Raw genomic sequence first — 142,913 nt, forward strand, 5'->3', positions numbered from 1 at the left:
TCCTGAGTGACACCCCCTCCTCTCCTGAGGCCCTCAGCACCCTCCTACCCTCACCAACTCTCCCCCTAGTGATCAAAGAGGCTTCTGAGCAAGGGGGCAGTAGCTTTGCAGAGATGTCCCAGGGCAGTAGAGCCCTCTTGGGTTGCAGTTGATCATAAATACACAGATTGAGGCTAGGGAAGGCCCCAAAACACTAGACTTGGGGTCAGATAGGTCTGGATTTCAATTCCTGCTTCTTTTCTCACGGGGCAAATGGTCTTCAACAAGTGATGCCGGCTCCCTGAAGCCTAGCAAAGGAGCAGGTACTTGGTAGTCAACACAAGACCTGATGGGTGCTCAGAGACTCAGGGAGAGCTTCCCTCCAGACTCCTGGGACAGCGAGACTGGCTGGGCTCAACCAGGGCCGCAGCTCCTATGGCTCCCCCAGTTCACAGCAGCTCACTGCCCTCCTTCCTCCTGAACAGATGAGCACCTCAGCATGGCAGGGCTCCCTCCTACGGAGGAAATGGCTCCATGAGAAAGGGCTCCCTGGGGAAACACAAAGTGCATGGTATCCCCAGAATGCTTTAAGACTCGCCATGGGAGACATGGATGTGATGGGCAGTCATTTTCCTCATCCACAAGCTTTGATCACAGGACCTCTCAGGCAACTGACCAATTGGCGCTCCCCAGAAAGCTGAGCGGCTGGGCCTTGGGGCCACCCCACCCACATTCTCTGATGCAACGGGCAGCACTCAGGGCGTGAAGTCCTGGGAGGCGGGGTTCTAGTCTTCCATCTGTCGAGAGAAAGATCACTCCCAGGCAGGATGGTGTGGCTCATTGCACAGGTTCATGAGTCAGGAACCTGCATCTGAACTTCAGCTCCCGCCATTTCTAGCTCTGTGACCCTGTTTCTCTCTCTGCGCCTTCATTTCTTCATCTGTAGAATGGGGATGATAATACCTGCTACTTTAAAGGGCTGTTGTGAGGATTAAACGAGGTACTGTTAATTCAAACAAGGATTAGCTGAGCCCTCAGCTAAGTGCTTTCGGGGGAGCCCTGAGCAGACAGACATGGCCGTGGCCTCACAGGGCTTACAGTCTGGTAGGTGAGTTGATGATCAAAATGGAAAATAAAACAAAATGTAAAGATCTTGGCTTGAAAATAGTTCTTATTATCCTGCTTTGAGTGTGGCTATGCTTAGGTAATAAGAATGTTTTGAAGCATTACTGTGTATCAGTATTTATTATTCATTTGTGGGTTATTATGAGACCTATGTAAATAGAGAGATTTTATGTAAATAAACATAATGTAATCATGCATATGTATAGATGCATAGCTGCCATGGACCCTCATGAAGATTCTGTGTAGCAGGTATGAGCCTCATTCCTCAGGTAAGGAGAACAAGGCTTAGGGAGGTGAAGCGATTCTCCCACGGCTGCACAGCAAGGAAGAAGTGGAAGAGACTTGACCCTGAGTTGGTGTGCCCCAGGGACCCACGTTCTTACCCTCAGGATCACCTCCCCCTGTTAGCTCAGAGGCCATGCGCTAGGTGAAATGGCTCCCTGCAGATTACAAAGGCCAGGCAAGGATAGTGGATTATTATGGCTCCATTCCGTGCATCACATCTGGTCCCTTGAACATGGGCAGAAGAGCCCAGGATAGGAGCCAGAGAGACAAGGACATGGGGATTCCAGAAGAGGAATTGGCTCCCCTTGCCATGTGGGGGACACTTGGTGAGTAGAGGTGGCATCCCCCGGTTGATGCTTCTTTGGGGTTTCTTAGAGCTGCTCAGTCCAAAGGGAATCATCTCGAGAGAGCTTATATTGTCCTTGGGAGGGCCGTTAGCGGTCACTCTCTCCACTGTACAAGGCCAGCTCCATTCCAAAGAATCCCCTGGGAGGCCTGGGCTTTAGTGACAGACACACTTGTTCCTGAATCCCAGCTCAACGTTTCCCAATTGTGTGACCTCAGGCAAGCCATCCAAACTCTCAGAGGCTCCACTTCCTTATCTGCAAGGTGGGGAAAAAGTCCTGTCTGTAGAGCTGTCTTTGCAATTGAAGATGATGTCTGCAGAGCACCTGGGATGGGGCTGGCTCGGAGTTGACCCCCCACTGATGGCAAGTGATGAACAAGAGGGGCCCAGGTGGGCACCAGCAGCGAGAAGGCAGGCCTTTTAATGCCTATCCGTGGTGCAGACTTGAAATAAACAGGAATGACATTGAATTGAGCCAATTAAAAGAATTTCCCATAAAAATTTAATTCTTCAATAAAATAACAGTGCAAAATGAAATATGTGAAGCATTTTTAAACTGTAAATTAATGATCTATAGTTATAGCCATAATAATAGTAATAGCTACCAATTACAGAATATGGAAGGCCAAATCTGGGCCAGGAGCTAAACGCTTTGCAGACTCCCCGCTTTCTGAGATAAAGATGTTTTGTTGCATTTTGCAGGCCGGGAGACTGGGGTTCGGGGGGCCAGTGGTGTGCCCAGCACCCCAGAGATACTGGGTGGCCAAGCTACAGTTTCTCACTCCTGTGTCATCCTGTCCAGGCCTTTTAAAATACACTTAGAGCAAACATAAAAAAACAGAAACAGAGCCACCTCTGTTTCAGTGTAACTGTCTGCAATCCTAGATCACATGGAATTTCATCTTCCCCCTCCAGACTTCTGTTTCCGGGTGCCAGCTCTGCTTCCAGGCCAGAAACACCTTATGAGCCAGGCACCCCCTCAGCCTCCTGTCTGCAGCTCCCTGAGAAAGGCAGTTAAAGCCTTGCAGGTTTTTTTCCTGCATCTTCATGTGATAGGAAATTGATAACTCAGACTTTGCATCTGTTCCCCTCAAGACCTTCCTGTCCTTAGGGCCTTCCCTCTCAGGGAACACTTTGGAGTCTTTTTTTTTTTTTTTTTTTAACAGAGTCTTGCTCTGTCGCCCAGGCTGGAGGGCAGTGGCGTGATCTTGGCTCACTGCAACCTCTGCCTCCCGGGTTCAAGCAATTCTCCTGCCTCAGCCTCCTGAGTAGCTGGGATTACAGGTGCCTGTCACCATGCCCAGGTAATTTTGTGTTTTTAGTAGAAATGGGGTTTCACCATCTTGGCTTGGTTGGTCTTGAACTCCTGAACTCGTGATCTACCCGCCTCAGCCTCCCAAAGTGCTGGGATTACAGATGTGAGCCACCACACCTGGCCCTTTGGAGCCTTCTCTAAAGTCACCCCCACTGCTACTCACTCCTTTTCAGGGTTGGAAACAGACAGGGTGCTGCAATCCGGGGTATAGTTGAATTTCTGAGCACTGGAGTTAGGCTACCAGGTTCAAACCCTGACTTGGCAGTTACTGTGTGGCCTTGGGAGAGGAACTCAACCTCTCAATTATAAAACGAGGTTGATAATACTATTACCTACCTTCCAGGGTGTTTGTGGGATTAAACAAATGAATACACGCGACACACTTAGAGCACGCTCCATCACTAAGTAAGTACTCAAGAGCTATTAGCTGCTACTCTTATTTTCTACGCCCTAAATGTTCATTTCCCATCCATGGCCATAACGATTTCTGCTCAATCATAAAGATAAGAAGCAGGAAAGCTCCCATTTAGAAAGCTGTACACAGCACTCAACTCTTTCAATGCACCAGCTCCTAAAAGTGCAAAGCGCAGTGAATGGCACATAGTAGGTGCTCAGTAAATGTCAGGATCCCTAAGCACCCAAATCATCCAAATTGCTTTCTTAGTTCACTCTTACCTCCTCATAGATATATAAACAAATATATATGACTTACACACACACACACACACACACACACACACACATATATGTGGGGTTAAAAGTGAACCGAGTCACTTTGGGTCTCACTATGTTGCCCAGGCTGACCTCGAATTCCTAGGTTCAAGTGACCCTCCCACCTCAACCTCCCAATATGCTGGGATTACTGGCTTGAGTCACCTTTCCCAGACTAATTGTAATTTGAATTGCCCTCAACAGTGTGTTTCTCAAAGAAAGCAAAATGTTTTCTGTCTTTTAAAATGGACAGAAGCACTGTGCAGGTTGCCCAATGATGGGCTCCCATCTTCCAGGGTTGCCCTTCTTTGTGGTGCCTCCCGCCATTATTCCAAACCTCAACGCTCACATGCCCTATATCCAGCCAGCCCCCAAATCCTGTTGGTTTTGCTTACCTGGCCTCTTCCTCCGGCCTTGCTCATGGTTCCTGTTCAGCATTTTCCTTACTCCTGACCTGTGACAGCTCCCCCTAGATCCCCCCTTCCCAGTCAATCCCATGTCATAAATCTCCCCTTTCTAGGGACCCATCGTGGGAGGCCCCTCTGCTGCCCACCCTGCTCCTGGCCCTGTCAGGCTGTCTTTCCAACACAGTGTCATTCTGGGCAGTCTTTCTTGCTTGCCCAGCTCAGCTGAAAACTCTTGAAGGACATGTCACATTTTAGGTGCCGAATGGACTTTGCAGGACACTCGCATCTAACATAGGGTGAGCACAGAAAGAGAACTGCAACACCCACTTCCCGGTGACCAGTGGAGCTGTGAGAGCCACACTTTCCAATCCAGCTGAGCTGGCCCTGTTTTGAGTTTGAGAAATGTTCTGGGGCCTGATTTGCCAGTCTGAGTAACTAGGTGTGGCACCAAGAGTCGGCAGCTAATTACTTTTAACCATTATTAATAGGTCTGCACTAATTATCTCTCACACATAGGCAAGATTTTACAGATGAGAGAGGGAGGGAGAGGAGGAGTCAAGGGATGTGCTCAAGGCTACAAGGTGAGGGGATCCTTGGCGTGGGGGCTGGAACCCAGGGAGTTGGGGTCCTAGGTCAGTGGATGCCCCCTGCCTCCAGGTAGGGTTGGGGTGGAAGGGGGTGGTTGGGGGCTGCAGGGCCAGGATCACGGAGAACAGCTCTGCACGGACTGGGGAAGCTACCTACCATCTTGCCTTCCTCTCCTCCCACCCCCGGAATGCAATCTACTGAAACCTCTTATTAAAAGTATTCTGGGGGTGATAAAAGCGTCACTAAAGATTTGCTCATTTTCTAAACTGTCATTAAAAAGAAATTTATGGTCAGGGGAAATATAGGCAGTGGAGGATGGAGGGTGGGCAGGGAGAGAGGGAGGATGATTTAAAATCAGTCCCTTAATAAATTAAAGATGCTCACTTGCAAGAGGGGCTTGGAAAAGGAAATTGCTAAAAAGTCATGGCTTTCTCCCTTCCAGCTGGCTGGTGTCCTTCTCTTGCACCCTTCATCTCTGCCATGCTCCCATTCCAGTCCACCCGTTCCCTCCTGACAAACCTGCAGGGCAAATTCTTCCTCCCTGCAGGCCCACCCCATCCCCTGTCCTCCTCTTGGAAGGCTCCAGCTCCCCTCCCCAAGGCTCACGCAGCCCCCTCATCTGAACATTCAATAGACTATCTCTCCCCCGCCCCTCTATATTGTAAGATCTTTGAAGGCAGGAGTCCTGCCTCGAACTATCGCGTGAATCGTAATCGAGGGAGGTGGGGGTGATCTCATTCCCTTCAATTAGGAAATGTCAACTGAGAAAAGGGAATGAAGAACCCAAGGAGTTCCGTCCTCATCTCACACACAAGGAGCCTGAAGCCCAGAGGGGAAATGGACCTCGCCCCAGGTCACAGGGGAGCTGCCAGAACCTGCCTCTCTTGGGGTCCAGCAGTGTGCCCGAGAGCTTACACTCAGAGTCTAACCGTGCCCTCCCCACTCACTAGCTTGGGAGACCTTGAGAAAGTCACCAAGTCTCCTATGCCTCGGGCACCAGAGTTGTTGTGGGTATCCACCGTGACACTGTTGGTGCTTTGCTCAGTGATATGTTTATTTTTCATCACCTTGTCATTGTCACCATGATGGCAGGAAGGAAGGCAATGCAGCTCGAAGCTGTCAGGGCTTCGGCCTTTCACTTGGGCCCTCTTCGCCTGCTCAGCGATTGTCCAAGCATCCACTATGTGCCGGGTCCTGGGCTAGGCTTGGAGGTACAGAGATCAGCAGGCGTGCCCCAGCCCTAGAGACACTCCAGCCTGGTGGGAAAACTACTGCCGTGAATGTGGGAGTCCCTGATGGCCCAGCTCTCACTCCTTCTGGACGGGTGGCCAGCTCACCTTCCTCCACCCACCGGACTTGAAGTGGCTCTGCCTCTGGTTTTGGCCAAGCAGCACCAGCCCAGGAGGCCTGTGGGGAAAGGAAGAGGGTGTGCCTGGCAGTGGTGGGAGCAAGGGCGTGGGGAGCTCAGCAGCTGCTGACCACTAAGAAAGGGAAGTGAGAGAGCAGGTTGGGGCCAGGTTGCAAGCCGGGCCCATGGGGATGAGGCTTTCAGGTCTGAACCAGGCCAGCAAGGTGGCATAACCCCGCCTCCCCTAACGCAGGTGCTCAGCTCTTGTCCTGAGTGAGGTTCAGGAAGAAAGGCTGGAGGCAGGGGGTGGCCCGTGGCAAAAGCCTGAGGGCTGAGTATGCCTCAGACTGGCTCTGCTAGCTCCATGAACTAGTGGGCACGATGTTGCCCTCTGCTTCCTACCCTCCAAACTGAAGATCGGCTGAAGGCAGTCAAGGAATGAGTGCTCTCTGAATGAAAATAGCACCTTTCAGAACCTCATGGAAGCCTTTTAGTGCACATGCCAAGAGGCCTGGGTGGGGTGGGGAGGGAAGAGGAAAGGGAAGAGGGTTTGACATCTAGATGAGAAGAGGGAACAGAGGACTTTTGTGTAGGGCATTTAGAACACGAACAGGCTGAGGCGTGGTGGCTCATGCCTGTAATCCCAACACTTTGGGAGGCCGAGGCGGGTGGATCACCTGAGGTCAAGAGTTCAAGACCAGCCTGGTGAAACCACATAGTGAAACCCTGTCTCTACTAAAAATACAAAAATTAGCCAGGTGTGGTGGTGCTCACCTGTAATCCCAGCTACTCAGGAGGCTGAGGCAGGAGAATTGTTTGAACCCGGGATGTGGAGGTTGCAGTGAGCAGAGATTATGCCACTGCACTCCAGCCTGGGAGACAGAACAGGACTCCATCTCAGAAAAAAAAAAAAAAAAAAAAAAAAAAAACCCACAAACACTGCATCACTGAACCATAAGGCTGCAATGCAGACAAAAGCAGCCTAGAGAAATCCCTGGGGTCCAGAGTCCCAGTGGGCTGCTTGGCGGATGGTTTGGGATTCTTAGGTTTGTACACACAGGTAGAGGGGAGAAAGGAAGGCACAGGCCACAGGGGGAGGGCTTGGGACCATGGGGGCCCTGCAGGCCTGGCCAGGCCATGAGCAGAGTGGGGTTACGGAGCTTCTAGCCTCTCAGGGGGCTGAGGATCCAGGTCCCCACAGCACTCCTGACCCCAGGGAACCCCTCCAGCCTGTTTGGTGGGTTGTTTGCCCGAGAGCCTCGGCCTTCCATCTAGACACCATGTCAGCCTCCACGTGGAGGCAAAGGACAGCAGATCAGGGATGAGCTGAGTTCTGTCTACACAGCACACTGATACCTCTGGGGCCAGCCTTGTCCTGCTGCACTCAGGCTTTCTCCCAGCCTGGCTCGGCCTCTGCTTCACTCTGACACTCTGCTTTTATGCCTCGATACCTCACTTTGCATCTGTGGCTTTCTGTTTTGCTTTCTCTCTCTCTCTCTCTCTCTCTCTCTCTCTCTCTCTCGATACCTCACTTTGCATCTGTGGCTTTCTGTTTTGCTTTCTCTCTCTCTCTCTTTGTGTTTCTCGCTCTCTTTCTGTTTCTTCTCTGCCTCGCTCTGAGCATCTCTGTTCAGCTCGCTGTGTCTTGCTTCCCCTGTGTGTCTCTCTCCAGTTCTGTCCCTCTCTCTCTGTCTCTCTCTCTCTCTCTCTCTCTCTCTCTCTCTGGACTCCCTGACCTGCTCTGTGTGACTCTGTCCATCTGTGACCCACCCTCTGTACCACAGCACTAGCTGGCAGATGCTGAGATTCCAGGCTGGAGAAGTTTTTCAGGTTCCAGGCAGGCCTCCTAGAGACTTCAGCCTGCAGGGAGTGCGGCTCCTTTTGCTTTAATCTGGGAGGGATCTGATGTTGGCTTCTTTGACCTCCTCTGCCTTTGATCTTTATCTTTGCAAGCCTGTGTTGTTAGAATGTGATTGACTTCAGATGTTCTCATCCTGCCCAGGACGCTGAGGGAACACAGGGCAGGGGTCTGGCTGGATGAACCCCCAGCATCGCATGGGCAAAGATCCTTCAAGGGCTCCAGGCTCCAGGCTGGACACCTCCAGCAGCTAAGTGAGAGGCTGTTCATGAAGCCTGCAAGCCCTCACACAGTGAAGGGCCACGTGGTACATGGGAACATCTGGGGCATCAGGAGACAGACCTTCCTGGGTCCTAGCCCCAGCCCTCCCATTGCTGCCTGAGTGACTCTGGACAGGTCGTAACTCTGAGTTTCTGTTTTCTCTTCTGGGGTTTCCATTCCCTTATCTCACGGGCGTAAAACCAAGCATAAGACCTTGATGCCCTGATACATGAAAGTGCCCCGGGGATTCCTTAGTGTGTAACCAGTGCTCAAAATTATTCTGTTTCCTCTGCCTTTCTCTTCCCCTTCTCCAAGACTTCATTCAAGTCCAGGCTTCATGGGAGCAAAAGGACACCCCTAGAATAATGGCAGGGCCTTGCTCTTCATCCCTGCTTAGCAGGGCACACAGACATTGACAGACACACTCTCTCACCCCACACCTTGTGCATGACCTGCATGTGGCTATTTTTACAGCATCTCTAGCGCTTCTCAGCCCTCCAGCTCTCCACCTGTGTTCATTCACTGAGGCACCAGGTCCTAGCAGGACCCACAGAGTGTAAATGACAAGCACAAAACCAACAATAACAATAAAGTAACCAATTTATACAGCACTTCCATGTCTGCAAAGTCTTTCTCCAGACAGACTTTGTTGCTTTTCATGAGACACCCCAGGAGGTGACAGATAAGAGGCCAGAACTACCGACAGTGACCTAGCAAGTCCGGGCTGGAGCTGCAACTCAGCCCCTGGGCTTCTGACTCTCAGACTAGCCCAGTGTGTATCACAAGGAGGCCCCAAATACAGCCCTTAGACACTGGGACTCAGATGGTGTGTGCCGGGGCCTTAGTCAGCTCTCAAGAATTCTCATGCAGGTGGTCTCCTACAGTCTGACAAGCATCCCTCCTCAACACGTGGACGAAAGAAACTGATTCTTGCTCAGCTCTCTCCCAAAGTAGCAGGAGAGGTTTGGCTGGCGGTGATGCAACTTTGCCACTTGCTGGGGGCAATTAGAGTCAACAGTTGATTAGACAAGCTGGGCCTGGAAACATGAGGTCTGTATCTGGTGCTGGGGTGCCTTTCCGTAATTCGCTCTGTGGGGCTCCTTTCTGGGTGAGGAAATAAGTTGGGGGGTCACTCGTTCTCAATCTTGGTTTCATATTGAAGTCACCTAGGGGATTTAAAAAATACTGATGTCTGGAACCAGTAGAGATTGTGATGGGTCTGGGGTGCGGTCTGAGCATATGGGATTTTTAAAGGCTCCCAGAGGATTCTAACGTGGAGTCACGTTTGAGGATCATTGAACTGGGACACTGAGGTCACTTCTCCAAAATTTAAGCCTGTGACTGAGAGCAGACGTGGCATGAGAAATGTTGTCTTCAGGGCCTGGTGGGGTGGCTCACCTGTAATCCCAGCACTTTGGGAGGCAAGGCGGGCGGATCATGAGGTCAAGAGATCGAGACCATCCTGGATAACATGGTGAAATCCTGTCTCTACTAAAAATACAAAAAAATAAATAAACAAATACAAATAGCCAGGCGTGGTGGCACATGCCTGTAGTCCCAGCTACTCGGGAGGCTGAGGCAGGAGAATCGCTTGAACCCGGCAGGCAGAGGTTGCTGTGAGCCAAGATCGTGCCATTGCACTCCAGCCTGGGCAATAGAGCGAGACTCCATCTCAAAAAAAAAAAAAAAAAAATGTTGTCTTTGGATGTCTGATGTCTATGTGTCTGTGGGTTTGCATATAAGTGTGTCCCTGCCTGTATCTGTGAATATGCCTGTTTGTGCCTGTGTGCGCCTGTTTGTGCCTGTGTGCATCTGCTTGTGTGTGAGTCTGCATGTGTTGTCTGTGTGTGCTTCTGTGAATGCACCTGTATGTGTGAGTCAGTCTGTGTATGCGACAGAGAGACCTGGAGGGCAGGCAGACGGGATGGGAGGGACTGTAAAGTTGAGGAAGGGCCCTCTGGGGACACAAGTACCCTCTTTTTACAGATATAGCCCAGAGAGGGTAAAGGACCAAGGCTGGACCCTAGGCCCCCGCAGCACCATATCCACAACCCAAGGCCTAAGACAGGAGGCAGAAAACGAAGGTCGGAGCTGGCGTATGGCTCCACATCTTGTGTGGCTGACATAAATGTCTTGTTTGTTTTTTTGTTTGTCTGTTTGTTTCTGAGATGGAGTCTCACTCTGTCACCCAGGCTGGAGTGCCGCGGTGTGATCTCGGCTCACTGCAACCTCTGCCTCCCAGGTTCAAGCGATTCTCCTGCCTCAGCCTCCTGTAAAGGTGAGGAAGGGTCCTCTGGGGACGCAAATTGGGAGGATCCAGTCTTGCGAGCGGTTATGTCCAGGCATGACCTGACGACTGCCCCAGCCGCTCTCCGGCCCAGATACATCTTCCTCACCTACCTGCTGATCCCTGCCATTCTTATCCTTTAGATCTAGCCTCTGGGTTAAGGATATTCAGAAGATCCTGCTGATTTACAGCAAAAGTTTCTGACGGGAGTAAAGGCAGCGGTGTTGACACACTCCGCACCATTCATGACGCGAGTGTGACTTATAAGCGGCTCACAGTCGGGATGTGGCACAAGCTAGGAGGGAGGAGGCCCCTGTTGGGACAGACCCAGAGGGCCTTCCCAGGAAAGGCCAAGGGAGAGAGCAGCTGGTTACTCTGAGGCTTCCTGGACAGAGAGGGTGGGGTGCTGGCCTAAGTGCCCTGGGAACCTGGGAGTGACTGGTGGGGAAAAGAGGTTTGGGAAACCAGAGGGGACCCAGGAAGGCCACAACCAGCGTGACTTCCTGCAGCCTGGGCCTGCATCAAGGACTTGGGACCTGGAACCTGACAGATCAAGGACTCAGCACAACTACGTGGCATATTCCTGAACCTCTCTGAACATCATTTTGTCATTTACAAAATGGAGATAAGAATAATTCCTTTGGGGAGTCATACGTATACACATAAACAGACTAGCTGTTGTTATGATTTGCAATTTTGCTGAGTCCTTAGCACAGGCAGCCTGTGGGGTGTGTGTGTGTGTGTGTGTGTGTGTGTGTGTGTGTGTGTGTTCCGCCCCCCCCCATCTGAGTGTTCACCCCATGCTTGCTGTGTTATCTCTCGGGGCTGAAATGGAGTGCAGGAGAAGGAAGAGTCAGGAGTCAGAAGACCTGGATTCTAATTCTGCCTTGTACTGGATGAGGGACTGTAGACAAGTCCTCATCGTCACTCAGAACCTCACGTATAAGGTCAACAGATGGGCTGATCATCGCTAAACCATGAGGTTGCTACGAGAACAACATAAAATAATATATCAACAATAATAGCCCAGTTTGTCCAGCACTCACCAGCGTGCCAGGCGTCATTAAGGGCTTCGCAGGGATTATTTCACCCACTACAACCTCTTCATTATCCTACTCATGTAGATGTCCCTACTTCTATAGATGAGAAAACTAAGGCTCAGAGGGGTCAAGCAACGTAGCCATGGTCACACAGCTTGTAAGTGGCAGAGCATAAATCCGAATCCAAGTGGTGACTACTTTACTACTTTTCTGGGTACAGGATCCCAGCACATCCAAGCTGGATGATATCTTAAAGCACGCCAGGTCCAGCCTGCTGCGGACTGCTGAGGAACCTGAGAGCCCACTCTCAAGCCGTGTTACAAATCAAACCTCCTTTTCACCCTGACCTGCATTGTAACTTCCCAGATGATTCTCTGCATCTGAAGGACTGCACCAGCCACATGGCGTCCACAGAGCAAGTATGATTCCCTTCAGAGGAAGACATCGAGATCCAAAGAAGCTAAGTAGTCTGCCCAGGACCACACAGCAGGTCTGAGGCTAAGCTGAAAGTCCAGCCTCCTCCTGCAGGCTCTTTGCTGCAAAGCCTTGTGTTACATGTTCTTGGTGGGGTTGGGGGCATTTGATGCTGGAGAGAGGGTAGCGTTTCTGAGACCTCTGTGTGTCTCTGAAAGCATCTGGGTATCGATGCTTTGTGATCTAGGTTCTGATGAGATGTGGGCAACAGTTTCTTCTCCCCTCCCTGAGACCCAGCCCAATGTGGAGCTTTGTATCCAGTATGGCTGCATTCCTGCTGTGCCCATCCAGTGCCAGCTACAGCCCGGGTGGCACATGGAGTGGCTCACACTGCTGGTTGCCTATTCATTATTCACTCAGATTTTTGTATCAACATGACATCAGCATGCTCGGCCTGAAGTGATGAAATATGATGGGTCTAAACCCATCATGGTAATCCTTTTCCTCTTTGCCAGCACATCCTAGATGTGCTGGGATCCTGTGCCCAGAAAAGTAGTAAAGTAGTCACCACTTGGATTCAGATTTATGCTCTGCCACTTACAAGCTGTGTGACCTTTGGCTACATTGCTTAACCTCTCTGAGCCTTAGTTTTCTCATCTATAGAAGTAGAGTCATCTACATGAGTAGGATAATGAAAAGGTTGTAGTGGCTGAAATAATCCCTGCGAAGCCCTTAGTGACGGCTTGTGAGTTGCCGAATGACACAGTTCCAACAAGGTGGGAAGGAAGTAAATGGAAACCTCCAGGAAAGATTTTCTTCCCTGAATGAAGACACACATGAGAAAAAAGCCCTGGGCCCTCCCTCTCCCTCTCCTGCTCCACCTTTCTTCCTGCTGGTGATGCTTTTAAGAAGGATATGATGCCTGGGACCACGGTGACTGCCTTGTGACCATGGGGCAACATCTGCTGAGGAAGTCACAGCAGGAGGATGGAGAGAGCCTGGCCCCTCCTGACATTGTTGAGTTGCTGCACCATCCTTGAAACCACCGGCCTTGTCAACTGAGATCGCATGTGTATGTACTGGTTATGCCGTTATCTGTTTGCTGTTATGTGACTTGCAGCCAGTATGTTCTAACCAACAAAAGGGATAACAGTAATAAAGGGCCTGGGCGTGGTGGCTCATGCCTGTAATCCCAGCATGGGGGCTGAGGCGGGTAGATCACTTGAGGTCAGGAGTTCTAGACCACCCTGGCCAACATGACAAAACTGTATCTCTACTAAAAATATAAAAATTAGCCAGGCATGGTGGCGGGCACCTGTCATCTCAGCTGCTTAAGAGGCTGAGGCAGGAGAATCACTTGAATCCAGGAGGTGGAGGTGGGAGCGAGCTGGAATTGCACCACTGCACTCCACCCTGGGTGACAGAGAAAGACTCTGTCTCAATAATAATAATGGTAATAAAGGGATCTACTTTATGAAGCTGATACTCTGATAGCTGTTTTACATAAAAGAAAGGTAAGGTTTGGAGAGGACACTGTGACTCAGGGCAGGAAGAGCAGACCAACTCTGGGCACACTACCAATGGGTAACCCTACTCTGAGAGGAACAGCACCTCTGCTGCTGCTGTGCACTGATGCTGTCTAACACACCAGCTCGCCTTTGAATTCTTTCCTGGGCCAAGCCAAGAACCCTCCTGGGCTAAGCCCCAATTTGGGGGCTCATCCACTCTGCATCAACTGAACTTTCCCACTTTATTCACCTCTCCATAGCAAGTAGAGAAAAAGGGATTTAGGCCTGTTTCCATCTGATTCTCAGGTCTGTGCGCCAAATTGCCACGCAGAGAGGGCTGGCTCCCACAGTAAGGATATCAGATAAAAAGCTGATTTCTCCTCTTCTCCAAGATCTCACTCTAAATTACCCTATTTCCAAAAATCCCATGAACATCCATGTTGGAAAATGTCCTGTCAGACAGATGATGTGATTTGGAGTTGAGAAAAAAAAGGAGCAATGAAGGGACTGGGTCTGTGAAGGATGGAATGAGTCCCGCCCATCAAAGCCTTGTGCTATCTTTAGGGACCCAGGACGGTACCTGGGGAGAAGCAGGGGAAAAAACGCTAAGAAGAACACATCTTCTACTCTCTCTTGTCTGGTTCTTTCAAGGTTAGTTCAAGTGACCTTTCTTCCAGGAAGTCTGCCCTGACTGTGCCAAACAGAACTGGGCTCCCAGGTCATATGTCTGCACACTTGTTATAATAGGCAGATTGTTAAAGTTACTTATGTGCATATGTACCCCTTCTCATAACTGAGTGTGAGCTCCTGGAAGGCCCGACTCTCTCAGGGCCAGCACAGTTCTGAGTATCAAGTAGGAGTAATGTAGGGAAGGCCAGCCCCACATTGGGGCTTAGCCCGTGAGGGTTCTAGTCTTCACCCAGGAAAGAATTCAAGGGCAAGTGGGTGGTAACATAGAAGAAAACAGCTTTCTTGAAGCAGCAGTGTTACAGCTCGCATAGGCTGGGAGCAGCAGCTCACGGCGGCTCTGCGGTCATGTTCATACCTACTTTTAATTGCATGCAGATTAAGGGGTGGTTGATGCAGAAATTTCTAGGAAAGGTACTTCTGGGTCATTGGGTCATTGCCATGGGAAGGGGTGGGAACTCCTGGGTGTTGCCATGGCAATGGTAAATTGATATGGCCCACTGGTGGGCATGCCTTATGAAAGTTGCTTCTGCCTGGTCTCTGTCTTAGCTAGTCCTCAGTTTGGTCCAGTGTCTAAGCCCTGCTTCTGGAGTCCAGTCCCACCTCCTACCTCAGGAGTGCAGGAAATGCTTTCTTGATTTAATGTGACTTCATTTAGTGCCCACCATGCACTCTGTCCGGACGGCTCCTCAAGGTTGGGTTCATCCCCTATTGTGACACACACCCCCCCAGGGCTCAATACAAATCCTTGTCCACCGAAGGGAGCTTCTTCCACCAAAATGTGGGGTGTTTGTTATGGGGCATGATGAAAAGCACAGTGGTCATGTTAGCTTCGGGAACCCAAGACATCAAACAGTCATCACAAAAGACAGCTGAGAAGCTTGGTCTTGGTTGAGATCTGGGCAAGAGTGAGAGGCAGAAGGAGTGGGGGTCTGGGGGGTGGCGATTCCCTGAGAGGATCCCAGCAGTGACCAAATGTGGGGACCTACGGGACAGCTGGGGTTGGCTTCAGAGGGCACCGGGCACCATAGAAATGGCAGCTTCACAGCTTCCTTCCTTGCCCTAGCCAGGCACTGCCACCTTAACCCAGGCCTGTGGAATGTTATAGAGGCTGGCAATGCCCTTTGCCCAGGGTCTTACCCTTCCCTGGAACACAATGGCTTGTGGTTGAACAGCTCGGGGTTTGTGATTCCTCAAGTAAGCCAAAGAGTCAGCAGCTTCCGGGGGCTGCCCCTCAGCGGCTCCTCTCCACGGCTATTTTTAGTCGCATTTAATTTGGCAGCGAGGAGCACTTTTGATTTCACAATGATTAGTTAGAGCTTGTGTGTGCGCTGTTTTTCTTCTTACCACCCGCCTGTCTCCCCCAAGGGGACTGGGTGTTGTTTTGACTTTTATGTGCTACAATAAAAACTTTCATTGTAGCAAAATGTTTGCTCGTCAAAATTAGCTTGGTTAATTCCAAAGAATTGTTTCATCTTGGCTCCACAGACACCGGGGATCTTTTTTACAAGAGGAATTGGCCACCAGCCAGCTATCTCCGGGACAATTCCTCTGTAGCGTTCATCCCCCTGGAATTTACCTTCAAAGAGGAAAGACCTGCCTGTGCTTTCCAAAGCCGAATGCGTCCCCGGGTTCGTGTGCTCCGCAGCAGGGCAGGGAAAGCTGGCCGGGAGTGTGGATTTGGTTGTGTTGATTTTAGAATCACAGACCTGAAAGAAGGCCCCACAAAGAGAAAGACACACGTGGGGCTGTACACAGACAGAGCTCACACAAGCACACACCCACAGGTGTCACACTCATGGCACGAATAGACACATGCTCACAAACACACGGGCCCACCAGGGCAGGGCAGCTGGCTCTGCACACCCAGGAAGAGACAGACGCAGACGCGTGAGCCTCACACCAGTCCAGGTGGGAATGCTTGAGCCACCTCACCTGCATTTGCAGGGCTCAGCAGGCAAGCTCAGCCTCACCCCGCTGAGACACACCCACGTCGGCAAGAGTGGAGGGCACCACCTCCACACAGTCTCTGTTCTCCCGGGGCCTGGGCTCAATGCTCTTCGCATGACCACTGCTCTAGGAAACTGGCACTCCTGAGTCAGGCCAAGCTGACCCCTCTGCCAGCTCGACTCCCTGCCACCACCCCTCCCCCGCCACAAGCTGCGATCATTGTTAAACAAGGAGGACCTGCTCATCTTGAGGATGCAAGGAGAATGAGACCACGTCTCTGCCTTCAAGAAGGCAAGCTGGACCTGGCCTCAGGACCCAGCTGGGTAGAGGGCCGAAAGCAAGCTGTGGACAGAGTGCTGTGTATGGCTTCCTTTGCCCGGCTACGTGGCCTTGAGTAACTCACTTGCCCTCTCTGAGCCTCAGATTCCATCATTGTCAAATAGAGATGCTCCACTACAGAGCCACGAGGGTCAAATGAGCAGCGGACGTCATTGTGAGATGTGAGAATCCGGCACATCTGTAAGTTTTTACTTTAAAATTGTTTCTCCCCTGCAGACTCAGGGTGGGATGCTGGCTGCCATGGAGGGAAAGCAGAAGGCTTCTCTGGTGAGGGACCCATGCCTCCCTCCCCTGCCCCATTCTCCCTGCTTTACAGCCAGGTGGCTTCAACTAAAGGCTGAGTTCCACTTCGAGGCTATGCACAGCCCTCTGGTATCCCACTTGTCACCGTGATTTCTGCCCAGGTGTGGGTTTCTTGCTCCTTCAGGCCCAGAGCCGTAGCCCGAAGAGCAAACCAGCTGCGCTTGCTGAGAGGCAGGTGAAAGAGGCCCGAGGGTCCCAGCCCATGGTCAGGATTCCGAATGGGAGGATGCGGCCACCAGGGTTCTTCCCATGTCCCCCAGTCGCCCAGAGCCTGACTGGGTCAGGCTTCCTCTTTGCATTCCTTAGTTACTTTTTAAAAAAGTCAATGATTCTTAGAATTGATGACGCTACATCACCTCCTTTTTAGATCCTAAGGATGTGTATCAATGGGTAAAATACAAGAAAACATGAGGAGAAGCTGAGGGAATAACTAATAAAGAGAACCAAGGAATTCTGCAGACCTAAAATGTATCACCCTTTGAGAGACGTGTCTGGAGAGTGAGCGAGAGTGTAGGGACAGTAACACCTGGTGGTAGCTGGGCACGTGAGCAGGGAAATCTGCTGCCAGAGAGAGCCGGGGAGTGGGGCAGGAGCCCTCCAGGCCCTGGGCGCCCAACCTGTTACCTTTCAGTCTCCTGCCTCCACTCTGGCCCCACCTGAGCTCCAGCTGGTGCTTCTCCCCTCATCACAACTCCACCAGCCTTTCCTGGAAGCACTGGCCGCTCAGGGGGGGCAGCAAGGTTCGGGGAAGGCAAGGCAACACAAAACAGTGGATCGGCCTGCCACCCCCCCGCCGCCCCGGGTAGGCATGAGCCCCCCACTGAGTGAACTCAGTACACTGAGAAGCCAAATCCCTGCCAGAGAGCAGCAGTCCTCACCTTCCTGTCCCTGCTCAGCCAGTGTCCCCAGACCCTGCACCAGGCACTGAAGGTACAAGATGAAGGGGACCCCATCTCTGCTTTCAAGAAGGTCAGTGTCCCTCTCTGAAAACCGAGGGTCTGGGCCCCAGTGGCTGAAGAAAGAGGACTGCATCATGACAGAAGTAGGCTGGCGTTCCCAGTCCCTGAAGGATTCGAGGTTCTTATAACCAGGAGGTCCTTCAGGGCTCTGTGGATGAGCCTCAGATAAAGCACCTGCCTCCGTGTTTTCTCCTCTTAATTATTTACTGAGCAGTTATGTGCCAGACAGTGTGCCAAATGCTTTTTTTTTTTTTTTTGAGACGGAGTTTCGCTCTTGTTACCCAGACTGGAGTGCAACAGCGCGATCTCGGCTCACCGCAACCTCCGCCTCCCGGGTTCAAGCAATTTTCCCACCTCAGCCTCCCAAGTAGCTGGAACTATAGGCGCGCGCCACCATGCCCAGCTAATTTTTGTATTTTTAGTAGAGACGGAGTTTCACCATGTTGGCCAGGATGGTCTTGATCTCTTGACCTCATGATCCACCCACCTCAGCCTCCCAAAGTGCTGGGATTACAGGCGTGAGCCACCGCGCCCGGCCACCAAGTGCTTTATACATATTAATTCATTTAATTCTCCCAATAATTCTGTGAGATAGGCATTATCATGTATCTATCTCTGTTGGACAGGTGAGGGAGATGGAACACAGAGAGGTGAAGTAATCGGTTCAAGGTCACACAGCTATTAGATACTAGAACCACACTAGGCACAGCAGTCAGGGTGAGAGGCTGCACTCTCACCACCGTGGTAGTGGCTTCTCTAGCAGGGATGACATAGATCGGACAGGTCACCACAAAGTGTCAGCACTGGGAACCCTCCTAACATGCCTAGTGCTCTATTTTACACGTGAGAAGTTAAGCTGCTAGCACGATGATCATTAATATTCATCAATTAATTTGTAGGTGCCAAGAACTGTTCAAAACACTTTATGTACTTTCACTAACTCGATCCTCACAACAATTCCATGGGGCAGACACTATTATTACCTCTGTTTTACAAAGGAAGAAACTGAGGCACAGAGAGGCTAAGCATCTTTATTAGTCAGAGATTTCCAGAGAAACACACAACCAACAGGATAGACAGATTGATTAATAAGTGATTGACTGATTGCCTCTAGGAGCTGGCTTACGCAATTACAGAAGCCAAGAAGTCCCACGATCTGCCACCTGCAAGCCAGAGAAGCAGAAGGCTGGCGGTATAATTCAGTCTGAGTCAAGTCCAAAGGCCTAAGAGCGGGTGGGTGGGGTGGGGATGGGGCTAAGTACTTTTCCGAGGCCCAAGGCCTGAGAGCCAGGAGTGCCAATGTCCATGGGCAGGAGAAGACGAATGTCCCAACTTGAGCAGACATTCTCCCTTTTCTCTGCCTTTTCATTCTTTCCTGGCCCTCACTGGACTGGATGATGCCCACCTGCGCGGATGCCCACCTCACTTGATTGATTCAAATGCCGATCTCTACCAGAAACACCCTCCCAGATACACGTGGAAGTAGTTTTACCAGCGATCTGAGCATTCCTTCGCCCAGTCAAGCTGACACATAAAATCAACCATCACAGGACCTGGGTGATTCCCCAGGTGATCACTGGCCAAGCTGCCGTTTGAACCCAGGCAGTCTGGCTGGAGAAGCTGTGTTCACGGCCACTGCACTCCACTGGCCGTTTGAACCCAGGCAGTCTGGCTGGAGAAGCTGTGTTCACGGCCACTGCACCCCACTGGCCGTTTGAACCCAGGCAGTCTGGCTGGAGAAGCTGTGTTCACGGCCCCTGCACTCCACTGGCCGTTTGAACCCAGGCAGTCTGGCTGGAGAAGCTGTGTTCACAGCCACTGCACCCCACTGCCTTTAAACGTGGAAAGTTAGGGAAGAGAAAAGCCACAGCCCAAAGCCACATCTGTAGACCACCTGTACCTGAGCTTAGCCATTGTGCCCTGGTAGCTGCTCTGCCCTATCTGTGACACTTTTCCAGGTTAGGGATTCCGAGCAGAACCCCAAGCCTCTAGCTCCTCACCTGCCAAGGTGGGGAGTCCATTCTTCCTGGCCTTCTCTTCCTCCAAGCAGGCTAGACGCCTTTCAGGGTTTCTCCCGCCTGCCTTGCTTACCTGGGCCTGCCCTGCCCTGGAGCTCACCTGCCCTCCCAGCCTTCTGATCAGATGTGAGCTCCTGCTAGACCCCTCTGGGTTGTAAATCTCTGACCATGCAGCCATCCATACTTTATTCTGGGGAGTTCTGGAACCAGAACACAGGTTTGTTTCCGTAGACAGAATCCAAGCTCTCTTTTCTTGGTCTGGTTTTGCACTCAGCTTTCCTAAAATCAGGAGCCCTTGTCTACTGACGAGGGTCTGGCTCTCCTTCTCTGTGGAAGCTTCTTGGTCACTTCTTCCTCTGCACCATCCGTGCCTCACTTCACCCACCAGTTTCTCCTATGGTCACATAATCGTGCTGAACTATGGTGCCCTGGTCACTCCCCACCCTCCTGAGCGAAGCTGTGGGTGGCCCCAAGTCCACCGGGAGAGAGGCCATGTTAAATGGAAGCAGCTGTCGCAGCTGCCGCCTGCCCATCATCCTGTACAGCTGGACCCAGGTCGGCCTGACCCAGAGTGGCACTGTGGCTTAGGTAAGCACTTGATGACCAAGGGTATCCTGGCAGAGCCAGACAAGAAGAGACTCCCAAGCATCCTCTAGAGGCAGCACGAAAGAGGGGTCAAACGGATGGCACTCTCCAGGCCTCCTTCGGGTCCACGACCTTGGGCAGCTGACCTAATAATTCACATTCCAGCTTTGCCCTCTGAAAAATGAGGGACGTGGTAAACACCTCCAGCGCAGCTGTGAAGAGTAGGCCCCAACTGCAAAGGTCTCTTGGAGGTCTCTTTCAGCTCCACCAGCTAAGGATGCTGTGAACACCAGGGAGGGAGTCTGTACTCAGGCTGCATCATGTGGGCATCACGTTTCCTGAAAAAACAAAAGACAAGCGGTCACTTTGTCATGTGCAGCACTCTTAAAGAGGAAGCTCTAGCTTCATCCAAAAATACCTTCTGTGCAGGAGTGGGGTGCCACTGCAGGGCCCTCCCTGGAGTGAAGCACTGTCCTGTCCAGGCATCTCATTTGAAAAGAAATGTGTCCTGTCTTAGGAAAGGCAGAAACACAGCCTGGTGGCACCTACGTGGGAGGGAGGCCTGGGACTGAGAGTCAGGATAAAGCACAGAGGGAGGCTGAGCTCAGCCTGAAAGACAAACCTCAGCAACTCCCACGGTGGCTGAGGGTCCGCTTGGGGTGGCCACACGCCTTGGCAGACTAACAGTTTCTCATCCTTCATATGGGCAGTACTTGACTGTTCGCAAAGCCCCTTTTGACCTATGTACTCCTCAGACCTCACGACCCTGGGAGATGGCTTTATTTCAGCCCACTTCATAGGTGAATCAACTCAGGACCAGACAAACTGACTCCCCTGATGTCAACAGTGTGTTAGGGGCAGATCCAGGCTTTGGATCCAGCTCTGACTCCGAGCCCAGTGCTCTGCCCCCTGCACTGCTCACTACCTGGACCCACCAGCTGCCCATCCCAGTGCCACCGCATCGCCTATGGGGAAAACTTGAGGGAGTTCAAAGGCTGTAGGCCAGTAACCACATGTCTACGCCACGAGTAGTGAGGATTCTCCAGGTCCAGTTAAAAGCCTACATCTCTGGGAAAATTCTGGGTGCATCAAGAGAAATAAAGAATGCAGCGAGTGGTCCAGCTTCCGCTGCCTCCTTCTCCCTCTGTCTTTCCCTTAGGGAGACCTCAGATAGTTTCCAAGAAAAAAGGAATGAATGAACACCTTCTAAGACGGTAGATTACCCCAGCCTGTCAGGAACACACTGGCAGAACCCGTAATGAAGTAAGCCAAGTCACTAGAAAGGAGACAGGGACACGGAAGACTGCCAGCCTCACCCCAATCAGGGGTCCTCCTGGGCTCACGGGAACGGCCACCTCCGTCCTCCTCCCTCCTTTCTGTATCTCTGGCCTATGCTGAACCTCCTACAGCAGAACCTGCACCCCACACCCCATCTATTCCTGACACCCTACAGCAAAAGCCCCAGAGGCTGAGGGCCAGCACACTGTGTCTAGGGAATGGGGACTGAAGGACAGGTAAGCCCACCACAGAGTGACCTGCTCCCTAGTCCTGGAGAAAGCAGTAGCGGCTCCAGAGGGCAGGCCTGATGTTGGGACAGAAGGAGGTGACTGGCCAAGCACTATGACCTGACATCTTCCGAGCGACAGTGCCTCCTATGAGTTCCCTGCATTGCGGGTCTGTCTGTGGCACCCATCTGTAAGAGGAGGGTATTAGTCTCTAGGAGCTGCACAGCTTCGGGATCCATGTGATCTTTCTAAGGCAAGAGAGGAGAATCCCTCTCCTTAAGGTCAAAGGCCGTGCCTTGCCAGTGAAACTCAGATGAACAAGTCCAGTACCAGGCAGCACACAGCGGAGAGGGCAGCCGCTGTGCTGCAGGGGTTAGTGATGTCGTGTGTATGCCCACACATGTGTGGGGTGTGTCTGCAGGGGTGACGCATGGGGATAGGTCAGCTGTCCAGGAAGCCCTGAAGTGTGTCAAGGAATGGGGCTGTGTGTGTCTCGTTCCTCCCCCAGTGCTTACTACAGTGCATGGGAAGAATTAGGCTGCACCATCGCCTAGCTGTGTGACCCTAGGCAAGTTGCTTACCCTCTCTGTGCTTCAAATCCCTCTTCTGTAGAATGGAGCTGGTGCTGGGTTTGTGGGGAGGATTTGATGAGCCAGTGAGATGGCCCAGTATGCTTTCCTTACCAATGTCCCTGTGCCCACAGAGCATCGGGAAACACAAAGCCTGGCACCTGGGGTCCCCCTGGGAGAGAAGGGACTTTTAATCCTAGAAACCAGAACTATCATCAAAAGAGAAGGCTAAAGGCATGGGAAACCTGAAACCTGGAGAATGCTGTTTACTGAGAACACTTCACCAAAGTCATCATTGTTTTCTCTGAGAAGCAGTTCTCTAAAGGGCCCTTGAAATTCCTTACCAAGAAATACTCCAAGAAGAACAATCACTGCAGCTTCCTTGGAGAGGTGCCTCAAACCAGGAGATGACAAGCCACTTTCCATCTAATGCGGAGAGGTGAAGGTGGGTCTGAGGCGGAGGACTGAGCTGAGTCCTACTGAAGAGGTTGGCTTTGAAAACGCAGCATTGAAGGCCCTGAAACATCTACGTATAAACGGCTTTTACCTTGTGGGTGTAGAAAAGTACTGTTCTCTGTCACAAAAGAAAATAGACTTAGCACAGAAGTATTTTACCTAACACATACTAAGTGTTCAATAAATGTCATGTATAATCATAATTATTTGTGCATTTAAAATATGACTATTATTTATAGATGTATACATATTTATATATAATATAAATAATGTGTGTATTTATAACAACAATGCTGTTGTCACTCAATAAAAAATAAATGCTGCTATCTGTAAGAGTGGGAGAAACACTCAGGCGACCTTGATGTATTATTTTAGATCAGAGAGTCGGTGCTCAGAGGAGAAATTGGGCAAGATGAGACTGACGAAGGTGAGACAGTCAGGCCGGAGCTGGGAGAAGGCCTGTCTGCTGTCCACCGTACTCCAGCCCTGCCCCAGGACCACAGCCTGCAAAGGGATCAGCACCCTCAACACCCGCGCGGTGGTGATTCCGGGCCAGAGCGACTGCTGCTGGCCTCACTAGCACCTTCTTCTGCTCTTACTCAGGGAGACTCTGCAGGTTAATCTGTGTCAGCTCGGCCCTGCAGCCACACCAGCTGCTGCCCCACCCTCCTGGGACCCCACCATCACCAGAGCTGGCAGACCACCCCAGAAGGCTCCCCTTACCCTTCACTTACAGATGGGGCAGGGTTTTGCCTAGGGCCCCCCAACTTATAAGGGGCAGCAGCCCAAAGGGCCATGGGATCCAGGGACAGTCCTATCCAAAGATGCCACAGGGGACTTGGTGGCTACTCTCCTGAAATAGGCAAACCTAGTGCCAACACTCCCTCTCCCTGGACGGACACGATCAAGTTGTAATGAAAAAGAACATTACGGTTTCAGAGACCATTTTGCTCTTCTCCTGGGCACCAGGGGACTGGGGAAAGCACAGACAGGAGTGTTCAAAATCTATTTTATTTGCATTCTTAGCAGTGGGAGAACAGACCCAGCCCCCACCGGGTTTGAAGCAGGGCAGCCCACTCGCTGGCTGCTTGTGTTTGGGAGGTCCACCAAGCTCTCCCCACCTCAGTCACCTCCTCTGTAAAATGGGAGCAATTGGGAGCCACTTCCTGCATCAGCCTGTGGAGGTCAAGTGAGGCTAGGCTTGTAACAAGGCACTGGGCACAGACCACAGGGATGGCTGCAGGCAGCAGCCACTGTGACTCCATTGAGGTGGAGAAGCGCCAGAAAGAATATTCACCAAAATGTAAAGGAGGGACAGGGAGGCTATCGCCCAGGGACAGGATTTCAGTGACTGTCAGTCCTCATTCCTTTCCTTTTCTTTTGGCTTATCTGAATTTCCCAAATATTCCACAATGTTCCTGAATTCATTGTGTCATTTGAAAATGATAATAAGGGAAAAACAAGCGCTAAGCCCTGCTGTGCTGTGTGGCCGCCTCCAGGCTGGGGGAAGGGAGCCCAGGGCAGTGGCACAGCCCAGGACCAGCGCCCCAGGCGCGGGGGAAGGCGATGCCCCCTCCCCGGGGCCGGGAGGACCCCCTACCCCAGCGGGCGGGCGAGCCGGCCCAGCGCTCACTCGCTCCGGCTGTGCCTAGCTCAGACAATGCGAACACACAATCATTCATTATAACTCAATTACAGTGATTAAAGCTGGTGGCATGCAGAGGCAGGAGGGAGTGTTGCCAACAAAATTTACACTCCGTGTCACCAGCAAGAGATAACAGCAGCTGACGCGGCCGATCGCCTCCCCTGCCATCTGCTCAGTTCGGGGGCCGCCCGAGGGGCGAGGGCTGCTGCGCGCTGATGGTGGACGGCGCAGCAGAGAGCTGCGGAGATGGGCTGCCTCGGGCTGGGACTGGGATGGCAGCCGCGACCCCTCCCTGCAGACTTGGCCTTTCCCAAGACTCGACATCTGGAATGGGGGTGTGGGGAGGCCAAGGTGCTACTGATCTGGGTTGGGCCCACCAAGGCAGAGGTTGGGATTCTGACGTCTGGTTTTCATCTCCCTGTTTCAGATGAGGAAACTGAGGCATGGATGCACAAAGGATCACACCCAGTAAGCCTGGGGCACAGCCAAAACACAGGCCTGCTCTGGCTCTCCTGGGAATGGTGCAGAGAAGGAGGCAGGGAGCTGAGGCCACCCTGGACTACAGGGAGAGGACAGGGGCCAGAGTGAGGCCTGAGACCCTGGGGGCCCAGAAGGCATCAAGGCTGGTGACAAGAGGGCCCACAGGGCAATGCAAGGAGCCCTAGGCACAGAGCAGGGCTGCTGGGGAACGTCGTGGGTGGGGGAGGGACGGCTGGCAACAGACCTGATGCAGGTGGGCTCTGGCCACAGTGACCAAGAGAGACTCAGGGGATGGGTCGAGGCAGAAGCCCACAGCTGACGTCTGTGCTACCACAAGGTAGAGGGCTGGGGAGGGTGGGCTGCCTTTCAAGGGACAGCAATAACGCAGGCCATCCCAGAACACTACGCTTCCAGTTTTGCCAGCCACAGGAAACGGGGCACCTGTGCAAGGGACCTGCAGATGTAGTTGCTCCCCCATCTGGGAGCGTTTCCCTTCTAAGGCCTGTTGAGCAGCAGTGGGGGTGGGAAGGATAGGATATGGGAGGTGAAGGATGGGTTCAGGCCCCTCTTCCCCTGGTTATGCACTGGGTACATTTTTCTGGCTGTGCCATCCTCTGAGGCCACTGTCACCATGCTAGTCTCCATGCTGCAGGCTGCCTGACACCCTCCTGTCTGCCTCGCCCTGTCTGATGCCACAGTAGAGCTTGTTTTCCAGGGGCGGATTTTCACCCCGAGTCTCCTTGTTAAACTCTTGGAGGCTCTTTGGTTTCTCCAGAGTCCCTCTCAGCCTCAGCGTTCTCCTGTCACCCTCCCCCTCCTTTGGGACCCTTTGCATATGCCACATTGCCCCTACTCCATGGCCTTCCTCATCCCCCCTCGTCCTTCAGAGCCCAGCTCACCTCTTCCAGGAAGCCATCCTGGCCCTGAGGTCCAGTGGGTGACTGATCTTTGGGTTCCCATGCCCCTGTGCCAGTTAGTGCCCTGGGAGCACTGGTCATGGAATATTGGGGTTCTCTGGGGATGAGGCCATTCCCCACACCCAACCTTGGCAGTAGCTTGGGGGCAGGGGCTGGGTCCTGTTCATCTCTGAAGTCCAGGGCCCAAACTGAGTGGGTCTCTGGAAATGTTTGTTGACCGGATAGAGGCTGAATGAGTGTGTGCCACGGTGGCCAGACAGGACCTAACACACACAATGACTGTCTCGTGAGGACTAGCTCAGAAGAGTGCAGAACACAGCCCACAGTTGGGAGCAGAGATCAGTGTCGTTAGAGTGAAGAGCAAGGGCAGGAAGCTCAAGGGACAGGAGCCACCTTCCTGCCTCCGGCCCCTCCCCACATCCATTCGGAGCCCCTCAGTTCCTGCCCACATGACCCTAGTGTGTGCTCACCAGCTCTCCCTCCCCAGGTGACAGGGCAGGGTTGATGCTCAGAATGGGTGTTGGGAACTGCTGACTGTGGAGGCCAGAGGAAAAAGGGAAGGTGACGGGGATGGGGGGCTGTTGCCTCCTCTCTCCCCCTGCAATCCCAGGTCAGGTCACCTAGAGACTAGGGTATAACCAGCTGGCGACATTTGGATACTGCACAGAAAGAATGAGATCCAGGCAGGACCACGCGGCTCTGCCCAAGACACACAATCCCCGGAATTCCCCGAGAAGAACTGAAAGAGGAAGCTGAGGAGGGAGGCTGGGGATGTGGTGGGGAGCTCTGCAACACAGAAACACTCAAAAGTGAAGAATCTGGGTTTTTGTTTCAGTCCTGACTCGAGGTTGTGAGAAGTTACCCATTTCTTCATTCTGCACGTGGTACAAGGCACTGGGGATACCAGGGGAAGTGAGCCTGACAGGGGTCCTGCTTCCGTGGAACTTTGTATTCCAAGTCACTGTGCCCTCTGGGCCTCAGCTTCACCATCTGTAACAAAGATACTGGACTAGATCTGGCTTTCCCAAGCTGTGGCATGGAGGAGGGTTTTGTAAGAAAGATGACAAGGCATTGAAAACCATGGGCTGCAGAGAAGGAAATGATTCTTTTCCCAATTCTCATTTGATCATTTCTGATTTGGACAAGGAGCAAGTTTCAGCTGGGAGTGAATGGGACCAACACAAGTCTCAAACACTGGGCCATCTCCCTTCTTAACAAGGAAGGGCTGAGAAGAACTTGAGGCACAACTACTTAGAATTATTTTCATTGCATTTACAAGTATGCAGACTTTTAAATTTAAGGTAAGGAATATTGGTTTTTTATTTAGGGTAATATATAAAGTTTCCTTTTACAATACTTAGTTTTAGACTTTAAAAAGTGAACTTTTTTTTTTTTTTTAACCTATCAGGTAAATCACAGGCTGGTGGGTTCTAGACCAAGGTAAATATCATTAGATGACTGTGATTCTTTGATTGAGTAGATCTAAATAGCTCTGCCCATGTTGGTGGGAAGGCTTAGAGGCCTGAACACCTGCGCCTCCTGGAACTGAGCCAGCAGGGCCAGAGGAGGGTGCTCACACTGATAGAAAGGTGATGGTGAGTCAAGTAGCAGTCTTGGGTAACATCTGTCCTTAGGGCTTCCCGGGGACTAGGGAGTATGTCCCCAAAGAAGTTTGAATGCAAATTACTTTTGTTGACAAACAAGCTGACCTACATAGTGCATGCACAGCAGCTGGCAGCAGCTTTCAAAGAGAGCCCTGCACAGAGGGATGGCCTCTCTGTGCAGTGTTCAGCAAAGTGATTCAGTACTGAGGGCTTTCTCCCTCCTCCCTTCCTCCCTTCCTCCACCTGCTGATCCTCCTGGAAGGCACTAGAGGTTCTCTAAGGAGTAACTCCAGCCCTAGCACAAGGAATGTACAAACTCTTCAGGCCCGTCTTAGGACAAATTGGCTCAAGCAGTTCAGGGACTGGCATGTCTGAAATGTCCTTTCCTCTCTAAACCTACGACTCTGATGCACCCTTAAACAGCTAGTCAAATGTGATCTCCTCTGGAAAGCCTTCATGAATACTTCCCCTTGTTGACCCTTCTGAGAGTTGCCTCTTTCCGCCTAATGAGGACCCCTGCAACAGGCTGTCCAGACCACTAATTATTAATTAGTAGAATTTGTTTTCCCCGCTAACAACTGCATTATGTGTGGGTATAGATCACTTATCTCTATATTCCATGCCCCTAACCTCCAACACTGGATCTGTTCTGTCTATATTTATCAAATTAATGCATGGGTGTGTGGGTCGATATGCTTGGCTTGCAATCCTGAACTAATTTTCAGATTTTATTCACTCTACTTCTCCTTTTAAGGAAAGGAAACTTTTCATTGAAAGCATTGTTTTGGGCATTCAGTAACTATTTGCCACACACCTATCAGATGACAGGTACTCCATTGGGAACTGGGAATAGAAAAGTGAACCAAGCTTGATCTCTGCCCTCAAGAAATTCACTGTTGGGTGGTTGGAAAAATGAGGCAAGCAGCAAATGAATAACAATAAGGGAAGGATTTGAAATTCATCTTCACTTAGATGTAAACCACTCAGAATTTAATCTACTTAGAAAGAAGATACAGATAGAAGATCAATGAGGCTAAGTAAAAAACCTTTAACTCTAAATTTGAATTAGAAGCCTCAGTAGACTTCATGATGTTAACAAATATATAAAAATATACAAATACACACACACACACACACACACACACACACACACACTTCTTAGTTCTGCTACTGAAAAGGCCTAGAAACAATGATCATTCCATTAGTATTAAGCACCCCAAGCACCCAGATTATGGTCTCTAAATACTACTTTCCACTAATGGGAACCAAGGTTCATTGGAAAAATGGCCAACTCCACATCTAGGACGGAAAATATACAAGATGGGCCAGGGACATTATCTTTTACTAGAAAGCATGAAAGCTCTTAAAGACGAGTATGGTCGGTCATATTAAAAAGACTCAGGAGGCATCTTCAAGAGGATTCTCAAAGAGGATGATTTCTGAAGTGATAAGGAGAACTCCACTTGACTCAAACATATCAGATACATTTAAATTCATACATTCATAATGTTTTAAAAAGAATATCTCATTGGACAAATGTTGAGGATACTAAAGAATTAACTTATTATATTGAAAATTGGCAAATAAAGCAAATGAACCAAGCATTCATCTTGCCTTTCCTATACAAACTGTTCTTCAAGGTAACCAAATGGTTGATGAGGGGCAGTTTCTCTTTATAGCAATATTCAAGGGAATGATGTAATTGGAATATCACCCTTTTGAAGGCCCTAATGAATTGATGACTCTACACAATGATCATCAGTGACTGCTAACATACAAAAGGAGAAACATCTAGCTACTATCTGTTTCCTAATGAATCGATGACGTATTCTTGCCTCCCTCTAAAATTAAGCCTGGATCTAATCAAGTTCCAAGATCTAACTACAATTTAGCAATCAGCAAAATTCAGGCTGTGTGAAGCTCTAAGGACAATTTTTTTTTCCCCAGTAAATAAATGTGTGTGTGTATGCATGTGTATGAGAGAGAGAATGAAATATGAAGGAGGAATCTAAAAGACATATCAATTGTACTTGCTCTGTGCGGATCTTATTTGGATTCTAATTCAAATAAATATGCTTTGTAAAAAAAAAACTTATGAGACAATTGGGGATCATTGAATACAGGTTGGATATTTGATGATATGAGAAGTTATTTTTTAGTTTTAGTGGTATGTGGGTTATATTTTGGATACAGGTCTTACCTTTTGGAAATAGTAAAATGTGTACTAATTTAATGATGAAATATCTGGAATTTGCTATATAATACTCCAGTGGTGGTGACAGATGGAGATGGGTGGGGTGTAGATAAAAATAGATTATTCCTGATTTGATAACTGTTGAAACTGGTTGATGGGTACATGGAGATTCATTATTCTGTTCTCTCTACTTCTGTAACTGTTTGGCATTTTTCATAATGAAAACCTAAACAAGTCTAATCCATGCTGCCTCTGAATGAGAGCACTGCCCCTGTCCACTCGTAAGATCATTAGAACTCCAAGCTGGAGAGAGCCAAGGGATTGATTATTCACCTGCCTTCAAGCATCACATAAAGGATGTAAAGACCAAGGACTGGAGAGATCCCGTGATATGACTAAGGTGATACAGTGAGCCCAAGGCTTTGCTCTCTGCCACTGGGCATGAGCACCCCCACCCCAAGCCCCCTTTGATTCACCAGAATCTATAATGGGGGCAAGTTCTTAAGTCTTGACCTTTCTGGCTTAAAAAAAAAAACTTTAATTATAAAATATTTCAAACATTTCACAAAGAACAGAAAAAAACACAACACTTCTAAAGCCACCATACAGATTTTTAAAATGTGAACATTTTAACATTCTCTGCAGAGTTTCTAAAAAGTAATAAAACGTGATAGGTATAGCTGAACTCCCACTGACCCTTACCTTCCTTCTCTCCCCACAGATAACCATTATCATGGTGGTGTAAGCTGTTCTTTCTACTCATATATATATATATATATATATATATATATATATATATATGCTTAAATATAGAATTGTTTTGTGGATTTCTATTTTATATAAATAGTATAATATCATGTATTTCCTTCCACAACTTGCTCTTTTCACACAACATTGTGTTTTTGAGATTTTCCCAAACTGATATGAAAGATCTAGCTTATGCATTTTAATGTCTGTGTACAATTTCATTATAGGAAAATGCATAGATTTTTAAAAATCTATTCCCCCATTAATGGGCAGGTTGTTCCAATTATTTTTGCTCAAACAAGGAGGCAGTGAAGATTCTGTACATATCTCTTCATGGAGTTAATGAAGAATTTCTCCAGGGTACATACCTGGAAGTAGATTTACTGGGTCACAGGGTTGTGCTGCTTCTCCTTCATGATTGCCAAATTGCTTGGCAAGAGTAACTTATTAGTAATGATAATAGTTGTTTGGCAATCACAGAGTGGTTAAACCAATTTATGCTCCCATAGTGTTTGACAATACTAGTCATTCACCATCCTGTGGAAGCTTCATATGATCAAACTCAAAAACTAGCCAATCTAATGGGAATGGGTCGTTCCATTTCATTTTGTTTCGTAAATTTGCATTTCCCTGATAGCTGGTGAGATGAGGCATTTTCACGTGTTTATTGACCATTCCTGCTTCCTCTTCTGTGAATCACCTGTTTCTGTCCTCTACCTTTTCCTCTTGGGTTGTTGGCTTTCAATGTACTGATTTAGAATAATTCATTATATATTCCAGATACCCTTTTTGTCGGTCAGTTATAGGTATTGTGCTTATGTTTTTTCATGTTTTGTTACTTTATAGTGTCTCTTGTTGTATAGCTATTTTAAAATTTAATGTCATCAAATTGATCTCTCTTTATTTCACTATAGTTTTTGCTTATTGTCTTGTTCAATAATTTTTTCCCCTTATGGGTCCTAAGATTGTTCTCCAATATTCTGTACTAAAAGCTTAAAAACTTTAATCTTTCGAGAATTTATTTTTGTGTACTGTGTGAGGTAGGGATCCATTTTCCCACCATGAAGATGGCCTGTTGTTCGAGAACATTTTGCTGAATAGTGCTTTTCTCTACTGATGCATAATGCTATCTATGTGATAGTCACATTATAGCATACATAGAGTTCTACTTATGGACTCTCTATTCAGTTCCATTGGTCTATTTGTCTACACATGCAGCAAGAGCACACTTTCCTGCTTACTGTAGATATAAAGTAGTCTTGATATCTGGCAGGCCACGTCTTCCTCCCTTATTTCTTTTCAAAATTATATTTGCTATTCTCGGTCCCTTACTCTTCATATAAATTTTAGTATCAGATGATCAAATTACACAGGAAACATTTCACTTGGATTTGTTTAACATTATATTTATAAAGAGTTGTAAAAGACACCTTCTTAAATTAAAAAGCTCATAAATGACTTTCTTAAATGACTGGTATAGTTTGTGATCTACAGAGGTCTTTTTAAATTTAAATCTTCAATAAAATTTTGTATTTTTATCTTTAAAGATCTTACGTAGTTTTACTTGGATGGACTCACAGGTAGCTTTGATTGCTATTATAAATGAATTTTTCTTTACATTTTCCAATTGGTTACTGCATATGAATGGGAATGCTATTGAAATGAGTTTTGATCTTGGATCCAGCAACTTGACTAACTCCTCTTATTAAACATTTTTATATTCTCTATATATCTAGTCATATTATCTGTAAATAATTACAACTTTGTTTCTTTTACTGCAATCATGACACTTTTATTTATCCTTTTATTTTTTATTTTGTCTTATTACATTGGCTAGTATTCCTGTGGATTTTTTTAAGAGATAGGATCTTGTTCCATTGCCCAGGCTAGTCTCAAACTCCTGGGCTCAGGTGATCCTCCTGCCTCAGACTCCCAAGTAGCTAAGACAACAGGTACACATCACTGTCCTGGTTTATTTATTTATTTTTTTTCTGGCTTTAATATGATGCTTCTGAAACTTTACTATTATTTATTATTTAGCTGCAGGTCTGATATAGCTCTCCATTGTCAGATTAAAGTTTTCTTTGATTCCTGGTTTGCAACTTAAAGAAAGTCATGAATAGGTGTTAAATTTTGTAAAATGCTCTATCTGCTTCTTTTTATTGGTAAAACTTTCTAAGAAAATAATTTGTGCTCTCCAGTAGTTGCTTGTAGGGTTCTATGTCTCAAGCTTGTTAATTATGTTGTTCATTATCTTTTATAACCTTATACATTTCTCTCAGCTTGATCTACCAGTTCCTCTTCATGGTATGATATGGTTTCCCATTCCTCCTTATAATTCTGTCCATTTTTCCCTTATGTAGTTTTTGGGTATAATTCTGAGCTAGGGATCCCCATTCTGCCTTCAAAATCTTTTATTTATCACATTAGAGGATTCCTCTTTCTTTCATGTAGGCTAGCAAAATTGTTTTAATTGTGTACAATATGTCTGTGTTCACATGGTCAAAGGGAATCCTTACCAGCTTGTGGTTTCACTTGCCTGAGTTTGAAATTCTAGGCCTGATCTTTTCCTCTTCTAATCTGTTGCCACCAAGCACTGGTACAGGGCAGCTTCCATCTGTGATACCCAGGAGAGGCAAGGCCACAGCCCCACCCTCACTCCCTTTCTTGCCTCAGCAGTCCAGGAGCTCTCAAGGGCCCACTTCTGACCTATCTGAGAGGGGCACTGAGGCTGGGTCAGGTTGAGCATATTGTGGGGTTTTCTAGGCATTCATAGAGTTACCCAAATGGATGTAAGGAAGGTCTGATCTGGCCAGGAGAGCTTCTGTCTCTTGGCTTTTCTTCCCATACTGTTCCACATAAGTAAGATCACTGATCTCCTCTACCCGTGGGATCAGTTCTGTCCAAGCTTCTACGCCAGTCCTCATGAGGCAGGCGGTCCATCATCCATCCTTCACTCACCCACCAATCCTCTCATCCATCCACCTATCCATCCATCCATCTATCCCTCCATTCATCTATCCATCCATCCATCTATTCATCCATCCATCCAACCACTCATTCATCTATCCATCCATCCCTCCATTCCTCCATCCATCCATCCATCCATCTACCCACCTATCTATCCACCCATTTATCCATCTACCCAACCACTCATTCATCTATCCATCCATCCCTCCATTCATCTATCCATCCATCCCTCCATTCATCTATCCATCCATCCCGCTATCCATCCATCCATTCATCCATGCCTCTATCCATTCATCCAGGCATCCATCCACTCATTCATCCATTCATCTAACCATCCATCCATCCATCCATCAATTCATCCATCCATCCATCTGTCCATCCATCCAGCAGCAGTGTCATACAAACCTTACAAGTTGTGTGACCTTGGGCAACTTGAACTTCGGTTCTCTCATCCATAAAATGAGTATAATAATGGAAATGACCTTATAGGTCAGTTATGAGTATCAAATTAAACAATATTTATGAAGCACTGATTGACATGCACTAGCACTCTGGAAATATTAGCGTATTATCTTCATCACACACTCATTGATTCCTTCAACTAACATTTTCCTGGGTACCTACTATGCACTAAGCACTGGAGATACGAGACAAAGTCGCTGTTCTCTGAGAGCCCACTGTGTGGCGGGAGGGTCAGGTGGGCATCAGGAGAGAGAATATCATTAAACTAATACAGATGGTCCTTGACTTACAATGGGGTTATGTCCCAGTAAAACCATTGTAATTTGGAAAAATTCTAAGTCAGAAATGCCCAATAAACCCATCGTAAAGGCAAAAGTCCTAAATAGAACCATCTGTAGTCATACTAACATTGTGCTTGGTATGTACTACCTGATGTTGGGAGAGAACACTTTGAGAGCACCAAGGAGTGGGGAATTGGGGAGTCAGGGAAGGCTTCCTGGAAGAAGTGGCATTAGGGCCTACTCCTGAAGAATGAGCAGAAATTCGAGGGAGGCACCGCATTCCAAGCTGACAGAGAAGCACAGGCAAAACTCCTGACCTCAGGTGATCTGCCCTCCTTGGCCTCTCAAACTGTTGGGATTACAGTCGTGAGCCACCGTGCCCGGCCCATTTGTTTATAATTTGATGGGAACTAAAACCATTAAACCTGGCCTCTGACAACTATGCCCCTCCATTTTTTTTTTCTTTAACAAAACACATCTTGCTTTAAGCAAAAACAGCAAAATAGAATTGAAAAAACTCCAGACATCATTTCACTTCTCTGGGCTCGGGTTACTGAGCATCCGATGTCCTGGGTATCAGGCCAGACACTGAATTAGGATAATCTCAAGCTGGTGAAAGCTCATCGTTCACTAGATGGCCCTGGGCTGATGACGTCCTGCGCACTGCCCCCCAGGGAAACTAGTCTCAGTGGGAAGAGACAAGCAAATAGGTGCAGGGATGTGCTGTAAACGTGAGGTTGCTACGAGCGTGGATTTCTGAGTAAGAGGAAGGGAACACTTAGAGGGTGACAAAGAAAGGCTTGAAAAATGGCATCAAGGCTTTCTGTCACCCTGTGAAGTAAAAAGAGGGGACAACCTGGGGGGTTAAGGATGAGAATAGGATTGTTTACCATGGAGTGGGCCCCTCCTCTTAGACTGGAATGCTTTACTAACACTGATGTGCACAGGAATCACTGCAGCATGTTAAAATGTGGATTCTGCTTCAGTAGGACTGAGCGAGGGGCTCAGATTCTAGATTTCTAACAAGCTCCCAGATGTGGTTCGTGCTGTCAGCCAGGGTTGGGTGGAAAGCGATGGAGGCGGCGGTGAGTGGGGAGAGGCAGCAGGAGGAAGCAGGTGCAGTGAGGCTCAGTGCGCTGGCATTCAGGACAGCACAGTGGACACAGGTGAAATGCAGGAAGGGGCTGTGCCGTCTCCCCCATTTTGAACTGTGAGCGCCTATGGCAGGGACTGACTCTTGACCATCTCTCTGTCCTTGACTGTGCCCAGGAAATCTCAGTGAACACTCCAGAGGTTCAGTCTCTCCTCAGACAGTAACACTGGCCTTCCAGGACAAGCCTGGAGGGTGAATCTTCCCTGATAGACATTCTCCTCTTCCACCAAACTGGGGCCTACAGGCCCCAATTCCACCCTGACCTTGGCACCCATGGGAAACTCCATGTTCTGGACAAACACACAATCTTATTCTGGCCAGAGCTTGCTCCCAGCCCCCCAGCCCTCTGTTGCTTTGTCCAGAGATAGACACACGAGAGAGGCGTGGTCCAAGGAGTGCTGTTTTACTCACAGCCCTGCAACCAGTGGAGGCAGAGCTGTTACCCACTGCTGCCCGTCGGTGCCTCCTACCTGCTGGCATTGTCTCCTCTGTAAGCCTGAGAGGACCTCCCTCTCCGGCTAAACGACACTTCTGTGCGGAGAGGCCAGCTGTCCTTTCTAGTCATAAAGACTGTGCTTTATGCTGAGACCGTCATTCCTTTTTTTTTAAGATGTTAGATCCCCTTTCTTGTATGAAATGACAGCAGACAATTGTTTGTGCTGATTGAGAATGACTTTGACAAAATAAGGAGTTGGAAACCATGTTAATCTCCAGTGCCCTGAGAACTTTCGCTAATGGGTGCATGAAATCCAAGCGCCAGAGGATAGCCCCTGGGAATGGGCTCCAGCATTCTCCTCTTCCCTCCCGGCCCCCACTGCCTTCCTGGGGACAATGACCGGCATTTCTGGGTCTGCCCCTTCTGCAAATCTTTCCTTCTGAATCATCCAAAAACACACCTTTGTGACACAGAGATTGAAGATCTCCTCAACCCATTTAAACGTGTTAAGCTCAAAATAAAATGGTGCAGGTTTTCAGGGTCCAGATGTTCACACACACTTTGCAGTTTCGCTTCAAGTTCATTACATTTAATTTTTTTTCCAAAAAGTTTTGCATTGACAGCTGTACAATACTTTGGTGTTAACCTGTGGTCTTCCTTCCACTCAGTGAACTCTGCCCTGCCCACCTGTCCAGTCCCACCCCTCACCCTTCCTGGCGCTTGGATGGGAGGTGAGGCAGTATGGAACTGTGAAAAACCCCTCCACTGTTGGGTATCTCGGGGGAAGAGGGTGGTCGGGAGCAGCGCAGGGAATGCTGTGAGATGAGCAGAACTTACGTCGATGGACATGGACCCTGGGAAATGGCCCAGGCTCCAGAATGTGAGAGCGACAGCGACCTGGCTGTTTACCTGGGGAGCGGAATGATAAACTGGGAGGAGAGGCAATTAAGACGCAACAATCAAACCAACCTTTAAATAGTAACTTTTAAAAATATAAAAACAGTTCATTACAATGACTTTTCATTCTTTTTTTCTTCAGGAATAACTTTCTTCTACCCTCACCCTCCCTTCTGGCTAGAGCCTTAACAAGAGGTGGGAGGTGGACATCTGAGACCCAGAGACTCCAGACGCCCCACGTGCCCAGCCTCGGAGAGCCACAGGGTGTGGCGCCAGCCTCCACGTCCCATGCCGGTGTGCTCAGCTGGGGACAACCTCACTGAAGGTGGGCGGCTTTCCCTGGAGCCCCTCCCTCCTCCTCAGCAGACGGAATCACACATTACAAAATAATCCATAAAAATGCAGTATAAAAATTATCTTCGATATGCTACATCCATGGAGAGCTCGCCACCAGGACTCACAGTGGCCTTTAGTTTTTCTTTAAAAGAAAAAAAAAAAAAAAAACAAAAACAAATCCTAACACCTCAGAACATGTTGGTACTAAAACGTGGCACCTGCCAGAGGCGATATTCTACCTGCAACGTGTTTGGGCTCATGAGAAACTGAAATCTGCAAGAAATATCCACAGTGTGCCAGGATCTGTGTCTCCCTCTCCACTCCCCACCCCCCACTGCTCCGCCCAGGGTGGGGGTGAGGGGGATCCTTTTTCCAGACTCACAACCCTGTAGGTTAATTCACTTTCCCCCGCTTCTAAGGGGAGAGGAAAAGGCTGTAGGCAGGAAGGCATTTTATAAAAGGATGTCACTTCTAATTCCTTTTATTCAATTTAAAAAAAAAAAGCACCCACATTAGTTGCTATTTTTCTCTGGTAGCTCCCTGAGCTGAGTTGCTATGCTGTCTGTCCTCTTTCTGTCCTTTTTAGGCCACGGCCCAAGATTCAGAAGGGCTGGAGGGGGAGTTCCTTCGAACTTCCATTGCTCATAATAACTAAGTGTGCACCCAAGAGAAAAACCAGGCTGAGGAGGAAAGGGAGAGACCAGGAAAGAGACGCAGAGAGGGCAAGAGGAGGCCACAGAAAGCTCGGTTTCTGCGGGTATCTGCGGGACGGGCGCCCAGCGGAGTGCCTTCCACTTCTTGGTCTGGCCGCTGGTGCTCAGTCCAGATGCCCAAGCCCCTGTGGAGGCAGATGAAGGAACCTTACGGCCAGCCCGGCTGCCTTTCCCACACTGTAAGACTTTCCTCCCCATTCTTCAATTGGCTCTCCTCCCTGTCTTCTCTTCCCAGGTGAGAATATGTTTATTTTAAAAAAAAAAAAAAAAAAAAAAAAAAGCCACCACCACGAGTGGATTACAAATACAGCAGGCGAAATACACGGTCAGAGTTTCCGGTGGGAAGGGGCCTCCTCTCCCACTGATCAGTCCGCAATAGGAGTCTGTTATTTACACTTTTCACAAATCTTGTGCACTGCACAATCAGCAAAAAGAGATTCCCCCCTCCCCCAGCACAACAATGTGGTCCACTCCAGCATCCCCGACCCAAGGTGGGGGACAGGGCAAAAGAAAGGGGAAGAACAGAGACTCATGAGTGGGTCTGTGGGGAACCAGAGCCATAAGCCTCCAATAAATCTATGTAGCAATTGCCAGCATTGTTCAGGGGGAGGAGGAGGAGCAGAACCCATCCGAGTCTGTGAGACACATCAATCCAGGCCCAGGAGTCCAGACCGTGACGGGGCACGCGCCCTCTCAGCCGGCCGGAGCGCAGCCCCGAACGCTCGGCTGCCTGCCGCCCATCCTCCGCCATCCTCGGGGCCCCTGGCCCGGGGGTCTCCCTGTCAGAACCGAGTCGGTTTCTCCCAGAGTCTGACAGCCCTGCTGGAGTTCTTGTTTAGTAGATGACCTCATAAACTGTGGCCTTCTTGTCACCAGAGCCTGTTACAATGTATTTGTCATCCGCTGAAATGTCACAACTCAAGACAGACGAGGATTCTTTAGACTGGAGGAGGAAGACGAAGACGAGGAGAAGCAGCAGGAAGGCGTGGGGTGAGGGGAGAAAAAAGACAGGAATTCGTTTTCCAGTGCTCTTGGAAACAATCGCCCTCCTCCGCCCCTCTCTGACACTCCCACCCGGAGCACAGTGCAGGAGGTCAGGAGACTTTAAACCACCCAGGAAGCATTTTCAGGTAAAAATCCCCTCCCACCTGCTTTTCCATAAGGAAAAGCTCAGCAACAGTCTCCCACGTGATCTTTACAGTCAGTCATAATGGTCAGGACGGGATGCTTTAGCATGAGCCTCTCCTGAGTTTACAAATAGAGAGAGGCATTTCTGAGCTAGGAGCTGGCATCAACAGCCCAGGCCTGCAGCCTGATGAGTTAGGAAAGGATTGGCACCTGCTGTTTGAAGCTTGTGCTCTCACTAGAGACCCTAACAATGAGCTTTGACACGCTGGACACCAGACACTTCCGCCTGGGTCCAGAAAGCCACGTGTTGGCTGAGGGAATGAGAGAGACCGCAAGTGTGTGTGTGTGTGTGTGTGTGCACATGTGCATGCGTGCACACGTGTGGGGGAGACGGAGTGTGCATGAGTAAATGAGTGTGAATGTAAGAACGCACTCGTGTGTGCGCTTATGAGAGTGCAATATGGCAGGCCTCCGATCCTGGTAGATTATAAAAGGCCTCTTCCTTCCCTCCTCTTTTTCCTGCCCACATCCCTGCTCGTGCTGAATGGAGGTGGAAACACTCACTCACTCGAGGAGGGAACGCTGCTCTGAGCAAGGCTGCCGGTGTGCGCAGCTGCCCAGCGCACCTCCTGCAAGGGCTCAGCATCCCGCCCAGAACAAAAACAATTAATGTTACTCCTCGCTCTCCAAATCCTATGAGAGCCCCTGCTTAAAAATCCTTGCCCTCAGGGGTCAGAAGCCATTGTGACCTACTGAAGTCCCCAAGTCCTCAGGAGAACCCAGCTTGATCCCCCATCAGTTAGGGGCGGGGAAGGTCCAGGGCAGGTCTGATCCTGGCTCCAGGCTCCTCCTGTCCTTCCTCCTGCTATCGTTGCTCCCATCTCCACCACCAAGTTTCAACTCCGGGTGGAACCCAGAGGAGGACTCGGATGGTGGGCAGTACCTGGAATATGCTGGCTCCATAAGGCGTCCTCCAGGCGTTGAGAAGGTTATCTTTCCCAGTGCTCACGAACCACTTGCCTGCAGGTGGGAGGCAAAGGGATAGTCAAGTTGTAGCTCACTGCCCGCTAAAGCAAGACCTGCCCCAGACACGGTGGCTGGCGTAGAAAAGCAGTGAGAACTCCTAACTAGTATGACTCCAATTTCGAGGGGCGTTTTACAAACAGGACACATGGGTACCTGGAGAGAGCCTTTCTCTGCAATCCAAGGGGAGGGCTGGGAGTGGTTGGGATGGAAAGAGGTAGGATTTGAGGTTAATTGCAGTGATCACACTGCCCCAAAATGTTCTTGTTAAAGCCGCTAAGGTTGACTGGCCCTTCTAAATTCTGCTACTGAAAGGCGGCAGGAAATACTGAAAATATCCAAGCCCCGGGAGTCTGGAGACTTGACAGGAGTCAGTGGGTGCCCATCCTCCAAGCAGACGCTCTGCCAGGGCTCCACCTGAGTTAAAGCCCCGATGCTCCCCCAAAGCCACCAGCACCATGCTCTTTCTGACCAGAGAGGAAAATCCTCCAGGGTTCAGAGAGGGTGAGATGTTCAGACTGCGCAGCTTGTCAGTGGAGGAGCAGACATTCCCGTGAGGCTATCAGATGTCAACCATGGTGGTTGTAACCTCAGTGAGGGGCTGCCTGCACTGCTCCTGTCCTGTTCCTTTGCCCCAAGCCTGCAAGAACTGGCTTTTGGCCTAATGTCCCGAGTTCAGTAACTCAAAACAAGGATGGGGGACAAGATCACCAGAAGGTGTTGAAGGGGCACCAAGCCAGGGGTCAGGAGGCCTGGTTCCGGGGCCTGGATCATTCTAGAAGCTTTGGGCCCCTCTTCTGTCCTACTGGGCCGGGCTGCCCTGGGTTCCCCGCCCTGCCCCGTCAGGCCTGGGCCTGCCGCAGACTCACCGCAGTAGGCAAACTTGAGGGAGAGCACACAGCTCTCGTGCAGGTGCAGCTGGTACTTGTCGGGCTTGGTGTGGTGCAGCACCTCCACGTTGCTGCTCTCCATGCCCACGGCCAGCCACTCCCCAGTGGGGCAGTAGCCCAGCGAGAAGATCTGCAGTGGGAGGAGGGGAGACAGACCAAGCTCAGCATTCTCCGCCCTCAAGAGCAGGCAGCTCCCAAAGCTGCTGCTCCCGTCCTCTGAGGCTCAGAGTCCCTCCCCACCCACCCAATAAACCAGGACTACGGGAGGTCATTTTCCATCCCCATTTTATAGGTGAGGAAGCACAGACATTTTGCACTCAGAATTACTCTGTCTCTGTGACTTCTGTCTTTCCTTAAGAAAAGAGTGAGCAAAAAAAAAACACCCCACTAAAATATTAAATTTTTGAGATTAAAATATTAAAGTGAAGAGTGCAAATAAGGAATAATAATCCCTGGCATTTACTGAATGCTTTCTGTGAGTCAGGTTTATGGCTACCGCTTTTAGAGGGATCATTTCAGGTGCTCACATCAGACCTAGGAGGGAGGTACTATTATTTCCAGTTTGTGAATGAGGATGCCAAGGATGATGTGCTCAACAGGAGTGGACAAAGAATCAGATTCCCACAATTGGGTCAAATGTGTCCAAGCCCAAGGTCACCTCCCGTTTCATTGCTGCTTCCTCCAGGAAGCCTTCCCAGATGACTCAGGTTGGTCCCAAGTCTCTTGGCAATGACTACCCTGTGAGGGTCCCTTTGTCCCTGACCCAGCCACGGGGGCCATGGAGGGAAGGGAAACACGCTGCTCTTTGGGAAGGGTGGAGTCTTGGGCTGCACACCTGGGAAGTGAAGTCATGCTGCTGCAGCTGCCGGCCCTCCCGCAGGTCCCAGGAGCGCACGGTGTTGTCCAGGCCCCCTGTCCACAGTTTGGTGCCATCATGGGAGATGTCTATGCAGCTGGCCCCGTCCGTGTGGCCCTGGAACTGCCTACAAAAGCAAACAGGGAGGAAGGTGAGCCCTGGGAACCACAGATTGCCAGGTGGCAGCCATTCCAGGGGCACTCTGGGCAAAAGAGTAAACTGAGGCCCAGGAGAGTGCACTACGTACACGGTGCCTTAGCGAGCTTGCAGCAAAGGTAGCCCCAGCCTCTTTCCAGCTGAACGGAAGGGTCTTACTCAGGGACAAGTCCCCTGGGAAATACGGGGTGAAAAGAGGACCTCCCACCAGGCTTCCGAGACTCAGTCCCTTCAGGGTGGGCCTCTGGGGGAGGTGGAGCTGGAGGCTCAGGAAGGTAAGGAAGGCAGGAGGACCCAGGGGAAGCTACTCGTGAGATGACTGATAAAGGGAATGCAGGCCCCACTGCCTTTAGGACACAGCTCCTCAGCCCGCACCGGACGCACCCTCAATTTGCCCTCTTAATCTATCTCTTCACCCTGCATGAACTACGGGGCTAAGGCCATGAACACGCTGACTGACAGCATGAGTAACGCACACAGCCTGTGTGTACAAGAGAAAACCGGGCTAGGCACCCCATCTGCCTTTGCATGGCGGCGCAGTCAGAGGAAGGTGCTCCCCTGACACTGTTTCACACAGGGAGAAACTGAGGCGCAGGAGTTTATAGTCCACTAGGTCATAGCGGAGGCAGGACGCAAACCCAGCAGTTTTATCCGGAGGCTTGTTTAGCCCCCCCGTGACGTGGCTTCCCAATCTGGTCTCCCCCAACTGGTCTCCAGGACTCTGCTCCCAGACTCTCTGCTTGCTCCACCAATGTGGCCCCCACTTTCTTCCCAGAGCCTCTCCAAGCTCCTGGGCCCAATGGCCTCCATCCTCTGTCCCTCGCACAAGGCAGGTACAGCAGTCTTTTCACCTGTGCAGCCCTCATCCCAATGGTTCTGGTCACCCCACAGCGTCTCAGACAGGGCCAAGGTCACAGCAAACAAGACCAGGCAGGATGGGTAAGAACAGCCCCAGGACCAAACACGAACGCTCCCTCCTGCCGGCCTCACCTGACCAGCGTCTGGTTGTGCAGGTCCCAGACGGCAATGTTCCCATCGCTGCAGCAGGAGAAGCAGACTTTGGCGTCGGGGCTGATGGCCAGGGCGTAACAGGCGGGGGCTGAGGACGTCAGCTCGGCCTTGATGCGGGGTGTGGGCGAGGCCAGGTCCCAGATGGTGAGCGTGCTGGCCTCGCCGCCCACAATGAGCGTGCGCCCGTCAGGGAGCAGCTTGCAGGAGCGGATGTAGTTGTCCCTGTTCTGGAGGGAGAAGTGGCAGGGCTGAGTGCTACCTACTTCCCCTGCCGGGCACCAGGAGAGTCCTGACCAGCAACACCGGGCACCCTGACCAGCCTTGCTTACAGCTTCCCTTCCACCCAGCAGCTGCCAGGCTGTCCCCATTCCTCAGATTCACAACTCTTTGATCTTTCATGAATACCAGGTCATTCTCAACCCCACACACAGAAGGCACAACTGGGGCTCAGAGAGGTTAGTCAGCTTGCCTGAAGTTGCTCAGCCAATATGATACTGAGCCGGGCCCTGGGGCTCTCCCCTATGGCCCAGGCTGCCCCATCCTCCGACACCAGCTGGAGGAGGTGCAGTGGCCCTGGGATTCTCACCAGGCAGTCCAGCTGGGAGATGGGGCTCTTGCTGCCCGGCTGGCTGATGTCCCAGATCTTCACGCAGCCCTTGCCACCTGTGTAGACGTGCCTCGTGGGGTTGCTGATGGTCACGGCACACACCACCTCCCCGTGGCTGAGTGTGTTGATCTGCCGGGCGTGCCTCGGAATGCCAGGGCCTGCCAGGGCGTCGTGGGGGAAGGGCACGGGCTGCATCTGCCCATCAGCGCTCACATGGAATGAGTACGCCCTGAAAAGGCGAGAACTGTCACTGCTGCCATCCACCCCTGGCCCCTTAGAGTTCCCACAGGCCGGCCCAGGTCACCTGCACGGCCCCCATCTGGCTGAGACCACACCATTGCACTGAACCCAGTAACCCCATGTACTAGGATGGCTCCACCACGGTGGAGAGCGCTTAACAGGCCCGCTTTGATTTTCACACCCGGTTATATATGCTTGCTCCAAATCAGACCGGAAACCCACAGGTGTCCTGGGATGCCCTTTCCCACCGTCCACACATTCCCCCAGCATGCCAGCCCTGGAAAGGGCCTGGCCGAAATGCCACCTCTTGCTTTAGGAGCCAGAGGTATTAGGGAAGGGGTCTCCCTGCCCCTCCAATAGCGAATGGACAAGTCTATGCGGGAAGCCGGCCTGGCCTGCCTGCTGGTTGCTGCCCTCTCAATCAGCGTGATTCTCGTGGACAATGAGAGCACTGTGTCAGGCAGTGTCTCAGCATTATCTGCACGCTCCATCTTTTCGTTTCCTAGCAACCCAAGGAGGTGAAGGGCCGGCAGAGTGTGCCCTCCACTGCTGACAGGGAAGGGCCTGCGAGCAGCAGCAATGGGCCTTCCCAGCAGGTAGATCCCAGGGGAGCCGGGGAGGTCCACGGCAGCTCCGGGTGACTCAGTGAGGGGTGTTCCTTCTCCACCAGCCCAGTGGCCATGCACTTAGCACGCCTGTAGCTCCTCTGCTTGGGGAGTGTCTGTAGGTGCTCAGAAGTGTGGCCTGGCTACAGTTTCCTGGGGTTGCAACCGGGCCTTGGTGCCTCCAGAGGGATAGACACCTTCACAAAGGGACATGCACCAGGGCAAACCCGTGGTGGGGGTATGGGGGGCGTTGTTGGAAGCGGGGGTAAAGTGCTCTCTCCTGCCCACCCTACAAAGCATACAGTAAGTACAGCCAAAGCTTACGGTTTTCCTCCGGGAATGGAGGCCAGGCTTGAGGGGAGGCCTGTGGCCCGCATCGGGGGGTGAGGGTCAAAGCCAACCTGTAAAGCAAGGCAAGACAGCCCTCTGTCAGCCACGCCACCACGCACCCCCACCCCTGCCTCCTCCACCACCCACCCAGGTCCTGCCTGCACCGCTCTGCCACTTCATAACCCAGGAGACGAGCTGAGCAGAGCAGGGCCCACTGACCGAGAGAAACACAGGCCCAGGAGGGCTCGTGGCAGGGAGGGGCTGACAGTGTAGACCCCTACTTTGAACCAGCATCCTCCCTGTTCTGCCAGGCAGAGCTGGCCCCCACCCTGCTTCTTTCCTCTCCTGGGGTCCCAGTGGGGCCTGCCAGTGGAGAGGAGGCTGCCCCGGGCCCAGGAGGTAAAAGGAAAACTGTCTCCTGAAAAAGAGCCCCTCTCCCCGCCAACCCTCATTTTTCCTTTTTTTTTTTTTTTGAGATGGAGTCTCACTGTGTCGCCCAGGCTGGAGTGCAGTGGCACGATCTCAGATCACTGCAACCTCTGCCTCTCGAGTTCAAGTGATTCTCCTGCCTCAACCTCCCAAGTAGCTGGGATTACATATGCCTACCTGCACACCCTGCTAATTTTTGTATTTTTAGTAGCAGGGTTTCATCATGTTGGCCAGGCTGGTCTTGAACTCCCGACCTCAGATGATCCAGCTGCCTTGGTCTCTCAAAGTGCTGGGATTACAGGCCTGAGCCACCGCGCCCACCCCCTAATTCTTGTTATTCATTCGCCACAATATAAAGTCTTGTTATAACGACTGGTCCCATCTACGAGACCCCTGGTCCATAGATATCACCTGACTCACCTTGAGATTTCCACCCCCCCCAGAACCGGGAAAGGCAGGTGTCAAGCCCTGTTTCTCAGACTGAAAGGGGCGGCTGCCTTAGGTGAGGTCACAGGGCAGCTCGCAGGCCAGTGGGGTAGAACCCCAGGTCTGATGGCCCCAAAACGTGTGCCCTTCCAGCCAGGTCTCAATTGTTTCCGATATACATTCTCCCCACAGGGGCAGCTGCCTGGCCTCGAGTCTAAGGTGCCCCTTACTGTGTGGGGAGCACCCCTCCAACTCCCACCAGCTCCCAGTACCATGCCCAGTCCCCAAGAAAGGAGCCAAAAGGTCTACGTACAGCTCCAAAGCTCACCATTGGCGATCGGCCATAGGCAGCAGCTGCGGCGGCGGCGGCGGCGCTCATCTGGGGCGGGATGTTGTGGAGGCCGGCGTAGGCGCCAGGGCTGGTGAGGGACCCGTTCATCTCGTGGTGGCTCATCATGGCGAAGGGCGCCGCGTAGGAGCTGGTGATGGAGATGGGCGTGCGCAGAGCCGAGGCTGCGAGGGGGTGGGCGTCAGGGAAGCGGGCCTTAGGGGGATCGGGACACGGCCATGGCCGCCTCACCCAGCAATAGCTCTCCCGGCATTCTTAAGCTGCCTGCTCCAGGCAGTCCTCTTAGACTGAACCCACCCAACTGGGATCCCTGCCTGCAGGGCCAAAGCAGCTTCAAGCTGGACAGATGCACCCATTTTTTTTTTTACAGAGCAGGATATGGAGGCCCAAACGGGCTTGCTCAGAGCCTCACAGGACTGACAGTGGTGGGAACAGATCTTGGGAGCCCTGACCTGTCCCACGCTGCTTTCATATGCCTGGCCCAGAAGGGGCCCCAGACACTTTGGCGTTACCTCCTCCTCAAACCTGACCGTGAAGTCCCCAAGGGCAGGCCCTGGGAGACACTGCCTGGGCTCTGTCCCATAGGTGTGCGCGGCTCCCGCCCTGGCCAGGGCCAGACCCCCCTCCCCCCAATCAGATCAACTTGGCCCATGGTGCCTACCCATTATACCTATCGGGTCCATGCCCGGAGGTTTGCCCGGCATCGACCGGAGCCCCGGGGTTGTGCTGGTGCCTGGAGTTGGGGCATCGTTCCTCGGGGTTGGTGTGTTGGACTTGAGCCCAGGGGTGGAGGATTTGTCGTTCTGAAGAGGGGACATGCAGAGATGAGGGAGGCCATGAGGCTTCCATTCTCCCAGCAGCCGGGCACAGCTGTTACAGGTCCAAGCACGAAGCCCAGAGCCAGCCCCTTATGAAGCTTCTGCCAAATAGCCTCTCAATCCTTCCCCAACCTTGTTTGGCAGGGATTGGGGTGATCATTCCCATTTTACAGACACAAAAACCAAGGCTCAGAAATGTGAACCCATTAGTGCAGGCCCAGCAGGCACAGGAGGTAAACCAGGGCCAATCCTCCACACAGTTTTTTCCACTCCACCCCTCTGCCCTTGAATCAGCACCCCCCCACCACTGGTCCCTGCTGCTCCCTTTCCACTCCCATCTACCCAGACTCCACATACATGACCAAGGTCTTTGGTCTTGGAGGAAGGTGTGCTGCTGGAAGAAGCCACTGAGGCAGGGCTGGTGGGGGCATCCTTTTTCAGGCTACGGGCCTTGTCCAGCCCATTTTCAGGAGGCGAGTGTGCCGGGCTGACCCGGGGCGTTGGGGGGTCCTGAAAACACAAGTGATGTAGAGATGCTCTGAGGGCAACAGCCAGCCTCGAGGCCTCCCTGCTCTGGGAGTGGGAAGGGAGAGGGCATGGGTGATGGGGAGAAAGGCTTAGCTGAAAGACTGGGGGTCCCGAGGTGACGGGAAGCTAACGCAACCATCTGGTCTGACTGAGGCTGGGGAGGGCGGAAGGGTGAACTTCCCAATGTCAATCACAAGTTCAGGACTCCAATCAGTATGGCTGCGTTTGGCCGAGTGTAGATGCTCTCCAGCTCCTCCTATCCTGCTGAGGCTGAGCCCCTGGGGCTCACAACTGTCACTTCAAGATAGGGAGAGGAGTGGGCTGAGCTGACCTGGACGGAGGACCACGGGGATTCGAAGCTGGCCCCTACCTGGGATCTTTGGGAGTGTCTGTCTCTCTGGAGGCCCACTGCAGGAGGCCCTCCGGGCCCATAAATGCCCAGACACCATGCAGCAAAGCCTTGCCCTGCTCCTCCTGACCCCCTGAGACCTCAAGACCCCTGCTCGGACTGCCAGGGATACTAGGGCAGACAGAACAGACCCCGCCCCGGGAGGAATAATCTCAAGCCAGAGGCCCGCTGCACCTGGGCCTGCCATACCTCATTGGAAACGTCCACCACCAGGTCGTCGCTCTTGTCTCCATCACTGTCCTGCAGCCAAGAGAGGAGACAGCCGTTCAGTAAGAGGCCATGCTTTCCCCACCCTGACTGAGCCCTAACCACCCCAGCCTTCTACCGGCCAGGACCTGAACCCGGGCCAAGCCCCACAGTCCATGATTTCTCCTGCAGCCCTGCCCTTCAGCAGGCTCCACTCCAGCTCCACAGACTCCCCAGACCTGTGCCCTAGACTAGCCCCCAGGTTGCTCCACTCCCGTGCCCACTGGGCAGCCGCAGACACCCGCCCCATCAGAACAGTTCCAAGCCCCTCCCCCAACAGCCTGCCCTTCAGCTTCTCTCTGGAGCCAGAACTTTCTTCCCAGTTGGTGTTCCATTCGCCATCCTTTAGTCAGTGTGCTGTTCTCACCTGCTAATTCCCACCCCTCTGTGTGGGAGGGCGACTCGCCTCCTCTCAAAGAAACATTTGAGTGTCCTTCAGGTATGCAATGTGTCCAAAGCCACACAGCAGCCATGTGGCTGAAGAGGGCTGAGTACAAGACCGCTGAGGCCCTGCACCATATCCTCCTCTTTCCTGTCCCAGCTCTCAGCCCTCACATCCTGGCACAGGGCAACACGACGGCCATGCTTACACTAGGGTCTCACATGCAGGGGCATCCCATTAAAGGGCTAGTAAAAGCCATGACTGGGCAGCCAGGTGGGTGCATGCCTGAGGCAGACTGAGAGGACTGTAGGGTCCACATTTTGGGGGTGCCGGGAGCAGCCCCTTAGAGCCAAGTGGGATTCTGGCAGCACTGTGACAGCGGCAAGGGGCTGTTGGGCCATCTGTGGGAAGAGACCCGACGGAGGCTGGGACGACCTCCCCGTCCACCTGCGCCTCACGGTGGCTTGCATGCTCACAGTACGTATGAACGTCACCCTAGCTCCCTCGTCACCCTGCCCTCCTCAATGGGGCCACCTATGCCTGCCTGTGCTTCTCTGACTCACTGCCAACCACAAGAGGACCCTGGCCATAGCTTGGGCCCTGCAGACACCTCCCGCCCTACCCAACAGAAGCCCCAGCGGCGCCACCACGCCTCGGACGTACGTATCGGCTCAAGCTGTCCTTCTCCTCCGCCTTCCGCTTCTTGGCTTCCATGCTGTAGTCTGCAGAGCCTCGGTGCTTCTCACTGGCCCGGAGGCTTTCCGAAGGTGACACGGAGTTATTCTGGAAGCAAGACGGTTCAGGGTTAAAACTCTCTGCTGCATGTAACAACTCACACATCCGCACACGGCTAAGTGCAGGTGACACGGAGGTCAGGGGAGGGAAGAGAAGCTGAACTCCTCTCTGCCCTGCAGATCGTGGCTCCATCAGAGCCTCGCCAGGGAAGCCTTCCCCACTCCCCAGACTGAGTCCCCAGGGAGATGCCCTGGGAGCATCCCCAGTTCTCTTTTGCAGCTCTGCCACTGCTATTAAATAATTAACCCTGCAGCGAGCCGCCTGCCTTCTGGCCTGTGAGACTACGCTCCGTAGGGACGAGGGTCACCCGGGTCTCGTTCACCACCCATCTCGCGCCTGCTGCACTCATTTGCTCAAAGGAGGGATAAGTGGAATTTGCATTGAGTCTTGTAAGATGGATCTGAGTTGACAGGCGGGGGCCATGAGCAATACTTCATCTGCTGAGCCCGACAGGAATGGGGAGATTGATAGGGAAGGAGGGCGTCAGGCAGCCACCGACTTCCCAGTGGAGATGAGCAGCCAAGCGTTCAGAGTGAACACCCCCGCCTCCGCGGCAAGGCTGTCAGCAACTCTGGAGAAACACCAGGGTTGTTAAAAAAACAAAAATGCAACGTCATGAAGCCTTTCCCTCTGACAGACAGGAAAAGGTGCAAGGGCAGGGACAGTGACTGCCTTGGTAGCCATCACCAAGTGGGGACCCCGAGAGCTTGGCGAATGTGCCCAAGCTCCCTTAGCAGAAGGTGGCACAAAGGGAACCCCTGATTTTCATGACTTCTCCCTCAGCTATAAAGCAAATGAGGATGAGAAGCCTTTGGGGTGGGAGGCCTGGGAGGAGGCGAGATGGTGGAGCAGTCCCGGGGGTTCGGAGTGGTCAGAAATCACCATGTGGCTGTTCCCACCGAGCCGGGGAGCAGGGAGGGAGGAGCCACTGGCAAGGGCACCGGCCAGCAAACCTCTGTGCACAGAGTTTAACATCAGGACCAATGCCCCTCTATGATATCGGTGAGGTTTACTCCTTCCTACCAGCCGAAACTTAACCTTCGCCACCCGCCAATTTCCAAGCAGCTGCCCTGGGTCAGGCCTGGTGCTGCAGGCCAGGAGTGGCAGAATGAATGAGACACAATCCCTGCTCTCCAGGAGCTCATGGGCCAGTTATGATGGCACTGGAAGGAAAGGTCAGGCCATCCCAGGTCCCAGTCCCAGGCCCAGTCCCCATGCAACACGGGAAGTCACATGGAGACACAGAGGAGCATCTGTTCAGAAGAGAAGAGCATCAGAAGGCAAGTGAAATGAGGCTGCTCTTCTCTTCTCCACTTTCTCAGAGGCCAAGGGTGGCTCAGGGGCCAGGGCCACCTGGAGGGAATGGACAGGGCGGTACTCGGTGGGAACGGTGCGGCCACCAGCCTCAGAACTTAATTTCCTTTCCAAAGCCTGTTTCTGGGCAGCCCTTCCCCGCCAAGTTTCTGCCTGAAGCAAATTAAAATGGCAGAGTTATCAAGCCTTGAAGAAAAAATGGAGGTTGTAATGGAACTGCAGCTCAAGCTTCCCCACAGCCGTGCAGGAGCGGCGGCGATGCGCGCACAGCCGCAATTCAATTAGCTGCTGCAATCGCCGGCAGAAAAATCACCGTCATTTCATTTCATTTCCTCTGACGGTGGCGGCCACCCTGTGCTAAGCAGAAATGCTTCCAGCCCCTCGCGCCGGCTGCCCCTCGCGGGCGGGCGGGCGGGCGGGCGGGCAGGGGAGGGGGCGTGCGGCTGCTCGTGTTTCTCTTTGCGACCCGGTGCTCAGCTCGGGAGAACAGCGAGCTCTTTCTTCTCATGCAGTCAGGCTGAAAACCCTCCCCGCTACCGGAGAGTCATGTCAGGCATTTAGCGGCATCGATCCAGCCCGCCTCTGGCTGGCAGGCGGCCAAAAAACTAAGTATTTTTTATTGCTTCAGCGAGGCAAGGAAATATGAATGAAGCTACCTCTAATTGGACTCCAGACTAACCCCTCTGGGACAGCTTCCAGCGCGTCCCCCCGTCCCCCCTCCCACTCTGACACAGCGCTGTCCTTCCTGCCATAGGCCTCATCTGTTGACAACCTGGTTTCCAAAACCTGATTATTTCAGTCTACACCACCCCGACGCTGTCGCTACATGCATGCGCAGAGCCTCGGCCCCGAGCTGCCCACCGCTGCCTCTGCCCAGCGTCTCGATTCATTCCCGTTGGAGTTGCCAGTGGCCCGTGGGTGCCATGCATGGACCTCAGCGAGTATGGTAAAAAGCCCAGATACTGGGGGTTCACGGGGGGGTTCTTTTAGCAGAAAACTTTCACAGATGGGGCACAGAGCCAGAAGCCAAGAGGGATGAGGATGAGGTAAAGACTCATGCTCTTTAAAGAGCGCTGGGCCTCCCTCTCCCCGTCCAGTTCCACTGCCATTACCCAGGTAATGTGGACCCTCCGTCAGGTTATAATGGGTCTTCCTAAACAAAGCTGAGAGGCTGGCTGAGCTGGAATTATTCTCATGGCATGGATAAGGAAACTGAGGCTCAGTGAGGCCAAGAGAACTATGCAGGGTCTCAAGGCTGGGACCAGACCTCAGCCTTATAATGTCCTCCAACCCTCCACCTACCTAGGCAAATTGCCTCTTCAAAAATGCCACTGTTAGAGGATCAGTACTGAGGCAGTGAACGTGGAATTTCAGCTTCAAGGACTCCTCTCGTAGATACCCAGCCATGAGCATGTAGGCAGGGTACAAGGAGGCACCAGCCTCGTTGCTAATGGGAGGTTTAAAAAGTCAGCCTGGGCGAGGGGAGGGCCATGAAGGGAAGGAGGGTTGGGTTGGAAAGAGCTGCCCAAGGAAGCTGCTGCCTAGATGGTTAGTTAACTGCCTGACCTTCCAAGTCCTACTTAACACGAGGTAATAACCAAAGCCATCCTAACAGATTAGATGGCCCCAGATACAAGGACGGCGATGAGGAATAAAATAGCTTTGCTAATCACTGGAGGATTTTTTTTATCCAGACTCCACTGCGCTTATTCAGAAGGCTTATTCACTTGAAACAGAACCTCAGAGCCTCAGTGTGATCAGAAAGATTTACAACAAATCTCAGAGCTGGCAGACACGCAGGCGGCCTGGCCTTAATGCTCGCCTGCTAGCACTTTCTTAAATCGAGTGAAAGCCCAGAGCAGGGAGAAACTGCAGGCGTTTGAAGGGAATGAGGAGGATGCAAGATCATACAGGAGGCATCCGAGCTGGGGGGTGGGTCAGGGGGTGGGTAAGAACCTTCGCCCTGGACATGGGACACCTGGGTCCTAAGCCCTGGGTTTAGACCATGGACTCCACAAAGCCCCTCGCAATGGAAGACCCGGGCTGGTCAGCTGACCTCTCAGAGTATCACCTCTCATCTGAAAGGGAGTTAGAGCTCGTTTAGCTGAAGCTCTTCATTTGACAAATGGCAGACCTAAAGCCTGGAGAGATGAAGGGCTTCCACAACTGAAGGTCAGTCTCAACAGGTGACAGCAGCTCCCACTGTATGACAGTAACTACCCCTCACCCTGCCACTACCACTACTGGGTCTGGACTGAGACATCAGCGCTGAAGCCAGGTCTCCCAGATCCGCACCAGTAAACAAACAAAACCCCATTTCAACCCATAGAGCAGAACTGGGAACCCAGAAGCCAATTTTGGACACCACTGGGTCTCAGGCCCGTGATTTTGGGAGCCCCGAGTCCCACCTCCTCCCAGCACCCACACACCCCTACGGGTTCCAGAGTGCCAATACTTACCGCACTGGATTCTCTCTCTTTGGGGAAGGAAGACCAGGATAGGAGGAAGGTCAGGCCCCCCAAGACAAAAAGACAAAAAAGAAAAGAAAAAGGTCAGTCTAAGTCCAGCTGGCTTTTGTGATTTGCTAGTGCACTGGTTTTAAAATGGGCAGAAGGCCTGGATTGCTGTCTCTGTGGATCAGCCAAGGCAGGGCCATTAGGTGGCATTTCCCGGTTTGGAAATTCGCCACCTCAATTCCAGTAATGCCCCGGCCCCTCCAGTCCCCTGGGGTGGGCAGGGGAGGCCTCTGACCCAGTTCTCCCTGTCATGCCAGAGGGCACCAAGTTTACTGTTTGGCAGACTAGGGTTCTTAAAGCCACAGGCTTGGGAGGGATCACGCCATACAAAATACCAGTAGGACCTGGGAGTTAAGAACATTATTGTTAAAAAAAAGGGGTGAGGGAATTTAAGAGTGGTTTCTTTAATTCTGTTTCTGAAATTAACACCATTCTCTGATTCTTTGTCAGGATGCCCCTAAAAGCTGAAGCCTCTGACAATTTGCCCAGCTAAGCACTAGCTCCCCAGTTCTCCTGTCTACTGGGGAGAGGTTCTTCTTCCTCTGCGAAGAGGATCATCCCACTGTAAGACAAAAAAATATAGCCTCCAGTTCCTGGGACCAGCTCCCGCCCTGTGGCCTGGGCCAAGGCAGAATGGTGACACTCCAGGTCCCTAGTGCTCAGAAGGTGCTGGCTACGTGCCCCAGTAAATACCATATCTAAGGGCAAAGCGCATATGGCGGTAATATTTGAAAAGGGTCTTCCAGGGAGCCAGGCCCTTCTCTTTCCTGATCCAGTGCACCCCGCTGAGGCCACGCTTGGTGCAGCTCCCCGGGTACTCATGGTAAGGTCTGTGGTGAAGGATCAGGGAAGAAGTTCTGACTCCAGATGGTCTCCTGCTGAAGTGTGCACTACCCCCACTGACGGGCAGTCAGGTACCCTTTACCTGGGCACTGACTATGCACCTTTCCCGGGTTCCTGCTTTGGTGGTACACAGATGTAAGGAAAACACCCAGGAACCTGGACCTTGTCCTAGAGAACTAATGACCTTGGTGAGCACAACACATTTTCCAGGGGTAGGATGTAAGAGGGTACTTAGCCATGGCATCCCAACTCTTAAAGTCTTATGGGAACTCAAAAAAGGGCCCTAGTCCAACCAGGAAGGCATCTTGAAGGGGTGGACTGGGGCTGGCCCCTGAAGGGCAGGCAGAGGTGTTGTCAGAAGATGGGATGGAGCTCCAGATGAACATCAAGGTCTCTAGGACAGAGAACACTAGGTCCACACCAACGATTAGGAAAAGGTGCATGGGACGTGGATGGTGCTGGCTTCCATGAGCCGGGTCTTCAATAGATGGCTCCAAATCTTTGCTAACTCCTGGTCCTAGGGTGATTGCATTTGCTGGGTCCACTCACTTCAAGGCCTATGAGGGTCCAAGGCCCTCCCCACCCCACCCCACCCTCTGGCCCAGCCCAGGCCCACCTCTGTGATCGAGTTCATGGTGGTTCTTCTCATCCTTCACCGTCAGGTGGGCCTGGCTGCCCAGAGCGCCCAGTGCCAGCAGCCCGGAGCTGCTCCCCGTCACTGGGGGGATTCCTGGAGGCTGGAGACCTGATGGGTGGGGTGGCAACTGGACCGGGGGGCCGTGTGTGGCATGAGAGAGGTGCTGCGCCTGGAGCTGCTGCTGCTGCAATGAAGTCAGTGATGAGTACAGCTGAGCCTGGGAGGGCAAGGGAGGTGCGGCCACCTCGGGAGGGAGGGAGCAGCTCTTCCCATCCCTCTCACCCCTTCATTGGGTGTGTGGCAGGGGGAAGCACCCCCAAAACCTTTGCCCCCAGCTCAGTCCACATGAATGTCTCACTGAATGAAGTCTGTTAACAGACTGCAATGTGAAGATTTATGTCTTCAAGCCTCCCCCCACACCCCAGTTTCAGGAAGAAATCTCTCAATGTTTGTTTCCAAGCCTGAGCTAAATAATGCATGCATTAAAAAACCACACAGTCATGGGGTTCCCTCTGAGAGGGATCCATTTTTAAGCTCACAACACTGGCAGTGTTTGCCCATGTGTACATGCCTCCAGCATTAACTGCCAGCATCTCCCACCCTGAGGCTGGACTCTGGGGAAGACGCCTTATTTCTTAGGAACTCCAAGCCTGCCTTGCAGAGCAGGGGCAGGGCAGGTCATCACAGCAAAGGCCCCAGAGCCAGAAGAGCTGGGAGCCAATGGAATGAGAGCTAATGTCACCAGACATGAGAGGAGAACTGGGTAACTGCAAGAGCAGAGGCTTTGGAACTAGACAGACAGGACTGAAATCCCAGCTCTGGCACTTCCTAGCTGGTGGCCTGGGGCAGGTTACTTCAAGTCCTTGAGCCTCAAATTTCCTTATCTGTAAAGAGGGGAGGCAGCAGACCCCAGAGAATGATTGTAAGATAATGTATGCAGTACCTCATGGCACACAGCTAACATTTACAAAGAGTTTAAAATGGATTCCCGAACCTTTCTTAAAACTTGCCATGCAGCAAGTCAGTATCATTGTCAACAACAATGCAATTCTCCCTGTCTCCTTCCCAGGACTCCGCGGCCCTGGTTCCAGAGGCCCAGCTTCCCTGCTCAACACCAGCCTCAAGGGCTTCACTCCCCTCTCCCTTCCACACACCCAGCTTCTCGACTACTGCAGAAGTTACGTATGCTGGTATCCACCTATACACGCATCTTTCTTTTCAAGTAGTGGAAGAGAAGAGAACCAACATTTACTGAATGCCTGGGCACCTTCCAAACACCTGGCCAGGGAGGGGTTGTGCCCATGTAATAGATGCTTAGGGGCTGGAGTAGGCAGCCAGTAATTGCCCGAATCCCACCACTAGTAAATCTGTCAACCACCACCCTCATCCAAAGAATGTTCGTTCCTAAGATCCCCAAAGCAGGAGGGGTTGGTGGAGAGTCCCATACAAAACAGATCTGAGAAGCTTCCAGATCTCACGCCTTACTGAGGGAGCTCGCCTGTCAATATGAGATGGCTTTCGGGCAACTGTGAACAGATAACAGAACACAGTGAAGGCCCATGGCTCCGGCAGGAGGAGGCAGTAAGTGTCTCAGGTTATGGATAAAGGGCCCTGCCTACTCTCCCCCGGCTAAGCTGCAAACCACCCACCTGGCCTCATCCCAGCCACAGTAGCCATGGCACTGCTGGCCCCAGAGGGCTCCCTTTGTCAGTTGTGGGTGAAAGGCTGGCACTGTGGCCATCGCTCAAAGCTGTCAGAGTCTCTGTGATGTCTGTTGCGAGGCAGTTCATGGGCACTGTCCCAGGGTGGGCTGACCCCACATCTGCACTGAGACACTATGGCAGACACAAAGCTACGGGGGCTCCTGGAGCCAGCATCACAGAGTCCAATGTGGAGATCCAACCCCTCCCAGCTAAGAAATTCCAGCTTCTCTCAGATGGGAGCTTACTCTGAGCTCCTCCACCTTTTCTTTTTAAAGAAAATGTGATTTTTTTTTATATCTTATTACAAAACTAATACATGCTCATTTTAAGAAAATACTAAAAATAAGTATATGTTAAAAAGTTTTTTTTAATTACCCTTCAATCCTACCCTCAGAAGATTCTACTGTTCGTCTGCCTGGGTTTTTCTTTATGAAAATCTACACATTTCAAATGTATTTCTGCAGAAATGGACTCTTGTGAACCATACTACTATACAGCTTTGATTTTAATTTAGGAATGTTCTGAAAAAATTTTCTTGTCCTTTTTAATGGCTACCTAGTATTCCCTGATGTGGCTGAACAATACAACGTTATCTGGATACCTGGTTTTTAAAACCAGTCTCCAGTAGGGCCCCTGTGGTTCCAATTGCTGGTAGGTCCATTAATTTTGGTGATAACTATTTAGTAAAATCCCAGAAAACAAGGGCTGAGGTATTTAATATGCTTTTTTTTTTAAAAGACAGAATCTCGCTCTGTGGCCAGGCTGGAGTGCAATGGTGCCATCTCGGCTCACTGCAACCTCTGCCTCCCAAGTTCAAGCATTCAAGCGATTCTCCTGCCTCAGCCTCCTGAATAGGTGGAACTACAGGCACATGCCACCACGCCCAGCTAATTTCTGTGTTTTTTTTTTTTTTTTAGTAGAGATGGGGTTTCACCACATTGGCCAAGATGATCTTGATCTCTTGACCTAGTGATCCACCTGCCTCGGCCTCCTCAAGTGCTGAGATTACAGGCGTGAGCTACCGCGCCCGGCCTTAATCCGCATTTTATAGTGCAGACCCAATAAGATCACTTGAGGAAGAGGAGGGGAAGGAAGGCTTCAAAGAAATAGCTTTGCTGCCTGCAGACAGAGCTAACTCCTTTCATGAACAAGTCTGTTTCTAGAGAAAATGCACATTAAACATTTGCCCCCAAGGAAAGATGGAGCTGAATAGCTCCACACACCCTGATTTTTATCTTACCAGGTAGTCTCCTCTCCTACCCAACCTTCTAGGCTCAGCTTTGCCCAGTTCAAAGGCCGTCTCCTCTGGACACCCTCCCCCTCATACTGGTCAGAATGGATTTCTCTGTTCTAAGAGCCCTAGCAGCTCAGACAGTGGAGCCAGATAAAATACGGCAGACTTGAGCTCCATCCTTTATCAGACATGAGTCCTTGGACGGGTCAGCCAGCCTCTCTGGGTTGTGCAAGGGTCACATATGTGACTACAGGCAAAAACAGAGCAGGTGCTCAGTCACCCTTAGCAAACACTACGGATGGATCCCAGGTGTAAACGCTTCCTTCGCCTTTGTGCACTGCTTGGTAACCTGTGAGTTCCAGGAACGGAGACTGTGTCTTCTCCATTCTACCACCTCTAACAGTACCTGGCATATTTGCTCGGTACATGTCTTCTGGGTGAATTCGTGAACATTTTGGAAAAGGTACATGAAGAGGCTGAGAAACAGTGCCCACAGGTGCCAGCCACCTCCCAGCTCCAAGCCTCCCTCTAAGGCCCAATTAGATGCAGCTACAACAGTCAGTTGGGATAGGAAGAATCAATGGAGTCATGAGATGCCCTGCTTGCCCGAAACATGAACCAGTGAACCAACGTCAGAATCTTGTACCCCAGGCAGCAGCGGTCGTGTGGCAGACAGTGGCTTTCAAAGCTGTTAAGCATCCAAGGCCGAAAGGCTGGTTTTCAGCTTTAGTGTTGTCAGGTAGGAGCGTCCTCTTTGCAAAAGAGAAGAGAAAAGGAATCTCCCAGGCAAAACTGAGGCATTCCTTATCTTTGAGGGCAAAAGCAACGTGCTGCAAAGAGCCAGAAACTCCCCCGAGGTCTCCTTGGGATGGGTGGAAGGCACAGCGAGGACAGGCCCAGCAGACTCCGCGAAGAGGGACAGGAGAGCCAACCTCCAAGGCTCCTTCCTCGGTGTGAGAGCAGATGCCAGGGTTGTCGGGTGGAGGGTCTGCTAACAACAGTCTTGGGTGGGTACAACAGAGAGTGAAACGAAGATTTTTCCCTGACAGGTCTGGGGGCCAGCTGGCAAGGCCCCACCTGACCCCGTCCCCATCACAGCTCAGTGCCTCCGCAGGCAGGCAGGACGCCACTATCCTCAGGCTGTATTCCTATTCCCTGCAACACGTCTGCTGGCTGCAGAGCACAGTGTGCTCAAACACAGTGATGTCTGAGTGGGAGGATGATACTGTTTTCAACTGGGTAGCTTTCCCCATGGCAGAGAAATGGAATCAGTTCCACAAGCTGAGATCGCCTGTCTCCAGCTGATACCATTCCTTCCAATATGGGAACTTCTCCATCCACGACATGAAATAAAGTCAATTCCCCCTTGTACCCCCGATCCCAAAGAAGGGCTAGGAGTCTGGAACCAGGCCCACGCCTGAGCATTCACTTTTCCCTCCTTGAACATTTCCTACCAGAGCACAAACAAGCCAAGGAACCTGTACGCCACACACGGGATAAGTGCCCATGGCCTGGCGCAGAAGGTGCGGTCACTTCCAAGAGAGGAGGAAGGGAAGATCTTGCTTGCAGTGTATGTCTAATTGGATTACACACATCACGCCTTATGCCTTCGCTGGCTGGTTGAATGCTCCGTTTCTCAGGTTCACGATTTGGAATGAACTTAGTGACGTTGTCTAAGCATTCCCAGAACCAAGGCACGCCGAGGGCTCCCACCAGAGGAGGCAAAGCAGGGTTCTGACTGCGTAAAATGAACGCTTTCTGCCCTCCACGGACAGGGAGAACAGCTCCAGGCCTCTGATCGCTCCATCTCTTTCGTATCACTCAGGGGGCACCACAGCCCCACGTGCATTGAGCTTCCGGGTTTGGTAATAGCTTTCAGTGCTCACAACAACCCTTGTGGTCCCCACTTCAGAGATGGCGAACAGGCTTGGGAGGCGGAGCAGCTCCACCAAGCCAGCAGCAGCCAGAGCTCAGACTCAAATTCAGCGTTACCTCCCTCTACCACAGCTGCCTGGCTCAAAGCCGGATCCTACGGCACACTCTCTTGGCCATCCTTTCCCCTCAGGTAAAATCCATTCAACTGAATTCAGCTCATCCACATTCTGGAGTGAATGCAAGAACCTTAGGTATGGCTTCAAAATACCCTGTGTATTTTGTGACAAGCTACAATCTCCTGCTTTCTTCCCTCCCACCCACTTAAAAAAAAAAAATCAAGTCGATGCTCTATGACATCTCCCCTACTGTTAATTTCCTAGGGAATGCAGACCAAATTGTCAGTGTTGTCAGTGGGTGAGCAGATGAGGGCCCCTCCACTTTCCAGTCCAAAGATCTGGGCAACGGAAAAAGAGTGTTCCAGAAATGGGTGATAGATACATCAGCTCACCGGGTCTTAAATCTGCTTGGGAAAGATAGATACTGCCTTCTGCAAGTTGCTGACCAAGGGTCAGATTTCCCTCCTCGTGCTCAGGAATCTTATCTTTCTCCAAAGCCCCTGCCATTCATTTATCCAAGAAGCATGTAACAGAGACAGGGCTACAGTAACCAAGTCTTGCGAGGCCCCAGCTAGAAGAGAGATCATCTTCTACCTGTCTGCCCTCGGTGGACCCTTGAGGTCCAGCAAGGGAGTGGGCAGGGTTGGCTGGAGAGCCCAGTTCCCTTGATCCGTCTTTCCTTCTTCCCCTTTCCAGATGCACCACCCTGACCTCGGATCCCGCATTTTCCTACCATCCTCATGATCAACATGCCACCAGCTACCTCCCTGCCCATGCCAGAGGTATTTGATTTCTCTTTGAGTTGGGCTGAGCCACGACCTCAGACTCTTTCAACTCCATAAGCAAGAACGTCATTAAACAAGTAGGTAGATGGAGAAACTGAGGCCCAGAGGAAGAAAGTGACTTGCCCAAAGCCCTCCCTCTAAGTCCTAGACCAGGGTGCCAGCTGCGTTTCCTTCCAGAGCAGCAAATCCAGCAGTGCCGTGGGGGTAGCCACTGGTAGCTGCCAAGAGCCTCCGGGGACCCTCCTCCTCTCCTGCCCTTTCCTGCTGGGGCAGGGTGCCTGCCCTTTTGCTCAGCCCGTGGCTCTGCACCCCCTGCCATCCTTCTCTACCTGGCTTCCCAGAGGTGGCTCAGCTGCAGGCTCGCTCTCTGCTCTCCTCGAGGAGGAGATAAAGAACGCCCTGACTAGCTCAGCGACCTCCTTCGCTGGAGTGCAGTCAAGCACGGCTCCCCAGCGCGAGCACGCCTCGGCTGTCCGTAATTCCTGCCTTGTGAGGCTCTGTCAGGCGCGGCGATTAGACGGCTGCCTGCTTAATGACAGGGCGATGGCTGTGTTCACTCAGAGCTGGAGAAGCAATTACCTTGAAAATGGGGGTCACAGGCCCCACTCGTTGGCTTTAATTGAATTCCAATGTCTGCCTCGAGCTGCCTCGACCTAACTTGTAGCTTCCTAAATGCTACTTAAAGGAAGTACAGCTAATCCGAGCAGTGCTTCTCCCCCAATTTTACTCCTTTCTTAAAACTTAAAAAAACATATTTTCATAAGAGGATTTTAATTCCAAAGACAGAGGCAGAGGAGATCCTGCTGTGGTCACTGCAGGAACTTCACCTGGAAACCTCAAGAAGATGGTTAGACAGGAGATGGGGGTGAGGAGCTGGAAGAGGAGAAACCTCAGAAAACAGAATTCACAAGCTATGTCCTATCCCCGCAGCCCCCTGCTACCACTAGCAGCAGAGCCATCAAGCTGAGGGCCGGGCACTGAGACGGAGGACACAGGCCACCCTCCAGGGCTGCACCGGGGCCAGGGGAAGAGCCCTGAGCTGCGAGTCAGCCACCTGGGACTCTGGCCTGGCTTTGCTACTCAACATAATCATTTCCTCTCTCTGTAAAACAAGGGCAACTGAGCTAGATCAGTGGTTCTCAACCAGGGGCCATTTTGCCTCCTACAGACATTTGGCAACGTCGAGACACATTGTGGGGTGTCACGAGTGTGGGGGGTGTGATTGACCTCTGGTGGCTACAGGCCAAGGATGCTGCTGAACATCCCAGCAAAGAATGATCTAGCCCCAAATTTCAACAGCGTCAAGGTTGACGATCCCTGGGCTAGATGATCTCTGAAGACACTTTAAATGTTAAAGTATCATGATTTGCCCTCTTGGGGTGCTGCCTTCCAGCACTGAACACTTCCTCACGTTCCAGTTTCAAGATTCCTCTGCCCATTGCACACAGTAGGCCAGGATTCAAACCAGGCCAATGCTTGCCTCCCCCACCACCTCCAAGCAGCACTTGGGCTCAGCCTAGAAGGACAAACCCACTGGGCTGCCTTCACCAAAGGACTCTGTAGCCATCACGGGTCCTGATGGCGTGATGGAGGGATCCGTGTCCACGTGTCCTTCGGGGATTCCAGCCTCCCAGCATTCCTGATAGGAGTCAGGGGTGCCCAAAGAACTGAGATGCTGTACCCTCTCCGTTTACAGATATAGGAACTGAGGCCCAAGGAAGAGAAGGGACTTGCCAAAGGTCACGTGGGGGAAGAACCATGACTAAAGCATGAACCTCCAGGTTTCTGCCCCAGACGGAAAAGTCAAGAGTCATCATGTTTCCCATGAGGCAGAAGAAAATTCTGGAGCCTTCAGTTCCACCTTGAAATAGTGACTTCTCGTAAGAACAGAAAGAGGAAAGACGACGAACCAGGTTCCCAGAATGTTAGGGTTGAATCAGTCCATTGCTTCCCGAGCCTAACTACACTTCAGAATGAACTGGAAATCGTTCCAGACTCCCAGTCCTATTCCCAGACCTATGGAAAAGACGACAAATCTGTACTGTCCAGAAGCTCCTCCACAGATGCGGAAGCAGTGATCCCACCCACGCCCTTCATTTTAAAGATGTAAGGTGGACAGGTACACCCCAAGGTAAGAGCTTTGCCCAAAATCACTGAAAAGACTTCTTCCTCAGGAGCTTATCTTAAATATGCTAGCCTCACACCAAAGCAGCAAGCAGGAGGGAGATGCCACTTGAACCTATGAAATCCATTAAATATACAAGCCAGGTAAACCCAGCTTCCCCTTCCACAAAGGGGCCAGTCCAGAAGTGGGTGTCACAGAGCACTCTTGGGGTACGTTTTCCTATGTAAGGGGGAGACGGGACTTCCAGAAGGTCAGGAAGACCAGTGTAGGCTCCCCAGCTGGAGTTCACAAGCCGACATCACGAGTGCTCAGCCAGGCATCTATGCACACGGGACAGCAAGACACAAACCCAAATTTCACAGCACGATGCACATCAGCAGTACAGCAGAGACTGTTCTGATCCCAGGCGGCCAAAGAAGGGCAGACTTCTGCCAGGGAGGAGGCAGACAGGCCCCGGGGGAAGTGTGAGAAGGTGGCCAGGCACTGGCCAGTCGGCCTGGCCTTGAAAGTGACCCTAGGCCCCTGCCCTCCTCAATGGCAGGGACACCAAAAGCCAGTGGAAGATGAGGCAGATGGCTGAAGTGGTGGATTCGAGGCATGTCTGGCTCCTCTTTAGTTTGAGGACTAGGAGACAACTGAGGAACCAATGGGAAACAGCCCCAAATGGGTCCACACCCTTGGGATGCCTGCAGAAGCCCTGGTGCCGCCATTCTTTGAGGCCAGCTAAGGTCAGGGTCAATCTCTGGTTATGGTAAATGAGAGGAATAAAAGGGCTATACACACGGTAAGAGGCAGATTGGGGAGTCCACGTACCCCGATGATGGCGTTCAGCTCCGTCATGGTGACCTGCTTGGCGCGTTCCACTGCCTGCGCCACCTGCTGCTGGTGCTGGAGGGAAGAGGGCACGCGTTAGGTGCAGCCACCCTCCTGGACAGAGGAGGTGACGGGCTGCGCAGCACTGACAGGGCCTCTCGGGGAGCCCCAGGGCAGACAGAGGAGCCCCACTGAACACAGGGCACAAGGAGGCGGGAGGGTGACGGGTGATTTCACTTTCTCTCTTAGACCTTTTTCAATGAGCATGTATTACTTTTGCAATTGAAACTTCCTTTTAAGTTCTAAAATAAAGATGGATGCCAAAAGATGGCTATTAGTCAACCACGTGCACACAAATTTTTCCATGCAATTTGCATATGAGCTGGATATCAGATGATGTATTACAGAATGATTACTAATTTTCTAAACACAGTAAGAGTACTACAGTCATGAAGGAGGGTATCCCTATTTTTAGGAGATGCAGTTATAGTAGTTAGCGGTGAATTGTCAGGATATCTGCAATTTACACTCAAAAGGATTTGGGGGAAAAGTGTGCCTACATACACCTTCTCCGTATCTGTCTAAATAGAGAGAAAACAAAGTATGTTTCCAGATAAACAGATAAAGAAAGAAAAAGTAGCAAAATAAACCCTTAACTATGGACTTTGGGTGATGATGTGTCGATGTAGATTCATCGGCTGCAATAAATGTACCCCTCTGGTGAAGATGCTGGTAGTCAGGGAGGATATGGGAAATCTCTGTGAACCTAAAACTGCTTTTAAAAAATAAACTTTATTTAAAAAAAAAGTTGTTGCATTAATTCCCTTTCGCTTTGAGGTAGTACCAATCACATACACAGCTGTCTCCCCTGCTGGGCCGCAAGCTCTGAGCCACTGATTCTTATACATTAATTCCGTCATTTATTGGTCACCACTCTGTGTCCAAGACCCAGCAGTCTGTAAGGGAGCTGACATGGTCCCAGACACTGAGGGGGAGTAGAGGGCAGGGCCTGCCCTGGCTGGAGTGAAATCAGGGGACAGAAAGAAACTCCGCTAAAGTTAACCTAGCTGTCTAGTCGACACCAGGGAGCTTCTTTGGAGACATTTCTCTCAGATCACCCACTGATCCAGCTGCTGCCCCAAATGGAGGTCCCTTGGAAGGTGTGCTTAGAAAGTGACACGACCATCTGGTTATGCTCTCAGCAAGGGCACTCTGTAGCAGGGACTGAGGTCCCCTTTCGGCTGGGAATGCTAGTTTGGATGGGAAACGGGCACCCACTGCCCACTGCTGGTTAGGTCGCATAACGGAACCCCCACCTCGGACTCAGGCAATGGCAGAGAAAACAATTCTACCAGAAGAAGGAGCAAACTGTCCCTCTGATGTGGCCCCCTGCCCCCAGACTGGCCAGAGAAGGCTCTGGAAATCTCCAGGTTGTCAGCTCAGTCCGTATGAATGGACAGGGCCTGGGGCTGGGGCTCAAGCTCCAGTGAGACCCCACCAGCCACTGGGCTGATTTGGAAAGAAAAGGAAGACATAATAAAAGAAGGTCTTACCTCCTGTGACAGGAAAGGCATGATCTGTGCTAAAATTGTGTTCAGTCTCTTCGCAATCTCTGTCTGTAAAGGGAAGGAGACCACGTGAAGCTGAGGCAAATAAATCAAGTCACCGAAATGTCACAGACAAGTGGAAATTCAAACTCCCCCCAAACCACAGCCCCTCTCCACTGGGCTCCATGCTTTCTGGCCTCAGTCCGCCTCCGGCCAGGAGGTTCTAGCTAAATCCACAGCATGAAAAAATCTCTTTCAACCCCCTTGCAGCCAGGTTGCCTACATTTTAGGGGAGCTCCAATTTCCATCAGAGGTGGTCTACATGTTTGGTTCAGAATACAGTTTGCATCCTCTGGATGGAATCCCTAATTAAAGCAAAATGAAATAAAAATCACCCCGAAAAACCCAGCAAAATCCACTGTAAGAGTGAAACACAGGTTAGTGAGGGAGGAACTGCTCTGCCTGCTGGTGCCCTGTACCAACAGGACACGAGCTCTCAGACAAATGGGACAGAGCTGATTAATTGGCCCCTATGTGGCAAAGGGTTCCCTGTGGCTAGCCTCTCCCTCATCAAGACTAATCCCTACCCCATCTATTTGCTACCAGGCTGAAATCCTACCATTAAGCCTCTTTCTTTTTTTTTTCTTTTCCATTGAGATAGGGCCTCACTGTCACCCAGGCTGGTGTGCAGTGGTGCGATATTTGGCTCACTCAGCCTTGACTTCCTGGGCTCATGATTCTCCTGCCTCAGCCTCCCAAGTATCTGGGACTACAGGTGCACCGCCATGCCCGGCTAATTTTTGTATTTTTATAGAGACTGGGTTTCACCACATTGTCCAGGTTTTGAACTCTTGGGCTCAAGCGATCTGCTCACCTTAGCCTCCCAAAGTGCTGGGACTACAGGCATAAGTCAGCACACCCAGCCAACACTTCATTTTTTGGGATATAGCAATGCCTTGTCTAAGAAGCTGCTCAGACTGTAATTCATTAGATCCCTAATCCCTCACAGAAGTCAACCTTAGAAAGGTAGAGCAATTCTCTGCCTCATCTCCCAACACCCCAGAAAAGACTGCATTTAGAAAATCAGCAGTTTCCAGGAGCATCCTATGCAAACTTTAGATCTCAGATCAAGAGTGGTGCTAAAGGGTTAACTGAGTCCAGACAGAAAGGCCTAGAACCACTGACAGTGACTCTCAGGATTGCTTTTCTTATCTCACTCTGAATCTGAGCCTGCCAGGACTGAGGTCCCAAAGCTGGTTTCCACGCTTTCATCAGCACATAGCAATCTTTCAGAGACAAAACCATGACAACAGCCTTTAAAAATCTGTGATCATCTGCATGTCAAATGATTCTGGATGAGAAATCCTTGCGCACTTAAAATAAAAACAATGCCATCCGAAGGCGTACAAAGAGACCCTAGACTTCAGAAGAATTCCTGGGGCTAACACCCTCCACCCCCTCCACCCTTGGCCACTAAAGAGGACGCCTCTGGTTTGTGGACAGGCAGGCCATCAACTAAAGAGCCTTATGGGCTTTGCAGGCCTGCGTCCTGGGCTGCCGGCCACAGTGGCAGGGCTCTCCAACCTACAGAGCCTGTCCGCTACAGTGGGGGTCCTGGCGGGGAGAGGACGGGGGATCACTGCTGTCAGCTTTCTGCCTGGAACACTCTAGCTCCTCAGGAACAGAGTCAGTGTTTCCCAGCCGGCACCACTGTTGGCATTTGGGAAGAGACAATTCATGTTGTGAAGGGCTGTCACTCATATCCCAGGCCAACTGTGTCAACAAGGGCCCCCACTTCCAAACTGCCCAGCTCGGACCCACTGGGACTCCACACTCACACATGTGTGGGGCACTCTAGCCAGGACACCATACATCAGGGGTTCTCAAACACCATGCTATTGACATGTGGGGTCAGGTAATTCACTGATGTGTGAAGCCGTTCTGTGCACTGCAGGGCCTTTAACAGCATCCCTGGCTTCTCCGCTCACTAAACACCCATCATTCATACACTTAAGGAACCCAGGAGGATGACTAAATAATCATTATATAAATTATCTATCTAGTTAAGTGGGAAGAGCTCTCCCAAACAGAGTCCTTCCTCACTTTGCTTATTTTTCCCTCGCCTAAATCGACAGGTAGTAGAAATGGGGAATGAAGCGTAAAGGTCCAGCTTGGACAGGGCAAGAGTTCTGGAAACAAGCATAGGCTGCATCTCACTCCAAACTTGCACAGAGTGACACGTGCTCTCACCTGTGCGTTCATGTGCCAAATAAGAATCAAAAGATGGATTAGAAACAAAAATAAACAAAAGAAACCAACCTTACTGTTTAGGAAGTTCACAGTTCCAAGGCCTGTTATCTTAAAGATAGAGCAGTGCCTGGCACACAGTAGGTGCTTCATAAATGTCTGGCCCAAAGAATAACATCACCAGCACCCCCACATTTGTTGAGACTTCACATTGCAGTGGCCCCTGGCTGCAGATCTGGGCCTGCCCCAGCGTGGGCAGCATCTGTGGGAGGGGTCGACGTGGATGGAGTGTTGACATACAACTGGCTGGTAGATGGCCAGTGGCCCAGGCCCTTCACCAACGAGACGGGGTGGCACCTGCAAGCCAGGTCAACTGTAAGTCACCTAGATGGGTCTCTGGCCACTGGCCCTCCCCATGGCCAGAAAGGCAGGGAGCAGGCTCAGAACATCCTCAGTCACTCTGGCCTCCTCGGCTATCTCCCACAGTCGCTTTGGGGGAAGGGGGCAGGGTGATTATAACAGGGTTCTGGCTGTGGCCTCCTTCCACTGGCAAACAGTCAAGGGTCAGGGTCTTGGGAGTTGACCAAAAAAAAAAAAAAGTAGCTGACCTTCCCCTTCCCCACACCTTTCAGCAAACACGTGGCCAAAGGCTTCCCACAGACAGGATCTTCCCATAGGGCTGGTCTGGAGCACAGCCCACTCTGGTTATGAGGACAAGGGATCTCCTAGGCTTTATGTAGCCATCCCAGCCACCAGGTGACCACAGCTGGGTGGCTCAGGGCAAGTTCCAACACCACAAACAAGCATCAACTGAGGGTCATTGCAACAACGCCACACAGATACAGAACCTTCCAGAAGCCTGGGGTAGTGGCGTTCAGGCTGTCTTTCCTGAGGCCCACGTTCGATGAAGAGAGGCCTCTCTGCATGGCAGGAAGGCCTTTGGCACATCACAAAACAGAACTGTGTAGGGTTGAGGCAGGCAGAGGGGAGGGGCTGGGTTTCCACTGGGAGAACCTCCTGGTTCAAAGTAAAAGTTCTCCCAACTGAAACCCAGCCCCTCCCCTGGGGAAGGGGTATGGAGCAAGCCCTTCCCATCTCTCCCAGCTGTCACTGTGCCATCATCTGCTAGTACCTTCTTGCAGAGGGTCTCCCCACAAAGTGGAAGCAGGGGCTGGGCCTCCCTCATCTCTACACAGCCTGCCCAACTCTGAGGATGGGCTCCGTGCACTCTGCAGAGTTGAAGCATGAACAGGAAAGCTTTTCACTCAATATTTTTAAGAAATGTTTACTTTTCGGAGGGTGGCGCTTGGAGGAGGGGAAGTTCCTGGAAGTGGAAAGTTGGCATAACAGAAACGCTCCTAACAGTAATGACCGCTGACATCCGCCCGCCCAATCACCACGTGTGCATCCGCAATGATCCCACAGAAAAGGCACCTAACACCTCCATTTCTCAGACGGGGAAACTGATGCCTAGCCACGAAGTGGCTTCACTAAACGACTTCCTACCAAGAAGCCAAATTCTGACATTTCCAGAGAGCTTAGAGAAATATTTTTGAAAGAAAAACCACCATTAGGGTTAATAATTGACAGCACTTCTGATTAGAACAGCTGTTAAAACAGCACTGGCTCCAACTCAAACAAGCTCTGAACATCAGTTCCAAAAAAGGAAAAAAAAAAAAATCAAGACGTGTAACCTCAACAATTGGGACAGGTCACAAATCACAAACTGGAACTCAATCACACGCTGGAAGGTTGCTCCTTTTGATAACTCAGCGCAATCTGTTGTTATCAACAAGGCGGCTGCGGCTCCCAGAGGCCGGCCTCCAGCCTCCCCTCCGTCTCGGTCTCGGAAAGCCACTGCTTTTGAGCCAGGTCTTCAGAAGCGAACCTGAGAGGTGGTGGGAGGTGGGAAGGCGGCTGCCTTTGGAAAGCACTTTGGAAAAGGTGTTCGGGGAGGCTGGTGCCGCCTTTGAAAGTTTCTTTTCAAGTATGGTTCAAAGCAGGCGGCTTTGTTCGTGGAAAAACATCGTGCCTGAGAAGGAACTAATCTACTAGATAACAGGCAGAGAAGCAGTTCAGAGACGCGGGCACAGAGGTCCCGCTACACTCAGAATCTGCACTACCAACTGGGCGCTGGGAGTAACATCTGCCCTGCAACTCTGTGGAGATTGTTAGGCAAATAAATGACAGAACACAAGATAGTGGGGGGCAAGTGTAATTTCCCAAAGAGCAATCTGTTCCGTGCGCCTTAGCAGCTCCCATTTGCATGATCATCTCCTCATTAAAGCAGGACCTCTGAACATCTTGCTGTAAACTGAGGCTGCTTGAGCATTCTAAAAGTCGATTTTTCCAAGCACACTCTAGTATTCACGTTGGCCGCTGCTTCAGGCCATCCTTGGCCCTTGACCCAAGACACTAACTTAAGGGAGACGGAGCCTGCTCTTGATCCGCACCCCCCAGCAAGCTCCTGCTCCTGGGCTTTCAGGACCCAGCCGGACCTTGCGTTTATTTTTGATTTAGGCGACTGTGTTCAACGCACCGTTGAGTGCTACTTCCATCTGTTAGTTTTGAACTGCCCTGTCCTGTGTACCTGTGGACTCCGAATGCACAATTCCTTTTAACCTCAGCCAAACGAAGACAAAAGAAAACTGCCCCTTTCAAGAGCATGTTCTGCTCCAATGTTATGCAGAAATGACCTGGTTTTACATCTAACTCCACCCCCATCTAGCTGTGGGCATTAATTTTATTGTCTGCAAAATGAAGGAATGAACTAGATCACTTATAAGATCCAGGAGCCCTCGTTTAGAATTTTAGAACCCTAAATATTCCAAAATTGCTGTGCCGCACATCATCTCCTCCATAAAGATCTATAAAACACAGCATCACACGAATTTACAAAGGAGCAGTGGAGAAGAGCCAAACCACCCTGAGATGTGGATGGATGCTGGCTGGTGGCTGGGCAGCTGACCAGGGCCAGGGCCCAAGGACCAGTCTTCAGAGCACGAGGCATCCAAATTTGTCCATCAGCAAAACTGAGCTTCACTGTGGAGGGAAGAGCCTCTAGGCAAGAACAATGATGTCATATTTCTAAGTGTCAAGCCCCTACTGTGCAGTTTCTGTGATTCACAGGGGAAGACTGGTTGGTGGGCTGAGACAGCCAAGCCAGGGTTCTCCAAGTTGTTGCATTCAGTGGGAAGTAATTCCACGTCTGTTAGACAGGCAAGCGGCCATCCGACGCTACGAGGTTTCTAGTTATTTATGAAATGAGGATTTCTTCCTCGAAGAATCAGGGCAGTGTCTTGCAAAGAGCATGGTACTGTGAGTCTGGAGACCACACCGGTCTGCAGATGTGTGTAAAAGACGAGATGAGGAAGAGACCTGCCCATTTTGAAAGGTGAATTGCATTGCAAAGCCATGGCGAGGTGACGATTTTCATCCCAGCAGGTCTCTGGGCCTCAGGTTACTCCACTAGAAAACGTGTGTGTTTGGGGGTGTTGTTTCATTCAGCTCTTGGGTTCTTAAATTTTAATCCGGTTTCACCTGGTTCTCTGACTGAGTCGTGGGGGTTTGAAGAAGAGTCTGCTTCATCTTGAATTAAATCCCAGGGCTATGGAAAGAGGCTGGGGTGGGAGGCTGTGAAGAAAGAGGTGACCCCGGCTCCAACATTCCCAGCAGCCAGGCGCCACAATCACCCAGACTCAGAACACCACGTCTGGGCAATTTTAACTTAAAATATCCCACTGCATGTCCTAGGCCATTCTAAATGGATAGCCCCTCAATGATTTGACTGAAAGAGGATATTCCTTGCCAGGTAGTTTCTCCTTAGGCCGAGCTCAGAGAACACTGAAACAAAGCAAGTGGGTGGTCTATGAACAGAGGAAGGGAAGTCCATGGGGGGCGGGGGGTGCCAGGAGACAGCCAGCAAAAGCTGGAGGGGTTGTTCCCAGGCCCTGTTCCATCCACGCCATGGGCTCTGGCGGGTGGCAGTGCTACAATGTAAGAAGGGGAGCACGTCAGCAAATGATCCATGCAGCAGCCCTGGGAAATGCAGCCCCTCCCGCTACTGGAGGGGCTGCTAAGGTTCACATCACAGATCACTCAATGATAGGTGAGCCTTCTTAAAGGCCCTTTTAGCACTGACATATTGATCAAATTATATATAACTACAACGCCATTAAATATGTATGCCCTCCAAGGAAGCCTGCTGAATTCTTTATGCTGGGAGGACTTGGTACAAGACAGACCCAGCCCCCTCAGCGTGACCCTGAGGATCTGTCTCCTGGGGGAGGGAAGGCGATGCTGGCCTGAGCCTGCCTGTGAGGACACTCTGGACACCAGCCCCTGTGCCCTTCACAGGTGGGTGAGGATGACAGAGAGGACGCAAGGCAGGGAAGAGAAACACATTCACCCTTCCCCAGCTAGAAACAACCAACAGCAAGGAACTCTGGGGTTCCCTGAAAGGAATCCCACCTCCCCTTTTCTTCCAGGTGTCTACAGTGTAAGGGAGTCCGGGATGGTGAAGCTGAGTAAGCATGCATCCAGGTGACCTGACCCTGGAAAGAGGTGGCAACATACAGTCTAGAGCCCTGCATTACTAGCCCAGATTAGCCCTGCACTTGGGCCTCAGTTTCCACTGTATAAAGAAGGCATATCTAAGTCCAGCATAACACTTGGAGCTCTCGAAAATGAATTAGGTCCTGTGTGAGTGCCCTGCCCTTGGAAGCATTCCATGGAGACCCAGCACAGACTTGGAGGCAGACACCATAGGGCCCAGATGACAGCTCAACTCCCTCCTGGCTTTCGGACTCTATGAGTTCCATTCCTCAGACTCTCAGTTTCCATCTACCGGGCTTCCTGTTAACAAGATCCAATAATCTTTAAATATTTGTTCACTTTAATTTCTTGGTTCCCAAACACACTAAACTCTGCCTGCCTCCCACCCCTACTTGTGGGGGGAGATGGCTCTCAAAGAGCTTGCTTGTACAGACAGAACAGGGAGTGCTTTTTAAGATTACACCTTCCCCCAGCACTGCCCATTCATCCCAGGCACCACCACCCCAATCCTTCCCTCTCTCTTTCCCTCCCTCCCTCCCCTCAGATAACCCCCTGCCCCCTCCCCCACCTTCCCAGACTCCATTGGCTAACTCCTGCCAGGAGGAAAAATTCTCAATTCATCCCAGTGGGGTTGCCATGGCAACCCCCAGCCACCTAATCCCCCTTGGAACATTATGCAAATCTCCCCTTGCCCCTCAACAGGCTGTAAAAGTCATATTACCCTTGCAGAGACAGCTCATTAAATTTTGGGGGTCTCCCCCCATCGGGTCAGCACTACAAATGAAATGCTGGCTAGGACTTTTTAAGGGCAGGGACTCTTGGGGAAACCCAAGGGGCAATTCTATCTACCTGCCATCTTCTTCCCAACCAAAGAGCATAGCTCTTCTGTAAATTAAAATCAAAAGGGTTACAGGGTCTTCTTTCTCCGAATAAGGAAGGCAGGAGTGATGGCATTTCTTAGGCTATGAAAACCAGCATCAGTCATTTAGAAACTTATTTTATATGAGCTGCTGCTTCTCAAACTGACCTCCTCCCAAGCCACACCATTTGACCTCTCATTTTACAGATGAGGCAAATGAGGCCCAGAGAGGGCAAGAAGCTGTCCCATGTCACACAGCAAGACCAAGTGGTAAGCAAATCTCCCAGGTTAGAGCCAGACTCCTTCCCTCTCTATCAAGGCCTCTCAACCAATAGTAATTGTTTCCCCAGGGGGTTCTGGCAAATGTCTAGAGACATTTCTGGACATCACAATGGGGCAGTGACACCGACGAGTGGGTAGAAATTAGACATGCTGTGTCAAACGTCCTAAACACAGAGGACAACCTCACCACAAAAATTATCTAGCCCCAAATGTCAACAGCGCCCAGGCAGAGAATCCCTGATCCACATGTGGCTGATGCTCATGTTTTACTGAATTCTTAAAGGTTTCATCTGGTTTCTTCCCAGCACTGGAACCAATGCCTGTAGTATGGTGGTCTGGGAGTGGATATGTGGGAAGACCACAAAAGACTTCATCTTGGTATGGCCTATGGATAAAGATCACTGAGGTCCACGAGGGAAGCAGGCCTGGTTTCCAGCTCTGAACCGGCCGCTGGTCTGCTATGCAAGAATAAACAACTTACTTAACCTCTCTCTTTTTTCTTTCTGAGACTGATTTTCCTTTTTGTTGCCCAGGCTGGAGTACAATGGCGCGATCTCAGCTCACCACCGCCTTTGCTCCTCCCGGGTTCAAGTGATTCTCCTGCTTCAGCCTCCTGAGTGGCTGGGATTACAGGCATGAGCCACCTGGCCTGGCTAATTTTGTATTTTTAGTAGAGACGGGGTTTCTCCATGTTGGTCAGGCTGGTCTCGAACCCCTGACCTCAGGTGATTCACTCGCCTCAGCCTCCCAAAGTGCTGGGATTACAGGCGTGAGCCACCACGCCCGGCCATACTTAACCTTTTAACGTCAGTGCTGCTATCTGATGAGTGGCATGCACGGTGCCTACGCTGCAGGACTGCAGAGACAGCAAGTCACATGTGGCAAAGGGCTCTAGGAATCTTACAACATATGCAACACCAAGGATCTTGTTCTCAAGATCCTTGACGCTTCAGGCCTTGACAATCTGAGGACTCTGTTCCCTTATGACACTACCTTGCTTCAGCCTTTCCATGTGCAGGACATTGTGCTAAGCAGGCTATACACATCCTTCATGGCACTCCCTACAACTGTAACCATACAATTTATGAAGCCACCAGCCACCTGTGGCTAGCCAGATTTGATTAAAATTAAATTTCAAACTCGGTTCCTCAGTCACAGTAGCCATATTTCAAGGGCTTAAGAGCCACACGTGGCTGGTGGCTGCCTTACAGACACACAGCATTTCCATCACTGCAGAAAGTTCTACTGCACAGCACTGCCCCAGCAGGCACGTGTTATTATGATCTCTACTGCAAACTGAAGACGACAGAGGCCAAACAGTCTGCTCAGAGTCACACACCAACAGGAACCGACCTAGGACTCAGACCCACAGGTGTCTGACTCCAAAGCCAACCTCTTAGTCATGAAGACAAATCTCCCAGCTCCTGGTTGCTCTCCACCTAACTCTCCAGGATCCCCGGCAAGAATCTATTATCTTCTGAGGGAGGAACAGAATCCGCTGTCCAATAAAAACTGGCTTATCGGGAACCCGCCCCGTCCATCACCCAGGAGGCCTGGAAAATGCCCAAGGGGCATTCAACCTCTTGGGAGTTTAAGAAGGGGTCTGGGCAGATGGATAGTGAGGAAGAGCTGGGTAGGGCTCTCTTGAGAAGTAAGGTAAAAAACCAGGTAAGAGAATAGTGAGAAAACCCAAAAGGCTTCAAGAGGAAGGAGAATCTAGACACTTCTCACGTTCCTGCAGGCTGGTCCTGTGGGGGCCACACACAAGGACGGTGTGACATGGAGACCAATCCCAGGCCAACAGTGGAAGGACCCTGCAGGGGAGGGGCAGGTCTCTGGGGCTCTAAACCAGGCTGCTTTTCCCCCATTTCAAGTCTGGCTTCATGGAAATCCCCCATGTCTCTGGGATGAAATAAGAGATTCCCCACGTTTTTGGGATGAAGTAGGAGATCCCAAGGATTGAGAGGTTGGAGACAGGGATTGTATCGTCAATCTCAATTCTTCCAGTCTTTCCCTAGGACTTCTGCTGTTAGGCAAAGTAAGAATTGGACTTGAGCTTTCTTTTCTGGAGAGGGAGATAAAAGGAAGGGGCCTCCTTCTAGGAAAAGCAAGTAAGGGTTTAAGGATGAGCTAAAGACCTATTGAGCAATCAATCGGGGCCAACAGCCTCACTTCCTCTATCGCCCCATGCTCCTCCTTCCTCCATCCCACCCGACCAGTTAGACCCTCCCTCCAGACCATCTGGCATCACCTGCTGCTTCTCAGCCCTCTGAGTCTCCTACTTCTTCCTGGACAGAGGCCAGGAAGGTTGATAGAAGTTCTTGTGCCCCACCCCTACCTGGGAGCTAGAATGGACTCCCATCCCTTGTTCACTGGGTCCCCACCGAACTGGCTTCCTCTCTTCGTTTTCCCCAGCAGAAATCACCACTGGCTCACAAAGCGTCACCGGTTCCAAAGCATGCCCCTGCCAGTATCATCAGAAGAGTCAGTTTCAGATCCAAAGTCAGGAAAGACCTGTCAAGGGCTAGCCCAAGGGAAAGATCTGGGGAGTGGGTGGAAGGCCATCTCCGCCAGCCTTTTGGTCATGTAGCTGACTGTGTGGTGTAGAAGTCTAAACCTCCTGTCTTCATGGCTGACCAGGAAGGGAGGAGGGCCCTACCCTGTACCCAAATTGCATTTGGTATTCAGTGCTAAAACACTAGCGGGAAGAGCTCTTCTGCATTTGAGTCTCCATTTGAGGAAAAGTTCAGCCTTCCAGTGCAAACGACAAAGAAATTTCTATCGGCCTGCTAGTTTTCATGCAAAATTCACAAACCAAAAAAAGCAGAAGAGCTGTGAACAATAGTCAAAGATTTAGAAGGCGAATGAGATAAGGCCACGACACTTGGAAGTCCAGGTCCAAACAGTCAAGGCACGGCAAGCCGAGTTTACCCATTTACCTACTCAGCACCCGTGTCTTCCCCAGGTCTGCTCTTTCCCACCCCCACCCTGCCTTCTTCCCCTTCTGCACTTAAAACTGTCCATAGTGTGAGATGAAAAGAAAAAGATGCCTAAGATACATTAAAGACACTTTTAAATAAAGGTTCATGACACCTTTACAACTCTTTCTACAGTCACAACGTTTGCAGCCTACAGGCCTCTGTCAGAAAACTAAGAAAGCCTCTATTCTTCCCAAAGAGTCCATATCACCATTCAGGGTCAGAGAGTGCCCTGAGCTGGATGGAATATTACCTTCCCTCCGCGAGTCCCCACAGAATGCACACTGCATATCCAGTATGGGCCAAACACTGCTCAGGGTTCGCGGACCTTAGTGAATACAAATACAGAATGGTCCAGTCTTTCAGGGAACTCAGCCCTTTCACAGCACAGGCCTCACCTCCCGCACCCCAATTTGAGAAGCCAGCCAGCCCCCCAGTACCCAGGGCATCTGTGTACCCCAAGCTTCCAGGGTGTGCTCCTGGTGTCTGTCCTGGATCCCATTATTTTAGCTACTAAGGTGAAAATGTCTAATCTGCTTTGCAATCAAGTGCCACAGAAATTCGAAGGGGCTATATTGTTTATAATCTGTACCATCTGGAAGATCAAATTTTTCAAACGGTTTGTCCTCAAGAAAGTACTTCCCCTGGGAGTATCCGGTGGTGGCAGCAGCTGCCCAGAACACTGGATCCTATCATTCACATGGTGGGTGATGGAGGGGCCATCTAAGACACGCCAGCCAAGCCCATCCTTGTTCCTACCCTTTGCCAAGAGCAGCCAGCCCGGGAGAGAACAGGGCGACAGAGACTCCAGGCCCCAAGAGGGTTTCCCTGGCCTCTCTGGCCCCACAGATGGGAACTTGCTTCTCTCTTCACCCTTCATAGGACACACCGGCAATGGGAGGCTTTGGTAACAGGCAGGCAAAGGAAATCTCTCCCCCAAAGGGCTGCATCTTCAAAGCAATAATGAAGCCAGCTGGTATGAAGGGGAGAAAGGTATCTGTTCTCGGTTAAAATCTTTGGGGTTGACTAGACTAGACGTACCCCCTGGTTAACCCTCCGAGCCTGGTCTGAACCTCTACTTAAGAATCCAAGTCCCTGTTGATTTCCAGATGGGCCTCTTGGGCCGTCAACTCTGCAGCCTCCTAGAACCTGATTCCTTGGCGCTGCAACCTGACTCTCCAACAAAGTGACCCCTCCCCTCCCGCCTTCCCCCAGAAGGTGGCCTCGGCCTAAACATTCACTGTGACAGCTCTGCAGCCCACTGATTGTGCAACACCCTTAGCAAACAAAAGAATTCAAAATCAATGCTGGTGCGAATTAAGACTTCCCCCATTACCTCCTTGAGAAACGCAAGGGCCTAAGGACCCTCAGTAGGGAAAGGCTGGCCCACAGCTTGCTGCCTGCAAAGGAGGCTGCTTCAAAACAAACCCACCAAGCATTCCCCGCCTACATGACGGCAGGACATTTTTCCCTTCCTTAAGTTTCCCCTTAACCCCAACTTGAAGGGAACATTGATTTTATAAAGAATTTTTTTTTTAATATGTATTTTGAAAGAGAAGAGAAAGCCACAAGAAGAAAGGAAAAAGAAAAAGGAAGAACGCATCTTGGCTATGAGTCTCAGAGAGCATTTGTTGAAAACAAGATATTGTCCCTTTAAGCATATAAAAACAAGGCCCTTGAGGACGCAGTTCTCACTCTGGTACACAATTATGGGTGCTTTCAGCTGTCTAGCACTACTTCAAGTGCTCTCTTAAACCAGACTGTCAATGGCATGTTGAAAGCTATTTTGCTGGCTGCTATCATTAATAGCAAAGTGGAGAGCTGGGCTGATGAGAATTAAATATGGGGGAGGGGCGGGTCATAACCAGTCATTACGGAATTACCAATATGAGAAAGGAGACAATGCCACTTTGGGGAATGAAGTTCAAAGCAGCGTACTATGGTAGGGAAGCAGGCAGGGCAGGCCACAGACGGCCCAGAGCGGCCCCCGGCCCCACCCTGCAGCAGATGGACTCAGGCCAGCCCTGGAGAGCCAGCCACGCAGGGATGGAGGGAGCCACCGAGCTGGGAGCCTCGAGGGCAAGGGCAGAGGGGCCTTGGAGATCGCTCTGCTGCAAAATATCACCACCTCGCCTCACTTCCCAAGTGCAGTCCCCGCCCCCCGTATCACTCCGAAGACGTGTGGCTTCCAGAACATATCTCACTGCCTTGCCGTGAGCTGTTACCACTCTGGAGGGGCCTCCGCCAGACTTCTGCCTCATAAACCCTGCCCTTTCTTTAACACTCGCCTGGAGAAAAGCCCTTCAGTGAGGTCTGCTCTGACCTGACTCTCCTCTCCCAGGAAGAAGCTGTTCTGTGCTGGGTGCTCCTCCTGTGACACTGGGGCCACATTAGCACTTACCTCACTGCATTGCAATTACTTAGACACCCGACTCCCCAGCAGAGGGAATGGTGTCTTATTCGGCTGTGTAACCAACTCCTGCCCACACCCAGCACATCCCAGGCCCCTAATAACTGCTTTGGGAATGGATCCAACCCCCTCATTTCACTGATGAAGAAACTGGATGCTGGGCCATAGGAGGAAGCCTGCAGAGCAGGCGGCCAGCCCACAACTAAAACCCCCGCTTCCTATTCACAGGGCTCAGGGAATCGGAGCTCTACGCTCAGACAACCTGAGTCAATTTTCAAGAAAAACCAAGATGTTTACTGAGCACCTATTACGTACTAAAGTGCTACAGAGACCTCAGCAGAGGGGCTTCCTTCCTTCCTACAAAAATGAGATGAGGAATGAGTGCCAGGTCACAGGGGAAAACACTGCTGAGATTAGGTCTTTGTCACCTTTTTGCCCTGGTGTCCCAGTATTTTGATAGAACGACATTCTCCTATGCAGAAAGCAAAAGGAGATTTATTACTTGACTGCCTCACTCCTTCAATAAAATGGAAGCAAAGCCTAGACCCTTCCTCCGCCGTGGGAAGGAGTTTAAGTAGAGGAAGGACTCTGCCTGCCATGGGCCCCTGGTCCAGGAGAGTTCAGAGAATGAGTTCTGAATTAGGAGCCAGGTTCCCACCCCTTGATCTATCTGTAAACACAAGACAAGGGGCCATTTGCTCATCTCCCAGGGTCATTTCAATGACAAATGTACAAGAAGGAAAAGACCCCAAAAGCACTGAAACCCCCACTCTGTACCACTCCCACTGGCGACTAGAGAAAAGGGGTCCAAAGTCAGTCTTCAGGGGTGGGGCAGCCTCCCTTTGGCTAGACAGTGTGCTGGGAGCATGGACTGTAATCACATGCACCCCAAAGCTGAGCAAGGCAGGCACCCGCTCGGTGAGAGGACTCATGTGATTACAGTCTGTTCCAGAGACGATCAATATGGCAGGAAAAGTCAGATGGATACCAGGGTACAGGTGGGTTCTTGGATGCCAGCACTCTGGCAAAAACAAACAAAAAAAAGAACTCTACAGCTCAACTCAGATGCCACACAAATAGGCACTGCCCTAGTGGAAGGACCTATGACCCCTTCTGCTTTGCAAGTGGGCCCACATTCTCCTACCAAAATAGGTTCAGCTTCTTGGCTGAGTCTGTTGTAGGCTCACCGCCTGGTGACTCCCTCTGGTCACCGAGGACCTTGCACCTTCACTGCGGTCCCAGAACTGGTGTCTCAGGATCTTCCAGCCAAGCCTCTTATCACGTAGATGAGAAGATCCAGAGAGGGGAGGGGAGAGGAGGGACAAATGGGGATTTTCCATTTCCCACCTCAGCCCTGTGTTTATGGCCCCCCATGGCTGGGGTAAAAAGTTCACAGGTCGCACCACCTTTCCCTGTGTGTGAATCTTCCCTCTGGGATTGCTAGTTATGCATTATGGATTATTATTACACACATCAAATCATTAGTTGTGCAAATAGCTGGCAATTCAGAACAGGACTGTGGACAAGAAGGGTTCAGCGATATGATTATACAACCCAAATGGGGCACTTTGGACTTTGGTGGGGCCAGGTTTGTAGCCTCAGCCTGTTTGGACAATAAGGCAGAGAAAGGCAATAGTAATTAAAGACACAGAGTACATTAAAAAAAGGAGCGCTCTTCATTTCTTGAGTCTTGCAGAAAAGAGTCCTGGGTTGGAAGGGAAGCAGCACTGGAGACACCAGCTTCCCTTCTCCAGGCCTCCGTTTCCTCATCTGTAACTTGAAAGGTTTGCATGAGAAGCCAAAGGGCTCTTCCAGTTCCAGGATTCAAAGAGAAACTTACAGGAAAGGTTGTTCAGTTTACAGAAAAAGGTGACTGTATTGTGTTGGCACGGTACTGCCCTGAAATCAAAATGGCTCAAGTCCACTTTCAAAAACATCAGTGCTCACCAACAGTGGGCAAAAAGGCTGCCTGACCCAGCTTCACAGAGCGCCAGTGCCTCAAATCCAATGCATGGCAGGGGCTCTGCGGCCCCTGGTTCTAAGCTGGCGTTGTTATTTGTGGCTGACACTGGAAAGCCTCTGCACAAACAAGATGGCAACTGATGAGCCGGTCAGTCGCCGCTGCCTCCCCAGCCTCACTGAAGATGCTCGATGCTCTGCCTGAAAGCAGGGGGCTTGGAAGAGGTGGGTGACCTCTTGAAGTCCCGGGCCAGGCCTGTGATTCTGTAATCTTTGCTTTACCGTAATTAGGGAGGGAGGCAAAAGAGTAGGAGGAGAAACCATTTATTACTTCTCGGGGATTTTGACAGCTTGGAAAAAGCGAGAGGGAGACAGAGAAACAGCCAGAAAAGGAGCCAGCCACATGAGTTTAACCTCTCAGTAAAATAAAAATGGGCTGGCCGCACCTCATCAGCTGCCCTCTGTCAATACCCGGGCCCATCTGGCAGGACTTGAGGTTCCCAGCTAATTGGCATTTCCCATAGAGCCAGCAAAGGCAAGCTTTTAAAAAAATACGTGGTGGTGATGGTGGAGTGCGTGTGCACGCGCAGGCTGAGGACTGCCACACTTCCCAAGGTGCTAGCTCTGTAGATCATCTATTATATAAAAGTACAGACAGTCCCCACCCCCACCCCTAGCTTAAAGATGAAGAATCCAGCCTGTTTGTTCCAGGCAGATGTAATCACACGAACAGTCAAGTCTAGAGGGCAGGACACTGCATGAATAATTCAAGCACTCCAGTCACTTGATTGTGTGTGCAGATAAAACACCAGTCAACCGCTAAACAGGTCAGCTGATAAACTTGTTTGCTCAGGCCTACCCACCATTCGCCAAATGCACCCAAGACCCACACTACAATTAGTGGCAGGGCTTTCTTCTACAGAACCCTTGCAAACCTAGGGAGTGGCCAGCCCCATTAGGTCAGGGTTGCATTTCACAGTACAGGATTTCTTCACCTCTTTGCCTCTTTGTTCCTCCATAGCCACAGGGTGATTTCACCCAACTCAGAGACGGCCATAAGCCTGCAAAACCACTGCATTCAGAAGCACACATGTTCATGCTGGGAACTGAGGCTGGAGGGCAAAGGTGAGTGGCAAGCAAGGTAAAGTGCCCAGTGAGGAAGGCAGAGGCCTGGATTTGAGTCCCAGCTCCTCCTTCCTGGCCTCCCTGAAGCCTCAGTTTCCTCACCTATAAAAGGGGGCAAAGAATCCCTGTATCCACCACTGGCAGCTGAGAGGATGACAATGTATCCAAGCCCCAGGCATTCTCCCCCTAAGAACCTTGTTTGCTGCGGAACGGCCAGAAATCCCAGATGCACACAGCTGCTCTTGATATAAACCCCACCACCAAATGCATTAAGATATTTAACTCTTCCTGCGTTCACAGCATCCCCAGGACTCAGAGAACAGACCTTCTGCCAGCCAAGGTGGATTCTTGGTGCCAAAGCACCATCCACTCACAGACATGTGGAACACCACCCATGCAGACCTCAACATGCAACAAGACATTACACCTTAATTACCAAGCTCTTACAATAACTGCTGCTATACATTTTAAACCTGGGTGCAATTACTCTTTAAACACACCCAAGATATTAAGCATTGAGAAAAAAACAAATTTTAAGAGGGGGTGGAGAAAAGGAGGAAGTGGCACCCTGCATACACCCCAAGGTCCTTGAAACACCTGGGACCCCAGTTTCATTTCAAGCATTCTTTCAGGACGAGTCGGATCTGCCCAGCTCCGGTCGCAGAACCTGTCTCTATTCTATTTTCCCAAGGAGAAATATCTTTACATATAAAGCCCTGTCTGTTTATTATTCCTGTGTGTCAAGAAGTAAAAACATGGTAGCCTTCATGTGCCTTCCTAAGGGACTAACTAATCCCTCAGGAAGCCACAAGCTGGCTTCCCACATTGCTGGATAAACTCAGGCCCCTTTCCGGCTTCCCTTCACCCAGCACTGGGGCTCCCTCCAGGAAGCCACTTGGGTGGGTAGGAATCTGCCTACTTTCCAGGGTCACCTGCCCTTCTCACCTGCCCTGGGTCCTGCCTCCTTAAAGAGCAAAACTGAAACCTTGTAAACGACTGTTAATTTAGAGCAGAAAATCCATTCAAGTCATGGTCACCAAAGGCTAGAATGAGTCAACAGCCTTCTGAGACTTCATGAACACCAATTGTTAAAAAGAACAACCGGCCTGCCTGCTCCATTATACGTGCCAAGTCAACCCTAATCGTTGGCCAAGCCAAATTATAGGCAGCCTTTCCTCAGAACACAAATACACAAACAGGCCTCTCCCACAGCCCAGCCTAGCACCGGGACTAGTTACTGATATGCACTGAGATAAAGGGTGTTTATATTTGCTCGGTTTGAGGTATACTGTTATTAGAAGGGTGACAGTAGCAGGTAGTTTACATATCCATCAAATGACACCACACTAGCTAAACTGGTTTGACTTCAGGATTTCAAAGCTGAGCTCAACTCCCAGCCCTCTCAAAGTCCTGGCTAGGCTGCCCCTAGGCAAGTTAACTTCACCTAGGAGCTTCAGCTTCCTTCTCTGTAAAATGGGAATTCGGCTGCCTTCATTCAAATCAAGACAGAGGTGAGAAAGCCACCTTGTCAATGCCAGGCATTAGAGTTGCGTTTCATTCCGGCTTAATATTTTTAAGCAGTCAGTGGCGTCGTTCCCTTAAATTTCGACATCTCAGCCAGGCTTTTAAGGCTCTTGAAGTTTAATCTTATCAAGGCAGAACATCACATTTTTGCAAAAAGAAAAAAAAAAAAAAAGAAAAAGGAAAAAAAAAACCCTTCTGCATTTCCTCTTGAGAATTTTACATTAAAACAGACAAAGGCAGCCAGCCATCTCTGGGCTTTCAGGAGTTTGTAAAGCAGATCCTGGAGGTACAACTTTCCCTCTGGTGCTTTATCCTCCACCAAGATCCAAGACCAGGACTAATTTCACAAGCTCGAATGCTAAAAGCTCAACGTGTCTAAAAAAATCAGAAAAACTTCAAACCTTGCATTTCAAGGCCTGGATCCATTCACTCTTCAAGGAGAAGGGGGAGGAATAGAAGAACCAGGCTCATTTTCAAACAAGAGAGAACATGAGAAGTCCACATAGGGAAGTTTTTTTAAAATGAATTTGTAAAAGAGAACAGCACTTACCTGCTTGTGCATTTCAATGTTCAAGCCATAGGACATCTCATAGTACTAAAAGTAAAAAGAACGGCTATTAACAGACAGAAATCTGCTCATTTTTCAAAATCAGTTTTTTCTTGGAAAAGTTTCGGCCAAGTCATACTTTCATGATACATTTGCTAAAGAAGTTTAAATCAAACCCCAGAGCCAGCTTACAGAGCGGTTTGAGAGCGACAAGGGCGAGTATTCCTCTCATCTCAACAGAACACTATATATTGTGGTAGTGAGGGGGGCTGGGCTCTCCCTCCTGCAAGCACCGCATGTGCCCTATATCCTGTTTATACAAGGTTCAGGTTCAACAGGGAATCGTGTGTACACTGGGACCCTCTTGTTCTCTGAGAGTTATTTAGCACTGTGTCGAAGGCCTCTTATGTGGAAGGCAGTGCAGGGAGCCGGGCTTAAGTGCCTCCCATGCCCTCTCACAAAAGATGATTAAAACTTGCTGAAACAGACACTGGGCAAAAAACGGGAGACAGTCTGCCTACTGCCCCAGGGTGGACAAGATACCCAGCTGGGGGATCCCTGAGGAGGGGAGCGGGGGCAGATGGCTGTAAAGGCCTCTCCACTCCTCACAACACCCTAGGGAAGGAGAGCTTGTCCCATTCTGGCTAGATCCCAACTGCAAAGCAGGAAAGTTTCCAAACACTCCCAGGAGGTCACCAAGAGATTTTTTTACCAACCCTAATTTCACATGGGCTGGTCCAATCCTATCTTACCAGCCAAGATAAGGCAATGGCAATCAGCCCCTGAGAAACCTTCAAAACACAAATTAAAGGCACACAAAGACAGTGCAGGAGTCCCCAGCCTGGAATTGGGGTTTCTCTTTCTGCCTCTCCCCTCAGCCACCCTCCTCCAAGTGGCCCCGGCAATGGAAGCTGGGGAAGGGAAGGACAAGACCAGATTATGCCCTCTCCCAGGGCCGCCATGCGGCTGGGCGGTCCTGGGGACCTGGCGCTCAGCTCCCCAAATCCACAGCGCGTCCCCGGCCGGGGCTCGGCGCCCCCCATCCCCCAGGCCCGCAGCCGCGTCTCACCATCACATAATGGCGCTGCATCTCCGTCTTCTCGTTGGCCAGCTTGTCGTACTCCACTTTGAGGCTGCGAGGGCAGGAGGAGCCGGCTGAGGCCTGGCGCCTGCACAGTCTCCCGAGGCCCCGACCCAAGGGCCTCTGAGAACCACTTTTCCACTTCATCGACATCCCCCCCCGGGGGCGTCCCCATTATCCTGCAGCCTGGGGGCGCAGGGAGATTTGGGTCCCCGCGGTGGGGAGGGAGATGTGAAACAATTCGAAACTTCCAGCCAGAGGACTTATCCCGGCCGCAGGGGAGCAGGACCCCGACGCTGGCTCCCGACACCCAGAACCCGGAGCGAACCCGCCCGCGACCCAGACCCTCATTCGGGGACCCCACTGGCGGTGCTGGGAGCCGGGCGGCTGCGGGCAGTAAAGGGTTAAGGCGGCGCGCTCGGAAAGGGGAAACAAAAGGCGGAGGCCCGGGCTGCCCCGCCGCCCCGGGGTCGGGAGCCCCCTCCGTCCCCGCGGGGGATGGCAGGAGCCGGGCCGGAGCCGCCCCTCCCAGCCAGCCCCTGGGCGGCCCCCACCAGCCTTACCTGTGATACTGAGCTTGCAGGAACTGGAATTCGTCTTTGATCCTGTCACAAGACTCAGCCACCGTAAATTTAAATCCCGGCTGCCCAGGTTGATGGGGAGCCTGGAGCCCGCGAAGACAAGACAGGGGAGGGGGTGGGGGCATGAGACGGCGCTCAGAGCGGCCCCGGCCCCTCCCCGCCGGTGCCCAACCGGAGAGGCCACCCTCAGCCCAGAACCTTCCCAGCAAGTTTCTCAGCTCTCCGACGGGGCGGAAGGGGGGCGCCCCATCTCTCCCCGTAGGCAGCGGGGCTCCCATCCCTTTCACCAAGGGCCTCCCTCTCCCCAGTAATGCGGGGGTGGGAGGCACGCCGGTGAGTTGGGAGACTTAGGAGCGGGGCCGGGGACCGCGTGAACAGCTCCCCCTGGAACAGAGACAGCCCCCCTCGTCACTTGCGCGGAATTAACCTCCTCTCTCAACGGCGCCCCCAGTCCCCATCCCCTTTGTGTGAGCACACACACACAAACACACACACACACCATAGAGATAGCAACAAGCAAAATGGAGGTGCCAGATAAACTGCCTCGTTTACCCTGCCATGATAGATGCTTAAATAAACCGAGTTGCAATTACTCACCGGATGTCTGCCCTGCGGATACATGGCAGGGAGGGGTCGTGATTCCGAGAGCGTGGAAGCGCCGAGAGCCCGGGCCGGGGAGGTGCGGGGGAGGGGGGAGCCAAGCCCCAGCGGGGGGCGGCTGGGAAACCGAGAGCTCGCCCCCGGCCCCCCCAGCTCGCTCTCCCAGCGAAATCCCAGAGTCGGGCGCCCGCCCCAAGTGGAGACAAAGAGCCGCGGAGCAGGCGGCAAAGTCGTCGGCGGGCGCCGGGGCCGGGCGGCGGGCGCGGGCTTTGTGCGCCTAGGGTTCGGCGGGCAGCGGCCGGCAGCCTTCCCCGGGCTGCGTGGAGCGCGTCAGTGCCCGGGGCTGCGCGGACATCGTCGGCTCCCCGGCAGGTCCGGAGCGGGGTCCCGAGGCTGGGGGCCCCTCCTGGGGCGAGCTCGGGCCCCCTCCGGGTCACTCAGCGCGTCGCGCCAGGAGGGGGGCGCGCCGGGACAGCCCCAAGCATCCGGGGCGCGTGGGTCCGATCCCAGAGGCGGCCGGGCCTGGGGCTCGCGGCAAGAAGAGGAAGGAGGCGGGCAACGAGGTGGCGGCTTGGGGCCGCAGGAGCGCAGGAGGGTGAGGGCGGGAGCCCGGCGCGGGCGCTTCGACGCCCCCCCTCGGAGAGCAGAGCCTGCTGTTCCGTCTGCTACTGCCGCCGCCGCCGCCGCCGCCGCCGCTGCAAGCCCTTCCCGGGGCCGGGGAGGAACTCCGGGCTCAGTAGATGCAAATCAAACGCCCTGGCATCCTAACTCCAGCGGGCACGGGAAGCTTCCGCAAAGGGTCCTCGCTGCTCCCAGCTCGAGCTCCGCGTCCCCAGTGAGGAGCGCTCGGCGACACCGCCGCTGCCGAGCGCACAGGCAGGAGAGCGCTGGAGGGGAGACAGCCCGAGACCGGGGAGCTCTGCGGCTTCCTTCCTTCCCCTCGGCCTGGCTCTCCTCTCCGCGCCCCGGCAAACCCCCAAAACACACACCCAACACACACACGCCAAAAAAAAAAGTGCCCCGGACCTACGGATACCACACACAGACAGGCGAGGGGGACGAGCACGAGGTCTGAACTGCCGCGAGAGCAGTTCCAAATAGGGACTGAAAAGTAACAAAATAATGTGGCAGCCTCGTCAGGCGCTGGCCAATGGGAGCGCGGGGCCCCCACGTGGGGCTGCGGGACTCGGCCTGCGACTGGGCGCCGCCGGGCGCGACGTCACAATGCCCTCTTGTGTCTAAAACTATGCATGAAAAGTAGCAATCAGGCCCTACCCGCTGGTGACTTTCGCATGGGAGTGAAAAACAGCGCTCCTCAGATCAGAAATTAACAGAAAGACATATAATAAATAGACATATATTATAGTCCTGGGCTGCTAGAGGTTTTTTACTCCTCTTTTTTTTCCCACGATCTACTAGCAAATAATTATTCGGCGGGAGGAGGAAAGAGGGAAGACAGAGGAATAACAACAAAAGAAAAAGACAAGCTGTACAATCCTCAAAACCTGTGGCTGGTAATAATGTATCAGTTCATTCCGCAGCGAAGGCGAACGATTCCTCCCTCTAATCTCATTAGGTCTGCAAAGCGGCCCAATTAGATACAATAAAACAAACAGAATCACTTTGTCACTTTAATGTTTTCACTTCAAAAGATTTAGGACCGATAAAATGGTGGCTCCTAAAGTTGCCTCCGACCTTTAGAAATCTGCTCGGAACTGAGGATGTCCCCTCTTCGGCACCCCTTCCTCGGCCCGCCTCCCCGCCCCCCTTAGCCCCCAGCTCTCCTTTGTTCACTTGCTGCCCTTCTTTTCAGAAAGCCAAATAAACAGTTCCTTTGATGTGCGGCGGCTGCCTGCGAGAAGTCTGACGGACTCTGGCTTGGCGGGGAGCGCGGATGGAAGGGCCCGGCAGCCCGTGGACAACAGGCTCAGCCGCGGCTGGCCCCACTTGGGGCGCCTTCCCCGTGGGAACGGCTTCGCCCTCGCCGCGATCTCGGCGCGCGGGCTCCTCACTGCATCCGCGGGCTGAGGATTGGGGATGGGGTCGGGCCCCCTGCTCGGCCGAGGCCCCGGAACTCCGAGTTCCCACCGGCTTGCTCAGCCTGCTCCCGGCAGTGTCACGGCGTTGGCGGACGCCTGTGGGTGTCTCGGTCGCCAGCCTAGACCCTCCGGGGCACGCGCACGCTTCCCCCGCCAGCGCCTCGCCCACCCCTGTCCCGCGCCCCCGGGACTCCCTGCTTGGTCGCACAGGCCACTCGACTCCCCGGCCAGCTTGCCCGCAAACCGACGGCCTCGCCTTCCGGCGCTCGGGGTTACGGCGGGGCAGACGGGCCAGCAGGGAGCGGCCCTCGGAGCGCGCACCGCCCGCTGGGCGGCCCAGGCGGGACCCCCGGGCCCTCCCCGGCCTGTCCGCGAGCCCGCACGCACCCCGGGGCCGGCGGCGGGCGCGCGCGAGCCGGCTGCGCGCCCCCGGATCTATATTTTCCCCTCATTAGGAGCCGGAGGTTCGCTTTTGCATCTTAATGAGGAGCGGAGAGCTAGCGGGCGCTCGGAGGCCGGAGCGCGGGGAGTTACACGTGAGCACCCGCCTCCGAACTGAACCTCCCCACGCCCGCTCCGGCCGCCAGTCCCGAATCGCGCTCCCCTCTTCATTTATTTATTCTCCTAAATAAAAACATAAATCGTGTTTCGGCGCGCACCGAAGGCTGGGGGGAGGGAGAAGCCTGGCTCGACAGATGCGAGCATCTGGACGCAGCATTCATTAGACACAAAATGGCTCCTCTTCGGAGCTTCCTTTCCCCCTCCTCTTTCTCTGCCCTCCCCCTTACGTCACGGGTGGGCGCACCCGCTTCCTACCCGCCCCGCCCCTTTCTCGCTCCAGCCCCCACGTGGGGCACGCCGACCACGCCCCCGAGCAAGGTGCGCGCCACCAATCACGGATCGCCGAAGGGGCTCTTCGTTGCTGATTGGCGGAACTGCTGGGTGCTGTCAGTCCGCGGCCAGAGCTGTCAGTCAAAACCACGCGGGGTGGGGGAGCGCTGACAAATGCCGAGGCTTCTGAGCCTCCCGCTTGCAAATAGTGCTTGGAATGGCTGCTTAATTAGCTTTGAATGGCTTTTCCTTCCAGCTCAAACAATCTGTCACTACCATGTGGTATAAAGGAGCCATGCATAAAAAAGTAAGCAGAGGCTAAATATCAATTTGATTTTGTGTATCAAAGGAATATTTTATTTTTCTCCCTAGTAATGAAACGTATCAATTTAAATAATAAAAGGTAAAAACACACACACAAACAAAAAAAAAAAAAAAAAAAAAGAAGGAAAGAAACAAAAAGGAAAGGGAAAGGGGGAAAAAAAGAATGAAAAAGAAAACCCAAACTCCACGGTATTCCGACTCCTGCGCACGCCTGAAACAGGTCACTTCTACAGCCCACGTTCTGGAGGAAGCCTGAAGACTTCCCCCTCCCCCCTTTAAACTTGCATGTAGGGTTTTGCTGTCGTCGTCCTCCAGAAGTCCACCCCTCTAGGAGGGGTTGGGGGGGGCTGTAAAAGGGGACGTGGGGGCGGGGAGGGGGGCAAACTTTAAATGGAGCTCTTTGAAGCTGCTACTCAAAGTAGACGGGGTTTTAAGACCCCGTAAATTGGGGGTCCTACAGCAGGTCTCGATTTGGGAGCCCAGAGGGGAGGGGGATGAGAGTGGCTGTGCGCCTCGCTCAGATTTATTAAACACAATGCCTTCAAGATACCAGAGACGCGGCGCCTCGCCGGGCCTCCCTCTCCGTCTCCCTCCGGACTGGCTCCGACGGCGCCCGCCCGCAGGCGGCCGAGAAGCCCCAGGGCACCTAGGTCGGGTCTTACGAGGACTGTGTACAGAAAGGCACAGCTGCTGTGTCTCTGGCCTGGGCGTCCCTCCTGCCTCGACGTCCGCGCCCCTGGTGACCACACGACCCAGCGCGCTCCCGCAGGGCAGACCCACGTGGAGTTCACCTGCGAAGCCCAGCGCCAGCGCCGAGCCTGGCACGCCGGAGGAGTTCGCGGCTGCGTGTCCCCGACGCGGTTTTGCAGAGCGCCGCCTCCTCCGCAGAGCCGGGAGGTGGAACCACGCCACGCAGTCAGGAAGAACAGCGCTTGAGCGCTCAGTAGGTACAAGGCAGGGCACTGCTCCCCACGCAGCCCCCCCCTCTTCCTTACCTCACTACCGAAGGAAGCAGTTTGGCCGGGGACTGCATTTTATAGAGCGAAAAAGAGAGGCTGAGAAAGCTGTCATTTGCCCCGAGCTGGGCAGAGTGGTCAGGATTCGAATCCAGGGCAGCCGGTTTAATGGCCAACCTCAGCGACCCCGTTGCTGAAGCAAGCTGAATACGTACGAGCTTTTGTTGAAGAAAAGACATTCATTCATTCATTCATTCCCAGCCCTTTCTGAGAGTCTGGCTTTAGAAGAACAGGCCCAGCTCTCCTGCCTGTAGCTCCCACTCACTCCTCACCCAGCGTCACTCACCGGCTGCCTGAACCCTGAGCAGGAAGGGGGCAGGGAGGTAAGGAACCAGGCCAACATCCCTTTAAGCTTACCACCGCTATCCGCCCCCCCCCCCCGTCACATGCCACCCCACAAATTAGGAAAAACAAGGAGAAAAATACATGTCTTTTATGCTGGAGAAAGAGAAAAGAAAATAAAAAACATGTATACAACACCCCGTCCAAAGGCTTGACAATTATTTTAAAGAAGGAGGGGAGTCGACAGAAAGAGTTCAAACGTCTCTGTCTCCAGTTCTAATTGGAAACGTTTCAACTGTTTATGTTACAAGAAGTGTCAGGGTCATTTGCTACCGGAGAGCTGACTTTTCATTGGCTGCTTAATTGAGTACCTCGGAGTCCACCCCACGTGGGAGAGGAATTCCTGGCACATTAAAAAAAAAAAAAAAAAAAAAAAAAAAAAAAAAAAAAAAGTCACCCGGTGAGACAGAAAGCCCGGCCTGGATTTCCAGAGCAGAGGCTCCCCAGCCCCCAGCCCCTCATTTGGGGTGCAAAGTGGCTGATGAGAAACTGTCTGCCAGTCCGAAGAGCCACTTCTCTGGTTTTTTAAAAATATTCGTCAAGCACTTTTTAGCTGAGCTAATGTATGTTTTGCCCCCTTTCTTAGGAATTAAAGGGTATGTATGGCTCAGGCCAGTCACCGGGCTGTGGTCACCTATTTGAGGAACTGATCACAGTGCCTTGGGTGGGGTTGCAAACCTCTCCCTGTCATTCCTTCCTCTAGTGCCTCACTGGCTTTGATTTTTGGAAGCCTCCTGCTGGAACTGCTCAGTGAGGACAGAAATCTCCCTCACCATGCCCCGGTCCCTTGGTTGATTCTATAAGCTTCCTCCAATTCTTGAGGTTTATCTTCATGACTAGGATTATTCTGCCCCCCACCCCACCGCTCCACTCACCAGGCATCCCAGACCTTCCTCTACAAGCAAGCACCTCGACATAGAGCAAAAGGAAGGGAAATTTTTACTTATTTAACAAACTCTTACTTAGTGCTCAAGCTGTGCACAGTGCTATTCTAAGCACTTGACAAACATGAACACATTTAATACTCACACAAGAAATGAAGTTGGTGCCATGGGTATCACCCCCGTTTTGCAGACTGGGCAATTGATACACAGTGGTACAATGATGTGTCCAAGGTCACGTTGATGACTGATGGACTGAACCCAGGCAACTGGGTATCAGTATCCCTCCTCTTAGCTACTACACCCTGATGTGTCTACAAGCTTGGCTTTCCTGAGAATGCAGGCCAGGGCCGCAAGAGGTCACAGGAACCTGGAGGGCCCAGAGGGTCCCAGAGGAAGCCCCTATAAAGCTTATCCTGCAGCCACCTCATCTCAGGCAAGGAGACTGAGGCCAGTGGAGGTAGAGGACTTCCCAGGGTCTCCCAACTCGTCTTCCCATTCTCTGACTGGTTCAAGCTATGTGACCTTGGGGGACTTATTTAATCTTGCTAAGCCTCCATTTCCTCATCTGGAAAGTGGAGATAACAATCCAGTCCTGAGAGGATTGTCCTGAGGATCGATGGAGGTAATGCATGTGGTGTACTTAGTGCAGAACCTGGCACATTAAGTGATCGATAACAGTTAGCTGTGGTGGCCATGACGATAATGTACAACCATCTGGGTGATTCAACTCCTCCAACATTTTCTGCGTGTCTGGACAGGCTAGGAAGGACTTCTATCCCAGTCCTGTGGGGAGCAAGCCAGGCATCAGCCCGAACCTTATTCTGCATACGCACAGCCAAGCCCAGGTGGGAACACCCAGCTCCTCTCCTCTGGGCTCTCAGGAAGGCCTTCCTGAGGTCACTGGGCCTTCCTCTCCCTCTCTTGAAATCCCATTCTTTATCATGGTCCTCAAATGACCTTGAGCATCCTTGCAGCCCAAGGACCCCTGGGGTGTGCAAGAGAGGGGAAGGAAGCAACGGGGAGGGGCAATTCCACAGTAAACCCTGGGGACAGCGGGAGTGGATAGAGGCAGAGAGAGAGCTCTGCCTGCCACCACAGTGGAATTCATAGCATTTCTGAGAAGACAAGCCACAGACAGTAAGTCTATAAAGTATGAAGTAGGGGAGAACAGGCGTCAGAAGGGTGATTCTGGAAGGGCTTCCTGGAAGGGTGGAGCTGGAGCTCAGCCCAAAATGACGGACAGAAGTTGCAGCGGGCAGAGGGGGCAGGATCAGCAAATACTTCTAACAAAACCCTTCCCTTCCCCCTCACCCCCACCTGGGTGGTTTCTGCTTCCTTAGGTCTTTTCTTAGTTTTGCCACCTGACAGGCTGTTTTTGCTCCCTGGGGAAGGGAGCTTCTAAGTGCTTGCTTCTCTAAGACACTGCCACCATCCTGACTCCCAATTCAGGCTCCCAGGAGGATGCCTCTGAAGGTTACACAGGCAGGAGTGAGGGAGCCACTCATCGGGACAGTGTGGCAGCACCAATCTGGGCTTCAGGAGGCCTGAAGATCTGTACAATCTGGGGCAAGCCCCCAAACTTCCTGAGGTCCCCATTTCTACCTCTGTAAAATGAGAATGATGGCACCTAATTTCTTACCTGGCAAGAGTTTACAGAAAGCTTTCCTCCAAAATCTAAGGAAGGCCCTTGCCTTTGAAAACATACACAAGGCCAGACTGCCCCCAGTTCCAGGCCGTTTTCCAGGCGGTATCTAGGCCCGCAGAGCTAAATAGAGCCTGTGCAGGGAAATAGTATTTGGTAGAAGTGTTTGGCAGGGTTGGGGTTGGGGAGAGCCGGGACAATTAGGGAAGCTGCCTATAGAGGGTAGCCCTTGCTGTGGCTCGGTGGGGAGGAAGAAAGAGAGTTCCAGATAGGAGCAAAGGTGCCCAGACAGGACACTCCAGAGAACACTCCCTGGGGAATAGTTTGGTTTGCTCTGTGGCCCAACTAGCAGAGGAGGTCCCTGCCTCTCTCCAGAAAGCTTTAGAGGCCAGACTAGCAGGCGATGATTTACAATGAGGCCCTCGTGTCCACCTGAGACTTTGTGGGGGGCAGGGGCGGGTGTGCAGAGTAGGCATGGAATGTGTTTGTTCACCTGTCTTTAGCAGAAGCATAAGACTGGAAACCTTCTCCCCACACCCGCTCCAAAGTTGAGCTCAACTGCATCCGGCTGTTCCCAAGGTGCGCTTTGCTGACCTCTATTGACTAATGGCACAGGGTTTCCATGCCTCATGCCGGAACCGGGTAAATATTTATCGAAGTGATTGGGCGTTCTAATTAAGAGATTTGTGCCGTCTCTTCCTTTCCTTTTTAAGGATTCAAAGCCGAGGCTTAGGAGATTAAGAAATATTTTGCTGGTATTAATGCATTCAACTTCGCAAGGGTGGAGGCCCATGCTGTAAGAATTATCCAGGCCATTGGAGGGGAGTTCTGGGGTCAGTCTGGATCATTTAGGCAGAACTTGCGCCAGGCAGCACACCTGATCTTTGATGGAGATTTTGCGTTGGGGCAGGGATGGGGAGGGAATGAGAGATGAGAGGGTGTTTGCCTGCCAGATTTGATTTTCACTCCCAGATCTGTTATCGGCTTTGTATCTTTTTAATAAATAAATTTATAAATGTGAGCCTGTCACATACATCAAGCAATAGTGAGAGTCTGATTGTTTATCAAGTGTGTTCTCTTACACCAGTGGCTCTTCACTGAGGGCGGTTTAAAGACATTTTCAGTTTTTACAACTCAGGGTAGCAGTGCCTTTGGGTACAGAACAGAGATGCCTCTACATATCCTGCAATGCACAGAACACCCTCCTCACAAAGAATTATCCAGCCCCAAATGCCGATAGTGCTGAAGTTGAGAGACCCTGACATATACTCTCTCATGTAATCTTAACAAATAGGGCCATTGTCTATGTCCTTATTTTGCAGATGAGTAAACTAAGATACAGGAAGGAAAATGTCACACGTGCAGGAAGGGAAGAAGCTAATTGGTGAGCCCAGACCCCTCTGTCTCTAAACCTTACCGCCTGTCCTGTCCTCTCAGTGCCTTCTCTACTAGACAGTGATTCAAATCCCCCAGCTCTAGGTTCCCTGCCTTGTGCAGTATTTGAGCCATTTTAACGATTGCACTACAAGTTAGCAATTATCTAGTCATTCAGATGAAGTCTCTTTATGGAGCGCTAACTCTAGAGAAGTCCTGGGATCCTCTGGCAGCTCCTCCAAGTGGGAACAACAGTCCTGGGCCATTAGGTGCCTGTGTAACATTGGAAAATAGTCACAAAAGTTGCTCTTGGCACATCCCTGAAAGCCATCAGGGTGGAAGGCTAAATGGAATTAGGTTGCTTGGAGTTTGGCAGGGAAGAGTGATCAAATAATGGGGTATTCTTTGCCTTTTGGGGGAGTACCCTCCCTGAAGTTGAGGTTCTGCAGGAGGGAGATAGGGGCAACCAGAGAGGAGTGGGTTGGAGCGGAGGAATACACAAGAGACTGATGGGGACTCTGGAGGTCCAGGCTGCAGGTGGACCTTGGAGTTCTGGAAATAGAGAGATAGGGACAAGAAAAGGGGTAAGGGGGCTTCACTTGTAAGAAACGCACATCGATGACTATAAATTTTGATGCTGGAGTGGAATTGAAAAACAAAAAAGACTCATTTTTGAGGGCCTAGGGGTCAACGTATTATTTGACCACTAACCTACCACAAAAAATCTGTAGGATGAGGCAAGGTACAAACAAAACCAACACCATCTTACTGTGGTCTTGTGTTTTCTGCTTAAAGTATTATCGTGTCTGTGGATTCTTAGTTAAGACACAATGTGCAGAGCAAGGCAGGGGACCGCCATGCAGATGAAGAAGCTGAGGGCCAGGGAAGGCTAGGCAGTTTGTCCACCGCCACACGAGTTGACGGTGCGGAGTTCTGACCGGAGTGAGGTCTTCTGCATTGGAATTGATTCTTTCCATAAACCAGTCAAGCTTTCACATTGTGCCCTAAGGAGGTCCTGGGATCCTCGGAAGTTGATGGGGGTGAAGACGAGGAAGTGAAGAGAGTGGCTGCAGGGTTTGCTTCCCCCCTTCAATCAGAACAGCTTCAGTTTTCACCTGTTTTACAGTTTAGGTGTCACGGTGATGCCTCATTCCGAGGACCTTTTGTTTCCTTTAGCTCTTATTTTGCATCTCATTTGCTTCTGTGAAATGGAAAAGGGATACACTGAGAGGCCCCATTCACACCCCCATAGCTCTTGGTAGGGAAAGTAGACTCAAATTCAAGCCTTGCTGTGTGGAAGGGCTGAGCAGCTCAGAAGGGAAAGGCTACAGATTATTCTGGGGGCAGCCAGCCCCTCCTGCCATCCTTCTACAGAGAAGGAAAGGAAGACCCAGGGAGATGGAGTAACCTAGCCAAGTCATACAGCTCATGCATGGTGGGCCTGGGGTTTCATGTAAGCCCTGTCCAGCTGCAGAGGCTGTGCCCGTCTGGACAGGCACAGGGGAAAGCTTCATGACATTGAACTTGGCAATGAGGTGTTGGCAGTGATGCCAAAAAGAGGAAAAGGGGGCCAGATGTGGTGGTGCACACCTGAAATCCCAACACTTTGGGAGGCTGAGGTGGAAGGATTGCTTGGGTCCAGGAGTTCGAGACCAGCCTGGGGATCATGGAGAAACCCCATCTCTATACACACACACGCACACACACACACACACACACACACACACAATTAGAGGCTGTGCCCGTCACCACTGCATTACTCTACCCAATATTCTCCTGCTTCACTAACCCACCATTCCTTCATGCCTGGTCCCAGTGAAATAATGCTCTGCTTTCTGCTAAGTAGGGGCCTGGCACTTCCTAATACACCACCTAATTAATTATCTTGGCCTCCTGGCTCTTGTCTTCCATTTGAACCTCCTCACTGGATACGTTCTACACTGCAGAGGCTGACAGTTGAGCTTTATGCTTCAAGGCTCTTTCACTGCAAGGGTTCTGAAGAAAACACAGCTCCCCCGTTAGATGCACCCAAGCAAGATGGGAAGGCAGCAGTAAGACAGAGACCATCTCTGCTACTTGTTCTTTCTGGCTGGTGATGTGTTTGCAGAGATGGTGAGTTCTTCTGCATCTGTGTTCCAGCATCTAGTCACTACCTTCATAAATGTCAAGCATAAGTTGTGTGTGTGAAGGGCGCAACTCTCTGAGCTCTGAATTTTGATGACAGCAGACCTTCCTGAAGTCAGAAGTTCTCAAGGCGACCATCTATTTCGCCATCCTCCAGACTATACCAGAAGAGGCAGCCCTTTGACACTATAAAACTCCTAAATGAAAACACAGGGGAAAGCTTCATGACATTGGACTTGGCAATGAGGTGTTGGCAGTGACGCCAAAATCACAGGCAACAAAAGCAAAAATAGACAAGTGTGACTAGAACTTAAAAGCTTGTGTGCGTGAAAAGAATAGGTTAAAAAAGAGGAAAAGGGGGCCAGATATGGTGGTGCACACCTGAAATCCCAACACTTTGGGAGGCTGAGGTGGAAGGATTGCTTGGGTCCAGGAGTTGGAGACCAGCCTGGGGATCATGGAGAAACCCCATCTCTACACACACACGCACACACACACACACACACACACACACACACACACACACACACACAATTAGCTGGGCATGGTGGTGCACAGCTTAGGAGGCTGAGGTGAGAGAATCACCTGATCCCCAGAGGTTGAGGCAGCAGTGAGCTGTGACCTCGCCATTGCACTTCACCCCAGGCAACTGGAGGGAGACCCTATCTCAGAAAAAAAAAAAAAGAGGAAAAATGCAACCTACAGAATGGGAGAAGTATTTGCAAATCATATATCTATAAGGAAGATATATGATATCTTCCTTATAGATATATGACTTGATATCATATATCTAGATATTCATACATTAATATCTAGAATGTATTAAGAACTCCTACAACTCAATAACAAAAAAACCAAATAACTCAATTAAAAAAACGGGCAAAGGACTTGAAAGACATTTTTCCAAAGAAGATATACAAATGGCCAAGAAACATATGAAAAGATGAATCAACGTTACTAATTATTAGAAGAATGCAAATCAAAACCACAATGCTGTATCACCTTACCCCCATTGGGATGGCTATTTAAAAAAATAATTGATGGGTGTGGAGAGATTAGACCACCCTTGGTGCATTGTTGGTGAGAATATAAAATGGTACAGCCACTATGGAAAACAGTATGGAGGTTCCTCAAAAAATTATAAATAGAATTACCATATGACCCAGCAATTCTTTTGTATATACACTCCTAAGTATATATACAAAAGAATTGAAAATAGAATCTCAAAGATTCTATATTTGCATACCCATATTCATGGCAGCATTAGTCACAATAGCCAAGAGGTGGAAGCAACCTAAATGTCCATTGGCAGATAAGTGAATAAAGAAAATGTATTAGCTGGGCATGGTGGCACACACCTATAATCCCAGCTGCTCAAGAGGCTGAGGCAGGAGAACCACTTGAACCTGGGAGGCGGAAGTTGCAGTGAGCCAAGATTGCACCACTGCACTCCAGCCTGGGTGACAGAGTGAGACTCCCATCTCAAAAAAAAGTAAAGTAAAAAGTAAAAAAGAAAATGTGATGTGTTGTGCTTGTGTGTGTGTGTGTGTGTGTGTATACACACGCAATGAAACATTATTCAGCCTTAAAACGGAAGAAAATTCTGTCACATACTATAACATGTATGAACCTTGAGAGCATGATGCTAGGTGAGATAAGCCAATCACAAAAAGACAAATACTGTATCATTTTACTTATTTGAGGAATCTAAAGTAATCAAACTCATAGAAACAGAAAGTATCATGGTGGTTGCCAGGAGCTGTGGGGAGAAAGGTCTGGGGAGTTATTATTCAATAGTACAGAGTTTAGGTTTTGCAAGATGAAAAGTTCTAGAAATCTGTTGCACAACAATGGGAATATAGTTACTGTTGAATTCCAAACTTAAAAATGGTTAAGATAATACATTTTATGTTATGTGTTTTTTTACTAGGATTAAAAATATAAATAAAAGGAGGCAGCACTTCTGGCAGGTGAGCTCTGTGCAGTTCTAGTCACAGTTCCCGCAGGCCACACCCCCAGGCAGCTTAAGATACTAATTCCTTCTATTACATGTCTGTTTCAAGTAGCTGGAGTGATTCTTGTTCCCAGCACATGGACTCTGACTGATACACTCCTGCTTCTTCCAGCTCACCTCCCTACTGTCCCAATCTCTGCCCGACTGGTGCCTTTTCACGTCATTTATGTTTCCTCAATGTTTATCTGTTTCATTAGAATAGTGATATTGACTGTAATGACACAAGGCCATTAAGCATATACACAAATAGGTGAATCTGTGCAACCTAGGCACAGCGTGCTGCTCAGAGCTTAAGTGCTATTCACAGATACACGAACTGGGATCCTGACTTCCCAGCTTTTTTGCTTTAGGACCTTAGGCAAGAACCTTGTTTTTGCTAAGCCTCAGTTTCCTCATCTGTAAAACTGGGATCATGCTGGTGCCTCGCTCACAGGGTTATTGTGAGAATGAAGCAGGATAACACAGTTGGCAGCAAGCCAACTCACAATGACTGTGAGTGATTCTGAATGAATGAGGACACGTCAACCGCTTGGTCTCAATGTGTTCAGACTCCTCAGCTTCTTTATCTAAATCCAGGCTCGGACACTTTTCTACAGCCAGATTCTCTGCTCCTAGAATTTAAATATGTCTCACATTAATGGGAGACATAGAAAGATGGGAAGCTGGGGAGCCAGAGATCTCAATGTTAGAAGTCAGTGTTAATTAGAGATCCCTGGAGTCCTCAAAAAAGGAGAATCCATAGGTGGGTGGGTTTTCAGTAGACCTGAATGTGTGTGTAGGGGGAGAGAGGTAGGGAGCCGCTCCTCCAAAGCCAGCAAGGGCCAAACGTGGAGGGCGCTGGGCTTCGGAGGGAATCTTCAGAAGACCTCCATTATGCTGTTGTTTGGGATCTGCAGAACTGAGGTATGGAGAGGATCCACATGTGGGGCCATCAACCCATGGGGGAATTGTGAACATGGACCCCTTCCCAGATGATACTCCAGCATACCTGATTTTGGAAAGGGTTCCCCAAAAGGGGCTGAGGGAGATCAGAAGAGCAGACAGCTTGGCTCTAGATGGCTGATGGGTTGAGGGCCAGGCTAAGTGTCCTGGCCTTTATTCAGGGGATACTAAAATTACTGACTTGTAGGTGTCAGCTTTGTGCTAAGCTATTTACACGATTGTCTCATCAAACTGTGTAACAGCAGGGTCGTGATTGCTTTCCTCTCCCAATACTCCCTGCAGCCCCACCGAAGCCCCATACCCCAGCTGCAGGGAGTATTGGGAGAGGAAAGCGCTGAGCTGAGACCCCTTCAGCAGAAGACAGGCAGCTGCCTCCCCAGGAAAGCCAGCCTCAAATGACGATAGGATGTGAGGGTCCCTGGAGGCCCCCTGCCCCAGCCTCACTCTGAGGCAGCTCTGAAAGGCCAATTCAGCTCCAGAGCTCCCCATGGGGTCGCGGGGGACCCTTTTCATGACTTCATCAACCCTGTCTACTTTTCCCTATGCCCCATCCTGCTTCCAGGTGAGACGCTGGCAATGAAGCACTCTTCAGTGCACACCCCCCCAATGGAAATATTCTCCACTTTATGGTTGCCAGATTTAGCAAATAAAAATACAGGACACCCGGTTACATTTGAATTTCCTTTAAACAACGAAATTTTTTATTTTTAAGTATAACTATGTCCCAAATATTGCATGGGACATACTTATACTAAAAAAAAATCACTCGTTGTTTATCTGAAATTCAAATTGCACTGGGTGTCCTATATTTTAATTGGCAACTCTGCTCCATCTCAGGCTGTGCTTTGGGGAACCTGACCTACAACAAGCCCCACTGAGTGGGCACTATCATTGCCATCATTTTAGAAACAGCACTCTGAGCCTCAAATTCTGGTCCTTTGAGTGACCCTGGTTATTAAGGGAGGAGTGGAGCAACAGCAGTGGATTTGGGAGCTGGATCAGCTGGACTGGGATGGGGGTGCAGAAGCTCCTCAACTGTTTTCACAGCCCCACCTTGAACTGGGTCTACAGCTCTGGAGGAAAGGGCTCCAGGACGGGTTTTCCAGCCAGCCTTTCCCCGGGCAGGGCTGAACAACCCCCTGGAAGAACATTTTAATCAGCCGCCTTGTCTCTGCCTCTCTTGGCCTTTGCTTTCATTGTCAGAGTCTCTGTCAATAGCTGGAAATCCAGGCAGCAGCACAAGCAGACATTTCGCTCCTTCCCAAGCAGAAATCTCACAAAGGGCAGGGCTCCCCTCTTTACAAGGAAAACAAACAGGTCTTCAGGCTCCCAGGGGCTGGGGGTGGGCTGGGGCACAGGGAGGCTTAGGGGAAGGGGAGTGGGCAGCCAGCTGGCTCAGCCTGGCCCAGGCTCTCACCCTCTCTAGCTTCCCACTTCCATCTGCCTTTCCCCCACACAGCTCCAGACTGCTGGGGGGAGCCTGGGCGGGCTCCCCTGTCCTCTGGAGAGTGCAGCTGGCTGAAGCCTCAGTATTGCTCAGCCAGCCCTAGCAATCCCACTCCATCCCTGCCTAGGAACCAGTGTGACCTCTAAGCAAATTGGGTTCTGCCACTCCCCTGCTCCCTGTGGACACAGACAGTGCACGTTCATACCTCAGGCCTTTGCCCATCCTGCCCCCTCTACCTGGAATGTCCTTTCTTCTCTACTGGATCCCACCCATTCTTCAAGACCCATTTTTCTTCTGTGAAACCTTTGCTGTCTGTCTCCCACTTAGTCAGAAGGAGTCCCCTCTCTCTCTGGGCTAACGTGGTGTCTTTACGTGTGTCTGACGCCCTCACCCCAGACTGTCCTGCTCCATGTTTCGCTGGGCACGTGTGGTCTCTTCCCCAGGCTGCAAGCATTCATCTGACCTTCGTGCAGCACTTTCCAGTTCGTGAAGTGGTTTCACGTCTCTGCTCCCTTAGAGCTCTCTTGGATAGACACCGTTGTCCTTGTTTTCAGGATGATGCAATAGAGACCTGAACGGTTTCCTGATGTACTTACTCATCATCAGGTACCTAATAACGGCAGAGCAGGACTCGAATGCATAGATCTTTGAGTCGAAGGCAGCGCTGTTTCCAGGAGAAGCTGGCGTTCTCACCTTATATGCAGACACCACCTAGCTCAATGGCTAGACACACATTACTTCAACTGTGCTAAGAGGAACCCTTCCCCTGCTCTCCCCACCAACCCTCCTGAGGCCCCGGCTCCTGGCTGAGCACGAGGATGCTGGGGCACGAGTTCGACTTCTGGCCCTGCCTGCTTCCTCTTTAACCGGAATGCTGGGGCCGCGTGACTGGGAGGTCAGCTTCTGGGGAGTGCAATAGGAAGCTACCATCATTGTGCCGTTGATGGTAAGGCCAAAAGGACCTGGGATTGGGGCCCATGCACTCCGGAGAGGGGGAGTTGGACCAGGTGCCCTCTACCTCTGGGTGGCCTCAGCATCAGCAGCCTACCTGGCAAAGAAACAAGCCTGGGGATCTCCCATTTCCCATGGGCCACTTACAGGGTAGCCCCAAGTACAGACCATAGGTAAGGGCTTCCACCCTAGACCTTTAAAGTGGACACCAGTCTCACCAGGGAAGCATGATGACTCTCTTGTCCAAACAGATCCCAAATCCCACCTCTTGTCACCCTCTCTGCTGCCACCAGCAAGTCCCAGCCACTGTTTTGCCTCTGCTGGCAGACTCTGCAGCCCCTAACAGGCCTCTGTTTCCACCTTCCACCCCTCTGTGTAGTCTGCTATCAAGAGAGGAGTCAGGAGGATCATGTCAGTCCTCTGCTCCACACCCTGCCCTGGCCTCCCATTTCCAGCCAAGAAAAGCCCATGGCCTTCAGTGGCCTGGTGGGCCACTGACAGCTCATGGAGACGATCTGTCCCTGTGGTCCTCCACCCCCTCCGCCTCGCTCACTCCATTGACTCCCTCCTGTGTGCCAGCTCCAGCCCGGCCTCTGGCTTCACACTGGTTGATCCTTCTGCCTGCAAAGTTTTCCCCAGAAGCTCGCTTGGCTTTTTCTCTCCCTCTTCCTTCACATCCTGCTAAGAACCTCCTCTTTTTAATACGGCCTACCATACTGGAGTCAGTCCCATTCCACCCCCACCACTCCTGACCCTACTCCTTGCAGTACTTTTGGTTTCTTTGGCAGTCCTTTCACCTTTTTTGTGTTTAAGATGGAGTCTCACTGTGTCGAGAGGCTGGAGTGCAGTGGTGCGATCTCGGCTCACTGCAACCTCCACCTCCCGGGTTCAAGTGATTCTCCTGCCTCAGCCTCCTGAGTAGCTGGGACTACAGGTGCGAGCCACCACACCCAGCTATTTTCTTTTTTTTTTTTTTTTTTGTACTTTTAGTAGAGACAAGGTTTCACCACGTTGGCCAAGATGGTATGGATCTCTTGACCTTGTGATCCGCTGGCCTCAGCCTCTCAAAGTGCTGGGATTACAGGCATGAGCCACTGCGCCCGGTCCCCTATCACCTTTTAACAAACCGTGAAGCTCGCTTATGTTGATTGCTCACTGTCTGTCGCCTGCCCTGGAATGCTATCTCCAAAAGGCAGCAGGGACTCTGTCTGTCTTGTTCATGACTATAGCCCTAAAACAGTGCCTTTGCCTGTGGTATGCACTCAGTAAACATTTGTGGGTGGAACTGAATCTATGAATGTGGGTCAGGGGTCCCCCACCCCTGGGCTGTGGATCAGTACCTGGCCATGGCCTTTTGGGAATAGGGCTGCACAGCAGGAGGTGAGCAAGCATTACTGGCTGATCTCCACCTTCTGTCAGAGCACTGAGCCAGCAGGTGCAAACCCTATTGTGAACTGCATATTCAAGGGACCCAGGTTGTGCGCTCCTTATGAGAATCTAACTAATGCTTGATGATCCCAGGTGGAACAATTTCATCCCTAAACCATTCCCATCCTGTCCGTGGAAAAATTACCTTTTTCCACGGTCTCTGGTGCCAGAAATCTTGGAGACAGGTGATGTAGATAACAGTCCCTACATCATTGAACTATATGATAATTAAATCAATCCATCAAGAACATGAACGTTCTCGTGATCAATATGTGAAAATGAACATGACCCTCATCCCCAGTGAAAGGGGTTAAGGGTATTCCTACCCTCTTCCTTTCTGCTGCTGGGGCCTGGGCCCCATTCTGGTAGTGAGACCTCAGCTCACAGAGACCTGGCCTTCTCCCCTTCTAATCTCCTGCTTTCCCTGGAGAGTGGTAGGTGGGGTGGGGAGGGATTCCTAGAACAGCCTGTGTTTGTGTCATAGAGGAGCATGATGGCCCCATGTGGGAAAGGGCCTGGCCTGAGGTCTGATGCCCAGCCTAGGTTCCTCTCACCATCCCTCTGGCAACTACATATTTGGAATCTCAAAGCAAGTGTCCGTATCTAGCAAAGGACGCATTAAAAAAAAAATCTGTTTGTGAAATGTTTTAATATAGAAAGCCTTACATAGGCATTTTTCATTTTTATTTGGTTGTGTTTACATTAAATTACTTTCGATGCAAGGAATAAAATAATATGAAATTTAAAATGTCCTGGAAAATCTGAGGTATATGATTGTCTATATTTTTCATTTCAATAGATATTTATGGAGGACCCATTATATGTAAGTCTTGGAGATGGAGAAGGACAAGACACATTCTCTGCTTCCAAGAGTTCTTTGGCTGGGGTCAGGAGAGGATGGGCCGTATTGTGTAGGAGAAGAAGCGGCTGATGTAGCAGTCGTGCTTTTTGGTATTCATCCAAATGAATTAAACACATCCACAGAAAGACCTGCACGGGGATGTTTACCGCAGCTTTATAATTGCCCAAACTTGAAAACAACCAAGACACCCTTCGATGGGTAAACGAATGAACCAACTGTGGTACATCCAGACATGGGAATATTATTCAGGGATGAAACACGGATAGGAGCTATTAAGTCGCGAAATTACATGGAGAGACTTTAACTGCATATTCCTAACTGAAAGAAGCCAGTCTGAAAAGGCTGTGTGATTCCAACGAGATGGCTTTCAGGGAAAGGCAAAACTACGGAGACAGGAAAAAGAGCAGAGGCTATCAAGGGTTAAGGGGAAGGGAGGGATGAGTAGGTGGACCATCGGAGACTTTCAGGACAGTGCAACTACTTTGTGTGATGCTTTATACATTTGTCAAAATCCAAAGAACGTACAACACCAAGAGTGAACCCTAATGTAAACTGAGGACTTCACCTAATCATGTATCACTATTGGCTCATCAATGATAGCAAATGTACTATACTAATGCAAGAATGTTAATAATAGGGGAAACTGGGGGTGAGGTGAAAGGGTGTTGGGGAATTCTACTTTCTGCTTGATTTTTCTGTAAACCTAAACCTGCTTAAAAAAAAAAAAAAAAAGTAGCTGGGTGCGGTGGCTCACAACTGTAATCCCAGCACTTTAGGAGGCTGAGGCGAGTGGATCACAAGGTCAGGAGTTTGAGACCAGCCTGGTCAATGTGATGAAACCCCGTCTCTACTAAAAATACAAAAATTAGCTGGGCATGGTGGTGTGCACCTGTAATCCCAGCTACTTGGGAGGCTGAGGCAGGAGAAGTGCTTAAACCTGGGAGGCAGAGGTTGCAGTGAGCCAAGATCGCACCATTGCACTCCAGTCTGGGCGACAGAGCAAGATTCCATCTTAAAAAAAAAAAAAAAAAAAAAAAAAAAAAAAAAAAAAAAAAGGGTCTGTTTAAAAAAAAAGAGCGTCATGAAGTGTAATCATGGAAAAATGCATAGGTGTTGTGGGAGCAATCTGGGGTGGGAGTGGGGAGGGCTTGGGAGCGTGGGAATCAGTAACCAAGTCAAACCCCTGTATGTAAAGTTGGATGGTTTCAATCTCACCTCTGCCACTTATCTACCGTGTAGCCTTAGCCAAGTTACTTAACACCCCTTAAACCTCAGCTTAGTCCTCTGTCAATTAATGATGCCTGCCACCAAATTATTATGAGATTTAAATAAAACTCAAATAAAGTACTTGGCACTGCCAGTGATGAGAGTCAGCACTTGGTGAAAGACAGCTCCTCTTCATGCCACGGGAGGTGAGGAGGCTGGCTCAGGTGGAGTGCAGGAGGAGAAAGCGTGCTAGCCCGAGAAGCAATGTGGTCAGAGCCCTGGAGGTTCAAGGAAGAGCAGATGCAGGGGGTTGGGTTCAGCCGAGAAGAGCATGCGGAGGGAGGGGCCGTGGCTGCCGAAGCAAAAGAGATAGGTTGGGTGCTGGTGGCCTGGTTTGCCATGCCAGGGAGTTGCTCTTTCCTCTTGAGGATTGATGGAAGGCAGGATGACCGGTACTGGGGAGAGCCATGATTGGCTTGTTAGAATGTTCCCTCCAGTAGGCACAGAAAATGGTGGGAGACAGTGGGGGAGCAGGGGGGAAGCAGGACAGGAGTGACAGCAGCAATCCAGCCCAGGGGCAATTTTTCTGGGGCCAAAGTAGTGGGAAGAATTCAACCGTGGGGCCTGGGAACTCAGGATATGACTTGGGAAAGCAGCTTAGCTGAAGTCACCCACTGGCTGGCTGTGTGACTGTAGGTAAGTCATTTAACCTCTTAGAGTCTCAACTAGTTCTTCTTTGAGAATGTGTATCTTCAGGCCGGGCGCGGTGGCTCACGCCTGTAATCCCAGCACTTTGGGAGGCCAAGGCGGGCAGATCACAAGTTCAAGAGATCGAGACCACCCTGGCCAACATGATGAAACCCTGTCTCTACTAAAAATACAAAAATTAACCGGGTGTGGTGGTGCATGGCTGTAATCCCTGCCACTCAGGAGGCTGAATCAGGAGAATCACTTGAACCAAGGAGGCAGAGGTTGCAGTGAGACGAGATCAGGCCACTGCACTCCAGCCTGACGACAGAGCGAGACTCCATCTCAAAAAAAAAAAAAAGCTACCTTCTAGGGAGATCCTGAAGTTGAAATAATAAGAATCAAAGAAGTTCTGGGGGCAGGAGAGACACGAACTGTATACTTAAGTCTCCGACTGTGGGAGGTGGAAGATGAAACGACAGGGTCTAAAACTGCAGCTTTCAGAGCCAGGACTGTGAGGCTGAGAGTGCTGGGTTCGAATACTGGTCCCACTGCTCACTAGTGTGAAATCTTGGTCTCACCGCGTAATTTCTCTGAGCCTCCTTTTCAGCATCTGCAAAATGAAGATGATAATACCTACCACACAAGGTTCGGTGGTGGGGTCACGTGACACAGTTGCCGAGGGCCCAGAACACAGTGAGCTTCCAAAGATGAGAACGGTCATTGCTGTCGTCATTGTTACCATCATCCTTGGAGGGATATAATCAAGTACATTTTTTTCTTTTATTGTGATCTGTCTTATCAACATGATGTATGTACCACGAGTGTTTGGATAATAAAAAACTTGATTTATCGAAAGAATAAGAAGACAAGCCACAGAGTGAGAGAAAATCTTTGCAAAAGACATGTCTGATAATGGACTGTTGACCAAAATAGACAAGAAACTCTGAAAACGTAGCAATTGGAAAACAAACGACCTGATTTCAAAGTGGGCAAAATATCTGAACAGAAACCTCACCAAAGAAAGTATATAGATGGCAAATAACATGAAACGGTACTCAACATCATATGTGATTAGAGGATTCCAAATTAAAACAATGATGAGACGCCGCTCCACATCCATTAGAAGGGCCAAAATCCAAAACACTGATACCACCAAATCCTGGTGAGGATGCAGAGTATGTGTGCACTCTCGTGCGCTGGTTGTGGGAATGCAAAATAGGACGGCCGCTTTGGAAGACAGTTTCAAACAAAACCAAAAGTACCCTTATCATAGGATTCAGCAGTCTCACTCCTTGGTATTTACTCAAAGGAGTTGAAAACGTATGTCCACACAACAACCTGCACATGGGTGTTTAGGGCAGTGTTTTTCATAATTGCTAAAATTTGGAAGTAACCAAGATGTCCTTTAGTAAGTGAATGAATAAACTGTGTTATATCCAGACCATGGAACATCATTCAGTGATGAAGAGAAATGAGAAGCCAGGTGCAGTGGCTCACACCTGTAATCCTAGCGCTCTGGGAGGCCAAGGCAGGAAGATCACTTGAGGCCAGGAGTTCAAGACCAGCCTGGGAAACATAGTGAGACCCCCCATCTCTACAAAAAAAGAAATGAGACATCAAGCCATGAGAAGCCATGGAAGAATCATAACGCATTTTGTTAAGTGGAAGAAGCCAATCTAAAAAGGCTACAGAGTAGGATTCCAGGGATGTGATATTTTGGAAAAGGGAAAACTATGGAGACAGTAAAAAGACCACTGGCTGCCAGAAATTAGGGGAGAAAGAGGGGTGAATAGATGAAGCACAGAGGATTTATTTAATTTCAGAGACAGGTTTTGCTCTGTTGCACAGGCTGGAGTGCAGTGGTGCAATCATAGCTCACGGTAACCTTAAATTCCTGGGCTCAAGTGATCCTCCTGCCTCAGCCTCTGAAATAGCTGGGGCAACAGGTGTGCACCACCGCACCTGGCTTTTTTTTTTGAAACAGAGTCTCCTTCTGTCACCCAGGCTGGAGTGCAATGGCATGATCTCAGCTCACTGCAACCTCTCCTTCCTGGGTTCAAGCGATTCTTCTGCCTCAGCCTCTTGAATAGCTGGAATTACAGGCAACCGCCACCACGCCCAGCTAAATACTAAAAATTTGGTATTTTTAGTAGACATGGGGTTTCACCATGTTGGTCAGGCTAGTGTCGAACTCCTGACCTCGTGATCCGCCTGCCTCGGCCTTCCAAAGTGCTGGGATTACAGGTGTGATTACAGGTGTCTGGTCACCTGGCTAATTTTTAAAAACTTTTTGTAGAGATGAGGTCCTGCTATGCTGCCCAGGCTGAGCACAGAGGATTTTTAGGGCAGCAAAACCACTCTGATGCTGTGATGGTGGGTGCATGTCATTATACATTTACCAAAACCCATGGAATGTGCAACAGCAGCAGTGAGCCCTAATGTAAACCATGTACTTTGGGTGACAATGACACATCAATGTAGGCTCATCAATTGTAACAAATGAGCTCTCTGGTGAGGGGTGTCGTTAATGAGGAGGTTGTATAGATGTGGGGGCAAGGCGCGAATGTATTGTCCATTCCATTTTGCTGTGAACCTAAAACTGCTCTGAACAATAAAGTCTATTAAAAAAGATTTTCTAAATTAGCTCAGAGTTGACACACAGAAAGAAACATATCCAGGAGATGAAGCACAGATGAAGCTCATGGATTCAGAATCTTGCAGAGGGGAAGATCTTAGAGATCCTGTTTTCTCAGTCTCCAAACTGTGACCCTCACTTTTTTTTTTTTTTTAGATGAAGTCTCGCTGTTGCCCAGGCTGGAGTGCAGTGGCATGACCCTGGCTCACTGCCACCTCCACCTCCCAGGTTCCAGTGATTCTTCTTCCTCAGCCTCCTGAGTAGCTGGGATTATAGCCGTGCACCACCATACCCGGCGAATTTTTGTATTTTTAGTATAAACGGGGTTTCATCATGTTGGCTAGGATGGTCTCAATTTCTTGAACTCGTGATCTGCCCCCCTCAGCCTCCCAAAGTGCTGGGATTATAGGCACAAGCCACCGCTCCCAGCCTTTGACCCTCACTTTTATAGAGGATTCCCTCACTAAACTGGCCCGGTTGGACTTTTTCACTGGGGCATCGCTTTCTTAGAATCTCAGTGGGTCCAAAGTAAAGACCTTAAAGATCGTTGCCTAGCCCTTTTGTGGTTCTGTTGAGAATTGGGGTGTAGGGGACAGTGCCCCATAGTCTCCCCTCTGTGAGCAGTACAGCTGGATTGAGCCTCTGAACTCCCTACGCAGAGTGCTCTCTCCTGTCGCCTTCCCCCTTGCTGGAAACCCCTTCCCCACCCTCCAAAGTGGGCTGTGAGGGTTGGACCCGGGAGGATCAGGATGGCCAAGGTGTGCAGTGCCTGGCCCAGGTGGAGGAGTAGTGAAGGATAATAAAATTCTCCTGAACTCCAGGCCCAGGCCCAACAATCATCCTGCACTCTCCAACCCTCCCCCTTCCAGGCCGATCCTCCCAGGTCCCAACCTTTCATTGCCCTTGGCTTTGCTCCAGCCTTCTCTAGGGAGAGAATGAGGAGGGGCCTCATGGTCTAAGAACGTCAGTGTCAGGCCTCGCAGCAGGCACAGGCTGGGTCTGGACTTTTCCATTCCAAGCCCCACTTCCCCGCCCCTAGCCATGCAGTTGACCTCCTCTGGCAGGAAGGGATGGTGGACAAACAGCTTGCATGTGGTCTGCCGTTTAGAGGGAGGTGGAGGCGCTCCCGGGGCCCCATCCATGGTTGCACAGCGTCTGCTGCCCTGTCATCAGATGAACAGCCAGCAACTGCTCCTGAGAGGACCTCATTGATTAAGTATCTCCTTGTTATTAACAGCAGGAACTCTGGGCCAGGGTGTAGCCTTGCAGAGCTCTGAGGGAAACAGGGTGATGAAAGAGAGACCTGTGGTCACAATCAATACATATCCCTTGCTGGCTAAAGCCCACACTCCCTCCAAGGCCCAGAGGGTGACCTCAGCAGCGTCCTCTGAGGTGGCTGCGCTGGGCTCCAGAGCTGTACCGCCCCTCCCCAGGCCTGTGGACCCACTAGCAACCAGTGATGGTCTGGAGCCACCTCCCTCTGACATTCGATTGTCCACATTCAGTGATATCATGCCACTATGAGTGTTTACACATACAATGGCAAATGCTACCAGTCTGCTGGCCCCTCCACCATCCACCATGGAGCCAATTATTAGAAATTTATGAGCAGGTGGGGGCCGGGCATGGTGGCTGAGGGTGGCCTGTAACCCCTGCACTTTGGGAGGCTGAGATGGGTGGATCACGAGGTCAGGAGTTTGAGAACATCCTGGCCAACATGGTGAAACACTGTCTCTACTAAAAATACAAAAAATTAGCCAGGCATGGTGACATGTGCCTGTAGACCCAGCTATGCAGGAGGCTGAGGCAGGAGAATCGCTTGAACCTGGCAGGCGGAGGTTGCAGTGAGCTGGGATCACGCTACTGCACTCTAGCCTTGGTGACAGAGTGAGACTCTATCTCACAAAAAAAAAAAAAAAAAAAAAGAAATTTACCAGTAGGTTGCTGTGTATGCTGACCTTTGCCAGACACACACTTCCTTCTCTCTTTAAAAAAAAAAAAACTTATTATTTTTTTAGAGACAGGTCTCGCTCTGCCGCCCAGGCTGGAGTGCGGTGGTGCAATCATGGCTCACTGAAGCCTCAATCACCTGGGCTCAAGCAATCTTGCCTCAGCGTCCTGAATAGTTAGGACCACAGGGGAGTGCCACCACACCCAGCTCATTTTTAAAATTTTTTCCAGAGGTGGGATCTCGCTATGTCCCCCAGGCTGGTCTTAAACTCCTGACCTCAAGCAGTCCTCCTGCCTCAGTCTCCCAGAGTACTGGGATTACACACATAAGCCACCACACCTGGCCACTTCCCTCCCTTTTTATACCTCAGTTCAGGTGGGGTTTCCTTAGAGGGCCTCTCTCCGCTCCCCCAGGCCTGCTCACAAGGGCTGTTACAGGCCCGTGTCTCTCCTCTCTCCTCAGAGCTGAGTAGAGTGTGGGGCATGCAGCAGGGACTCTGTAAGGCCGTGGGGAGGTGCATCAGACAAGCTAAGGCATGACGGTCGCAAGAAGGGAAGAGCTGTAGACACCCTTCTCGGGGGAGCTGCAGTGTAGCGCTCTCTCCGTCTGCTCCGGTTACGAATGATGTCTTCCTTCTGTGTCCCTCCTCCCTGGAACAGATGATCTTCATTTTCTGCCTTGATAGCTTCAAATCACTGCCTGTCTCTGGGAGGACTCAGCCACTTATCCTTCCTCTTCAGCAAAGGGAGGATCTCCTTGGACCTCTCAGCCTGGCTTTCTGTATTCAGCAAAGCCCCTGGAAGTTGTAACCTCTGCAAGGCTCCCTGCCTTTCCAAGCCCTCTCCTTCTCTAGCACCACCTTTCCCTTCCTCCCTGCGGGCCTTCACACTGCCCTCAGATTCCCTCTTCCCTCCCATTTACAAACCTTGCTTTCAGGCTCAGACCTGCAGTTGGTCATTTACAGCTTAGTGAGAATTAGTGGTGAGGCAGCCAGAAGCAATGGGTTCCTTTTATCTTTCATCTTTCAGGGCTCAGCTCAAACCTCCTCAGAGAAGTCTTCTTGGAACAATTTCATCTTGACTTGGGATCATAGAACCTTGTTAATTTCTTTCACAGCCCTGACCACAAGTTGTGATATGTATTCATTTATGTTCCTGTAGCTTGTCTGTTTACTGGAATGTTGGCTTTAGAAGGCCGGGAAGCATGTCTGTCTTCTCTACTCTGACATCTCTGGTGCCTGGCCAATTGATGTTGAAGGAGAGTTTCTTGGCCACACAAATGATTGCTCATCCATGTTCGAATTCCGTGCTCTGCCCTGCCCTGCTGGGTCACCATAGACAACTCCCTTGCTCTGTGTCTTGGCATTCTTGTCTGCAGATTGGAATAACAGTACCCGCCTCTCTTGATTTCAAGCTTGTTGTAAGGATCAAATGTGACGCCAGGTAGGAGATGTGGACCTCAGCCATGTGTGTTGGGGTGCTAGGGTTTACTAATCCCAATGGCTGTGCAAATGGCATCTGCCCTCCCTGTCTCCCTGCTGTGTGCAGTGAGGGGGTTCAAGGGAGAAAGAGAATAATAATTAATGAATGCAAATAATGATAACCAAGTAAATACTAATAACGAAAGTAGTAATAGCTGACTTTATTAGGTACTGCGACAGATGCTGTTCTCAGCTCTGTATAGGAATTAACTCCATTAACTTTACAACAGCCTGATGGTTGCAGATTCACTCTAATGGGCTGATATCCAGAATTTACAAAGAACTAAAACAGATTTACAAGAAAAAAACTAACAAGCCCATTCAAAAGTGGGCAAAGGATGTGAACAGACACTTTACAAAAGAAGACATACATGAGGCCAACAAACATATGAAAAAATGCTCATCATCACCGGTCATCAGAGAAATGCAAATCAAAACAACATTGAGATACCATCTCACGCCAGTTAGAATGGCGGTCATTAAAAAATCTGGAGACAGCAGATGCTGGAGAGGATGTGGAGAAATAGAAACACTTTTACACTGTTGGTGGGAGTGTAAATTAGTTCAACCATTGTGGAAGACAGTGTGGCGATTCCTCAAGGACCTACAAATAGAAATTCCATTTGACCCAGCAATCCCATTACTGGGTATATATCCAAAAGATTACAAATCGTTCTACTATAAGGACACGTGCACACGAATGTTCATTGCAGCACTGTTTACAATAGCAAAGACCTGGAACCAACCCAAATGCCCATCGACGATAGACTGGAAAGGGAAAATGTGGCACATATACACTATGGAATATTATGCAGCCATCAAAAACGATGAGTTTGGGTCCTTTGTAGGGACATGGATAAACCTGGAAACCATCATTCTCAGCAAACTGACAGAAGAGCAGAAGATCAAACACCGCATGTTCTCACTCATAGGCGGGTGTTGAACAATGAGAACACATGGACACAGGGAAGGGAGCACTACACACTGGGGTCAGTTGGGGGGAAATAGGGGAGGGACAGTGGGGGGTGGGGAGCTGGGGAGAGATAGCAAGGGGAGAAATGCCAGATGTAGGTGATGGGGAGGAAGGCAGCAAATCACACTGCCACGTGTGTACCTATGCAACAATTTTGCATGTTCTTCACATGTACCCCAAAACCTAAAATGCAATAAAATAAACGGGGAAAAAAAAAAGAACAGCCTGATGAGGTAGGTCCTCTCACGGTTCCTTATTCTATAGGTGAGAAAACAAAGGCACAGAGAGATTAAGTAACTCTTCCAGGAAGTGGAGGTGGGATCAAGTTTTACTTTATGATGGGACTTTCCCCCAAATCCCTTCAATCTAATAACTTTCCCCATTCAGTTTCATGAGTGTTTATTGGATTGCTAAAACCAAGAGTTTATGTCTGAGTGTTTTTTTTGCCCTTTTGGCAGCCTCTGGAGGCCCAGCAGTGCGTGGAACTAATCCCTGCCCCCAGGGAATCCATTACTGGGGTGCAAGAGTGTGTGTGTGTTGTGTGTTCGTGTGTGTGTGTGTGTGTGTGTGATTCTCAGCTCCCCAGCCGGTCAGGAAACTCCCTGGGGACACAGGGAGGACTGTTCCTTCCCTGCTGTGTTATTCTAGGACAGACTACATACTTACAGTCCTAGAACCCCAGAAAATTGGGACCAGAGTCAGCTGCTCATCAGCAAAGTTGCTGATTCCTTGCTTGGGACTAGGCTTGGCGTTTCATGCCAGGGACACAGCGGGAGTGAAGCCAAGCCCCCATCCTCAAGAGACATCCATATGTAGGGATGCAGCTGGGACTCTGTAGGTCAATTCCTAAGGTCAACTGAGTCCAGAGAGGGCAGGAGCCCTCCAGGGTCAAGAATCGGGTCAGTGACAGAGCCTGGACTAGAACCCAGGGCTCCTTCCTCCTCGCATTGCCCCTTCCAACTCTACCACATGCCTCTGGATCCTGTGGGTGGCCGGCTCTCCTTCCTCCAGGATGCAGGTTGCTACCTGGGGCAGTGGCTGACCCAGACCATACTTTTAGCTCAGGGCCTATTGGGATCTGCAAGGGAAAGGTAAGAATGAACTCACCACCCTGCCCTCTACCTGGCCTTCAGCTGCCTACCTTTATCACCTTGTTAAAGGCTTTTTCCTCTGCATTTGGAACCTGGAATTTCATTATTTCGCATGTGAAGCTTAGGGATAATAGGCTGCCACTTGAAGGCTGCTTTTCATCTTCAAAGCCCTCTGTAGACTGTTAATTAGTCCTCTCTGGCCTGCTCCAGTCAGTGTTCTTGGGCCAGGAAGGGGGAACCCAAGGGAGGCCGAGGGACTTCCCTCAGGGATGTGGGGCTGGCAAAAGACTGAAGAGGAAAAAGAGGAGCCTTGGATTCTGGAAGCTTCTCCTAATTCGTTCCTGGCTCCCAGGCTCCTTCCGGTTAGGACGGCCGAATAAACGAGGGCAGGAGCAGATGGGAGCCCTCCTGCGGGAATGTGGCTCAAAGAACGTCACGAGCGGACCCTAACTTGGAATCCCATCCCCTGCTAATTGCCTGACCTTGAATGATAATTAACCTCTAAAACTCAATTTTCTTCTCTGTGGAATGGAGGTAATAACAAAGTGCTCTTTGAGTTGTTGAGTATTGAGCTAGGTAAGTATCTGGCACAGATTAGTGCTCACTAGGAGTGAATGAATGAATGAATGAGTGTGGCTAGTGGCGGGCTGGAGTAGGGGAGGATTAGAAGTAGGGAGGGGCAGGGTGAGGACTGAGAGGAAAAATTGGGACTCTCCTTCCTTTGCCCCTCCTTATCGTTACTCCCAAAGCCGGGGGTTTTGCCCACAAAGCAACCACTATCCATGGTGTTGCATGGGTAGTCAAAGAGGGATTGATGTCTGTCTCTGTGAGCCCTTGAAATCCCCTGAAAATGGTGATATGATCTATTTTTAACAGTGGAGAACCCCGTGTATGAGTTATCAGGTGAGATTATGTCCATCTGTTCAGCGTCCCCAGCTGGACCGCTGTGAGGGTGAAAACTAGACAGTGGATGCTGCAGCCCCAGCTTCGGGGTCTCTCAGACCTGGAAACAAATCTCTCCTGCTCCACCCACTTGGACAAACACTCAAGCCGAAGCAGGGAGATTCCACCCCCCGCGTGCCACCTCTCAGGGTGACTGAGTTTGGTTCTGTGATGAGCAGTATGTGCATACCGAGCAGCTCGCTGTGGAGCTCAGTGGCAGCCAAAGCCAGCAGTGTAGGAGCCTGGCGCACCAAGCACAAATTGCACCCTTGAGTCCATGGCCACATGGAATGGGGAGAAAGGCTGCCTCTGGCCAACTGGTCACCGGCCCTGTCCTCTCCATAGACTGGCGCTGAAGCTTAAAAGGAGGGCTGAGAAATGTGTTCAATGTTTAAAAGTCATTGCTGGCTAGGCGCCGTGGCTCACGCCTGTAATTCCAGCAATTTGGGAGATCGAGACAGGAGGATCACTTGAGGTCAGGAGTTCAAGACCAGCCTGGGGTTCAAGACCAGCCTGGTCAACATGGTGAAACCCCATCTCTACTAAACAAACAAACAAAAACACAAATTAGCTGGGTGTGGTGGTGTGCACCTGTAATCCCAGCTACTCAGGAGGCTGAGGCAGGAAAATCTCTTGAACTCAGAGGTTGCAGTGAGCTGAGATTGTGCCACTGCACTCCAGTCTGAGAGACAGAGTGAGACTCCATCTCAAAATAAATAAATAAATAAATGCCATTCCTTAACATTTTGATACCCTCTAAATTTCAGCACCAGGGATCGCTTTGCCCCATCCTACTCCGGACTCCTATGGAAGTTATTTAATGACAGTTTTATCCTTCATGTCCTCTCTTCAAACCCGTCAAAAGCAGGGACTGAGTTTAGGGTATGTCTGGGTCCCCAGTGGCTGGCACACTGTAGGTGCACAGTTAATACTTGCTGTTGGTGGTGACAGTGTAAGGGATGGGGTTTGGAACGTGGGAGGGATCAGAAGGACATCATCTCGTGAGGAATCAGAAACACTGATCCTGCCTCCTGTCTGTGCCCAGAAGGTAGAAATATTGAAAGAGGATGGGAAAAACTCCCACGAGAGAAGTGAGTACCATGTGGCTGGCACTGCCACCATCTGCCCAGCCCTCTTGACTGGGACGGGGGGTACAGAAGAGCTAACCAGATATGACCAGATCCCTGAGGCAGGATGTATTTGCTGAAGGGTGGGAGGAGCTAGCTGGTTAAGGGGTGGCATGGGGAGGGGTGCGCTAGGGGAACATCCTAGGTTAAAACCCCAGGGTGGGCAAACCCCAGAGCAGCCCAAGGTAACCTCTGCCTGGGGAGATTCCTCCTTCCCTCAACAGCCAGTGTCTCCTGGGGCCCTGCAGAGACAAGGAGCCCAAAGTCCAAGAGGCCTGGGGCATCTCAACCCTGCTTCTCACAAGAAGTGTGATTTGGGCAAATTATCTAACCAGATATGGCTGGAAAAGCTTTGCCCCTCCCTTGTGCAAAATCCCCACTGGCTCTCCAGTGCCTGTGCCAGGCATCGGTGGTCTGGCCGCTGTGAGGATGGTTTCGTGAGTGATCTGTAGGTTCTTTCCATACCTTTCCAAAGCTTTGTGAGTGCCTGGTACCTTCTTCTGTGACATGACTCTATGGTCAACCAGAAATGACACATCACATTTACCCATGCGCTCACTTGCTCACTATTCAAACTTGATTGAGTTTTGCTATATCCCACAGTGCTGGCTGCTGGAGATTAGATGCGAATCCCCACCTGCCAGGGGTTCACAGCTCTCCGAGGGAGTCAGACAAGCAAAGCATGACCACACAGAGTGATCAGAGCTCAGCAATGAGCCTGTATCCGGGGGTCAGCAACACTGCCTGGAGGAAGCATTAAGGTTTGAGCCCAGAGAGGAGAGAGGATACAGAGGTGGGGAAGAGAAGCTTCCGTGTGGAGAAGAAGCTTTCCCATGGGGACACATATGCAGATCTGGAGAACCACAAGCACTTCAGCAAGCCTAGCAGAGAGCTGAGGAGTTAGGTGGTCAATGGCCTTGCATGCTGGTCTTTATTCTGAGGGTAATGGGGAGCCATGGAAGAGTCTGGATCACCAGAGTGAAATGTTGAGAACATTTTTTTTTTCCTTTTGGCTAGAATAATCATAGCGGAGCCAACACTGGTTATTCCGAGGGAAAACACACGTCATTGCTTAAAAGAAGTGGTCTATTCAGAAGAAAAGGGCTGCTAAAAGGTGGGATCCAGAGAGAGAACCAAACAAAAGGCCTTTGGTGGTGACAACATTGGTGACCTCAGGCCCACATCCTACCTCCTCACCTCACCACCCCAGCTTTGCCCCCATTATTTTAGACAGACCCTCCTTCCAGTTGGGACACATGTGTGTGGCTGTGCCTGTGACTCAGCTCTGAGGTCACCCTGCCTGTGTGTGCCACTGCCATGCCTCCCTGCTCCTCGCCACTCTCTCTCTCCAAAACCCAGTTCTGCTGCCTCCTCCAGCAAGCCTGCCCTGGTTCCCTCCAGTTCTGGAGAATATTTTGCCATTTCCACTTGGAAGGACTTCAGTAGGGTTTCTAAGGCAATGTGAATGCTCTAGTTGAGCTGTGTGGTAGAGTAATCAGTGCTCAAACCTTAATCTGCCCAATTAAACAGTAAGCAATTCGAGGGCAGGGACTATGCTTTATTCCTGTTGGGAGACCTCAGTCATCCGGCTCTGTGCCTGACAAGCAGCAGGTCCAATATTAAAATGCCTGTTCAGTGGAATTGTGTTTTACTGTGTGCATCCTAAACACGTCCAGGAATATGGTGAGCCTCATCTTTGGAATAAGTGTGGGACCACCCCCCCGCCTAAATTTCTGCAAGGTCATTCTCTTCAGTGCCTGGTGGCCCAGTCCCCTTTCTAAGTCTTCTGGAATTTCCGAGCACAATTTAACATCCCTTTTGCTGGGCTCCCATAGCGATTTTGGTGCCTATCCCTATTGTGTTTCTTTTTATTATCTTTTTCTTTCTTTTCTTTTTTTTTTTTTTTTTTTTTTAGTTGGGTTTTTTTTTTTTTCCCCCGGCTGGAGTGCAATGGCACAATCTTCACTCACTGCAATCTCCACCTCCTGGGTTCAAGTGATTCTCCTGCCTCAGCCTCCCAAGTAACTGGGATTACAGGCATGCGCCACCATGCCTGGCTAATTTTGCATTTGCGGTAGAGATGGGGTTTTACCATATTAGCCAGGCTGGCCTCGAACTCCTGACCTCAGGTGATCCACCCGCCTCGGCCTCCCAGAGTGCTGGGATTCACCGTGCCTGACTTCTATTGTGTTTCTTATTCTACAGGGTCAAAGGCATGCTTTTAAAAGTGTCCACTCTTTCCACCTCCCAACCCCCACACCCGGCCCAGTGTCTAATCCGCAGTAGGAGATCAATAAGTGTTTGTTGAATTAAAAAAATGTACTAGCAAGAGTCCAGGACCACTCTTAGGCATATTAAATGGGAACACAATCACCAATTGAATTTGTTTCCTTCAAAAGAGTCATGTATCCTGGAAGCTCCATTCCAGACGTCCAGATGGCAAGGCTGGGGAGAGTTGGGAGTTATTCCTATTGAAACCGTTTCCTCCAGAAGGTCCAGAGTTCAAAAGGGAGGCATTTGCCACAAACAAGTGGGCCAGTGTGAGACGATGTGGGTGGCAGGTTTCCAAGGTCTTGGTGGGACTTTGAGCAGTTACCAATGCAAATAGGAGAGAAAAGACTTATCCCCAGGGGCAACCGTGGTCACTCAGAAATGGAGCCTTTGGCAACAAGGAGAAAAAAACCAGGTCAGCCACTGCACAGGGATTTTCCTAGGGCCTTGGCGTGGCCTCTGGACTTGGAGTCAGGAGGCCTAGGTTCTAGCTGGGATCTGGGTTTCAGATCAAGGGTTGAGATGATCTAATGCCAACCTTATTTCCCAGAGGCGTTTTTCTGAGCCAAGAATTAAAAGCAGGGCACATCAAAGGAATTTTCCTGATTTGTGAATTGTTTCCACCAACTCAGGCTTCAGAATAAAGCTCCCTTTTCTCATTCTTTGAGATTCATCTATTGAATGTAGTACTATCCTGAAAAACTAAATGCCAGTGAAGCCCATCTCCCAGAGCTGTCCCTGCGCATCCTACTGTCTGACCTCCCTGTCTTTGCTCACGTCCTTCCTCCTTTCAGAGAGTCGTCTCCTGATACTGCATTGTCATCCAGACTTTGTTCAATGGTTAACTTTTCTCTGAAAGCTGATCACCACAACTTATAGGGATCCAGAGAGAGAGAGAGAGAGAGAGAGAGAGAGAGAGAGAGGGAACCAATAAGCATGTAGAAGACAGGGAGTACCTGTTACTAGCTAGCATTACTCAGCACTGCTAGCTAGTAATAGTGACTCAGCACTTGCCATGTTCCAGGCGTTGTGCTAAGTGCTCTACAAGTGTGATCACACCCAGCTCTCACAACAACCCTCAGAAGATCATTCCTATACAATTTTAAAAATCCCTATTTGTGGGTGGGGTGTGGTGACTCACACCTGTAACCCTAGCACTTTGGGAGACCAAGGTGGGAGGATCACTTGAGCCCAGGAGTTTGAGAACAGCTTGGGCAACATCAAGAGACCCCATCTCTACTAAAACATAAAAAAAAATAAAAATTAGCTGGGCATGGTGGTGTGTACCTGCAGTCCCAGCTGCTCTGGAGGCTGAGGCAGGAGGATTGCTTGAGTCCAGGAGACAGAGGCTGCAGTGAGCTGTGATCATGCCACTGCACTCTAGCCTGGATGACAGAGTGAGATCCTGTCTCAAAAAAAAAAAAAAAATCTCTATTTATAGTGGTCATTAGTGCTGTCATCCTATGCTTCTAGTTCTCTTTCTTCTGAGTACAAAGTAGAATTTCACTTCCTGACCCCCTTGTGGTTGGTCAGGTGGAGCCATGTGAATAATTCTGGCCAATGCCTTGTGAGATGAAGTAACACATCGTTCCTGGTTGGATAACATTTCATGTTCCCTCCAGCATGGCGACAGGCCAGTGATGTTTGTGATGATGACCACATCAGCCTGCTTTTTGCTCAGCGACTAGAATGAGCAGAAACTCCGACTGACCCATGACAAACATTCAGCATGAGCAAGAAATACATTTTAGTAGTTTTATGCCACTGAGATTTTTGGACTTGCTTGTTAACGGCTGCATAATCCAGTCTATGCTGACTGACACACAGTTTTACAGATAGAGAAATCAAGTTTGCATGGGGAGGCATGGATGACCTTGGTGAGGAGGTAGCTTGAGCCCTTGTTGTGCCCAGTGTCCTGACTGGCTGGCTGGCTGTGAAAGGCTTTGAGGGGCTGAAATGACAGGATTTGATGCTGTTGTCCCTGAAGCACAAGGGAGAGTTTAAAAACAGGAAGCAACACAACCATCTTTCTTGGGCTTTCAGAAGAATGGCTCTGGCAGCTGCTTCTGGCTGAGAGGTCACTCTCTATTAGTCCATCTGAAAAGATCAGGCCTGAACCCAACTGAAAGCCAAACTCCCAGCCACACAGAGACCCTCAGGGCAGGTCTGCCATGTGCTTACAATTCCCCAGCACCCAGAGTGGCCCATCCGTGTCTCCACACCAGCAAGGCTGGTAGGAAGAGGGAGCTCCCAGGAGCGTTTCTCCCCATCAAGGGAGGCGTACGGGCTCCGTTGTCTTTTTAAATGACCATAAACCAGCACAGAAATGAATGCCAACTAACAAGGTTAAAGGATCCTTAAAAAACAAATGATGCCATTTTCCCCCCAACTCGCTGCTGAGTAAAAATTTGTCACTTCAGTAAGCATTTTATTGGTAATTACAGAGTTACTTTATTTGCATATTACAGAGCTGCTAGCGGCCCTAGTGAAAATGCTTAATGTCGCTGAGCATCTTGGAAGGAATTACTCAACCCAGGGAGGGAGAATTCAGTAATTATTTCCTTAAAACTAGAATTTGCTAATAACTTTTCAGTAGATCACTTTGTGCTCCCCAATACAGCAATTAAATAATAAGCAATTAAGTGCCAAAGTGACTCAGGCATAGGACCTATCCCCAAATAGGGCCTCTGCTTTATTTCCTTTGAAAGGGGAATAAAATTACATACAGTTAACCCTTTTGACTCCTGAGCCACCAGGGAACACCGATTCCTCTTAGAGCCAATTAGAGAGAGCTAGTGCTAAATGTCACCTCCTCATCTTCAGAGCAGGATCTAGAAGCCCAAAGAGAGGCCTGGGGTCCAGCCTGCAGTGAGGAAAGGAGGCTGGCTCTCCGCTCCAGCAGCTGGGATGGCGGGGGCAGAGGCTAGGAAAGAGGATTCTGGCATCAACCTGGCTGGGCTTGTCGGCTGGGTCCGGCTTATTATCCAGGCGTCTTGGACAGGTTACTCAACCTCTCTAGGTCTCAGTTTTCTCATCAGTAAAGTGGGGTTCATCATGTGATCGACTGAACCTGGTGGCTGTGAGGCTTAAATAACGTGACACGTGGAAGGGAGAACTTCAAACACAGGAAATGCTGAGCAAGTGTGAGTTGCAGTGCCTGACCCAGAACTCGCCACCACACTGACGAGGAAAGCCCAGGCCCCTGCCAACTAGGAGAAGGGAAGACACCTGCCTGCACTGGGGAGGTGTGATGGGGGGGAGGGGTGGCACTTACGACTTGGGGTTCGTTCTGCCCAGGATCAAATCCTGGCTCCTCCTGCACACACTCAGAGCCAGTGGGACTTTGGGCCACTCATACACTCTCTAGAGCACCAGTTTCTCACCTGTAAGACGAGGAGGGTGATGCCCATCTGAGTGCCAAGGTCGCCAGGTGACCTGTATTTAAGCACATGCTTTACTTGCTTAGCTTCCTGCCAGGCAAATTTACAAATATATAGAGAGAGCAAGTGGACATGGACCCGTCCTTGAAAAGGATTCATTACAATTTCAGACTTGTTTTGTCTTAATTTCTGATTGATACTTAATCAGCAATGGCTTGGGACACTGGCTTTTAGTTTCTCTCTCTGTTAAGTATTTAATGATCTGAAAACAAACATTGGAGAAGATGCAACCTACAGGGGTCCCTGACCCTTCTGCAGTCCTTGATCCTTCTGGGATGGGGCTGAGTCCACTCTCTATTTTGTCTTTCTCAGCTCCAATGTGCTATTTATTTTATCTTTATCTACTCCAGTGTGGTATTCTGTTGAGTCATGTAAAATGCTATTTCATGAAGGAGAGAGTACAGACAGGTATCCTGTAAAAGCTTTGCTTTCCCGCCTCCACGCCTGGCCTGATCCCTGCCTCTAGGTGGGTTTGTGGGGAATATCTAGTGGCCCTTTGAGAAGGAATATCTGGTGAGATAAAAGAGGTCCAGCCCTCAGTACAGGACTTGGCATCCAGCTCTGTGAAGGCTAGTTCCCATGTGCAGCTTGGCGTTGCCTGATATTATACCTAGGAAGTTTTTCTCTTTAGCTTAAGGCATTGGTCCGGATTCACATTTTTCCCAGCCTCGATGCTGATCTCACTGTTACTGATCACTTACCTTTTGGCATGGCCTATTTTCAGGACCATGCTTCAGAGCTGTCTTGCATCTCAGGGCCAGGAGAGGGGAAGAAGAACATCAAGTTCTAGCATCAGCGGAGGTAAACACAGAGAGAGTGCTACCTTGGACACCCCTCCTAGGAACTTTAGCCCCTATTAGTTGCTGAGGGTGGAGTGGCCTCGGTTCTTGGGGCCCTGTCCCGTGTGTTAGCAGTGGTCATTTTAAAGGTGGCGCTCTCTGACTAGTGTGTGGCCCATGGGGATCTGGTTGGCCTTTGCTTCTGCCAACTTTAGAGGTCTCTGCAGGCAGCAGGCTGGACAGCTCAGGAACTGGGTTGTGTTTGCTTTACGGATACTCCTCTCTTTGGCCACACAAAACATGAATTCCACGTCCACTTGGTGGCTCTGCCAGCTTCCAAAGTAAGCTCTTCAGGTCAGACTCTCACCAGACCAAATGATGCCTGGTCCCTGGGCCTCCTCCTGTGACTTGGCTTTTGGGGTGCAGCTTGATCGCCGGCTCCTGGACTCATTCTGGCTTATTGGTGCCTCCCCTAAACATAGTGGCAATCCTCATTTCACCTGTGCTAGCGCTTCAGATGGATTCGTGTGGAAGCCAGCTGGAACTGACCGAATGAACTCATCTACCATTGCCCAGCCGGGAGTTTGCAAGGAGAGAGGATTGCTGATCAAAGCAGAGCGTGTGTGGGAGGTAGGGAGGAGAGGCTTGGGAAGGACTGGGCAGGGTTCATCAGGGACTCCAAGGAGGGTGGCTCTCTGCTACGACCGGAGCATCCAGCACACCCCAGAGGATCTAGCAGGAACTTTTAGCAGGGGCTCTGGGGAAACTGCAAAAAAAGGCCTGGACAATAAGAAGTGTAAACCAACATAGAAATGGCTTTGGGAGTGCCGGGTGCAATGGCTCTGTAATCCCAATACTCTGGGAGGCCAAGGCTGGAGAATTCTTGAAGCCAGGAGTTTGAGGCCAGTCTGGGCCACAGAGTGAAACCCTCATCTCTATAAATAAATAAATAAACCAGGCGTGGGTGGCACATGTCTATAGTCCCAGCTACTTGGGAGGCTGAGGCAGGAGGATCACTTGAGTCTGGAAGGTTGAGGTTGCAGTGAGCTGTGATTGTGCCACTGCACTCCAGCCTGGGCAGCAGAGTAAGACCCTGTCTCAACACACAAAGAAATGTCTCCGTCTTTGTGGGAATAAAATAACACAAAGCCCAGTCCTCCCCTTATGAGATGCCCATGGACAACTGAGCAGCCACCACCTTCTTCCTGCCCACCTGCCAACGCTAACCGCCCCTCCACGAAGACCACCCCTTCTCCAGGGCTGCTGACGTTTGCAGCATGTGTTGTTGGCACATCCACTTGACAATTCTGCACTGTGACAGTCTCATTTCTGACTTAATCTCTCATCCATCTCTTCCAGGGTCATTTAACTTTTTGCCTTCAGCATTCAGTGAGTGGAGGCTTTGAGGGCTGGGCCGAGGTTTCACAGCCTCTGGGGTCTGTGCAGAGTGGGGGCCAATCAGTGTTGGCAGCTCTGGTTTGCTGTGGGCAGCATGGGCTGGAGGGGTGTAAAACTGCTCACATGGAGGGAGGGCCAAGGCCTGGGGGGATGGAAGACACATTTCCAGCCAGGAACTCTGGAACCCTCGGGATGGAGTGCATCCTGGAATAGAAGACACGTGGATTAAAAGTCTGACCTCAGATGGAAATTTCTCATCCATAGCCTGTGACTCTCTTTTCAGTTCCTAATGGAAGCTTCTACAAACTGGCTTGCTTCCACACCACTTGTCCCAGCCCTGCAAACTCTGCCCAGCTGGCAGTCAAGCCCAAGGACAGTGGTATGCTGGTAAATGTTTAACAATGGGCTTTCTGGGGGAAAAGACTGATTTGTATCCTGATTGGTGGCATGTGCCAACTTTTTGTGCTCCTCATCATCTCATCATGGCTGATCCTAAGCCACCCAAGTGAAGCCACTGAACACAGAGGTGGGAAGAGGTGCAATGGAGTGGCTTTCTCCGACAGGTGGGAGCTGGCTCTAGCACACCACTGCCTAGCAACCTCTTAGTGCCACCCCCTTCTGATCTCCCCACAGTACTTACCCCCTCCCTGGGCTTTTGAGGCTACGAGGGTCTCCTGGTTCTACCTTTGCACAGTCTGTCCTTTGCTTCTCCATGAATCGCTCCACCCCCTGACCCACAGAGCAGCATTCTCAGGCCTGACTATATGTTCGGCTCCCATAGGGAGCTTTTAAAACGCCAATGTTGGCTAAATGCAGTGGCTCATGCCTGCAATTCCAGTACTTTGGGAGGCCAAGGTGGAAGGATCACTTAAGCCCAGGAGACGAGCTGGAGTCCCAAGACCCTGTCTTTATAAACAATTTTTTAAAAAGCTGGGTGCAGTGATGCATGTTTGTAGATCCAGCTACTCCAGAGGCTGAGGCAGGAAGATGGCTAGAGCCTGGGCGTTTGAGGCTGCAGTGAACTAAGATAGGGCCATTGCACTCCAGCCTGGGCAACGGAGTGAGGCTCTGTCTCTAAATAAATAAATAAATGAAACTACCGACGCTCAGGCCTTACCTCAGAGCAGTTAGATCAGGGTCTCTGGGTGTGGCATCCGGCATCAGCAGTTTTTGAAGCTCTCTCCAGGTGATTCCAATGTGCAGCCAACTTTGAGAGCTGCTGATTTAAAAAAATACCATTGCTGGTTCTTCCTCCCCACCCCAGTCAGATCAGACTCCCTTGGAAAGGTCCTTGGTTCACAGCATGACTTTAGATCTCTGCAGATTAAGCTGTGTGTAGCCACCACTGAGGCTCGCTGTCTCCGAAGCCCCGGGTCCTGTCCTCCACCCTTTCCTAAGCACTCACCGTTCTCCCCAGGTGGCCTCATCTCCCTTAATGTCCTCTCATAATGTCCTCATCTGTCCTAGAGATTTGTCTTTTCAAATCTCCATTTCCAGCCCTGATCTGTCTCTTGAATTCTTCCTGCTTTGCCATGTCCACCTGGGACACCCCAGATGCCTCAACTGATCACGTTCGCCACCTAACTCAGCCTCTTGTCCATTCCCTGTCTTCTCCATTTACACCCTTGTCTCAGCGTAGGGCACCCTCCACGCCACGTGCCTCTTCCTTTCCTACCACTTGTCCTGGCTTGGCCCTGAAGAAGTCTGGAGTTCATGGCTCTTTCCATTCCTGTTCCAGCTGCCCTAGCAGCTCTAGCCTGGGCTTTTTGAAAGTCGTCTTCTGGACTCCCGCGCCCTGCACTGCTAGTGATCCTCCTAAATCACTCCTCTTCCCAACCACATGCCTTGGCTTCCCTTGGCCTGCAGTAACTCTGCAGTGTCTCTCTTGCCTCCTGGCTTCACGATGATCACATCCCAGCCTCACTGAACGGCTCAGTGCTTCCTTACAAGGCCCAGCACCGTCCTGCCTACTCCATTTGTTCCCATTGTCCACCAGCCTTCCTTCTCCACCCATGGACACCTTCTTCATCCTGCAAATGCCCAGCTCAAGTGGTAGCTTGGATTAGTTAGTTTTCACACTGCTGATAAAGACGCATCTGCTGGGTGCGGTGGCTCACGCCTGTAATCCTAGCACTTTGGGAGGCCCAGGCGGGTGGATCAGAAGATCAGTTGTTCGAGACCAGCCTGGCCAAGATGTTGAAACCCCATCTCTACTAAAAATACAAAAATTAGTTGGACACGGTGGCACGTGCCTGTAATCCCAGCTACTCAGGAGGCTGAGGCAGGAGAATCGCTTGAACCTGGGAGGTGGAGGTTGCAGTGAGCCAAGATTGCTCCATTGCACTCCAGCCTGGGGGACAGAGTGAGACTCCATCTCAAAAAAAAAAAAAGATATATCCAAGACCGGGTGATTTATAAAGAACAAGAGGTTTAATGGACTCACAGTTGCATGTGGGTGGGAAGGCTTCACAATCATGGCAGAAGGCTAAAGGCACATCTTACACGGCAGCAGGCAAGAGACAGAATGAGAACCAAGTGAAAAGGGTTTCCCCTTAGAAAACCATCAGGACTCATGACCAATGTGGGGAAACTGTCCCATGATTCAGTTGTCTCCCACCAGGTCCTCCTGCAACACATAGGAATGCTGGGAGCTACAATTCAAGGTGAGATTTCGGTGGAGACGCAGCCAAACCATATCACGTCTCTTCCATGAAGACTCCTTAACCCCATCCACAGAATTAATGATGCCCATCCTGGAGCCTTGCTGCTGCTGTGCGCAGTCAATTATGGACTCATTCTTCCTTGGATGATCACAGTCAGTCCTCTATTTCTGTTTCTGCCACTCTTTTCTATGTTCTGAGGAGGTAGGGAGCTTCTTTAAGCATCTTTATGTCTCCCAGTATTTAATAAATCAATTAGCAGATAGGGGATGCCTGCTACATGTTGTGATAGGAGTGGATTGGATTTATTAATTTAATGAATTCATAATTTTATATGCTTTTTTTTTTTTTTTTAGATGGGAGTTTAGCTCTGTTGCCAGGCTGGCATGCAGTGGTGCAATCTCGGCTCACTGCAACTACCGCCTCCAGGGTTAAAGCGATTTTCCTACCTCAGCCTCCATAGTAGCTGGAACTACAAGGGCACGCCACCACACCTGGCTAATTTTTGTATTTTTAGTAGAGACGGGGTTTTGCCACGTTGGCCAGGATGGTCTCGATCTCTTGACCTGGTGAGCCACCCGCCTTGGCCTCCCAAAGTACTGGGATTACAGGCATGAGTACCCACTCACTTTTTTTTTTTTTTTTTTTTTTTGAGACAGGGTCTCGCTCTGTCACCCAGGCTGGAGTGCAGTGCTGTGATCATAGCTCACTGCAGCCTCGGCCACCCAGGCTCAAGCGATCCTCCCACCTCAACCTTCCAAAGTGCTAGGATTATAAGTGTGAGCCACTGTACCCAGCCCAATGAATAAGCTCATCAACAAGTAAGATGGGTTGAGCTTCGTCCTCTATTTTTTTTTTAAGAGACATGGTTTCACCATGTTGGCTAGGATGGTCTCAATCTCCTGACCTTGTGATCTGCCCGCCTCGGCCTCCCAAAGTGCTGGGATTACAGATGTGAGCCACCGCGCCCAGCTGAGCTTTGTCCTCTAAACATTCATGTGCTGGAGCCCTAACCCTCAGTATCTTAGTATGTAACCTTTTTCAGATATAGGGTCTTTTCAGAAGTAATAAAGTTAAAATGAGTAATTCACCATAGGGTGAATCCTAAACCTCTATGCTGACGTCCTCATCAAAGAGGAGAGAGGTAGACATAGACACAGAGGGAGAACCTCAGGTGAAGACAGTGGCAGAGATCGAGATGATTCTTCTACAAACCAACAAATGCCAAAGATTACCCGCAGACCCCCAGAAGTGAGGGGAGAGGCAAGAAACAGGTCCTCCTTCTCAGCCTCAGAAGGAACCACCCCTGCCGACACCTTGTTCTCAGACTTCTGATGAGGTCTGTAGCGCCAATGTTCCTATTTTGCAGATTTGAAAACTGAGGCTCAGCCAGGTTTGGATGACATGTTAGTAAATGGCAGAGCTGGATTTCAGTGCAGGCTGGCCTGGTGCCAAGGCCTGTGATCCTGATCAGCACATAAAGCTTGTCCCCTCTCCCTCCAAAGTCACTGAGCCTCATCAGGATCCAGGCATTAAAGATACTGAGAGAAGCGAAATACAGCCCCATCTTCACTGAGCTGCCAGTTAAAAGAATTGCCAAGCCTGTAATCCCAGCACTTTGGGAGGCCGAGGTGGGTGAATCACAAGGTCAGAAGTTCGAGACCAGCCTGGCCAACATGGTGAAACCATCTCTACTAAAAATACAAAAAATTAGCTGGGCATGCTGGTGGGTGCCTGTAATCCCAGCTACTTGGGAAGCTGAGGCAGGAGAATTGCTTGAACCTGGGAAGTGGAGGCTGCAATGAGTCGAGATTGTGCCACTACACTCCAGCCCGCATGACAATGTGAGACTCCATCTCAAACAGAAAAAAAAGGAGAATAGCCTCGGAGACCGGTGGTCACTATGTGTGAAGCCTTCCAGCCTCCAGAACTCGAGAGAATACATTTCTGTTACTGAAGCAAATCAGGTTGTGGTACTTTGTTATGGCAACCCTAGCGGAGCAAATAGCAGGTAACTAGTACGTCCTTGAGCTTTGATTCAAAACTGAGTTCAAAATCATTTTTATTCTACAAATGTTTATTGCATACTTGCTATTGGCAAGGCAATGTTGTGGGCCTGGGAGACACAGCAGTAAACAAAAGGGACAAGGCCCCTTTTGTCCTATGGCTGCTTTTCCAGGAGGAAAACAGGCAATAAAAACACAAACAAGGACAGAGCTAATGATGACGGTTGCAAGGACTCCTGGGGCATGGCCTCTTCTTTTTCCTCTCTTCCTCTTATTTGGGTCATGAAAACTCATTGATAAATGTTCCGTCTCTGAGTTTTACTTGAGTGGAGTCCTTAAGAACAAAACGAGATCTGTTTTGTTTTGTTTTTGCTTGTTTTTTTGAGACAGGGTTTTGCTGTCACACAGGCTGGAGGGCAGTAGCACAATCGTGACTCACCGTAGCCTCTATCTCCCAGGCTTAAGCAATGCTCCTACCTCAGCCTCCAGAGTAGCTGGGACTACAGACACATGCCACCATGCCTGGCTAATTTTCATTTTTGTATTTTTTGTAGAGATGGGGTCTTACGATGTTGACTAGGCTGATCTCAAACTCCTAGCTTCAAGTGATCCTCCTGCCTCAGCCTCCCAAAGTGCTGGATGACAGGCCCGGGCCACCATGCCTGCCCCAAATAGAGATTTTTAATAATCAAAGTGCTTTTGTTTTCTTCTTGCCACTTCCCTGGTTAAAAAAAAAGGTGGGTGGGGGGGCTAACAAAGCAAATGAAACAAAACAATGTTTTATTATTGTTTTTTCTCCTTTGAGACAGGGTCTCGCTCTGTCACCAAGGCTGGATTACAGTGGCACGATCTCGGCTCACCGCAACCTCCGCCTCCCAGTTTGAAGAGATTCTCCTGCCTCAGCCTCCCCAGTAGCTAGGATTACAGGCACGTGCTACCATGCCTGGATAATTTTTTGTATTTTTAGTAGAGATGGGGTTTCACCATGTTGGTCACGCTGGTCTCAAACTCCTGACCTCAAGTGATCTGTCTGCCTTGGCCCTTCAAAGTGCTGGGATTACAGGCATGAGCCACTGCGCCAGGCATCTTTTTATTCTTTATTAAAAAAAAAAAATCAAGCTACTCAGGTGGGGCCATGCTCTGCAGAATGGATGACGAGGGTGACTGTCCCAATGTCAGCATGTGGTTATGGGCTCCCTGTTTCATTTGCAAATGGACTAAGGGGCTGCAGAGCTCAGCCAACATGGGAGTCAGCATGTCACTTTGGCTGACCAGAGCGTGAAGCCAAAATCTTCCCACAGTGCGGGGAGCCCTTCCCCAAGACAAGCTTTAACCAGGGCCCAGCTGCCTAGGAAGCCAGGGCAGGCAGGATGGGAGTCTCTGGATAATTTTTTTTCTGGGTGAAGGATCACAAAGACTGTAATTTGAGAATCTATAGAATTGTAACACCTCATTTAGCCAGTGCCATTAGGGAGTGAGGAGTTCCACATAAGTGAGTTTTCCAGATAATTGAACTTCAGTCCCTTAGGAGCCAAAGCTTAAAAGAAATTAACCAGTTTGACAGAAGGCTTTCTAAAGAATGTTCCTCTGCTTTCAGACCCTAGTACCCAGGAGCGGTTTAGCCCCTTCCCAGCAACGATGACGGGACCCGCAACATCTGCTTCTGGATTGGATGAGTCACAGCTGCTTCCAGGCTGGCGGTTCTCAGCCCACCTTAGCTGTGCATTCAAACCTTTTCAAGACCTTAAAAAAAAAGTCCTGATGCCCTGCCAACCTTAGGTCATTTCATTTAGAATTGCTGGAAGGCAGAACCAGGTATAGACGTTTATGAAAGCTTCCCTGATGATTCCAAAGGCCAGACATGTCTGAGAACTGCTCTAGCGTGCGCTGAGTTCCCCCAATAAGACAAAGTAGCATCGTCTCAGCAACCATCATGCAAATGACTACTCCTGAGCCAGACGCTCGGCGGGTGGCCCACCTGCCTCATCTTCTTTCATTCCTCACACTATCTGGTGGTCTTAACTCTGCTTTTCAGATGGGAAAAATGAGCCTCAGAGAGGCAGGAAATGCCCACCTCCCTTAGCTAGACAGCAGCAGAGTCAGGGTGTCCAGCCCGTTTCATCCCGATGTCCTCTTAGGTAGGACAGCCCTAGCTGGCTCTCTGTTTGGTGCACTCTTCCCCATCTTGCTTTGGTTTTTCTGTCCCCTTCTTCCCTTCTTCACAGCTAGTTTCCAGTAGTACTTTCCCCCTGTTGCTTACATACCTTCCTCTAACCCTGCCACACCATTCTGACACCTGCCCAGTCTGTTCTAGCATCAATTTCTCCATCTGTGAAATGGGGATGGCACCACCCACCTTGCTGGAGGTGGTGGCTCATCCTTCTATATCAAACCCTCCTCCAAACCCATGAGGATTTCTATAAGTCAACCCTGCCTCCCCCTGCTGCCCCCACTACCTCTGATTTGAATCTGCCTGGCACTGGGAATCCAGGTCACTCAGCTTGCTGGGACTGTGTGCAAACTAAAAGTAAACAGGCTCCAAGTAGAAGCCTGAAAGATGGCCCTTTCTGTAGGAAATGCATGTGAGCCTAGTGCATCATTTTTGGCAATTTGTCTTCATTGCATAGGACCCATGAGATTGCTGTATAAATAAGTCAGCTCACTTCTCTGCCTTTTGTATGCTCTTCTGGGGATCTTAAGGCACCGGGCATGCTGATAGAGCTCCATCATTATTTGCTGGCTGTCTATTTTGGAGATTGCCCCTGGTTGGTCACCCCATGATGTATAAGGAGGATGCAGGCCCCTGCACAGTCAGCTCCCGCTGCTGCTCCGTCCCGACCTCCCCCATCTCTTCCCTCTTTGGCCAAATGCGCTTCTCATGAGCCTCTGAACTTGTCCCGAACATCCTCACCTTGATGCTTCTGTGCCAGCTTCCCCCACGCTCCCTCCTCTGTAAGCCCTGTCCTGCTTCCTTTCAGCAAACACTTCTTAAGAACTTTTGGGCTGGGCATGGTGACTGAAGCCTGTAATCCCAGCACTTTGGGAGCCAAGGTGGGTGGATCACGAGGTCAGGAGATCGAGACCATCCTGGCCAACGTGGTGAAACTCTGTCTTTACCAAAAATACAAAAAAAATTAGCCAGGCATGGTGGCAGTCCCAGTTACTCGGGAGGCTGAGACAGCAGAATCGCTTGCACCTGGGAAGAGGAGGTTGCAGTGAGCTGAGATGGTGCCACTGCACTCCAGCCTGGGTGACAGAGCGAGATTCCTTCTAAAAAAAAAAAAAAAAAAAGAGCTTTTGTAGACAAGAAGGTCACTGGGCCACACTCTGAGAGGGAAAGACAAGCCCTATCAGGGCCCTGTGTTCAAAGAGCTTCTACCAGGGTCCTGGCCTTTGGGTAAGAAGCCCAGTCTGTTCTATTACAGCATCAGTTTCTTCATCTGTGAAGTGGGGATGGGACCGCCCACCTCATGAGGCTTAAACAGGGTGTGTAAAATACCTGGCCCAAATGATCTCTCAGGACATGACGGCTCATCCTCCTAGAGAAGCAGGTCAAACCCTCCTCCAAACTCATGGAGATCTCTATCAAGTCCATCCTTCGTCCCCTTCTGGCCCCGTCTACCTCTGCCATTAGGCTAAGACAGCTCCTTCTGAGAGCAAGGAGGCTCAAATGAATGTCATTCCTCCCTCCCCAACTCTTGGCAGGACGAAAAGTTTACATACTCCACGGGTGGAGAGGTGGGGGTGGGTGTCAGAGCAGAGCAGGGGCTGGAGGAAGCACCGAGGTCAGCGTTTCTGCGGCTAGGTCTTCAGGAGATGCCTTCTTCACGCCAGCCCGTGGTCCCAACTGCCTGTGCCCTGGGCTCACCTGCACATGCCTCCGAGTGCCTTCGTCTGCTCTTCTCAGCCAGAGGCGGACTCCGTGAGAGCAGGCTCCCTCTTCCACCTCTAGTGGCTTGCCTCCTGTAGGCCCAGCCCAAGAGCAGAGGACCATTGTGTTCTTCCACTAGGGTGGGATTCTGTCACCCACGTTCCCTCCAGCCTCTCTGAACACGGGCTTTGAGAGACCTGAGTATGTATGGGCTTCCACATGCAAACAAGGAGTGAAGTATTTCAAAACCTGGTATTTCACCAGAAATGGCCCTTCAGAGGGGCCCAAAATACACAACCCAGTATTTGCACTTCAAAGAGTGGGAGGCCCAGCCAAGGCTCCAGGCAGCCAGGTCTTCCCTGTGTCAACAAGGGGAAGGAAAGCAGCTTGGCCCTGTCTGGGGCATCCTGAGAGAGGGGTTTTCCGACTGCAGCTGGAGAAGAAGGGAGGGCAGGGAAGGGCTGCCAATCCCCGGGGCGCTTCCTGTGGATGGCGTGGAGACCCAGGGGCTTTCTAGTGAGTTCACAGAGGAACCTGTTGGGGAATTCCCCAATGAATAATACTAATAGTTCCAGGTTACTGCCTTTGATGGGCTAAGCTCTTTCCATAGTTTTTCCCATTCATCCTGATGAGGTCTGCAGTACCAGTCTTCCCATTTTGAAGATTTGAAAACTGAGACTCAGAGAGGTTTGAATCACATGTGGCTTAATGGCAGAACTGGATTTCACTGCAGGCCAGCTTGGTGCCAAGGCCCGTGCTTCTGATGAGCATGTAAAGCTTGTCCCCTCTCCCTCCAAGGTCACTGAGCCCCACCAGGGTCCAGGCACTGAAGATACGCAGGGAAACAAAACACAGCCCCTGTCTTCACTGAGCTGCCAGTTAAAAGGGGAACAGCCTCGGAGACCAGTGGCCACCATGTGAAAGTGAAAGTGCTTTGTCAGAGGCTTTCCGCACAGTTGTGGGTGCGGGAAAAGGAAGGACTTGCCTCTTCAGGGGCCCTTTGGAAGAGGGGGCTAGTGAGCTAAATCTGGAGAGAAGAGCTGGCATTTGCCAGGTGGGCAGAAAGGACAGCACCTGGGGCCAGCCAGACCCTGCAAGCTGTGTTTGTTGTGGTCACTGAGTGGGCCTCAGTACCACAAAATGAAGCACTCACTCTGAGGTCTCGATGGGGCTGTGGAACTTGGAGGATTTTTGAGGAGTGCAGAGAATGAGCTAGGCACTCACAAAGGCTCGAGGAGATGGGGAAAGGCATGGAGCAGCCACAGATGGCCCTGTCCTGGCCTCTCTTGGCACATCGGAACCTAGGAGGACCCCAGTGACAATTTCTCAAGTCCCATGGCAGCAGTGTGGGTAATGAAGACACAGTGGTGGGGTCTCAAATGCAGCCAGAACTTACCAGTGTTACCGTTCTTGACGGATCCATCCTTAGCACAGGCCCAAGATGCAGGCGTGTTCACCCCCATGAGAAGAGTGGAGCGGTTATGCATCAGGAGAATGGCACGCTCTGCAGTGTGAGCCATGGGAGGCCCTTTTGCTTCCTTCTACTGGTGCTCAGATTTTTCAGCAGAAAATGAAGTGGACTGGACGATCCCTGAATTCTGGCTTGAACAAAAGCTCCTGTGTGGCGCTGAAGGTGGAGGTGGTTTGGCTCAAGGAATCTGCCCTGGAAGCATGAGGAGTTGAGGCAAGCCTGGACTAGAAGGACAGCAGCCCAGGATCCAAGCTAAGCCCTGTCATGGGCAGGATGTACAACCACCACAAGTCATTTCACCGCTGTAAAATAGAGATAATAACCCTTCTCCTGGTTCACTTATGGGGTTATTGTGAACATCAAATGAAATCACAAGCACAGAAGTGTTTAAATTGTAAGGTATGGTGTCAAGTTGAATCATCTTCTGGTTCATGAACCACAGAGGCCATTTAACCCAATTCCCTCATATTCCAGAAGAGGAAACAGAAGTTCAGAGTGGCTGTGACTCGTCCAGTGTTCTCTGTGGCAGAACTGAGACCAGCTCCTAGAGGCGATCTCTTCCCTTTAACCACGGCTGTGGTTGCTATGATTCAGAGACCTGACAATATTTCGTCATAGAAAAAAATTCAACCATCCCCCAGCTGACCCTGGGCATGGAGTATTCTCTCTGCCTTCAAAAGAAAAGAAGAAAAAAATTCCAAACCCCAAACCCCACTAACCACAGAGCAGCTGCTTCTCAGGAAAAGCTGCCACCAGGAATGTAACACAACAGAAACCGGTCTCCCTGCCCACCATCAAGCAAACGTGTCCCGTTCTGATGGCTCGGTGGCCAATGTCTTCCTGTCACCAAGCTCCTCCAAACTGCGAGGGAGATTGTTTTGACATTTGATTAGCCACAGAGTGTAACTTGTGAGCGCTTGAGCGAGCTGACTTCCAAGCAATCGCATCGCTGAGTGCTTTCGCCTGTTAGAGATATCACCGTATCAGGGAAAGCGATGGTGGGCAGGGCTCCAAAAGGCAAGATAAGTGGGCTGTTGGGAGAAATTAATACGAACAAAGGAAGCGGCAATGAAGTCAAATGAAAACAGGGTCCTATGCTATCCATGACTCATAAATTTCATTGATACCCGGAATGTGAGTTCCTTGCTCTCCCCTAAGTTAGTAAACTGTTTGTCCTCAGGGCGACCCTGTGGGAAGATTCATGGGCGGGAAGAAGGTGGTGGGAACAGGCTGGAAAGCCCACATAACTTTTAGGTGGAGCTTGCGCAAAATCCTTTGGCACTGCAGGGAAGAGCCTAGGAAGATTGCCATGCAAGAATATGAGTGCCTTCCTAGGGCATGATTCAAGGGGCAAGAGGTCACCCGAGGGAGGCAGTAAGGTGATCCTTGGGGGGGTGGGAACGGAGATTGGAAGGACCCAAGATGGAAGTCACAATTGAATCCTTATTCAAGGTTGCCCAGGCCACCCTGCTCCAAACTATTCATTGCCAAGAGTCCCTTCATTATTTTTAACCACCATAAACCCCCTGATGTGAAAGATTGAGTCTGCCAGATGAATTAGGTTTTGCCCAGAGCTCAGACCTTGGTGTTCGTGAGCCTGCTGTGAGATCTAAGTCTTATCTACGGGGGGTTCTCAGTAGGATGTTGGACATGTTAGAAACCACCTGGGGACCCCTCTGCTTTCTGCTGGACTCAACTCAGGCTGGCAGCTGTGGATCCTGTGCTGTCACCTCCAGCCCTCCCACCAGTGCCCATGCCTGGAGAGCCATGATGGAGAGAGGTCAGCTCCAGGATGCAGGAAGGAGGGTGAAGTCGTGGGAAACGCCTGGCCCCAGAAGCTGGGGAGGGGTGTGGTCCCAGAACAGAATCGGGGGAAGAGTAGGCAAGGTGTCACATCAGGGGACTTCCTGGAGTTGTGGTTTTGCTAATGCTGCCCTCTCTCCACTCTAAGGCCCTGTCTGTGATATCAAATGACCTCCCTATGTTAGACACTTGAGTGCAGAAAAGGCTGTACCTTTGTAGCCAAGGAAGAATCCATTTCAGTGGGCAGGAACCTGCATCGGGGTCCCCAGGTAGGCACCCCTAGTAAGGCTAAATGAGGACCAGATTGGAAGATCTAAGAGATCTAGAAAATGGGGCCATTTATGAACCTCAGAGGGAGGAACTGCCATTGCCCAAACCCAGCTCCAAAGCAACTCAGCAGAATGAGGCCTCCCCATGCTCTACCCCAAAGCCTGCAGTAGAAACCTCAAAGCTGACCTTCCAGAATGACCAACTTGGTAGTCTTAGCTCTAGATTGCAGCCGAGGAAATGGAGGTGCCTCCATTTGTTCAGCATTGCATGCTGCACTCTACGTCCAGCTTTGTCTGACTCCAAGCCAGGGCTTGCCGTGCCACGCCGGGTACTGCGAGGGGGTTTCAGCGCACTTCAGAGTTTCCACGGCTGTCTTCCCAACGAGACTGTGAACACTTAGAAGGCAGAAGCAAAGCCTTCTCTACTATTTGCATGGCTTCATTTTAACACATTTATTGAGGGCTCACTTCATGTCGGGTATTGTGCGAGGTGGGAACAGCTACATGGTGTCCTATTTGGGGCCTATGTTCAAGAATTTCAAGATGGTGACAGCACAGCAATAATGCAAGGGTAGGGCCTTTCTGAGACCAGCTCCCGAAGCCAGTCCAGGCAGCAGGGGAGCAGAGAGACAAACATAAAACCAGACACAACTGCAGTGTCCTATGAGGACGGGGACAGCTGTAGGCACTGGGCTAAGGGAGCTCAAAGGAGGCCGCCAAGCCCAACAAGCACTTGACTCAATGGCCGATACTACACGTTTGCAGATTTCAGCAACTCTGTGCTGAGGAAAGCACCTCGGTGCACGCGATCTCACGGTGACATAATGAGGCAGACGTTATTCGTTCAACAAGAAAACGGCGTAGGTCCTCTGCTACCTACCAGACACTTCCTCTTCCCTAAGCGTTTGTAAATAGTAACCACTTTGCTCTTAATCTTTTGATGTAGTTGCTTTGTTATCCCCATTTTGCAGATAAAGAAGCTGAGGTTCAGAGACATGAAGTGACGTGGCAAAGTCGAAGCTTCGACCTCAGATGACTCTGTTTCTGGGTCTAGAAGTTTATCCACCAGAGCAGCACTTCCACGCAAGTCACCTCAGTGAATCAGCTTTAGAAATCCTATGCTGCACTGACACTGTGTGGAGGCCTCTGGGGTCCCCTCCTTGCTGGGATGAGGCGACAGGTCCACAAGGGGGCCGGGGGCAACTGGTGCCCAGGGAGGGGGCTGCACAGTGAGCCCCAGGGCCTGCAAGCTTGGAGAACCCTTGGTCTGAGGATCAGCATGTATAGGGGTGGGGCTGGTTAAAACAAACTATTGCGCCTTTCCTCCTTTTAAAGGGGAAAACATTGGGAACTGAAATTAAAATAAAATGAAGGGGAGATGAGCATCCATTGTCCCACTATCCAAATACCACCACTGTGAATACTCTGAAATATTCCCTGCCTGTCTTGGGGGATGTGGGGAAAGTGGACCCTCTTAGATTTTGGGGGAAATGTGAAATGGTATATAACCTTTATGGGAAGCAATTGGGCAATATCTGTTAAAATAAAAAAAAGTATATACTCTTCAACCCAGCAATCTCATTCCTGGGAATCTAGCCCACAGAAATAAAAGTCCCACTAGGCAAAAATGTGATAAGTGCAAAGATGTTTGTTGCAGCATTATTTCAGTGGCGTCCATGCGTGTGCACACACACACACACACACACAGGGAACACAGTGACTGCCCATCCTAGAGAAAGGCTGAGTACACAACGGTACATAAACCATGGACAATTATATAGCCATTAAAAAGAATGAATTAGCACTGTACTAGTTCACTGGGGGTAGGGAAGTACATTAGTCTGTTTTGCATTGCTATAAAGAAATACCTGAGTCTGGTTAATTAATTAATTATTTTTTGAGATGGAGCTTTGCTGTTGCCCAGGCTGGAGTGCAATGGCATGATCTCGGCTCACCACAACCTCCGCCTCCCAGGTTCAAGAGATTCTCCTGCCTCAGCCTTCCAAGTAGCTGGGATTACAGGCATGCGCCACCACGCCCGGCTAGTTTTGTATTTTTAGTAGAGATGGGGTTTCTCCATGTTGGTCAGGTTGGTCTTGAACTCCTGACCTCAGGTGATCTACCCGCCTCGGCCTCCCAAAGTGCTGGGTTTACAGGTGTGAGTGACTGAGCCCGGCTGAGACTGGTTATATAAAGAAAAGAAGTTTACCTTGACTCACAGTTCTGCAGACTATTCAGGAAGGTTAGAGCTGGCATCTGCTTCATGCAAGGACCTTCATACAAGGAAGCCTATACTCATGATGGAAGGTGAGAGGCACATCGCATTGTAAAAAAGGGAGCAAGAGAGAGGAGGAGGTGCCAGGCTCCCTTAAGCAACCAGATCTCATGTGAACTCACGGAGGAGAACTCACTCATCACCATGAGGACAGCACCAAGCTATTTATGAGGGATCCACCTCTGTGATGCAGACACCTCCCACTAGGCCCACTTACCACATTGGGGGCCACATTTCAACATGAGATTTGGAGGAGACACACATGCAAACCATATGAGGAGGTATGTTGAAAGAGAAACGATAGATGCAAAAAAGAGTATGTTACATGATTCACCTTTTATAAAACAATAATAAAAATGACCTGCCTTTGCTTTGGATGCATAAACATGTATGTTGACACAGGTCTGTATAGGATTATGCAAATCTGCACATAAACATGGATAGACACATCATAAGCTGTTTACATGTGTTATCTGAGCAGGGGTAGAGGGTACGGGGTGGGGTGGTCACTGAATCCCATGGGACAGGAAAAGAGGGGAGGGAATTCTCAGAACAAAAAGGAGGAAGGCAAAGATGACTTATTTCCCACCAGTCTTTTTTCACTACATAATCTTCCTCCAGCCAACGCCCTAGCTGTACAATCGGCGCTTCACATGCAGAGCAGTTTGGTGGTAAAAACAGGGTCACAACCTAATTCTAATTCCAGGCCCCACCAGATCTCCAGCCCTGCTTTTATTTGAGACAGGGTCTTGCTCTACCGCCCAGGCTAGGGTACAGCGGTGTGATATCGGTTCACTGCAACCTCAACCACCAGGAATCAAGTAATTCTCCCACCTCAGCCTCCCAAGTAGCTGGGACTACAGGTGCACACTGCCACACCTGGCTAATTGTTTCGTATGTTTTGTAGACATGAGGTTTTGCCATGTTGCCCAGGCCGGTCTTGAACTCCTGGGCATAAGCAATCCATTCATGTTGGCCTCCCAAAGTGCTGGGAGTATAGGAGTGAGCTGCTGTGCCTGTCTCCAGCCCGGTTTTAAAATCCAGTCCACCACTCTGGGGGTCTGCTGGTTCAGTGGTCAGGTACTGCCAGTCATTTTGTTCCTCTACTTCCAGAGCCTCCATTGCCTGCCAAACTCGACAAGGCTCCCTTGCTCTGCCGCTGGTCAACATGAGAGCACCATTTCCAGTTGTTCCTAAACAGGAGGTGTGGCCTCTGAGGTCTTGGAAACCGCTGGAGCTGTAGGAGTTCCACATGTAGCTGCCTGATCTCCTGTTGGTCCCTCCTCCCCCGGCTGGTCAGGGTTTGGGAGCTGCCTGCAACAGAAAGCAAAATGGGCAAGTGCAAACAACAGCATAAAAAGGAACTTGGTGGGAGAATGGGAGGGAGATCACAAGATAGAAAGAAGGATAAAAACTGGGCTGGGAACGGACAGGAAGCGGTGGCTCCAGAGCCTCTCAGGAGCAGAAACTCTGTCCATCTCCTTAGCTGCTCATTCCTGGGGAACTGAACGAATTGCAACTCTACCTTCTTCCTTGCCTCTGCTCAAGATTCAGGGTCCTAAGAAAATGTGTCATTGGTTAGGTGTGTACCCCCTGGCTGAAGAAGGGCAGCCAGTGGAAGGTTCCAGAAGAAAAATGAGCCTTTGGGCCCCCCTCCATCCTTCCCAGTGAAACACAGACCTCCTGTGCTTTCTATAAATTGAGACTGCATGTTGTGTGGGAGCACTCTACACAAAGGAAACTGAGGGCTGCTGGGGGAGGGGAAAAACCTCTGCGGTCTCAACAAAGTCAAATATCTACCTCTCACACCCTCCCCATTCACAGTCTAAGGAGATGGGCTGGGTTGGTTTTTACTTGAGATTCTTTTGGTTGCAAGTGACAGAAACCAACCCAAGAAAGCATAATCAGAAAAGGGGGTGTTCTCAAAAGGAATCAGAGGAGCTTGAAGAACTCAGGCATCGGCCGGGTGCGGTGACTTATGCCTGTAATCCGAGCACTTTGGGATGCCGAGGTGGGCGGATCATCTGAGGTCAGGAATTTGAGATCAACCTGGCCAACATGGTGAAACCCCATCTCTACTAAAATACAAAAATTAACGGGATGCGGTGGCGGTCATTTGTGATCCTAGCTACTCGGGAGGCTTGAACCCAGGAGGCGGAGGTTGCAGTGAGCCTAAATCACACCACTGCACTCCAGCCTGCGGGATGGAGCCAGACTCTGCGTCCAAATAAATAAATAAAATAAAATAACCCCCAAAAACTCAGGCCTTAGGAAGGGCCATTTGAAGATCAAGCTTCTCTCTGGCCTCTCTGCTTGAAACTACATGGTCTCTTAAGTCTGCGCCTTCCCCTCCCACCGCACTTGTCTGAGTCTGAGCCCTTCTCTCTCCCCAGACCGACTGTCTGCCCTTCATGCCCATAAAGTTGGAAATCTTCCAGCCCACAGCGCCTGCATTTACATTTTTCCCTATCCAAAAACACAGTCCAGCTGTCTGGCAGTTTCTCAGCCTCAATTAGGAATCTCCCAAAGGGAGAACCGGATTGGCTCTGCCGGGGTCACGTGTTCACCCCTGCTCCAATCAGCTGTGGCCAGTGGGCGGGGTCACCTGGTGGAAACATGGCCGCTGGGAGCCTGGGGCTGGGGCAGGAAGCCCTCCTCCAGGGCGGTGGGCATCAAGGAGATAATGGAGGGTAAACTTTAATTGGAGTGCCGAGGCCAGCAAACCAAGACCATTTTTGAAACCACAGAAAGTGAGAGGCAGACGCTCAGCGTCCTATATGGAGTGAGGGGTCAGGGCAAGAGACGGAAAACTGAGAGAATCACGTTGGGAGCCATAGGAAGCCACAGCGTTGGAAACTGCTTGAAGTTAGCGAGGCTGCAAGTCTTTGCTGCTTGCTTTTAGTAACTGCACTGGAACGTTATATGAGACGGGGTTAATTTGGCTTTAAGACCCAGGCATGGAGCTGACAGTTGTGATTAAATTGGGGAAAAAATTTTGAAAAATTCATTTTTACTTTTTCCAAAGTGATATAGGGACATGGGGTTGTAAGAAATCAAAAAACACAAAAGAGACTTCCTGGGCAAAGCACCTGTCTCCTACCCTGGGGCTTCTCACCCTCCCGTCACTCCTGAGAGGTAACAATTTCAACTCCCTTAGGCATTGCTTCTATTATTTATCTTCATATACTTCTAAATAATTTGCTATGCTGCTTCCCTCCCCTCCATTATCTATTGACTTCTTGTTCCGGTAATTGAGGAGTTAGTTACTTTACAAGCTCCCTCCTCCATTTCTCCTTTGATTATCTTACTATGTTATAGTATATTATAGCATAGTTTGGGGCTGTATTTACATTATTACGGCTGTGAAAATATTATTCCCCCATGACCCAAGTCAGGTACATTCCCCCATTTGTACATCATTTTGCTTTTTTGTTTGCTCAATTCTCTGTCCTCAAAAAGAACTATCAAATTTATATCAATATTTTTTTCAAAAATTTGAAACAGCATACTGGATAATATACAAACTTCACCATCACGCCTTCCCACTTCATCCCTTATTTGGACTGGCTGCTCTTTGGTTGTCTCTAAAGTCCAGCCAGTGTGTTGTGTGAGATCTCTAGTTTCCGGTATCCCACGTATTCCTGTTTATTGGTTTCTTTTCTTGTTTGGCTAAAGCACATCCTATGGTAACTTCCTAAGAAAAGATGCAAGGGAGGTCAATTTTTTTGCATGTTTGAATTATACTTACAATACCATCACACTTGATTTAGGATCAGGCTCTGTATAGAGTTCTGTGCTCAAAATAGGGTTCCTCCCTGCATTCATGTTTCCATTGTCTTCTATTTCTCAAGTTCTAGGTGAAGTCTGATACCATGTGGATGTGGTGCCTGTGGGGAGGGGGACCCTGGTGGGTAACTCCTCCAGATGCAGACTTTTAACTAACTGCAGTGCCTTCTGCTCTGCACATCGCCATGGATTTTTGCAGACTTGGAGCGTTCAAGCACTGAATCTCTCAGGAATCCTTTAAGATAAATCGATGTGCTTCTCATTGGCCTCCCTTCTGGAAGTGTTGAAGTTTGTAGCTTTCTCCAATGTACTGAGTCATTACCACTAATCCCTCTGCTTTCCAGAACCCAGGTATTTGTTGAAATCTCTTATCTCCTGATGTCACAAACCACTTTGGACTTGGGATTTTATATGTCTCCCCATTTACTGTCAGTTTAATAAAATGTTGCCAGTGAGAGAAGGTCAAGGTATATTTAATCCATCATAGCTAACTGGTTTGGAATTCTGATTTTTTCCTCATATATATAATATTCATATAATATATTTACAACATAATACATCTACATATTACATATAATATAAATAATATACATAATAAAAACAATATATTTATAATATATAATAGATGTTAATTATATATTTACATATATCATATATATATGAATCTTACAAGAAGATTTCAGAAGGTGATTTCTCAGTCTGTTTTGTGCTGCTGTAATAAAATACCTGAGACTTGATAATTTGTAATCAACAAATTTATTTGGCTCACAGTATTGGACGCTGAAAGCTCATATATATGTCCATATCCATGTTATGGAAGTTTTATAGACTTCTTTTAAAATTGCTTATAGTATTTTATAATCCATTAAGATGATGTGGGATGGTTTACTTACCCAATCCCTTATTGATAGACGTTTAATTTGCTTTAATTTTTCACATAATGAACACCTTTATGCATATGGCTCTTTCTTTCTGTATTTGGTATTGTTTTCTTGGGATATATTCCAATATCCAAAGGATGTGAACCTTTTAAAAATCCTGTGGGCAAGAAGAAGGAATAGGTGGTTGTCACTGCCTGGCCTGGACTTCCACGGCTGTATACATCTTGTTTAGCCTTCAGCCTCCTGCAGTTTGCCGCAGCACCAAGTTCTGGTGAATCTGCGTAAGTTGACAATGGCATCCATTCTCGCTGGGAAATGTCCACATTCTTCTCTTGACCAGTTCGAAATAATAATAATACTAATAGCAATGTGGATGAGGGAAGAAAGAAATGTGAATTCCTTTTTTCTCTTTCGTAGTCCTACTTCTGTGGGTGATAGGGGAAGTGCAAGAAAAAGAGAAATACTTTTAAACAAGTTATTTGAAAAAGATAGTTTGAGACGACACCAGCCTGGAAGGTCAGTAACTG

At 50.5% G+C, this 142,913-nt stretch overlaps 1 protein-coding gene across 13 annotated transcripts; it reads right to left on the reverse strand.

The window, feature by feature from the left end:
* Nucleotides 1-36,305: 36,305 nt before the first annotated feature.
* TLE3 (TLE family member 3, transcriptional corepressor) lies at nucleotides 36,306-86,267 on the reverse strand. Of its 13 annotated transcripts, none has more exons than XM_032244658.1 (20): nucleotides 85,159-86,267; nucleotides 84,544-84,644; nucleotides 83,969-84,032; nucleotides 82,903-82,947; nucleotides 64,421-64,483; nucleotides 62,868-62,942; nucleotides 54,196-54,400; nucleotides 52,680-52,696; nucleotides 48,775-48,894; nucleotides 47,673-47,723; nucleotides 46,904-47,056; nucleotides 46,399-46,531; nucleotides 45,708-45,892; nucleotides 44,519-44,595; nucleotides 43,329-43,578; nucleotides 42,722-42,969; nucleotides 41,555-41,702; nucleotides 40,699-40,849; nucleotides 39,750-39,826; nucleotides 36,306-38,621 (listed from the first exon to the last, which is right to left on the reverse strand). In XM_032244658.1, the coding sequence occupies exons 1-20, from the start codon at nucleotides 85,180-85,182 to the stop codon at nucleotides 38,514-38,516; spliced, it is 2,295 nt and encodes a 764-aa protein (XP_032100549.1). In that variant the 5' UTR covers nucleotides 85,183-86,267; the 3' UTR covers nucleotides 36,306-38,513. The 13 variants fall into 13 exon arrangements, with proteins under 13 accessions (XP_032100549.1, XP_032100546.1, XP_032100548.1 ...); XM_032244655.1 differs by having other exon boundaries at nucleotides 45,693-45,892; XM_032244657.1 differs by having other exon boundaries at nucleotides 46,390-46,531.
* Between the last annotated feature and the right edge of the window lie 56,646 nt (nucleotides 86,268-142,913).

This window comes from Sapajus apella, unplaced genomic scaffold (genome assembly GCF_009761245.1).
Source record: "Sapajus apella isolate SASKATOON/1434 unplaced genomic scaffold, GSC_monkey_1.0 scaffold55, whole genome shotgun sequence".
In the NCBI taxonomy this organism is placed as follows: Eukaryota; Metazoa; Chordata; class Mammalia; order Primates; family Cebidae; genus Sapajus; species Sapajus apella.

Excerpts from the sequence above, each read along its gene's own strand:
- TLE3 (XM_032244648.1), bottom strand. The coding sequence starts at position 84,839 with ATGGGAGCCCCGCTGCCTACGGGGAGAGATGGGGCGCCCCCCTTCCGC. Across the intron at positions 82,948-83,968 it reads TGCAGCGCCATTATGTGATG|TACTATGAGATGTCCTATGG; the intron begins GTGAGACGCGGC and ends TTTTACTTTTAG. Across the intron at positions 39,827-40,698 it reads CCTCAAGTTTGCCTACTGCG|GCAAGTGGTTCGTGAGCACT; the intron begins GTGAGTCTGCGG and ends TCCCACCTGCAG.